Source organism: Sphaeramia orbicularis, chromosome 16 (genome assembly GCF_902148855.1).
Source record: "Sphaeramia orbicularis chromosome 16, fSphaOr1.1, whole genome shotgun sequence".
Taxonomy (NCBI): Eukaryota; Metazoa; Chordata; class Actinopteri; order Kurtiformes; family Apogonidae; genus Sphaeramia; species Sphaeramia orbicularis.
The window spans coordinates 26862008-27006186 of record NC_043972.1 but is presented as its reverse complement, the minus strand read 5'-3'; the positions used below and the strand labels follow the sequence as shown (position 1 = coordinate 27006186).

General features: G+C 33.6%; 2 protein-coding genes across 3 annotated transcripts; one reads left to right on the top strand and one right to left on the bottom strand.

Moving 5' to 3' along the window:
• The first annotated feature begins 30765 nt into the window (after window positions 1–30765).
• Window positions 30766–43229, top strand: nrsn1 (neurensin 1). 2 transcript variants are annotated; one of them, XM_030158942.1, is made up of 6 exons: window positions 30766–30900; window positions 36575–36693; window positions 36906–36998; window positions 38777–38895; window positions 39071–39258; window positions 42059–43229. In XM_030158942.1, the coding sequence occupies exons 2-6, from the start codon at window positions 36595–36597 to the stop codon at window positions 42160–42162; spliced, it is 603 nt and encodes a 200-aa protein (XP_030014802.1). In that variant the 5' UTR covers window positions 30766–30900; window positions 36575–36594; the 3' UTR covers window positions 42163–43229. The 2 variants fall into 2 exon arrangements, with proteins under 2 accessions (XP_030014802.1, XP_030014803.1); XM_030158943.1 differs by having other exon boundaries at window positions 30773–30900; window positions 36578–36693.
• Window positions 43230–65920: 22691 nt separating this feature from the next.
• On the bottom strand, window positions 65921–129496 carry LOC115436237 (doublecortin domain-containing protein 2-like). Its single transcript, XM_030159034.1, has 9 exons — window positions 128730–129496; window positions 123740–123794; window positions 105895–105971; window positions 105591–105725; window positions 102991–103140; window positions 99616–99670; window positions 95733–95916; window positions 69712–69773; window positions 65921–66905 (listed from the first exon to the last, which is right to left on the bottom strand). Exons 1-9 carry the CDS (start codon window positions 129014–129016, stop codon window positions 66099–66101), a joined length of 1812 nt encoding a protein of 603 aa, XP_030014894.1. The 5' UTR covers window positions 129017–129496; the 3' UTR covers window positions 65921–66098.
• Between the last annotated feature and the right edge of the window lie 14683 nt (window positions 129497–144179).

The window sequence follows — 144179 nt, the reverse complement described above, 5'->3', positions numbered from 1 at the left end:
TTAGCGGCTACCTAAAGCCAAAGACAGAAGAAGCAGATGGATCGCTGCATTTCGTAGAAATAACTGGAATCCAGGCAACGAAACCTGGATTTGTGGTTGCCATTTCATGTCAGGTAACGTTAATTTATGCTGTATTCTTGTGTAAAAATCATACATTAAATTACATATTGTTTTGGCTAACATTGCTTCTTAGTAAAGCTCTTAATGTTAGCATCTGTCATTTAGTTATATATTTCATAACTGAAACGTTTTTGTCTTCAACTGTGTGATTATGAACCTTGTGCTCTACATCAGTGGTTCTCAAATGGGGGTACTCATACGCCTGGGGGTACGTGAAGGCACTCCAAGGGGTACTTGAGATTTTAAAATATATCTAGAAAGAAGCATCCATGCAAAAATCCTTTAAAAATAATTATTAAATTAATGAAATATTTCAGGAAAATATATAAGTTCAGAAAATGAATTTTATATTCAGTAGGCTTTTCAATTTCATCATCCTAAAAACCCAGAGTCTCCCCCATACCAGAATGGTTCGACCCAATCTGTCATATGCCACCTAGCATCACCTGTCAATCACTTGAAAACTCAAACAATGGAGTCGTGGTTGAAGCGTAATTCTTTTTGAGAACAGATCTTTACTATAATCCCAAAGGAGGACACTTTATGTTGATAATTATTTTGATGTGCACAAATCTTTATTTATAATTAAGTTAATTCTTTCTTTCTTTTTTTAATTATATCTTTCTATTTCCAAATAGTTCAAGAGAGACCACTACAAAACAAATGGAGTTCCAAAATTTAATAAATCAGACACTGATGGCACAGCACTCTGTTTTAAGTCATTTTTTTCAACCAAAAATGCTTTGTGCTGGTTAGGGGGTACTTGGCTGACAATATATTTCACAGGGGGTACGTCACTGAAAAAAGGTTGAGAACCACTGATCTACAGGGTGTCCCATAAGTCTCCATACATAGGAGACATAATACATTTCATACATTTATGGTTCTAACATGTATTTCTTTATATTTCTTCTTTATAGTTCTTCAGCAGTGGAGGACACGCATTGAAATGTGATCCCGACAAAATGGCAGTCATATAGAGCATATTATATAAATAAAAATGGTTTATGTCAAGAAACGTTTATTTTTCCTATGTATGGAGACTTATGGGACACCCTGTACATGATTCATAAACTAGCTTAAACTGAGGCTAACCTAGTTTTCCAAATAAGGGGGTACTCTAGCACAAAGCTGTTGTAGCTGTGTTGTATCAAGTATTTGATGTTAACTCTACTTAAATCTCCACAGTACCAGTAGATCATCCACTCACTTGGGTCAATACAAGGGGTTCAACTCCAGTAAATCAGTAGTGAACTGTGAGCACTACTGCTGGGCCTTTACCTTGGAAATCACCGCCAAGAAAATAAGTCTACACTGACATAAAACCTCAAAAACAATAGTATGTTGAACTGAAAGCACTCACCAGCTGTAATCCTCTAATTAACGATGACGAGGATGTCAACAACTTTGTCTTTTGTAGCTTTCAGCCTTTGCATTGTGGATTTTCCCGCCGTTGAAATCAGGTTCATATAAACGTCAGGATACGTGATTTCCGGCCACATATCAATGTTCGTAGATCACTTGTTGTTTGGTAGCTTGTATGGATCCGCGTCGAGTCCAATTGTCTTTAATTTCATGTTATATTCCACATTTTTCCCGGTGCGTCGCTGTAGTTACTGCTATGCTCCGCCATGTTGGACCGGTTTGTTTTCGCCACTCAGCCCGACTTAGAGGGGCGTGGCCCAGGGGGGAAGTGACGTATGCGCATTTCCTTTATTATATGTATTTTTTTCTTTGTCTTATTGCCAAGGTTATTATTGTTAACGAAAACTAACGAATGATGAAAACTAGAATTGAAAAAATATTTTCGTTAACTGAAATTAAAAAAAACTATAATTAAAAGAAAAAAAACATAACTAACTGAAACTGTATTGTGTGCTTATAAAACTAACTAAAGGGTGATTCTCTGAATTGGGTGCCTTTTGTGTCCCACAGATTTACCTTTAATATTTTCACATACAGCAAACCACAAAATGCATTTTTAAGTCAGAAATGGAGAGGCCCATGTGTCTTTGACTATAACACACAAACATACTGTGAAAATCATGTTTTGTTTTGTTTTTTTATGGATTGCTGAAAGTGTAGAGGTCAGCCAAATATGCATGTCCCGAGTGACTAAAGTTACATTTTTATTGGATTTAAAACCAAGAATAAACAGTTGTACGCCAAAGTTTTTTTATATTGATGAAATGACCTGATTTTTTACTTTATTCATTCATTCATTCATTCATTTTCTGAACCCCCTTTATCCTCACTAGGGTCACGGGGGTTGCTTGGAGCTTATCCCAGCTACATAGGGGCGAAGGCGGGGTACACCCTGGACAAGTCGCCAGTTCATCGCAGGGCTTTTTACTTTAACCTACATAAAAGAAATCTGAGAAAAACACACAATTTACTAATAAAATATCACTATTCAATCATGTCCTTCAGTTCCGCTCAACCCCGTAACAGAACACCAATTCCCTCCTTTTTAAACATAATGGTTCAGTCCAACTTCCTCAGCACCCAGGAAGTGACATCACTCAAGTCTTCCCCAACTGACACTGTAAAGAGAGGTAGGTGTTAACATGCTTTCTTTCCTATATTTCATTGTTTTTATTGTCAGACTGGCATTGTCAAGCTCACCTGTTCAACCCCGTTACTTGTATGAATGATATTTAATATTGTTTTGGAAAAATCAAATGATAATGTTGGTAAAATATTTTACATTCTTGTTTTCCTCATGCCATGTAGTGTCCCATATCCCAGCTAATGGAGATTTGTGGCTACTTTCAGCTAAAATCATCAACCCCATAACATTCAACCCCGTAACAAAATGGCACTGAATTCAGAGAATCACCCTAAAACACATAAAAATTATGGATAAAATTCCCTTCGTTTTCGTCTCTGTCAATGTCGAATTGATATGAAATCGATTTATTTTGCTCTAGCAATTTTAGCTAGCGGCACCGTATGATATTTAACGGTCCGTCACTTGAGGTCACTTGTGGTTTAGAGTCGTCTTCTGGTCCCCACTCTACCTGGAAACATGGAGACTAAAGTTGGGAGAAAGCAGCAGAGTCCTGTCTGGGATTTATTTGAATATGACGGCAAAGACAGTAAAAAAAAAATAAAGCTAAACTAAATCTAAGCATTTACAAGAAAATGAAATCTAATAAAAAACTAGCACACCTGTTCTAAAAACTAATTGAAACTAACTGAATTAGAGAAAAAAAAGTTGAAACTGAATAAAACTAAACTATAATGAAAAATCCAAAACTATTATAACCTTGCTTATTGTTCTGTAACCTCCTGAGACCCCAGAAAGTATTTTGGAAGGATTTGTTGAGACCTTAGAGGAGGACCTTGAAGTGCCTCTCATTAGTTAACCCTAAAATGTCAAATGTATCATATTTGATACACGAGTTTTGAAGCTCTCTACATGATCAGTGTGATATTTTTTTTCTTGAAAAACCTGATGTATACAATTAGATACATGCAATACACAGATAATCTACCAGAGGGGTGGAATTCATTCACCAGAGGCCTTTCCAGTGACGCTACAAGACTGTCATTAATGAGGAAGGAGGTAGAACTTTGGCAATTTTGAAAAGGAATTACCAATTTTTTTTAGATATATATGTGTTATATTATGTTTTTATTTGTTCAAAAATAATAATATCTGAACATTGAGACCCAATGTATCAAATATGATACAAAACTGAAACTCATACATGAAAACTGATATTTGAAAATAAAATTGGGGTTGTTCAGATGGACCAATAAAGGCTCCAGTTTCAAAGAGCTGGAATTTTCTATCAATGATTTAATGTTTCAGGCTTTACAGGGTTAACTCAAAATTTTTTAAATCAGAATTTCTTTATTTTTGTATCTTTGGATCTTATGCAGATTAAATTACCTCCCTCTTGGCAGTGCAGCTAGTGAGGTATATATTTATATTACATTTATCGTACATTTATTTGCACCAATAAGTTATGTAAAGTCTCTGTTCGTCAACTGTTTTATGAGCAGGTCGATGGTGGATGATTTGGAGAAGTGAAATAAATCGTTCAGTGTGCTCAACAGTGGTCCTGTCTATTTCCTGGAGGGAGTGAAACCCCATTTTAACCACAACCTTTTCTTTCCCTAAACTCTATTGCATTAACTGTTGTTTATGGTAATCATTTGGTCATGACTTTGATAAACACCATCATGACATTTTTTACTACATAATCTTATTTATACTACAGTATGTTCCAGGCTCTTTACTATACAAACACACACAAGCTGCCAGCCTGTAACCACGGTAACAGAGAGAGCAAAGGAGGCCTCTTCCAGATGCTTTTGTTCTTAAGGACATCCCTTGGAGACTGTCTGCCATATCACCATGGGACTGTCTCTCTCTCTCTCTCTCTCTCTCTCTCTCTCTCTCTCTCTCTCTCTCTCTCTCTCTCTCTCTCTCTCTCTCTATGTATATATCTCACACTCACAAAAAGAGAAAGGAAAAGTACAGACAGACAGAGAGAAAGTGTGTGTGAGAGAGAGACAAGCACCTCTAATCCTCCAATTTTATGCTTTTTCATTTAAATGACTGATTACGGGGACACGGGGGTGAAAAAAAAAAGAGGAGAAAGAGAAGAAAGACAGATGAAGTAGTGGGGTTGAGGATAAGTGTTGGCTGAGCAGCAGATGGAACGACAGAGTACAAAAAGAGCAGTAGATGGGAGAGGTACTGCAGTGGGTGTCATGTTCAAATCCATCTGGATCCAACGTGTCCTTCTGACTGTACGGCAGGTGCACAATACAAGCTGGAGAAAAGCCCAAAAAGTAGCCTTCACATACTTAGATGTAGAGGTGTGTTGGTGCTTTCTGTGTTTATGACATAAAACTCAGGCTGGTTTGCTGTTATAGAGAAAGTTCTGTTTATTTACCCCCAAATCGGTGGTATTTTATGGGATTTAGCGGTCACGTGAGCAAAAACAAATGTATTACACCATAGCTAGAGTGCAAATGATGAACCTAAACATACAGTCGTTTAAAAAATTATTAGACCACCTTTGTTTTCTTTAATTTCTTGTTTATTTTAAGGCCTGATACAAATACAGGTACATTTTTTTGGATAAATATAATGATAACAACCAAAATAGCTCACTGAAGTTTAATTTAACCTGTAAAGAATGAACTGTTAAATCACTGACAGAAAATTCCAGTTCTTTGAAGATGGGACCTTTATTGGTTTTTCTGAACGACCAAAAGTAATTTTCAAATATCAATTTCCTTGTAAATATTTTAATTTTGTATCATATTTGATGCATCGGGTCTCAATGCTCAAATATTATTATTTTTGAACAAACAAAAACGTAATATTACACAAAGATGTCGAACAAATTGGTAATTCCTTTTCAGAATTGCCAAAGTTCTGCCTCCTTCCTCATTAACCCTTTCATACAAAGTAGTCACTACAGTGGACAGCTATTCTGCATCTGTTCTCTAATATATTCATGGGTTTTGTTGTTTTAGTTTGATATGAGTTAACACAGTGGACACTTTTGCACCATCCCAAACACTGAGATTCATACCATTTCTATAACTTTGCTGTTTTTGATAAACCTGATCTGCAGTAACATGTTTGAGTGTAAATCAACTGGTAATAAAAATTGTGCATATAATATAATGTGAGAAAACATCAGATTGGCTGCATTAAAAATGTTTAGATTTTTTTTATATCACTTTCTGATATTCAAAAATTAAATACATGGTGTCCAGCAGAGTGGATATTTTTGAAACTCCACAAAAAGTTATGAAGATTTGTTTCTTTATTGCTTTAACAAAAACAAAAAAAAACAAACAAAAAAATCACTTTAATCAAAGAAAAAAAGAATTGTTCAAATGCAATTTTTTGGATCGTACATTTTATTTTATTTATTAATTAATTTATTTTTTTTTGCATTCAAACACTTTTTTTATTGATTTTTTTTTTGGTTGTTGTTAAAGCAATAAAGAAACAAATCTACCTTCATAAAAAACAGGTTGATTAAAAAAAAATTCAATTGCATTGTTTTTTCATGCCTAAAGAGGAAGAAAAACACTCAGGAAAAAAAATCTCGACTAAGGTTCTCATAATTCATGCATGAAAGGGTTAATGATAATCTTGTATTGTCACTAGAAAGGCCTCTGGTGAATGAATTCCTCCCCTCTGGTGGATTATCTGTGTATTGCGTGTATGTAATTTTATCATCAGGTTCTTCAAGAAAAAAAAATCACACTGATCATGTAGAGGGCTTCAAAACTCATGTATCAAATATGATACATTTGGCATTATAGGGTTAAGAGCTGATATCTAACCATTTTCCATGGTTTCTTGATAATAACCAAAATCACTTCAGTTCTTGCATCAATATCTATGGCATTGTACTGACAAAAACAGAGCTTTTAGGCATTCCAGGTTTTCTTTTCTGTCTGTTTTAGTCACATGATACACACAGGAGTTTGTACTTGATTGCATAACCATTGTTTCTGATGACTTTTCATGGCCTAACAATTTTTTTTCCGCAACTGTACATGTAGCATAGGTGTGTTGATGCTTTCTGTGTTTATGACATAAAGCTCAGACTGGTTTGCTGTTATAGAGAAAGTTCTGTTTATTTACCCGACAATCAGTGGTGTTTTCTGTGATTTAGCGGTCATGTGAGCAAAAACATATGAAGTATGCTATAGCTAGACTATGCCGGGCCACATGTAAATCATGAACCTAAACATATACAGTCACGGAAAAAATTATTAGACCATCAAAAGTCATTAAAAACAATGGTTATGCAATCAAGTACTAACTCCTGTGTGTATCCAGACCACTCAGGTCATCTGGTGCAGGTCGGCTCTGTGTTCCAAAAGTCAGAACTAAACATGGAGAATCAGCGTTCAGTTTCTATGCTCCGTATATCTGGAACAAACTACCAGAAAATATCAGGTCTGCTGAGAGTCTGGGTTCTTTTAAGTCAAGGTTAAAGACTCACCTGTTCACTGCTGCCTTTGACTAAAAGGCTTTTGACTTTTTGAATTTTATATTCTCTTTGAAACTCTGCACTGCAACTCTTACTTTAATATGTGTGTGTTTTTATTTTGATTTTATTCTTTTTTTTTTTTTTTTTAATTTTATGTGTTGTTTTATTACTCGCTGTTTTCAATCACCTTTTTACATGTTTCTTTTATAATGTTTTAAATGTGTTTCTTTTTGTTTCTTTTATTTCAATGTCCTGTGTGAAGCACCTTGAATTGCCTTGTTGCTGAAATGTGCTATACAAATAAACTTGCCTTGCCTTGTATCATGTGACTAAAACAGACAGAAAAGAAAACATGGAATGCCTAAAAGCACTGTTTTTGTCAGTACAATGCCATAGATATTAACCCTTTCATGCACAGTGGTCACTCCAGTGGACAGTTCTTCTCCAGCTGTTCTCTTGTGTATTCATGGGTTTTGTTGTTTTACTTGCATATCAACCAACACAGTGGACACTTATGCATCATCCCATAATACACTGACATTCAGACCATTACTGTAACTTTGCAGCTCTTGATAAACCTGATCTGTAGCAACGTATTTGACTGTAAATCAATTGCTAATTGTTATTAGACTGTTTTGTTTTTTTGTTTTTTTTCAAAGTTGTTGTGTTTTGTTGTTTTTTGCATATTATTTGAGTGAGTAATAACTACTCTTATCGTATGTTAAAATGTGAGAAAATATCAGATTAGTGACATTAAAAAAACATTTATTTAATAGTTTTCACACAGTATGACAGTAAATGCATGTTTCTTTGCTTCAAAAATTAAACACATGGTGTCCAGCTGAGTGGATATTTTTATTAATCCATGAAAAATAGGTTCATAAAAAAAATTTAATTTCAGTAATGTTGTTTTTCATGCCTAAAAAGGAATAAAAACACCCAGGAAAAAAAAAAAATCTTCATTAAGGTTCTCATAATTAATGCATGAAAGGGTTAATGTAAGAACTGAAGTGATTTTGGTTATTATCAACAAAACATTGAAAACGGATAGATATCAGCTCTGAAATTTAACTATAATGAGCTATTTTTGTTGTTATCATGATCTTTGTCCGAACAAATGTACCTTTAGTTGTACCAGGCATTAAAATGAACAAGAAATTAAAGAAAACAAGGGGTGGTCTAATCATTTTTTCCACGACTGTATACTGATAAGTGACTCACACCTACAGACATAACTGTAACAAACTCCTTATAAATCTAACCCAAACCTAAAAATAACAATGATTTTAACTGAAGCCAAGTAAAAGTTTCTAGGCGTCAGATTTAATTGTGAGAAAACGTTGTCCTACATATTTTCAGCATTCCTTTGACAAACCTTTTTTGGAAAAGCTCGCTTCAGTGGTTTTGGTAACACAAAAGGATGTTGTATGTGTGTGTCGGTGTGTGTGTGTGTATGAGAGAGAGTCTGCGGGGTGTGATCCAGCATGATTAATTGCTGTTAAGTGTGTTCCTCATAAGTGATGTTGTGCCTGGAGAGCACAGCAGAGACTATTACAGCTCAGACCCATACATCAACCCCCATAGACCGGTGACTGATGACCACTCAGTCCAAATGTTTGAAATGGCTCGATTAAAATATGAGGGAGCTGGGGATCACCGTAAGAACACCACACCCCTACGAAACTTTGTGTGTATCGGTGCGTTGTATTCTGTAGTGATGTATTGCGATGTTGTTTTGTATTCCCTAACACTTCCTGTACTTCTCACCGCTACTTTTAACTCGCATATTCTGTCCGTCCCCTGAGATAATTCATGCATGATGGATTTTTATAAGTTTATATTCTTAACTTAATTCTTAACACATATTTTCACAAAGGAAATCAATATTCATATAAACCTAGACTAAGACAATTTTATAGAAAAGAAAGATCTATTTCTTCTTTGTACTGGAAATCCATATTGTCTAATGGTATTATGTTTTCATGATGAAAAAAAAAAAAAAAATCAAAAATCTTATTTTACTTTGCCCCCTACCTTGGAATATTATTGCCTGATCTGTTTAGAAAACAGCAGCTGTGGCTTTACCATCTAAACCTAATTGTCTCTATACCCCTGAAGCTGCTTAGTTTGTTAATAAATTATTACAGGAAAAATAACCACTGTGTTCTCATAACTAGATTTGTTGAAGGCTGAGTAAAACAGATAGCCTGTGGCCACAGTTTTATTATATGCATGTCATTAGTTATGGGGGGAGCATGTGTTAAGATTATGCTACAATTTGATTTTCATTTACCTACTGTAAACATATACACATATACATTTTTTGTCATTTAAAAAATTACTCAAATGAGAGAGAAATTAGAGAGAGGGTCCCAGAATGATTACTGTTGCTTATTATTTGTGCAGTGGTAGAATGGCTACAGGACTACAGGACAAAAAATTAATTTAGATCTGTTTATTTCACCAAATCTGACCTCTCATCAGTGTCGCCTTCATTAACTGAATATGTGATGTCAGTCAATTCAATTCAACTTTATTTATAAAGGGCATTTCATGCACAAAGCAGTCTTCATGTGCTTCACAACAGGTATATAACTTACAAAATAATTATAAAAAAGAGAGTGCAAGTGCAAGTAAACAGTCATATATACACACATGTAACCCATAAGGACCCAGTGTGACATTTGTGGCAGTTCCCAAATGAATTTTTCTCTATATTTAACCATCCTTAAGTGATTTATCGTTATCATTTATTGAAATATTATCTTCTGTATTGTGTGTTTTTTCCAGTGAAATCAGGTATTTTCCTACATTTCATTTTCTAATCATGTAGACGTTCATAAAACCTCAGAGTAAAGTTGAGGCCGGAAACCAAATTAATAAAAATTAATAATAAGTATCATTATAGTATATAGTATAGATATGCTTAGACTAGGAAGGTTATTATTGTTATTAATTATATAAGGAGAAGGGGTGGGAGTTTATAAATTATCTGTCTTCTCACTCCTTTTCAAATACTGTATGTATTATATGTTTTACGTGTTGTGTTTAAGTGTTTTGTTTATTTATTTTCTTCTGTTTTGACATTCATATTTGAAATAAATACATCAATCAATCAATCAATCAATCAATCAATCAATCAGTCAGGATTATTATATCAAAGTGACTTTTTCAGCAAAATATATTATTAATTGAATATAAACCCAGTGTGTCCATCCACTGTCATTGATCCAACTCCATGGGTTTTACTGGTGAATCAATGTTGTAGAAGATGATGGTGTTTCCATGGTAACTGTGGAGCCTCGGAATATCCAAATGGGTCATATCCAATGACCATGGAAAGATGACAAACTGTATTTAACAACAATTATTTACATGTATCAGTGGATCAACAGGTATTAAACCGTTTATATCAGGTCAGTGGTGGATGTTTGTGGGTCTTTATGGGTTAAACTCGAACATGCTCACATACCCACACAATCACACATGCACACACACGACTCAAAAGAACGCTGTCGATAAAAGGTACATTTTTAACCTGTTTTTAAAAATGGCAACTAATATGGCAAGTCTGATTATAACAGGCGGGGTGTTCCATTTTTGTGGGGCAAATCCACTAAAAGCTGCCTCCCCTTTCTTGGATCTGGTGTGAGGGATGAGTAAGTTGCCATTGCCTGTTGACCAAAATGTTCCTTTTTTTTTTTTTTAAACACATATCTTTATTGAATTTTTAACATATTATATATCTTTTCTGACATGAATTGGTAACATTGTGTGGGTCTCCCTTGAGCATAAATCCCCAAAACCACATGCTCCCCACCCCCCAGACCACCTCTGAATTTTGAAACAGCAATAAAAATAAATAACAACATAATAATTGACAAACAATATAACTTTTTTTTTTCTTTTCCTCTGAATAACATGAACAACTGGAAACGTCTTAAGAAAAACAAGTGCAATTTTCACAATATTATGCCTCAGATTATCAGTTTATCATTTACACATGTGCAATACAACTTACGTTACAATTACAAATACACCAAACATTTAATAACAGGCAGGATATTGGTAAAATTGCATTTACTTATCTTAAGACATTTCAGGTTTTTCACATTTTTTGTAAAATAACAGTTTTAATATAAACCTTTTCATGTAATTTAACTTTTTTTTACACTAAAACAAAGATAAAATTTGCTGTTTTCATTATTTCTAGGTTTAATATGATAGTATTTTACTGGTTCTGACCTATTTGATATCTAATTGGTCTGTATGTGGAATCTGAATTAAAATGATTTTGACATCCTCGCTTGTTAATAGCTTCAGTGTAATTTTTGCATTTCACAAATCCATCCTACGGGCCGGATTGGATCCTTTGGCGGGCCAGATTTTGCCCCCGGGCCGCATGTTTGACACCTGTGTATTAGATAGATGTTCACCAGCCTACTTTCATGAGTTCACTGCAAAAATCAAAATCTTACCAAGTGTATTTTTCTCATTTCTTGTCAAAATATCTCATCACACTTAAAATAAGACAGAATCACCTAAAGAGTAACTTTTCAGTGAGGTATAAGAACTTATTTTTAGACAACAGATCTTGAAAATCTTATTTCAAGAAATCTTACCACGATAATTTTCACCTGTTCCATTGGCTGATTTTTTTTGTTGTTGCTTGAATTAAGCAAAAAAAATCTTGAACTAAGCAAAAAAAAACAAAAACTAAAAATTAGAATACACTCATTTGACAGTATTAACATTATATAACCAAAATGTGTATGAAAAATAGAAACAAAGTACATTCCTGCTGGTGTTTCCATGGGTAACAGTTAACCGTCAACTTACATTATAATAATAACAACATACCAACAATGGTAAGAAAGAAACTACAATACCACTAATAATAAAGGGCAGCACATCAGAATCAGAATCAGAATCAGTTTATTTGCCATTTGCAGAAAAACTGTGTTGGAAAACGAGTTGCAAGAACTCAGCATAAAAATACATAAGACAAGGTAAAAAAAACAATGAAAAATTACATGAATAAGAGTAATAAAAAGACAGGTGCCTCCGTAGATCAACCAACACTCACTTGGACAAATAATGGTAAGAAAAAGTATAATACTACAAATGGTATAGAACAGCAATAATTATATACCAACAATAATAAGAACAAAACTAGAAGGTAAAGCACAACACATATCAACTAGATGAAGAACAACAAGCACAAATTAAAATTATAATACAGGATATTGATGGAACATAAGTATTAAAACCTTCTATCTTTATACTGGGAACAGACCATATGTTTATATACCAGTTTAACCCTTTCATGCATGAATTATGAGAACCTTAGTCGAGATTTATTTTCCTGTGGGTTTTTATTCCTGTTTAGGCATGAAAAAACAATGCAATTGTTTTTTTTTTTAATAAACATGTTTTTTTTATGAAGGTAGATTTGTTTCTTTATTACTTTAACTAAAAAAAAATTAAGAAAAAAGTGTTTGAATGAAAAAAAAAAAAATTGTGATCAAAAAATTGCATTTGAACACTTTTTTTCCTTGATTGAAGTGAAATTTTTTTTTTTTTTTTTAATGACATTTTGTTTGTTTTTTTTTTTGGTCAGAGCAATAAAGAAACAAATCTACCTCCATAATTTTTGTGGAGTTCCAAAAATGTCCACTCTGCTGGACACCATGTGTTTAATTTTTGAATATCAGACAGTGATAAACAAAATCAAAACATTTTTAATGCAGCTAATCTGATGGTTTTTTTTCACATTTTATTATATTCCCAATTTTTATTAGCAATGGATTTACACTCAAACATGTTACTGCAGATCAGATTTATCAAAAACAGCAAAGTTATAGTAATGGTATGAATGTTGGTGTATTATGGGATGGTGCATAAGCGTCCATTGTGTTGGCTGATATGGAACTAAAACAACAAAACCCCTGAAAATACAAGAGAACAGCTGGAGAATAACTGTCCACTGGAGTGACCAATATACATGAAAGGGTTAAATCTGTGGATGTTTTTTCATTGCTTGTGTTAGATGTCCGGACTGTTCCAAAATTTCACACCACATACAGACACACAAAAACATTTACGAGTGATTTGAAATTTGGGTAATGCAAAATCTCCAAAGCCTTTCTATGAGTACTTTGGGGCAGAAAGTATCCTAAATAGCACTAATGAACACATCGAATAACAATCTGTGTTCTTTACAAAGCGTGCGTTCATTTTTTGAGCATCATTTCAAAACACTGCTCATCTAACAAAACAAGTAATGTTAAAGAAGTTCAAACCGGCACATAACTGACTAAATCCATGTGATTCCCACTTGTTATAGATACAGAAAAATAGCGCTTTTTCGTTGGGTAATGATTGCAGTGGAGTTGGAAATTCTTGCCCTTCAAAGTGATGATCCTATGAAATCCGGGGCATCCACTGATGGAAGGTTGTTTGAACTTTTTATGTAAGTTGCATGAGGAACAAAGTGGAATTAAGGACTGGTCGATCTTGTAATGCTGAAAAAAATAGTCATCCCTTTTCATCTTTTCATGAAAATGTTCAAGTAAAAATGTGCACTATGATATGTAGTAATATTCCCACAGTTTCACTCTGACAGCGTTGGCCCACTCCATTTCCAGTGGAGCGGTACTGTTTTTTTTTTTTTTGCTCCTTCCAGTCAGTGGTTTATGAAATACAACATAGTCCAAGTGGAAAGTCCAGGCTTCCAGCTCTTGTATGGCAAAATGACAGAAAAATCAATAAGATGAAGAATGGACAACAGCACCAAGGCTAAGGTTCCCTGAGATGGATAGATCTTCAGTTCCTCCCTCTCATTTATCATGGAATAAAAAAGAAGTGTGGATGGTTAATGAAAGATCTGAAACCCTGTGCAGTAATTTGGAATATAAAATGTTTGATAAAATTGTAGCCGAGGTTAAGAAATGAAGCAGTGACTCATTACTTACTAGTTTGGTTGTGTAATATGCAACAAGGTGTTACATCATTTTTAACTGACTAATGACTTTAACCCTTTCATGCATGAATTATGAGAACCTTTATCAAGATTTTTTTCCTGAATGTTTTTATTCCTCTTTAGGCATGGAAAAAAAAAAAAAAATGTGATTGATTTTTCTTATGAACCTTTTTTACATGGAGTTACAAAAATATCCACTCGGCTGGACACCATGTGTTTAAGTTTAGAGGCAAAGAAACTTGTATTTACTGATATGCTGTGTGAAAACTATGAATTTTTTTTTTTTTTCAGATAATAGAGATAATATGCAAAAAAAACAAAAAAAACAAAAAAAAAACAACTCAAAGACCTTTTGTTTAAAACAAATCAAAATAAAACTTTTAATAACAGCAATTATAGTGATTTTTTCCCTTTTTTTTTTTTTTACACTCAAACATGTTACTGCAGATCAGGTTTATCTAGAACAGCAAAGTTACAGGAATGGTTTGAATTTCAGTGTATGAGATGATGCACAAGTGTCCACTGTGTTGGCTGATATGGAACGAAAACAATAAAATCCATGAATATACAAGAGAACAGCTGGAGAATAACTGTCCACTGGAGTGACCACTGTGCATGAAAGGGTTAAGAAAGATTCACACAAGTTTGAAGGTAAAATGTTTCAAAATGATATAGAACACTATACTTTTTAACCCATAAAAACCTGCTGCTACCTTTCTTAAATGATTTATCGACATTTATTCTTTCATTTCCATTTTCATTTATTTATTCATTCCAATCTAGATGATTGGAAAGGAGCAGGATGAAGAAAACTTCTAATACCTTCCCCTGTCTTCAAACATCTGCTTACATCAGATAAGTTGCCATTACAGCTATTACAGTAAACAGTTTATCGTCAAAGCAAATACAACAAATTCAAAATCCATAAATGAAATTATTTCATTACATGCTTTTATAGAACTTCTCTATTCTCTCCTTGTACAACCTGTTAAACTAAAAAAAATATTTGTACAGCTCTTCTCTTCCATAGAAGAATTCCACATTCTGACACCCACAACAGAAACACACATTTGCTTTATATTAGTTCGAACCCTTTGCTGCTTAAAATTAAACCTCCTTCTATGTTTTTCATCCTGTGATACTAAAACAAATAATCTTTGCAAATTTGCAAAAGTCCGTTTCTCGCTCTAAACACAATCAGCAATGTCCTTAATCCAGCTAACTCTGTAAACTTAAACTTAAACAATCCTGATTTAATAAACAACTCATTTGTATGTTCCCTGAAATTAACATTGTACATTCTTCTTATTGCACTTTTTTGTAATAAAAACAATAACTTTGTGTTACTCATATATGTGTTGGCCCATACTTCAATACAATAACTCAAATATGGCAGAATAAGTGAACAATATAGAATTCTCATTGGTTTATAATCCAACACATATTTTGCTTTGCAAAAATGTTTGGGAAGGAACGCTTTTAGTAGTAGTAGTAGTAGTTTATTTCGAGCACATAGAATCATCAGATAACAAAGAATCATACAACATGGTCAAAACAAATAAATAAATAAATACAATTTTTTTGCGCTCGAAAAGGAGTGGGAAGAAGTATGACTTATTGACTCCCACCTCCTTTTTACAAACTAATAATCAAACTAGATCCGTTTGCTCCTTTGCTTTGTTAACACACATTTTCCTCTGCATATTTTTTACAATAACACAAAACATCCATAAAAACCATTCATATACACTGTTTTTTTAGTCACCTCATACACAATCAGATTAGCAATAATCAACCGTTTTCAGTATAAACTATAATATACATATCCACCTCAACTGTTCACTCCAAATACAATAATCAATAAATATGATAAGTATCTTCCTATCATGATAACCAATTAACTATAATATCTTATTTTATGCGTACTTCTAATGTTCTATATTTTGTTATTATAGTGGATTTATACATCCATTTAAATGCCCAGAACTTGCACTTTTTCAATAAGTATTTTGTTTGTTTTGACTTCCTGATGAAAGCTTGAAGCCGAAATGCGTTGAAGTGTTTTTTTAGGTCTAGATATGATCATGCCATGGTAATAAAGGCATTTTAATGTTTAAAGAGAGTGCCTTGGATTTTTCTTCCAGTGTGATAAATACATAGTTTGCTTTACTCAATACAAAAGTATTTTTAGACACCTTTTTTTACATTAGCAATATGTGGCTTTCAAGTTAATTTAATTCTAATATTATCCTCTGTATTTTGCATTTCTTCCACAAAAATCACGATTTTCCTGTATTTAATTTCCTCCTCCTCATTAAAGTTGAGGGTTATTATGTTAAAAACCAATGAAAACTGGTAAAAAAAAAGAAAAGAAAAAGAGTTTTTAAGCAAAGATATACAGTATATCAAGATACAACCACTGTCATTTGTCAAACTCAATGGGTTTTTACAAGTGAATCAATGTTGTAGAAGATGATGGTGTTTCTACGTTCACTACGGAGCCTCTGAACGTCCAAATGGGTCAGATCTGATGACCATGAAAAGATGAAAAACTGTATTTTACACCAATTATTTACATGTATTGATAGGATAAGTGGATCAACAGGTATTAAACATTATAGTTCAGTAGATGCATTTGGTCACCAGTGGCTGTTTGGGTCTTTAAGGGTTAAACATTATTATGCACAAACCTTTAAAAAAATGTCCAGATGTTGTAGAATTTAACATTAATGTCAAATGATTGTTTCATTCATTCACTCATCTGCTTGTTAACACTCTTAGAATTATTATAAATATGTACGAATAAAATGGCAAATCATCTAACCCTTTCATGCATGAATTATGAGAACCTTAGTCGAGATTTTTTCCTGAGTGTTTTTTATTTCTCTTTAGGCATGAAAAAACAATGCAACTGAATTTTTTTTTAATAAACCTGTTTTTTTTTATGGAGGTAGATTTGTTTCTTTATAGCTTTGACTAAAAAAAAAAAATTCAATAAAAAAAGTGTTTGAATGAAAAAAAAAAGTACGACCCAAAAAATAGCATTTGAACACTTTTTTCTTTGATTGAAGTGATTTTTTTTTTTTTTTTTTTTTTACTGAATTTATTATTATTATTTTTTAAAATGAAAATATATTTTTTTGGTTAAAGCAATAAAGAAACAAATCTACCTTCACAATTTTTTGTGGAGTTCCAAAAATGTCCACTCAGCTGGACACCATGTGTTTAAATTTTTAAGGAAGGAATGTAATTTCAGAAAGTGATCAACTGTGTGAAAACTATCAAATCAAAACATTTTTAATGCCACTAATCTGATGTTTTCTCACATTTTATCATATTCCCAATATTTATTAGCAATTGATTTACACTCAAACATGTCACTGCAGATCAGGTTTATCAAGAACAGCAAAGTTATAGTAATGGTATGACTGTCAGTGTATTATGGGATGGTGCAAAAGCATCCACTGTGTTGGCTGATTTTGAACTAAAACAACAAAACCCATGAATATATTAGAGAACAGATAAAGAATAACGGTCCACTGTAGTGACCACTATGCATGAAAGGGTTAAAGTCACAGTTTTCCTTTCTGACAAATATAGGATGACAGAAGAAACCTGTTCCAGTGCAGTTGAATCACAGCATTTATTCACTATTGATGCAGAACCCATAATGTCCAGTAGATGTCAGGCTAGTTAGCAGGAAGTCCAGAGGCAGTGTTTACACTGATACACATAAAAAAAAACAATTTATTTGCCCTGTTAAGCTGCTTTAATGATTTATAAGTCAATCTCATTTATAGCAATATTACAACCACTACAATATTGTGTGCATTACAAGTATTATCCGAGAGCATCATACCAGGAAATTGCAGGGAGGATAGAGGAGTATTTTATATCTGTATCAAAAAAAAAAAAAAAGGAATATGTTCTTATTATAATATTTCAAATGCATTCAAACCCATCTCACTGCTTTTAATTATACTCATGCATATGTTGAACCACAGCAGAGTATGTGACTATGGAAACAGTAATATTAGGTTGCATAATAAATAATGTCATGAGTCAAAAATACGATTGATTTGATTTCTTTTCATATAGTCTGGCAGTCATGGGTAAAAGTGAGAAAAAGATTTTTTACTTAAAGGAAGCTTTTACATGTTGAATCCAGAGGGTGCCCTGAGGCAGCTGAAAAACGTATGTCTTTGAGCATTAAAATAAAACCATACCATATTACACATTAATGATGTAAAACATCACTTTTGTGTCATACATGAGAATCAGAATCTCTTTATTGTCATTGTACAAGTACAACAAAACTGAGGTAGAGCTCGCCAATTTAGTGCAAGAAATTACAAGACACAACAAATGACAGTGAGAAGGCATACTTATTTATATTAGAAAAAAAAATAGAAGTACAACTAGGAGTGTCTGTAGAAATATATGTAGAATTTAGTACAGCAAATAGTATGACAGTAATGCAAATGCTATTGGAAATTACGATGGCCCAGAGGCGCAACAGCCCAAACAATTATTCACTATAAGAAAAAAAAGAGAACAGCCCGAAAAATTATCCACTGTAATAAAAAAAAAAAAAGACAATGGCCCAAAAAATTATCCACTATAAGAAAAAAGAGAGAACAGCCCAAAAAATTATCCACTATATATTTTTAAAATAACTTTATTTTTAGTGTACCGACCTCAACTTCCGGTGAGTTACTTTGAGTTACTCTCTTTTTTTTTTTTCTTAGAGTGGGTAATTTTTTAGGCTGTTCTCTTTTTTTTCTTATAGTGGATAATTTTTTGGGCTGTTCTCTTTTTTTTCTTTGAGTGGATAATTTTTTGGGCTGTTCTCTTTTTTTTCTTATAGTGGATAATTTTTGGGGCTGTTGCACCTCTGGGCCACTGCAGGAAATAGTGCAAATGATGTGAGAAATAAATATTGTAGGATAAATAGAGTGAAAGGATAAAATAATATAGAAGGCTGTAAACATTAGACAGATATTGCACATGCTGATGGAAAGGAGGAGTGACCAGTGATGAACCGTATAAACATAAAAGCATAATTTTGTTGAAAACAGCAAAATGATTTTTCTTCCTTTTTATTCCATTTTGCTTTTTTGCTCTTTTTGCTCAGTTCTTTCATTTCACCACATAGAGAGTTGTCACATGTCACAGCTGTAGTTTAACTGCTAATGTGGGTCACAGCATGTTAGGGTATTATTGCCATACACTTACATTACACCATCTCTTTATTAAGGAAACACAGGTAGCTAAAATCTAAAGTGTGTTTCAGTAAAATTAATATATAATAACCTGAACTAAATGTAGTAAGATAGAGCAAGATTTTTGACTCTTATATCAACAAATCCTTGATAAGAGTGATGTCTGACGAACTGTATTTACTCTTAAAGTCAGGTTTGTTTTACTATAAAGCTCCTACTTTTAACATATCCTTGCTCATAATGATCATTTCAGATTATTTGTATCTGCCTGTTGCATTAGCATCAACCACAAACATCCACATATCAGAGGTACACACATGTGGCATACCCTTAGTATAAATTGTTATTGTATTGTTTCTTTGCTCTCTGACTAATAATCTCTCCTGATACCCCCCCACCCCCCACCCCATCTCTATTTCTCTCTAATGAGCTGTGGTCTGTTATCAGCCATTACAGGAAGCCTGATTATCCAACTGGCATTCTGCACACGCTCACAGAGAACTTCCTGAAGGTGACCTTTTCATGTCGCCATAGAAACCGCCTCTCTCCGCTCTGAGATACTTAGCTTGTACACAGAGTGAGAGAGAGAGAGAGAGAGAAAAAGACGGAGCGATAATAGAACATTTTCTTCCAAACAATAGTGCATTAGTATGCTGCAATGTGATAGCACATGCAGAGGGTGTTTTATGATGTGGAAATGCAAACCACGTCAGAAATCAACAACACATAGATAAGAACTCAGCTTGGAAATCTCGGAATTGTATCTAATTTGGGGCTTTTAGTGGTGCTAGTAGTCACAGGTGCTACTGCTTGAGCCACACGCTACATCTTTAACGTCAATAAAATCACTGATAAAGACAATAAGTGTGTCTAAACAGGCTCATCCTAGATCACAGGTGTCAAACATGCGGCCCGGGGGTCAAAACCGCCCCACCAAAGGGTAAAATCCGGCCCACGGGATGAATTTGGAAATGCAGAAATAACACTGACGATATTAACAATCAAGGATGTTCGAACCATTTTAGGTCAATTCAATCTCAAGTGGGTCAGAGCAGTAAAATACTATCATAATAAACTATAAATAATGAAAACTACAAATTCTTCTCTTTGTTGTCGTGTAAAAAAAAAAGTAAAATGACACAAAACTGTTTACATTTACAGACTAGCTTTCAACAAAAAATGTGAATAACCTGAAATTTCTTAAAAGAAGTATGTGATCTGCCTAACTCAAATAATATGTTGTCATTTGAAGAAATTAGATGTAAATATGACATAGATAAAAAAAATGTTTCTTTAAATTCCTTCATCTTAGAAATTACATTAGGACAAGCCAAAATAATCTTTTAACCAGACCATTAATAACTGACTTGGAAAAAATAGTGGGTAACACTTTATTTGAAGGTCTAGTTTATAATGCATTAAGCGCACATTCATAAGACATTATAATGCATTTATAATGCATTATAAAAGTCATTACAACAGTTTGTGATCATGTACAACAACTTATACCAAGGTTAATAAAGTATTATAAGTGTAGGCATAATGTATTATAAATTTAGCTTTCATAATGTTTTATACATCCATACCAAAGTGACAACAGTGTTTGTAGGAAGAATCTCAAGTCCTGGATTACAATACACATTCTAACCATCATAACTCTAGCCAGTTATAAAGACAAAGAAAACTGCTGTGACATGTAGTTTCTGAAACTGAATAATGCCTTAGAAACATTAATAATAAGTTACAGGATGACTGATGACTGATGATATTATAACACAAGTATGATGACGTATGAGCAGTATCTGCTGGCTCTAAGTAAAGTGTAAGTCAAAAATTATACATCCAAGTGTTCTTAATAACTCTTTATTTTGCAAAAACAAATAATTAAAAGAACAGATACAGTAAATACAAGTGTTACATGTTGCTTTATACATCAATAAAAAATAATGTGGCAGCTCTAAATCTTTGTTAATTCAATCACACATATATATATATATATATATTTTTTAATAAATATGAAATCCCTAAAATAGATGGGTATAGGGACCAGTGACAAAACCTAACAAAAGTTCCCCACCTAAAAAAATAAACTCCTTCACACTGCTTTGGTATGGATGTATAAAACATTATGAAAGCTGAATTTATAATACATTATGCCTACACTTATAATACTTTATTAACCTTGGTATAAGTTGTTTTATATGATCATAAACTGTCGTAATGACTTTTATAATGCATTATAAATGCATTATAATGTCTTACGAATGTGCGCTTAATGCATTATAAACTAGACCTTCAAGTAAAGTGTCCAAGGATAGTTTAAGTAAAGGCGCTATATCAGAGTTATATAATTATTTACTATCTAATTCAATTGAAAATGCAGATCATAAACATGAAGCATGGAAGGAAGATCTAGGTACAGATATCTCATTAGAAGATTGGCATTCAATATGTGCTAAGGTCCACACCCAATCAATCAATACCCGTTTTAGATTATTGCCGTATAAATGGCTAATGAGAACTTATATCACGCCAGTTAAATTAAATACATATAATCGGAACGTCCCGGATATATGAACAAAATGCATGGAGGTGAAGGGAACATTATTCCATTATGTGTGGCAGTGCAGTTAGATCAAATCTTTTTGGGAGGAGGTTAAAACGGAAATAGAGAAAATGATTTCGAAAATCGTTCCAATGGATCCTGCACTTTTTGTTTTAGAACTTTACCCAAAAGGTCATAAATACAACAAAAGTGAACAAATATTAATAGGTATGAATCTTTTACATGCCAAAAGATCCATTGCAATGTTTTGGAAAAAGACCAGCAGGCCCAGTATTACGTACTGGGTGAAGCAAATGTTGACAACTTTTCCTTTGGAGAGACTGACGTACATACAAAAAGGAAGGCAGGATATGTTTGAAAAGATATGGGAACCGTTTAAGATACTTGTTAAAAATGTTGATTTAGTAAATGACAATGAGGAGGAATAAATATTCAGTTGTGTAAACCTTACAACAGCGTTAATGAGTTCAAATACCCGTAACTGTAACAGGGCATTCAATTATGTACAAATGTTTAGGACTGAAAAGTTTGTGATGTGAATGTGTGTTGTTTATTTGTATTTTTTTATTTATTTTTTTGTGTGTATGTTTACTTGTAACACTTGTAATGTTGCAGGTGCCTTTGTTTGTGAGGTATAGGTCTACATGTGTTTATATTTACAAGTGTATGTGTGTATATATATATATATATACAGGGTGTCCCATAAGTCTCCATACATAGGAAAAATAAATGTTTCTTGACATAAACCCTTTTTATTTATATAATATGCTCTATATGACTGCCATTTTGTCGGGAACAAATTGATCCAAAACACTTCCTGTTTTTTTGAACTTGACAATAAGTTTTGCCACAGTGTCGTGTGTGATACTCGTCCCATGTTTTCTGTTAAATGCGCTTGCAACCATACGACTGCTTGCTGAACCGGCCATCAGGATGATTTCAGTTCGTTGCTCTTTATTCAAATGCATTCTTTGGGTTATCTGAAATATAAAGAAATACATGTTAGAACCATATATGTATGGAATGTATTATGTCTCCTATGTATGGAGACTTATGGGACACCCTGTATATATATATATATATATATATATATATATATATATATATATATAAAAAGGTGTTAATAAATATATTGTCAAAAAAAAATGAAAGATGTGGAATTTTAACCATATTCTGCCTCTTACTAAATGTTTTGTGTATTTGTAGATCCACTGTGATCTGTAAGTTGTGATGCACAAGCACAAATGATAAACTAATGCATAATGTTGTTCAAATTTTGCTATTTTTCTTAAGAATTTTCAGGTTCATATTTGTTCGTGTTATGTTCAAGTACGGTTCGTAGATGTAAATATTGTCGTTACGGAATTTGACTTTTTTCACTCAAAAAAAAAAAAAACTTTGGAGTTGACATTATTTATAAGTTCGAATCCTATTATTTATATTATTTTACTGGTCCGGCCCACTTTAGATCATATTAGGCTGTATGTACTAACATGAGTTTGACACCCCTGTCCTAGATGAATGGGGCTGCTCATGTTATATTGGACTTGAATTGTTACATAAGTTTGGCTCAAACAAACCAGAAAACATGAAAAAAAGACATGAGATGCTTTGTAAATGGGACTCATGCCTGTCATGTCAGTATTTTGGGTTCACAAGGAAGAAATAGATCAAATTTATCTCATCAAATCAGATTAGGGTTGTGTTTTTCAACCCTGGGGTCGGGACTCCATGTGGGGTCACCTGGAATTCAAATGGGGTCGCCTGAAATTTCTAGTAATTGATAAAAATAAAAAATAAAAAACGTACTAATAAAAAAAATATATGGTGGGTTGACAGAGACAATCACAATCCATAAAGCCAATATTGCATGTGTGTGTATATATGTATGTGCTTACATCCACACTTGAGTTTTTGTGTGCATGCATAGGTGTATATATGTATGTATGTGTCGAGGCCCAAAACGGAATCTGGCCCGATTCAGAATTGGGTCAGCCCAGAATGGAATTCTATGCTAGGCCGGCCTAGAATGGAATCCTGCTGCTATAATGTTATTTTTATACCATGTTTAATGCAAATGATCCATAATTCCATAATTTGTCATAATTTTACATTTTCAGTCTTACATACCTTGAGTAACTATTGTCAATTTCAGTCGATTTCACTGTACCATATATTGGTGGGGAGTACCACTAGGTTCTATTTGTAAATAAAGTGTATTATAGTTTACAATTAAAATGTTGTTTGTTTCATTTTTTTTCACATATTTGCAAATTCCATGTATTGATTTTTGTAATAATTTAGATCATTTGCATTAAACATGGTATAAAAATAACATTATAGCAGCAGGATTCCATTCTAGGCCGGCCTAGAATAGAATTCTATTCTGGGCCGGCCCAATTCTGAATCGGGCCAGATTCCGTTTTGGGCCTCGACATATATATATGTATATATTCTGTATATTTACTTAACTCTTACTCTTTGTATATTCACAGACATCTGTATAGCAAGTTAGTTATTTCTGCATATAGCCTTATATATAGTATATTCACAAGATATTTGTATAGCAAATCAGTTACTTCTGTATAGCCTTAAGGATAATTTTAACCACCCTTTATGGTCTTACCTGTACTTACTTCTCCCATAACAGTTGTACATATACTGCACAGAACTATTGAACATCATATCTATTCATCTGTACATTCAATACTTAATATAACCATCTCATTTGCACTAGCTGTGTATAACTGCACTCATCTGTACATATTGCTTATCTGTACATACGGTATTTAACTGTATTATACTGCACTTCTGCATTTGCACTTCTGATTGGATGCTAACTGCATTTCGTTACCCTGTATTTATACTGAGTAATGACAATAAAGTTGAATCTAATCTAATCTAATCTAATCTAATCTAATCTAATCTAATCTAATCTAAAAGACAAACTGAAGCTGAAACTGAAGCACTGTGGGACTGTTTATCTGTCAAATGTTCATTGTGGTCGGTTTCAGATGCTGCAGCTCTTTCATAATTCATAGTTTGAGTTCTTGTTTGTTCAGTATTAATTGTCAGCCTTGTAAATCCAAATGAACGTTGAATCTAAAATGAACATTTATTTGCAACATAATAGAACAAACTATTACATGATCAAAAACAAATACATTTTCAGTTAAAAAAAACCAAATCTGTCTTTGAATGTCTGGGGTCGCCAGAAATTGGTGATGTTAAAATGGGGTCAAGAGCCAAAAAATGGATTAGGGGTTGTTATTTGACCATCATGTTTATTTTAATTTTTACCTTTTATGATTGTTATCATATCTGTGTTTTCCATTTTATTGTTTTTTTGTGAAGCACTTTGTGACTTCTCTTGTCTGTGATAGATGCTATAGAAATAAACTTTGCTTGCTTGCTCATCAGGTTTTGATTTTATCATATCAAAAACACTCAGTATCCTGTAACGTGTATATACAGTCAAGGAAAAAATTATTAGACCACCCCTTGTTTTCTTCAATTTCTTGTTTATTTTAATGCCTGGTACAACTAAAGGTACATTTGTTTGGACAAATATAATGATAACAACAAAAATAGCTCATAAGAGTTTAATTTCAGAGCTGATATTTATTAATTTTCCATGTTTTCTTGATAATAACCAAAATCACTTCAGTTCTTACATTAATATCTATGGCATTGTACTGACAAAAACAGTGCTTTTAGGCATTCCACGTTTTCTTTTCTGTCTGTTTTAGTCACGTGATACACACAGGAGTTAGTACTTGATTATATAACTATTGTTTTTGATGACTTTTGATGGTCTAATAATTTTTTCCACAACTGTAAAAGACAGCTTTAAGATGTCATGGCTGTCTCCTTCTGTGGTCCAGCTTGGATTTTGCTTATTTCCGGCAGTTACTGAATGAATTTTTCTCTATATTTAACTTTTTTTAAGCAATTTATCACTATTTATCAAAGTTCTATCCTCTGTCTTTTGCATTTCTTCAATAAAAATCAGGTCATTTCCCAAATTTAATTGACTGATGGTGTAGATTTTCATAAAAGCTCAGATTAAAGTTAAATGTCATAATATCAGAAACAGAGAACAATGAAGAAAATGTGGTTTTTTTCAACAAAATATACCATTAACTGAATATAATAAACCCAGTGTGTCACACCTAAAGCCCCACAGTTTAAAGAATGGGTCAACAAGGTGATAAAGACTGCTTCATATGAATGTATGCTTCACAAGGTCAACAACAGGGATGGAACCACAGCACCAGTTTGGGAGTCAATCTGGTCTTACATAACTATAACTGACAGTCAGCAGGATGATAGTTGAACTACTTCCCTCATGTATTTAATTAATTTAATTACTTATCTATTTTATTTTTTGTTTTAATTTTTTTTTTTTGAGACCTTCCAGGCTTTGTAGTTTGTTTTTTTATACTTTTCATGTATGTACAGAAGCCCTCAATGTTATTATTAAGCAGCATTGTATGAATGTCATGATCCAAGTCTAATAAAAACTTGAATTAGAAAACCCAGTGTGTCCATGTGCTTCACAAGTGTATAATATAATTATAAAAAAAGAGAGTGAAAATGCAAGTAAACAATCATATGTACACACACTTAACCCATAAGGACCCAGTGTGACAGTTATGGCAGTTCCCAAATGAATTTTTCTCTATATTTAACCGTCCTTATGAGTTTTATCACCATTTATTGTAATATTATCCTCCATATTTTCCATTTTTTGCAGTGAATCCAGGTATTTGCCTACATTTCATTTTCTAATCATGTAGATGTTCATAAAACCTCAGAGTAAAGTTGAGGATTATTGTATCAAAAATACAGAAAAATGAAGAAAAAGTGACTTTTTCCACAAAATCTCTCATTAATTGAACATAAACCCAGTGTGTCCATCCACTGTCATTGATCCAACTCCATGGGTTTTACTGGTGAATGAATGTTGTAGGAGATGACGGTGTTTCCATGGTAACCATGGAGCCTCTGAATGTCCAAATGGGTCATATCTGATGACCATGAAAAGATGACAAACTGTATTTTACACCAATTATTGACATAGATTGACAGGATTAGTGCATCTAAAGTTATTAAATGTTTTATATGACGGATAAATTTGGTCGACGGTGGTTATTTGGGTCTTTATGGGTTAAACTCTTATTCTGAAAAAATAAAGGAAGGTCCACACAACCTATGAGCTCCCAATGTGACACCGTTAGTACAAACACAGAATCCAAATGCAGAACTCAGACAGCAAAAATAAGGTTCAAAAGATTTATTATTTACACTCAGGTGTAAAAATAGTATTAGTGACAGAATCTTGAGGATAATGGTTGGTGATATCCTCCTCTGATTCGTCCTCTGGATCGAGGGCGACAGCCCGTCTCCCCGAGCGGTGTTAGGGGTATTTTTCCCGACTGGGGAAAAGCAAAGGGAGGTCAGGGACGGAAACAGGTCATGCACAGGTAGGCTATCAATCAGGCAACAGGACATAAGGACAAGACAAAACTCACGTACCAGTAGTCAGGGCGAGAAGGTCAGAACCAGGAGATCAGATGAGGCAGACAAAACCGACAGGGAGCAGGCAGAAGACAAAAAACCGAGGAATCCAAAAACAGGTCAAAACAGGCAGACAAACGAACAGACGAGGTCAAAACGCTGGTAAGAACTGCAAGAGTTACAAACTGGCGTCTGACAGGGGGAAGAGACAGGGTTTAAATACACAAAAGGGAGGGAAGACAACGAGACACAGGTGGAGCAAATCAGGGCGGAGACAGGTCATCAGGTAAGAGGTGAGAACGATCAGGGAACAGGAAGTAAAGATGACAGACAAGACACATGAGGGGAAACTTAACAAAATAAAACAGGAAGTGACAAACAAAACATAAAAGACAGACAAAACCAGACTAACGTCTGACTGCAGGTATGACACCCAAACCATTTATTCAGTGACGTTTCGGGCTGAGGCCCTTCATCAGACTGAGGACAGACAAACTTACACAGGTCATTGATCCAACTCCATGGGTTTTGCTGGTGAATGAATGTTGTAGAAGATGACAGTGTTTCCACGGTAACTATGGAGCCTCTGAATGTCATGGGTCATATGTGTAGCATCGTATATGTGGCATCTAATCACAACACGTGACCTGCGTTGTACGTCATTATGGAATAACAGAAAAAAGTCTATTAAAACTTTTCAAACATATGATCAATTATAAATGATCAAGAGTCAAGCATTCCAAGTATCCACAAATACCAAATACACAGGTGTTTTATATGCAGTGTCCGACCGCAATAGCACATGACATGGAATATACGTCATCTTAAAAGAGCAGAAGATAACTTATTAACCCATAAAGACCCAAATAACCACCGCTGACCAAATTTATCTGTCATATAAAACGTTTAATAACTTTAGATGCACTAATCCTGTCAATCTATGTCAATAATTGGTGTAAAATACAGTTTGTCATCTTTTCATGCTCAGCAGATATGACCCATTTGGACATTCAGAGGCTCCATGGTTACCATGGAAACACCGTCATCTTCTACAACATTCATTCACCAGTAAAACCCATGGAGTTGGATCAATGACAGTGGATGGACACACTGGGTTTATATTCAATTAATGAGAGATTTTGTGGAAAAAGTCACTTTTTCTTCAGTTTTCTCGTTTTTTTTATGTCATAATCCTAAATTTTACTCTGAGGTTTTATGAACATGTACATGATTAGAAAATGTAATGTAGGAAAATACCTGATTTCACTGGAAAAATGGAAAATACAGAGGATAATATTAGAATAAATGGCGATAAAACACTTAAGGACGGTTAAATATAGAGAAAAATTCATTCGGAAACTGCCACAACTGTCACACTGGGTCCTTATGGGTTAAACTTTATCATATGTACAATCAATCATAAATCGTAAAGTGTTTCAAATGTCTACAAATACACATACTTTTTAGTGATCAAACTGCTTTGCACTCATATTTGTAAACAGATATTAATCAAATTTCTACAGGTCCATGTAGTTATACTGTCCATCTGAATGTGGTGACAAACACCACAGCATGTGTGCACAGTTCCTATTAACAAAAATACATGAACAGATTTCCAAAAGCAAAAACAAAAGAAAAAAAAAAATATATTGGGCAACGTTGAGATAGAAACTCTTATTCTGACCACTTTATCATTACTTCATACAATCCTCTTTTTGAATTAAGCAATTTCTTTTATCCATTTCTGCTTTCTTAGTCTGTATTTGAGTTTGATTCAGTTTTACTAATGTTTATTTTTCATCCTAGCCCATTGAAATGAATAAATGATGACTGATTTTCTCTGTGTGCATTTGCGAGTCTCTTATTTTAAGTGTTAATCCACAAGATTTATGTAAATTCAGCAAAAAATTGTACAGAAAATTCCCAATTATGTAAACATTTGTGTAAAGTCACCTGAAAAGAGGGATCATGTTGCCTTCGAATGAACCATTTCTATTTGGAGGAAGCATATTGGCTTTTCACAAACACCAACCTGTTTGTGCAGTGAACCCAGAATTTTTTTTTTTTTTTTTTTTTATGGCATACAGCACATAGCAGATAGATTCCAGTACAGATTGCACACTAAACCTCTGGAGCAGAAAGAGCAAATCACTCATCCCCTGTTGATAGGACAGAAGAAGCCAACGTTTTCCTTTAAGATCACATCACTGGTGGATGTAGAGGTTAGTGAAGGTCAGACAGCTTATGGCAAAACCTGCAAATCTATGAATTAAAAAAAGTCTACGTCATTTAGAAGTGGTGACCTTAAATGAACGACCCCTAAAAGCTCTTTTGCTAGTTTTCCGTTTCCTGAACAGAGCCTGTGGTGTGTCGTGATGTGGTTAGTGTCATCATGAGGTCATACCTGCGTCGGGAGGAGCTTCAGAGACGGTGTCTAACCCATTCTGTAATAATGTACGTCACAGACTGTGCTAAAAATAGACTGTCCTTGTGTGTGACTGGGAATATGATGGAATGGAGTAATAATGTATGTGTGTGTGTGTGTGTGTGTGTGTGTGTGTGTGTGTGTGTGTGTGTGTGCATGCGTTAGTGTGTGTGTGTTAGTGTGTGTGTGTGTGTGTTTTTTGAGGTTGGCATAATGATATACTGTAGATACAGATGCATGATTAAAACTGTTTTTTATTTTCTATCTATCTATCTATCTATCTATCTATCTATCTATCTATCTATCTATCTATCTATCTATCTATCTATCTATCTATCTATCTATCTATCTATCGTTCTATCTATCGTTCTATCTATCGTTCTATCTATCGTTCTATCTATCGTTCTATCGTTCTATCGTTCTATCTATCGTTCTATCTATCTATCTATCTATCTATCTATCTATCTATCTATCTATCTATCTATCTATCTATCTATCTATCTATCTATCTATCTATCTATCGTTCTATCTATCGTTCTATCTATCGTTCTATCTATCGTTCTATCGTTCTATCGTTCTATCTATCGTTCTATCTATCTATCTATCTATCTATCTATCTATCTATCTATCTATCTATCTATCTATCTATCTATCTATCTATCTATCTATCTATCTATCTATCTATCATACATCCATCTATCATCCATCCATTTATCCATTTATCATCTATCTATCTATCTATCTATCTATCTATCTATCTATCTATCTATCTATCTATCTATCTATCTATCTATCTATCTATCTATCTATCTATCTATCTATCTATGACACTTGAATCCTACAAACTGCTCTTATATGAATGAGTGTCTCTTCAGTCTTCCACCTGTCTTATCCTGTCGGGTTATTTATATTCGCCATTGAATCATATATCGCCATGGATGTCACACATGCGCAGTAGACAGAGTGAAAATCTGAATCATCGGTGGAAACAGAGATGGAGAGAGAGAGGGGGGTTGACTGTAGAGTGATGGGACCCGGCTGAGGGAACAGCAGCGAGCGATCACTCTCCGAGCTGGTAATGACAGGTAAATAACGATTTTAATGCTTATTTTTGAGAACTGTTGCTTTGCAGAGCTGTGAGTCTGGGGAATATTACATATAAGAAATTTGTATTTTTGGTAGTTTTCTTCTGGCTGTCTCAACCGCGCGCTCGATGTCTCCTTGCACATCTGGAAGTCCTTATATAAGGGGAAAGGGCTGTGGAAAAAATATTTTATGTGTTTTATGTTGTCATGTCAGTACCATCCACCGAATATGTTTAGTCTACTGGAGCGTTTCAATCGGTATCTTGCATCAACTGAAACCAAACTTCATGCCCTTGTTTGTACCTCCAGATTATTTCGCTTTTACAGATGTGTTTTTTTTTTTTTTTGGGTAGTTAAGACACAAAGCGCGCTGAAATTACACGGAAACGATTTAATTGAAAGTCCACCGTTTTAAATTGAATCGAAAAGCGTCATGTGTGTCTATTTATGTCTCATGGGGGGTTGGGAGGACGAATAGATGTAGTCTGTTTGCACACTGGCGTCACATATTACGTCTGTGTGTTTTCCTGCTGTGCTGAAGACTGGAGGGTAATGGCGTTCAGCACCACGGACAGCTCCCGGTGAAACGGTTGGTAGGTCATATAGTGAGAAAGAGGCTTCACAGTTTGAGTCTACATCTCACCTGGAGTTTGATGATTACATGCATTTATATCATCTAAATGAATAGTTTAATGGTGACAAACAGGAGATTATGGGCTGTTTTTGTGATGATGTGCATGAAAACAACAAAGCAACCATACAGACTTTGCAAAGCATGTTCAAGCCAATACACTGTTTTTATTTTTTATTTCTTTCAAACATACAAAAAAACAAGAATAAAACAAAACAAAGCAAAATAGGACAAAAACAAAATAACATTTAAATGTATAGAATCTGTCTTAAAGTACGTGCAAGTTAGAATTTTGCATGGTTGAAAAGGAGCAGGAACAAGTATACATTTTACACCTTTATCACTAACTTAAAACATGAAGCAAACAATGCATTTTTCCTAATTTAGCATTCAACCCACTACTAATACGTAATACAGTAATTGAATTATACACAACAATATGATTATGGTTGTACAGTCATACAAACAGACATCAATAGTTCAGCAATTTTCTTCAATAATTACAGCATATTTATCAATAAAACATTATCCATATCCTGTTTGTGTTCAGTAAAACACTGTGTCCTTATCTGAAAGTCCTTCAAGGCCTTATAATTAGTTTCCCTCTGACTCTACCTGCTTGGATGTTGTCTCCATACTGTAAAGAGCAGTTTCAGTTCTCTTTATGAGTCATTAAAATACAATTCTACTCTAAAATGTCACAGACACACTATTTTATGAGTCATTTTCCATTTAGTTTTAGAGTGTATTTAGATTATAATTACCAATATTTTGTGTGAGTAATGTAGTTTATAATAAATAATCACTTACGTGTTTGTGCTCCAGTATTTACTCAAATAAAGCCAGTTTGAACTTTAATGAAACACAAAAGATTCAAGATTTAAGATATAAGTTTTTTATTTGTAACATGATCATTATATTGTGAAATACATCATTATACAGGGTGGGGAAGCAAAATTTACAATGAACATTTAGTTGTTTTTTCTCAGCAGGCACTACGTCAATTGTTTTGAAACCAAACATATATTGATGTCATAATCATACCTAACACTATTATCCATACCTTTTCAGAAACTTTTGCCCATATGAGTAATCAGGAAAGCAAACGTCAAAGAGTGTGTGATTTGCTGAATGCACTCGTCACACCAAAGGAGATTTCAAAAATAGTTGGAGTGTCCATAAAGACTGTTTATAATGTAAAGAAGAGAATGACTATGAGCAAAACTATTACGAGAAAGTCTGGAAGATACTATTAAAGAAGAATGGGAGAAGTTGTCACCCCAATATTTGAGGAACACTTGCGCAAGTTTCAGGAAGCGTGTGAAGGCAGTTATTGAGAAAGAAGGAGGACACATAGAATAAAAATATTTTCTATTATGTAAAATTTTCTTGTGGCAAATAAATTCTCATGACTTTCAATAAACTAATTGGTCATACACTGTCTTTCAATCCCTGCCTCAAAATATTGTAAATTTTGCTTCCCCACCCTGTAGATTATGCCAGGGGTGTCAAACTCATTTTCTTCCGGGGGCCACATTCAGCACAATTTAATCGGAAGTGGGCCGGACCAGTAAAATAATAGCATGGTAGGCAATAAATAATGACAACTCCAAATTATTTTAGTGCAAAAAATAACATTCAGTTCTGCCAATATTTACATTTACAAACTATCCAAACAAAAAGGACACAAATAACCTGAAAAATGAAATTTGTTAAGAAATGTACGTACAATTTTAGCAATATTATGCCTCGACGTATCATTTCTACATGTGCATTACAGATCAGATCTACAAAGGCACAAAACATTTAGTAACAGGCAAAATATTGTTAAAATTGCACTTAATTTTCTATAGATATTTCAGGGTGTTCATGTTTGTTCAGGTTATTCACATTTTATTGTTAAAGGATAGTTTCTTAATGTAAATATTTTCATAATTTAATTTTTTTTGCACTAAATCAAAGACAAAAAATTGATGTTGTCATTATTTAAAGGTTATTATGATATTATTTTTGAGTTCAATGCCCTAACTTGCACTTTGTAAATTCATCCCGCGGGCCAGATTGGAAATTTTGGCGGGCCGGTTTTGGCCCCCGGGCCGCATGTTTGACACTTGTGGATTATGCTATCTATTATTATAGATAATAATAACATACAAAAACATACTCTTAACAAGTTATACAATAAAATATATGAAATTAAAGTGACTATAGCAGGGATGTCCAATCCTGGTCCTCGAGGGCTGATATCCTGCATGTTTTAAATGTATCCCTCTTCCAACACACCTGGTTCAAATGATCAGTCTACCATCAAGCTCTGCAGAAGCCTGATAACAACCGTCAGGTGTGCTGGAAGAGGGATACATCTAAAACATACATGATACTGGCCCTCGAGGACCAGGATTGGACACCCCTGGACTATATGAATATTAACCCATAAAGACCCAGCGCTACTTTTGTGGCAGTTCCCAAATTATTTTTTCTCTCTATTTAGTGATTTATCATCATTTATTGAATATTATCCTCTGTATTTTGCATTTCTTCAATAAAAATCCGGTATTTTCCCATATTTAATTCACTGATCATGTAGATGTTCATAAAAGCTCAGATTAAAGGTAATTATCCTAATATCAGAAACAGAAAAATGAAGAAAAAGTTACTCTTTCAGCAAATTTATCATTAATTGAGCATAAACCCAATGTCTCCATTCACTATCATTGATCCAACTCCATGGGTTTTACTGGTGAATCAATGTTGTAGAAGATGACACTGTTTCCATGGTAACTACAGAGCCTCTGAACATCCAAATGGATCATATCTGATGACCATGAAAAGATGAAAAACTGTCTTTTACACCAATTATTTACAATGATTGATAGGATTAATGGATTAAAAGTTATTAAACATTGTATATCAGTAGATGATTGGTTGTTTGGGTCTTTATGGGTTAAAGTAGCTCACTATATTACAGTAACCAAAAACAAACTCTCATATGTACATAGCGGAAACCAGAGAATGTGTGCAAATACATGTGCAAATGTATGAATATATGCAGATGAAGGCATAGACAGACTTCGTAACAGAACAGGGGAAAGCAGATATTCATGAGAGTCCACAGCAGGTACAAATTAAGCAGCAATATGATTATCATAATGTAATGTTCCTCATCTTAATGGAGCATTTCACTCCTATCTTCCATATTATGTTATCTGACTCCAGACCTGGCTTTTACCACTTTTCACTGTGTGAATTCATGCTTTGTAATTTATAGAAATGTTCCTATTACCATCAAAGCAATGTGACAGAAGAAGGGATTTATCAGCTGTGGTCTGCTAACACAAGTGTGTCCTAATGTTTTCAATCTTTACACCACATGTTAAATAGATTTTTACCTGAATTAACCTGCGTAGGGTTTTTTGTATCAATTAATTCCAATATACTGGAAAAAATCTAAATCTTGCCAAGTGTATTTTTCTAATTTTTAGTCAAAATATCTCATCACACCTAACATAAGACATAATCACCTAAAGAGTAACTTGCAAGTGAGATATAAGAACTTATTTTTAGACAATAGATCTAGAAAATCTTATTTCAAGAAATCTTACCAAGATAATTTTGCTTGTTCTATTGGAAGATTTTTTTTTTACTTAATTCAAGATTATTTTGCTTAATTCAAGGGTTAGGGTTAATTCAAGATTTTTTTTGCGTAATTCAAGCAAAAAAAATAAACATAAAAAAAATCTGCCAATGGAACGAGTGAAAATTATCTTTCTTGAGATAACATTTTCTAGATCTATTGTCTAAAAATAAGGTCTTATATCTTACTTACAAGTTACTCTTTAAGTGATTATGTCTCATTTTAAGTGTGATGAGATAATTTAACTAGAAATAAGAAAAATACACTTGATAAAATTTTGATTTTTTCCAAGTGCTTCCATTGATTAACGCAATTTACAAATGCACAAATGCAATGTGAGATACTTAGCACAAAGGATAAAAGGATGTTCTCATGGGTACACATTAAGTGTATTTAAAACTGCATTAGTTCTGTATGTCAAAGCCACACGCTGATTTACACAATGGCTCCCCACATAAGATTTAATCAACTAAAGTCACACTTACATCACTAGAACTGTTGTTTTATTCCCTTTCTATCCTCCAGTGTAATTTCAGTTGTGCTGCAACAGGAACAGCAGTTGAGATTTAGTGCGAGCTGACAAAAGTTGAAACATTGAACATTGTACTGTGTGTTTATGTTGAGGGACTGGGCTATAAACTGCCTCTAGATCTGTAACAGATATCGGGGGAATTCCAAGTGTGAAGTAATATTTCCTAAAGCTGAAGTTTGTTTTTGTTTTATTGGTTGTGTTCATTGCTTTCAGGATGCATAACTTATTGTATTGTACATATATAAACATTTATTAATGAACTAAATCAGTGTCAAATGCATGATATATACACCACCTCCCACAAAATTGGATTAAAATTTTTGCGATAATGTGATTTATTCTTGATCAACAAACTGCAACTGGGACTCATGTAATCATTGTACCTGGTCGAAGGTGATTATTGGTGTGTATAGATAGGAATAAAAAGAGGAAAACAAAATGATTCCCACAGGAGGCTACAAACTATGAGTTTTTGTTGCAGAACAAAATAATGGGTTTGAGAGGGAAACGAAAAAAAGATCATTTTGTTCAGCACCATTTGAAGTCGGGCATCACAATATTGGTTGTAAAGAGGAGGCACAATATGATATTTCATGCCTTATTTCATCAGAGCAGACAAGAAGAATGCATCATTAATCTCAATGTACTGAAGCAACCATGCCTTCAGTACAGTGTTACATAACGTTCAGGAAAAGTACTTGAGGCTGCAGTCTTCTGTGTAGGAACATGCTGTATAGATGTATATGTGTGTGTATGTGGTCATGTACTGGTTAAAACAAAAAACAAATGTTTGTCCATAAACTGTGTGGGTGGTTTCTTACCGCAAGTGTGCAAACATGAATTCATGCGTGACCGTGTGCTCATGTGTGTCCTCAAGCAGGTAGACAGATGTGAAGGATGACTACTTGCTCAGAGATCTGTGGATCAGAGTATGGTGAGCAAGCCCAAGCCAGCGGGAACTGCCAGCAGTATGGAGTCCGATCCTACCTGCATCAGGTACAACACACACACACACACACACACACACACACACATAAATCTGTACAAACAAGTACACACACGAGAAAAAGATGAAACCCTACAGGACCATAGTGAAAGAATGAGTCAGTGTTGTCTCATACAGTTTTGGGATGAAACTGTGATGTCTCATGGTTTTCAGTGTCTCTGTCGCTAAAATATTAAACATACACATCTCTCTAATTTTACAGTTTTATGAGGAATGCACAGCTTCTATCTGGGAACGTGACGAAGATTTTCAGATTCAGAGATCGCCGAGCAGGTGGAGCTCTTTACTCTGGAAGGTGAGTTTAACTCCAATCTTAACCCATAAAGACCCAGTACTACTTTGGTGGCAGTTCTGAAAAAAAATTTTTTTTTCTCTATATTTAACATTTCTTAAGTGATTTATAGCCATTTATTATGACATTATCCTCATTATTTTGCATTTTTTCAGTGAACATCAGGTATTTTCTTTAATTTAATTTACTGATCATGTGAATGTTCATTAAAGCTCAGATTAAAGTTGGTGTTTATTATATCAAAAACAGAGAAAACTGAAGAAAAAGGGACCTTTTGAGCAAAATCTATCATTAACTGAACATAAAACAAGTGTCTCCATTCACTTTCATTTATTAAACTCCATGGGTTTTACTGTTGAATCAATGTTGTAGAAGATGACAGTGTTTCCATGCTAACTACGGAGCCTCTGAACGTCCAAATGGGTCATATCTGCTGAGCATGAAAAGATGAAAAACTGTATTTTACACCAATTATTTAGATGGATTGATAGGATTAGTGGATCTAAAGTTATTAAACATTTTATATGGTAGATGAATTTGGTCGGCGGGGGTTATTTGGGTCTTTTTGGGTTAAACCAGATCATACTGCTTACCTGCCCTAAATACAGCCGTGGGGGGGCAGCCGTGGCAGATGGATGGAGAGTTTGCTGGAGAGTCGGCTTATGACCGAAGGGTTGCCAGTTCGATTCCCTAGACTGGTGGAGAGTTGTTGGCTTATGTGCCCCTGAGCAAGGCACTTAACCCCCCCCCCCGTTTGCTCCCCAGGTGCCTGCCACGGCAAGCCCACTGCTCCTAGCATGCAGTGTGTGAGACACATGATCTAGTGATGGGTTAAAGGCAGAAGGCACATTTCAGTGTGTGGTGCATGTTTATGTGTGATGAAATAAAGATTCTATTCTATTCTATTCTATTCTGTTCTGTTCCGTTCCGTTCCGTTCCATTCTATTCTATTCTATTCTATTCTCCTGTATTCCAAGGTTCTAATAGTTTTAGATTTGTCATTATAGTTTAGTTTTATTTAGTTTTGACTTTTTTTCTCTAATTCAGTTAGTTTTAATTTGTTTTTAGAGCAGATTTGATCGTTTTTATTAGTTTTCGTTATTTTCTAAATGCTTAGTTTCAGTTTAGTTTTAGTTTCTTTACATCTTTTCTCTTCTTCTCCGTCATATTGAAATAAATCCCAGACAGGACTCTGCTGCTTTCTCCCAACTTTAGTCTCCATGTTTCCAGGTAGAGTGGGGACCAGAAGACGGCTCTAAACGACAAGTGATGAGAAGTGACGGACTGTTAAATATCATATACTGCCAGCAGCTAAAATTGCTTGAGGGAAATAAATTGATTTCGTATCAATCCAACCTTGACAAAGACGAAAATGAAGGGAATTTTATCCATAATTTTTATATGTTTTAGTTAGTTTTGTAAGCACACAATACAGTGTCAGGCAGTTATCATTTTTTTTCTTTTAATTATAGTTTTTATTTATTTCAGTTAACGAAAATATTTTTACAATTCTAGTTTTAGTCATTTCGTTAGTTTTCGTTCCCAATAATAACCTTGCTCTATTCTATTCTATTCTATTCTATTCTATTCTATTCTATTCTATTCTATTCTATTCTATTCTATTCTATTCTATTCTATTCTATTCCATACATGATCATATTATAACAGAAAATACCTCAGTGTTCTATTCTGTTCTTGAAGTATTTTCAGTCTGCGATCATTTTGTTCTACAGTAAAATGTAAGTTGGACTCTCTACTCTGTATCTTTTCTTCATTTCCAGGTCTGTCTCGCGTTCGGAACATTGATCTTGTTTGCAGGACTTGTTGTTGTCTTGGTGGGTTATGCCACTCCAGCTAGGATCGAGGCGTTTGGCGAGGATGATCTCCTTTTCGTTGACAGGTACAAATATCATTTTTTTAAAAAAGGGTTAAAAGTTCTACAATCTACCGTCCATATAGTATTTCGTGCAGTTGCATCACAAAGCTTCCGAGACGTGACTGTGATAAATGGAGTTTTTTCTAAACAAAATACATCATTTACCTTCTTCGTCTATTTGTGCACTTTTTTTTCACAGCCATGCAGTTAGTTTCAACCAAGCGCTGGATGTTTGTAAGCTGACCGGGGCTGTGCTGTTCTGTGTGGGAGGCACCTCCATGGCCGTGGGTCTTCTGTTGTCTGCCTTTGCCAAAAGCTACTCCAAAGAGGAACTATATCTGCAGCAGAAGTTTAAGGAGAGGCTCGCAGATCTGCAGGCAACAGTTGGTAAGATTCCATTGTGTGCTGCCTTCATTTTAACAACAAATATACAGTACGTGTCCAGAAAGTGGTATTTTTGTTGCTCTGGATAATGTTTCTGAGATATCTGAATAAAGGTTATAATAGTTTTGGATTTTTCATTAGAGTTTTGACTTTTTTTCTCTAATTCAGTTCATTTTAATTAGTTTTTAGAGCAGGTTTGCTAGTTAGCTTACTGGCCGACAAGCTGTAAACTATTGTCGTCATGTGGCGTCCGTCGTCGTCTGTTGTCCGTTACAAAAATTTCAATCGTCTTCTTTTCCGAAACTACAATTCCGATTGACTTCAAACTTGGTATACAGCTTCTTTATGATGATGTCAGCAAAAGTTAGTGAAATTATTTGGATCTGGATCTGATTCTGGATTTGGTGTGACTTTGAAAAATGTCCCCATTATATGAGATAGGAAGTGGATCGATGCAGTAACTCAGTAAATATAAATGATATCCATTGTAAATTTCTACAGTCCAGCCCTGATGGGGAGATGACCAAAACATAATGTCCACATGCTGATCAGGATCTTCTTCTGGATCCGGGAACTGACGGAAAATTTAACATGGGCTCTTATGGGGGAAAAAATTCAATCATCTTTTTCTCTGAAACTGCAGTTCTGATTGACTTCAAACTTGGTATACAGCTTCTGTATGACGATGTCAACACAAGGTATTGAAATTATTTCCATCTGGATCTGATTCTGGATTTGGTGTGACTTTGAAAAATGTTCCCATCATAACAGATAGGAAGTGGATTGATCCAATAAATCAGTAAGTATCAATGATATCAAGTTGGAATTGGAATTTTTTACAGATCTGATTGGAATATGACCAAAACATGGGCTATTTCTGTAATATAATAAACTAGAAAAGCACTCGGAGAGCGCAGACCTCCACCAAGCGCAAAAATTCCCCACATAATCGGTGATACAAATCCTACATTTATTTTTTAAAATAAAATCCGCCTTCTGGATCAGATCCGGATCAGCCTTTGAAATGTGATAGAGGACCCCATTGTCAATTCCTGAGTTAAATTTCATGAGTTTTGGTCAATAATTAAGCGAGATATTGGGAAACAAAAATTTTGGCCCCATTTACCACAATGTTAACGAAAATTTCAAAGTGATCCAGAATCCAGGATTTCTTCCAGATCACCCCCAAAAGTTAATCATTTCTTCCTTATCCCATTTCCAACAACCCTGAAAATTTCATCCAAATCTGTCCATAACTTTTGAGTTATGTTGCACACTAACGGACAGACAAACAGACAGACAGACAAACAAACCCTGGCAAAAACATAACCTCCTTGGCGGAGGTAATGAACATAACTGGGTGATAATAAATGGCATCTGGATACATTTCCCAAAGCTTTTAATTTGGCTGGTAAGCTACAGGGCCATGGGTCCTATTTTTTTTTTTTTAGTTTTAGTTTTTTCATATCTTTTCTCTTCCTCGCCGTCATATTCAAATAAATCACATACAGGACTCTGGTGCTTTCTCCCAGCTTTAACCTCCATGTTGGCAGGTAGAGTGGGAACAAGAAGACGACTCTAAACAAGTGACAAGAAGTGATGGACCGTAAAGTGCCGTCAGCTTCATGCTTTCTTTTCTTATATTCATCATTTAATAGGTCTTGTGTATTTTATTTCATTTTGTTTCGTTTGTTTTGTTTTTTTCTTTCTCTTCTGCCCAGTTTCTTCTGCTACCTTCTTCATTTTTGCCCCCCCCCCCCCCCCCCCCATCAGGTTCGGTATGGTTGAAATGTGGTTCAACAAAACTCATAATAAAGACAGTAGAATATCAAAAGGAGCGTCATATACTTTATGAAGTTTCCCTTGGCAAAGCAAATTTGTTCAGCACCAAAAGGCAACCAGACTACCATTCTGCTGTTATGATGCTGGACAACATAAGTTAACCCTTTCATGCATAGTGGTCACTCCAGTGGACAGTTATTCTCCAGCTGTTCTCTTGTATATTCATGGATTTTGTTGTTTTAGTTTCATATCAGCCAACATATTGGACGTTTATGCATCATCCCGTACACTACAATTAATAACATTACTGTAACTTTGCTGTTCTTGATAAACCTGATCTAACATGTTTGAGTGTAAATCCATTCCTTGTCATTGTTATTAGACTGTAATTAACAAAAAAAAAATGTTTTTTTGGTTTTTTTTTAGAGTATGTTAAAATGTGAGAAAACATCAGATTAGCAGCATTAAAATGTTTTTATTTCATAGTTTTCACACAGTATATCAGTAAATACATGTTTCTTTGCTTCAAAAATTAAACGCATGGTGTCCAGCTGAGTGGACATTTTTGCAACTCCATGAAAAATAGCTTAATTAAAAAAAAATTATCGCATTGTTTTTTTTAAAGCCTAAAGAGGAATAAAATCACTCAAAAAAAAAAAAAAAAAAAAAAAAAAAGAAATCTTAATTAAAGTTATTGTAATTCATGCATGAAAGGGTTAAAAAGAAAAAAAAAAAAGTGCCATTAGCTAAGATTGCTCAAGCGAAATAAATCGATTTTTTTATCAATCTGACATTGACAAAGACGAAAACGAAGGGAATTTAATCCATAATTTTAATACGTTTTTAAAAAATTTTGTAAGCGCACAATACAGTTTGTTAGTCATCATTTTTTCTTTTAATTGTAGTTTTTCTTCAAAGTATTTTTTCAATTCTAGTTTTCATCGTTTCCTTAGTTTTCATTAATGATAATAACCTTGATGTGAATATCACACTTACCGTAGCAATGCTGCTTTTGTCGCAGGTACCCCTATCATGAGAGCACCGACACCAGGGGAAGGGAAAGTACCAGTCACACTCTCTAAAGTCCAGAACATCCAACCATCGACCCCAAAATCAGAAACCTGACAGCAACTCACTTGAATGTGGGTGAAGTCAAGTGTGTATGAGGACTGATCGGTGTGCAGACTGTGTCCGTGACTATGCGTATATATTTTCTCTTTGAAGGTCAGCTTACATGACTGGTAGTATTGGTTTCATATCTTTACTTTCTGCTTTTGATATCTAAGTTTAATTATTTATTTTTTTGGGGATGATTTAAATGCAGAATAAATCTACTTTTAATGACATTAAAATAAAAAATCACCATCATCTGATATAGCGCTTATATTTGAGTGCTAACAAGAAAACAAACCACAAAAAACAGCCGCCGAACAACATCACTGTAGTTTCATGGTGTAAAAAACAAAAACGATTTAGATTTTGTAAAATAAATCCTTAAATGAAACATAAAAAGGATAGTGTTATTGCTAGAGGACGTAGAGTAGAAGATGTTGTTGTTTTGTGATTTTCACCTATCTCTCAGATGACCAAAAGAGCCACTGAACGCAACATCCACGATCTCTGCTTTGTCCCGAAAAAGTCCACCAGAGGATGAGTGTTTGTACTGTACGTGTGGAATACTATACTGTGTGTAGACGTATATGCAGCGCAGTTGTTCGTCACAGCGCAAAGTGAGAACTGTCGATAACAAATGCACCATCGCTTCAGCTTAAAAACAAACTGTTAAACTGCAACAATAAGCCAAGACAAGTCTCACCAGATACACTTCATGCATTGTCAGAACAAATTTAATCAACGCCGATTGGAACAGGCCTTAAGGGTAGATTTCACACTGACATTTTGTTCTGTCTCATTCATCCTGTGACCTTGTCTCCTTGAGTAATTCTTCAGACAGGATCAATAGAATAGACCAGATACATCGATGAAAAGAACATTCAACCGGACAGAACAAGCAAAGTAAAGAAGGAGGGGAAGAAAAACAGAAAAAGGACATTGATTTAGATCAGATATGTTACTTTCTAGATGAGACAAAAATGTGGCACTTCTTCATGCCTTCCACCTGCTGTTCCAGTGTAATTATTACTTAATAGCACTAATTGTTTCAACAGATATAAATTTAAAAAAAAAAAAAAGTGTGACTGTTGAAAACAAAGATGGAGTAAGGTGTGGAAATGTTACATTAAAACAGTGGTTCTCAATCTTTTTCTGTGGGCCTCCCTTTGGAGGATAAAAAAAAAAAAAAACCCACCCCCCAACCCCCCAACCCCAATAACATTGTAGTAGTGGTGCAATTGTAACATTTATTGAAAGAAACATAAATATCATAACAATACTTTTTGCTTTTTTCGTCAATAATTTGTTGTGCAAATTAAAAAATAACTTCGATTTTTGTTTGAACGCTGCAAAAATCTAAATCTTACCTAGTGTATTTTTCTCATTTCTAGTCAAAATATTATTAATTCAACTTTTTTTTTCGCTTAATTCAAGCAAAAAAAAAAAATCTGCCAATGGAACAAGTGAAAATTATCTCGGTAAGATTTCTTGAATTGAGATTTTCTAGATCTATTGTCTAAAAATAAGCTCTCATATCTCACTGAAAAGTTACTCTTTAGGTGATTAGGTCTTATTTTAAGTGTGATGAGATATTTTGACTAGAAATGAGAAAAATACACTTGGTAAGATTTTGATTTTTTCTAGTGAACAATACAAATAAACTCAACAGGACTACTCACTGAGACAATATTTTTCCAATAAAAAATAGAAAATGCACAATTATCTTATAACTATGACAATAATGTTACTTTTTTTTAGAACAACAAACAAATTTTTGGTAACAAATAAGAACATTTTAACAAAATTAGTGGCTGGAATGAGCCTGTTTCCATTGCACATCTCAGAACATTAAAGTGCAAACTGTACAACTGTGCAAAAACACAAATATTTTCTTTTTTTTTTCTTTCCAGTCCAATCTTTGTCCATTCTCCAAGCCTAAACTCTTTGTCTAGTCTATTGACACATCACCATGGCAGTAGATTTGTTTGTGGTGCGTCCCTAAAATGATTCCACGGTCCTCCAACGCTAAAAAATTTGTTCCACCTGCTACATGTTGTAACCTAAAGAACACAAAAAAACCCCCAAAACACCCAGGAGTGATCCCATTACCCCCCCCCCCCCCCCCCCCCCCCCCCGGGGAGGCCGCCCCCTAGTTTGAGAAACACTGCTTTAAAAGAATGCAGAAGAAAGCAGATATTTCCATTAAAACCACACCAGGCTTGTTGTGTTTGGCTGCACTCACTGTTTCCAGTCTGTCATCCTTCACAGATGCTTTAGATACAATCAAACTGCCTTCCTGTGTGCATACACAAAACTTGAAATACGATGTGTTGTACAGAGCTGAAAATATAGTATCTAGAGTCAAACTATTAAACTTGTAATGTTGGATCAGTGCGGTTATTTTTATTTTAAAAATTTTTTGGTAAATTATTCTATTTTATTGTGAAGAAATTGACACTAACTTGAACTTAGAAGCACAATGAGCTTTGAAAAGTCATATTTTACTCTTTATTTTTTTGTGTGTGTTTTACTATTGATGTGTTTATTATTGTATATTTGTTATATATTGTGATCATGCCACTTAGATTTTGTTTTTTTTTCCATCTTTTGAGCTCATATATACAGATACAGATATAAGAACAAAGCATTTTTTCCAGTGGCAGTCACTGTCAAAGTGCCATCGAGTTCCATACCTCTTACTGTGCACCAGTGCTGCAGGTCCTTCCAAATGTTTTCTCCTGCAGGTACGACATCCATGCAAATATGCATGTTATTGTAAAAAAAATATATATATATAATAATGAATCACTATGCTGCCTGTATTTATGTAAGTTGACCTTTTAATATCATTCTCACAACCTCCACCCCACTCTGCAAAATATCATTTGGTGTCAGATACAACACAAACAACTACACATATGAAAAACAAACTGATTCAGATGATACATACACAACAAATTGTCATCAGTGTGGTCCAAAGGGTACAGATAATGATCAATAAATGTAGTTCCTCGCTGTGAATTGTGGGTTTTTTGTTGTTTGTTTTTTTTCTTATTCTGTAATTAACCAAAACTGATCTCACTTGCTCTAATTGTGACTTTCAATGTTTCCTGATTCAATAGTGGATTCTCCCATAGAAGGCAAAGAACAAATCGGCTCATATTTATTTAGGGGGTCAAATGAGTGGCCATATTTGTCAAAAAAAAAAAAAAACAAAGTTGTAAGAAATGCATAGAACTGTGTTGAAACAATGCTAATCCACTTGTGCACAGACTACTGATATTATTTAACAGTGGAAGCTATATTTTCAGAAATATTGGATTTGGAATAGCACGTGTATGTGAAAACTTTTGCTGGTGGACGGACATGACATTACCCATGATGATCTGGTCAGTACCAGTACTTTATTAGTAATAAACTTATATACTTACTATTGCTAATTATCCTCTTATTCATAAATGTTAGTATTGTGGATCTAAAACAATAACAGCTGACACAAAAACACAAAATGTGGCAGTGGACGGATGTGATATGGTTGTTACAGATCCCATCATACTGATGCTCAGCAGCCATGTCACTGTTTACACTAATGATCCCTGTGCAAAAACTAGGATCATAATTATTTATTGTATAATTTATCATCATACTAAAGAGTAAATAACAATATAGAATTGTTATTTCTTTATAAAAATGCTTATTATTAGAAAACTGTTGATTTAAAAAGTGACGTGTGACATTCTTAATGTATGTATTGGCGTAACATAAGCAGGATGGATCAGCACCATACTCCATATTGAACCTGTAAAAATAAAATGTGATATGTACGCTCTCAAATAGAGGTACAAGATCAGAACATTTGTGTACCTATAAGTACATTTTTTAAGAATGTTCTCTCAAAAGTACAATATTGGTCTTTAGGAGGCCAGAATTGCACCTTTAGACTATAAAAAAGGGTCCAAAGTTATGTAGAGTACAAATTTGTACTATAAGGAACCCTGCAGCATTAAAAAATGTGTGTAGACCATGAGAATAGGCTTTAGGCTAGGACAGGGGTGTCAAACTCATTTTAGTTCAGGGGCCACTTACAGCCTGATATGATACAAAGTGGGCCGGACCAGTAAAATAATATAAATAATAAGATAATAATAACTTTTGAGTGAAAAAGTTCCGTAACGAAAATGTTTACATCTATGAATTGTACTTGAACATAACGTGAAAGAATATGAACAACCTGAAAATTCTTTAGTAATATAAGTGCATTGCTAAGAATATTACGCCTTAGTTTATCATGTATACATGTGAATCACAACTTATAGATCACAGTGGATCTACAAATACACAAAACATTAAATAACAGGCAGAATATTATTAAAATTCCACATACTTCTCTTAAGACATGTTAGATATTCACTTTTTTTTTTTTTATAAAAGGCTAGTCTAAAAATGTAAATATTTTTGTGTAATGTAGCTTTTTTTACATTAACCCTTTCATGCATACTGGTCACTACAGTGGACATCTACTCTACAGCTGTTCTCTTGTATATTCATGGATTTTGTTGTTCTTTTTGTTGTTGTTTTTTCACACATGTCTTTATTAAAGTTTTAAGACACTACAAATCTTTTCTGACATGAATTGGTAACATTATGTAGATCTCTCCTGAGCATAAACCCCTAGAATCACAAGCCCTCCCCATAATTTTCACACAATTTATCAGTAAATACATGTTTCTGTGCGTCAAAAATTAAACATGCGGTGTCCAGCTGAGTGGACATTTTTTCAACTTCATGAAAAACAGGTTCATAAGATTTTTATTTTTTTTTCATTATTATTTTCTTTATGTATTTTTAAAATTTTTTAAAATTATTTTTAGTTTATTTAATTTTTTAAAATTTATTTTTCAGAGGAAAATTTTCAATCGCATTGTTTTTTTCATGCCTAAAGAGGAATTAAAACACTCAGGAGAAAATTTTGATTCAGGTTCTCATAATTCGTGCATGAAAGGGTTAAAACAAAGAGAAAAATATACAGTTTTCATTTTTTATAGGTTATTATGATAGTATTTTACTGGTCTGATCATTTTTAGATTGAACTGACCTACAATGATTTTAACATCCTGTATTGTTAATATCTTCAGTGTAATTTTTGCAATTCCACAAATTCATCCCAAGGGCCGGATTGGACCATCTGGTGGGCCGGATTTGGCCCCCGGGCCGCACGTTTGACACCTGTGGGCTAGGATAACTGAAAAGTAGGCCTAATTATAGTTCAAACATTAGGCTTAGCGCATTATTTATTATATATCATACTGTAATTACTCTATATTTTATTGAATAATAATTTGTGTTTTAATTTAACAGCCCAATTAGCTCAATGATAATAGCCTAATCATTTATTTATCTTATTAGAACCTCTGATTATTGCCATAATCTCTGTTTTATCCAGTTTTCATTCACACCTCCATGTCTTGATGTCGTAGCTTACCTATGCCGTGTTTTGTTTTTTGTTTTTTTTTTCTCAATTAGGCCACCGGTTCAAACTTTAAACATCATGTCATTATCAACTATACGAGAGTTTTCTTTCTATGTAAAGTACTTAACGTACAAAAATGGACCATTTTGAAAGGGTACAGAAATGTCTCTCAAAAAAGTACACCCCCAGTGACAAGCATTTGTACCCTTTTAAGTACAAGCTGGTACCTCTATTTTTTTTTTTTAAATTCAAGTTTTTATTTGGTTTACAATGCAAGATTTACATATTTTATACACTGATAGTTTTGTTTTTATAAAACAAGGCAAAAAAAACAAACAAAAGAACAAAGAGAACCACTGAGTAGCAATTGAACAATGGGCGTCAAGTATGTTCTTTGTAAGTATTTATAAAGTCTATCCACGTGTCCAGCATTCCTTGAATTTGTCATGGTCCAGTCTTAGTGTAAAGGTGAGTTCTTCCATTTGAGCGATTTCTTTAACAAAGTCCTTCCATTCGTCCAGTGAGGGTGTCTTGTTCCTAGTGATCACTTTTTTGCTGGCAATCAACATGATATTCCACAGATATGTTTTGTTTTTGGTTTTTTTCAGATTTTTATTTAGAAATATTGAGAAAAGTTCAATATACATTTAAATTACATTGTGGTCACGTAACAAGTATGTGACCAATGACCAAACTTTCCATTCTCAACATTTCAGTTTTTCTTTTTTTTTTTTTTTGTTAATAAACAAAACAATTGAACAATGAACAATGGATGCATTGTTACATAAAGAAAACACATACGAAAGACCAAGAGACTTTGACCTCCTCTCTCTAAAGAAAAAATATAAATAAATAAAATATGAAAAGTAGAATTAATTAATTACACAAAAAACAAAACATCCACAGATATGTTTTACAAAATCCTTTTATACCACATTTACCTAAGAACATATTCTCAAAATTTAAAGGCGTTTTTATTTTCATGACTTTGTCAATACGTACCTCTATTTTTGAGAGTGTAGTATATAATCTTGTAAGAAAAATTGGGGAATCTAAAAGAATAGAATATTTGTTTTTCAGGTAAATTCAGTTCAAATATAACTTGGCCATTTGTGACATGAAAATATAGCATTAATTGTGATGAAATTGGACATTTTTGACCTGAAAACATAGTTCATATGACCATCAACATGTTGCAACAGAACTGAAATCCTGTAAATTTACATAACTTGCATTTACCAAAACAAAGTTCCTTTGGGGCAGGGGTGTCAAACATGTGGCCCAGGGGCCATATGCGACCCGCCAAAGGTTCCAATCCGGCCCGCAGGATGAATTTGTGAAAATGCAAAAATTACACTGAAGATGATCACAGAAAATTGTAGTTCAAGTTCCACATACAGACCGGGAAAAATATGATCATAATAACCTAGAAATTCTTAAAACTCCAATTTTTTCTTTTTGTAAATGTCAATATTTCCATGTAATTTTCCTGTATTTACACTAAAATAAACTCTATAATTTCACAGAAAATGTAAATATTCTGAACAAATATGAAAAACCTGAAATATCTGAAGAAATGTAAGTGTACTTTTAATAATATTCTGCCTGTTACTGAATATTTAGTGTATTTGTAGATCCACTGTGATCTGTAAGTTGTACTGAACATGACATCAATGATAAACTGAGACAGAATATTGTTCAAATTGCACTCATTTTTCTTAAATTGTAGGTTGTTCATGTTCTTCACATTGTTTTAAAGGGCAGTTTGTAGATGTAAACTTTTTCATCATGTGAGGAAAGTTTGGAGTTGACATTATTTCTATAGAATTCTGTTATTATTTTACTAGTCTGGCCCACTGCAGACCAAATTTGGCTGAATTTGGCCCCTGAACTAAAATGAGTTTGACACCCATGCTTTGGGGATTCACTTATATTGATTTCTTATGCACAAAGACATAAATAAGACTTCTAAGCAAATTTTAGCCGAAATATTTATCAGCGTTTTTTTTTTTTTTGAACAAAATTTTATCCATATTCATATTTCAAGCTTTACAATATGTACAATTCTTACATATCCTTAATGTAGAAAGTTACATATCTTTTATAACAAAAAAACCAAAACAAAACAAAATAAATAAACAAATAAACATAACTTCTCGGCAAACTAGTACCTCAAATCAGTGTACTGTTACAAGGTCTTATTTGCATACCTAATATATCTGCCTACAATTATTTTAATAATTACATAAAAATACAAATAATATCCCCCCAGCGCCAGACTCTCAAATGCTACAATATCAAATCCAAATGGGTTATCAAAGGATTCCACCTCTTCTTGAACGAATCAGTGGTAAGGTTTAGGTTTGCTGTTATTTTTTCCATTGTATAGACCCTCACAATTCTTTCCTTCCACTGATTTATTGTTGGAGGAAGTGATTTATACCAGGATAGAGTTATCATTTTTTTTGCTACCAAGACAAGAATTTTCAAAAGATATTCTTTATCCTTATTTAAAAAAATTAGCAGGGAGAACTCCAAAGACAAAAATCAGTGGGTCAAATTCAATGTAAGTGTGTAGTATTTTAGAAAGTTCCCCCCTAATTCCCTCCCAGAAAGACTTAAGTTTTGGACAATCCAAAAAAATGTGTGTGTGATGTCCAATTTGTCCACAATGTCTCCAGCATAAATTTGTTCTAGTTTTGTCAAACTTAGAAATAATAAATGGGGTTTTAAAATATCTAACGTTCACTTTCCAAACTAGAAAAGCACTCTGAGAGCGCAGACCTCCGCCAAGGCAGATCAGTGCCCCCCCCGATCACCACCAAAATTTAATCATTTGTTCCTTGTGCCAGTATCAATATTTCCTGAAATTTTCATCCAAATCTGTCCATAACTTTTTGAAAGATCCGGATCAGTCTTTGCCATTTGATAGAACACCCCATTGTAAATCCCTGAGTCAAATTGCATGAGATTTGCACAGTTCCCCCATATTGTGATTTCCACCATAAATATTAGTCCCATATTTATTTTACCTATATTTTCAGATTCCTTGACCATGAAAACATACCATTAGCAACTGGATTCATAATTATATCCTTATTAGTTCAGTAGTTATTCACGAAAATCACATTTCTCGTAATGGCGGTTTTCTTCTGGATCTAGCTCCTTAAGTATTAAAGCGATATGAAATCCGGTGGCATACTCCCGATGCGGAACTGACTGAGCTACACGATGGTGCTTGTCAGAAATTTCTACCTTTAATATTAAAGGCACAGTAGGCCAAAAAGTAAGGGCACCCCCATTTTTTATATAAATTGAGATAAAATCCGCCTTCTGGATCAGATCCGGATCAACCTTTGAAATGTGATAGAGGACCCCATTGTCAATTCCTGAGTTAAATTTCATGAGTTTTGGTCAATAATTAAGCGAGATATTGGGAAACAAAATTTTGGCCCCATTTACCACAATGTTAACGAAAATTTCAAAGTGATCCAGAATCCAGGATTTCTTCTGGATCACCCCCAAAAGTTAATCATTTCTTCCTTATCCCATTTCCAACAAACCCTGAAAATTTCATCCAAATCTGTCCATAACTTTTTGAGTTATGTTGCACACTAACGGACAGACAAACAGACAAACAAACAAACAGACAAACAAACAGACAAACAAACAAACAAACAAACAAACAAACAAACAAACAAACCCTGGCAAAAACATAACCTCCTTGGCGGAGGTAATAAACTCTTTCCATGTTGGGCTGCTAGTCAGTTTGTGTCCATTTTCACACAATTGTTCCCATTCTGTCAGTGTTTATTTAAAAAAAAAAAACACACAATAAATTTGTGATATTGACAGCCCCCCAAAAAATCCATGTAAATCGTATTTACCGCATTAACCCTATTTGTCCTTTCTTACCCATTTTAGCGCTAAGTGTTTACTATATAGAAACGTTTACCAGCTGACATATTAGCTCAGTATATCTAATTGTTAAAGAAAGATCGTTGTTTCTCAATAGTGTTTTGTTCTTTTCACATTGGAGAGTCAAACAACAAAACAATGAGTAATGAGGTTATGGTTCTCATTAATAAAAACAACAACAAAAAAAAATCCAAACTGCCAATGGTGTTCCAACAAACTAAGCCTTCATCACACTGTGTAGAACCACTTACTGTAATTTATCAGGGGAGTCATTTAGGGAAGGTGTAGAAGGACGTCTGTGCTATTCAGGGTCTTATTAACACACCCACACAGACTCACACACACACACACACACACACACACACACACACACTGTAAAGGGCCAGCGGACAAGATAAGACAGAATTGATGGCGACTCCAGAAATAGCACTTTAAGGATCATCACCTCCACCAGTCGGGTCCATATGACTCACACACACACATACACACCCCCACCCATGATGCTTTTCTCTCCTGTCTCCTGCTCTTTGCTCTCTCTCTCTCTCTCTCTCTCTCTCTCTCTCTCTCTCTCTTCCTCTCGCCCTCTCTTTCAGCCGTGATTTTAGTCTCTTGTGGGACGGTGACTCATAAACACAGTGACTACATGAATCCCAATGTGAACAGCTGCAGGGATGGTAGAGGCAGCGTGGCCATCACAGACACTGGATTAGATCACAGTTCACACTTTGGTTTCCTGCTGGTGGGAGGCACTTTAGAGTAGATTTATGCAGGAAAGTAAAAGAAAAACAGCTGAATGAAATATAAGAAAGACTGCATGCATACATACATACATGTGACTGAGGATTATTGGGGAAAAAAATCATAAATAAATCTTTTTAGTATGTAGATGTTGTATTGTTAGATATGTGATAAGATAAGATAAGATAAGATAAGGTAAGATCAAATAAGATAAGATAAAGTAAGATAAAATACGATAAGCTAACATAAGATAAAACTAGAAGCACTCAGAGAGCGCAGACCTCCGCCAAGGCTGATCAGTGCCCCCCCCCCCGTGGGCCCCCCCACCCCCGATCACCACCAAAATTTAATCATTTCTTCCTTATCCCATTTCCAACAAACCCTAAAAATTTCATCCAAATCTGTCCATAACTTTTTGAGTTATGTTGCACACTAACGGACAGACAAACAAACAAACAAACAAACAGACAAACAAACAAACAAACCCTGGCAAAAACATAACCTCCTTGGCGGAGGTAATAAGATAGGATAAGATACAGTAAGATAACATAAGATAAAGTAAGATAAAATACAATAAGATAAGATAAAGTGAGAAAAGATAAGATAAAGTAAGATAAAATACGATGAGATAAAATAAGATAAGATTAAGTAAGATAAGATAAGATAAAGTAAGATAAAATACGATAAGATAAGATAAAATAAGATAAGATTAAGTAAGATAAGATAAGATAAGATCAAATAAGATAAGATAAAGTAAGATAAAATAAGATAAGATAAGATAAAGTAAGATAAAATACGATAAGATAAAATAAGATAAGATTAAGTAAGATATGATAAGATAAAGTAAGATAAAATACGATAAGATAACATAAAATAAGATAAGATTAAGTAAGATAAGATAAGATCAAATAAGATAAGATAAGATAAAGTAAGATAAAATACGATAAGATAAAATAAGATAAGATTAAGTAAGATAAGATAAGATAAAGTAAGATAAAATACGATAAGATAAAACAAGATAAGTTAAGATAAAGTAAGATAAAATACAATAAGATAAGATAAAATAAGATAAGATTAAGTAAGATAAGATAAGATAAGATAAAGTAAGATAAAATACGATAAGATAAAATAAGATAAGATTAAGTAAGATATGATAAGATAAAGTAAGATAAAATACGATAAGATAAGATAAAATAAGATAAGATTAAGTAAGATAAGATAAGATAAAGTAAGATAAAATACGATAAGATAAGATAAAATAAGATAAGATTAAGTAAGATAAGATAAGATAAGATCAAATAAGATAAGATAAAGTAAGATAAAATAAGATAAGATAAGATAAAGTAAGATAAAATACGATAAGATAAAATAAGATAAGATTAAGTAAGATATGATAAGATAAAGTAAGATAAAATACGATAAGATAACATAAAATAAGATAAGATTAAGTAAGATAAGATAAGATCAAATAAGATAAGATAAGATAAAGTAAGATAAAATACGATAAGATAAAATAAGATAAGATTAAGTAAGATAAGATAAGATAAAGTAAGATAAAATACGATAAGATAAAATAAGATTAAGATAAGATCAAATAAGATAAGATAAAGTAAGATAAGATAAGATAAAGTAAGATAAAATACGATAAGATAAGATAAAATAAGATAAGATTAAGTAAGATAAGATAAGATCAAATAAGATAAGATAAAGTAAGATAAAATACGATAAATTAAGATAAAATAAGATAAGATAAGATAAGATAAGATAAGATAAAGTAAGGTAAGATAAGATAAGATAAGATAAGATAAGATAAGATAAGATAAGATAAGATAAGATAAATAAGATAAGATAAGATAAGATAAGATAAGATATGCCTTTATTTGTCCCACAAGGGGAAATTCCAGGTTACAGCAGTGAAGCACAAAAAGCACATAAGAGCAGAAGAAGTGCAAAATGAAAACATAAGACAAACTAATAAAGCTATATATACTATTTACAGTTGTGTGTATGTTGATCATGCAACAGGTTGAACAGGGTTACGGTTTATTGCACAGAGTTCTTTAGAGTGGACCACTGCAGGAAGGACAGACCTGTGATACCTGTCCTTCACACACTTGGGGTGTCTCATCCTGTCACTAATGGAGCTCCTTAGTGCAGTGAGTGTGTGTTGGAGGGGGTGGGAGTCTTTGTCCATCATGGAGGACAGCTTGGCTCTCCCCCACTTCCTCCACCTGTTCCAGAGGACATCCCGGGACAGAGCTGGCCTTCTTCATCAACTTTAAGCACTGACCATAGTTATATACCCACCGGCCACTTTATTAGGTACACCTTTAAAAATTCATTAAAAATTTTTACTTTGACCTGCTTTTCCCAAAATGTTATCAGAACTATTTTTGGTCACTGGTAATCTATAAGCCCAATTTGGTATGAATTCAACCAATAGTTTTGCTGCTACAGTGTTAACAAACAAACTAAGAAACAACAAGAAAAGCACTCATAGAGCCCAGGCCTCCTCCAAGACAGATACCCCCCCCCCCCCCCCCCCGATCACCACCAAAATTTAATCATTTATTTGTTCCTTGTGACGGTATCAACATTTCCTGAAATTTTCATCTAAATCCGTCCTTAATTTTTTTTGTTATCTTGCACACGGACAGACAGACAAACCAACGCCGGCAAAAACATAACCTCCTTGGCGGAGGTAACAAAGACACAAACTGAACCAAAAGCTAAACCCCTTGCCTTCCCTTTGGGGGGTGGGGTAAAAATCTTCTTAGTATGTAGGTGTTGCATTGTGAGATATGTGATAACATTAAGCACTGACCACAGTTATATACTCACCGGCCACTTTATTAGGTACACCTATGCAACCTTGCTTGTACCAGGTTAGCCTCCCTTTGCCCTCAGAACTGCTTTAGTTGTTCATAGCACAGATTAAACACATGGTGCCAGGCATAACAAACCCCGCCTCGCACATATTTTGCCCATTATAAAAAAAATAGGAAGATTTTAAAAATTCATACAGAATTTGAACTTTGACCCACTGTTCCCAAAATGTAATGAGTTCCATTCTGGGTCACTGGCAATCCATAAACCCAATATGGTATGAATTCAACCAATGGTTTTGCTGCTACAGATATTTGAAATTTGGCCCATTATAAGTAAATGGGGAAAAAAAAAGATTTTAAAAATTAATAAAAAATTTTAACTTTGACCTACTTTTCCCAAAATGTAATCAGAACTATTCTGGGTCACTGGCAATTTATAAACCCAATATATTATGAATTCAACCAATAGTTTTGCTGCTAGATTGTTGACAAACAAACAAAGAAACAAACCAAACCAAAAACAAAACCCCTTGCCTTCCCTTTGGGGGGTGGGGTAAAAATCTTCTTAGTAGGTGTTGTATTGTGAGATATGTGATAACATTAAGCACTGACCACAGTTATATACTCACCGGCCACTTTATTAGGTACACCTTGCTACCTTGCTTGTACCAGGTCGGGCTCCTTTTGCCTTCAGAACTGCCTTAGTCATTCGTAGCACAGTTTAAAAAACATGCTGTAAACATTCCTCAGAGGTTTTGGTCCATATTGACCTCATAGCATCACACATTCGCAGATTTGTACCAAAGGTAATCTATTGGACTGTGGAGGCCATGTGATTGTAGTGAACGCACTGTAATGTTCAAGAAAGCGGTTTGTGATAATGTGAGCTATGTGATATGGTGTGTTATCATGCTGGATGTGGCCATATAAGAAGATGGGTAAACTGTGATCATAAAGGGATGGAGAAGGTCAGTATACTCTGGTTAAGCTGTAGTATTTATATGATGATCAGTTAAAAAGTGTGTCAAGAAAATATCCTCCACACCATCATACCACCACCGACCTGAGCTGCTGATACAAGGCAGGGTGGATGCATGGTGGTCTTCAGCTGCTATAGTCCTGTTCCTTCAAGGTTCGATGTGTTGTGTGTTCACAGATGCTCTTTTGTATATCTCAGTTGCTGCCAGTGGTTATTTGAGCAATTGTTGTCTTTCTATCACCTCAAACCAGTGTCCATTCTCCTCTGACCTCTGGCATCAACAAGGCATTGTTGCAAAAAAAAAAAACAACCAAAAAACAACTCCTGCCCAGTGGATATTTTCTCTTTTTCACACCCCTCTCTGTAAAATCTGAGATGGTTGTGTGGGAAACTCCCAGTGGAGAGACCAGGTCATCTGAAACCAACAACACCACCACATTGAAAGTCACTGAAATCACACCCTCCCCCCCCCCCACCATTCTGATGGTTGATTTAAAATTCAGTAGACTGTCTTGCCCATGTCTACACACATAAATGAACTGATTTTCTGACATGTGATTAGTCTATGGGATATTAGAGTCAACAAGTGGTAGAACATGTGTACCTAATAAAGTGGCCAGTGAATGTATTTTAACCTTCTCCCATTCTTCTTTAATAGTATCTTCCAGACTTTCTCGTAATAGTTTTGCTCATAGTCATTCTCTTCTTTCCATTATAAACAGTCTTTATGGACACTCCAACTATTTTTGAAATCTCCTTTGGTGTGACGAGTGCATTCAGCAAATCACACACTCTTTGACGTTTGCTTTCCTGATTACTCATATGGGCAAAAGTTTCTGAAAAGGTATGGATAATAGTGTTAGGTATGATTATGACATCAATATATGTTTGGTTTCAAAACAACTGACGTAGTGCCTGCTGAGAAAAAACAACTAAATGTTCATTGTAAATTTTGCTTCCCCACCCTGTAACAATCACACTGGGTTACAAAAAAATGTGTTTTGCAAGTTGTCTAGGTTTTTTCAACTGAATTAGCACCATTTTGCACCGCTAAATCCAAAAATGACATCTGTTTTTCTCAGTCAGGTCAGGGTTTTTTGCTAATTTGATTTTGAAAAATTTGATCTTCTCACAAAATTGATTACATTTTTGTGACTTTATCAGTTGATTTTTTATATAGTTCTCACCCAAAATAGGTTTTAAGAGAAAAAAAAAAAAATTTCTAACAGGATGTATTTATTATTTATTATGTATTCACCGCAGATGTAGCAGAATACGTCAGGCTTATTTTTGCAAGATCTTCTAGTCGAAGCCATTTCATTCACCTGTAATATTAAAAAAAACATTAATCATACATTGGCAAAAGTAAAATCTTCAGAACTCGTTTATTGCAAGAAATATGAAAGAATTTTGTATCATATGATGTGAAAATGCCCATAAATGTAAGCAAAAATGTCAAAAAGCCAATATGTAGCATAGTTCAGAAAGTTGACCTGATTGAGCAAAATTAATGTGATTTTTGGATTCAGCACACCAAAATTATCCTAAATCAGCTCAAAAAACTTAATAAATAAATTTGTTGTTGACCAGTGTAATGAATATATCTGTAAATCAACACGATATTTACGTTGGTCGACATTTTTATGGAATAACTTGTCGTGCCATCTCGCGATAATAAATAAAAAAAATCCTCGCATTTGTGATTTAATGGAAAAAACAACTTTACGCACTTCTCTTTTTTCAACATTTAGTAAATATCCGAAAATTTTTGTGCAGATGTCCAATGGAAAAGCCACTAGTGTTTCCATGGTAACTACACAGCCTCTGAACGTCCGAATGGGTCATATCTGATGCATGAAAAGTCGACAAACTGTATTTTTCACCAATTATTTCCATGTACTGATAGAATTAGTGGATCAACGGGTATTAAACATGTTAGTTCAGTAGATGGTTTTGGTCGCTGATGGAGGTTTGGGTCTTTATGGGTTAATTTTATACCAACAAATTGTATTGTTGATGGTAGGGTCAGACTGCTGTGTAGAGTCAGTTCCATCACATGCCAAAGATTCTCAGTGGGGTTCAGGTCCGGAGGTCTATGTGTGAAAACAACATCTCTTGCTCCCTGATCCACCAACTTGAGCCTGATGAATCCTGACATTGTCATCTTAGAATATGCCTCTGCCATCAGGGAAGAAAAAAAAAAAATCACTGAGGGACTGATCTGGTCAGTATATTCAGGTAGTCAGCTGACCTCCTTTTACTGACACATACAGTCGAGGAAAAAATTATTAGACCACCCCATGTTTTCTACAATTTTTTGTTCATTTTAATGCCTGGTACAACTAAAGGTGCATTTGTTTGGACAAATATAATGAAAAATAGAGCCGATATCTAGTCATTTTCCATGTTTTCTTGATAATAACCAGAATCACTTCAGTTCTTAGGTCAATATCTATGGCATTGTACTGACAAAAACAGTGCTTTTAGGTATTCCATGTTTTCTTTTCTGTCTGTTTAGTCACATGATACACACAGGAGATAGTACTTGATTGCGTAACCATTGTTTTTGATGACTTTTGATGGTCTCATCTTTTTTTTTTCTGTGACTGTAGCGTTGCTAATCATAACACTGCCCCCACAGGCTTGTACTGTACAGGGTGGGGAAGCAAAATTTACAATATTTTGAGGCAGGGATTGAAAGACAGTGTATGACTGTTACGCCCCAGCTAGGGGACCCAGGGTGAAACATGAAGTTTGTGATCACTTTTCCTCACTCCCAAGCCATAGAGAAAAAAACCCTGGACACGGGTTTTACAAGTTTAACAAAAAGGTGATTTATTTACAAGGTGCAACATAAGGTTATTGAAAACTAGACAGAAAGCAACTGAAACTTCAGGGTGGGCTCCGGCCAAAACAACAAACAAAACTGCACTAATGAGAAATTAGGCTGACCTGCAAAACAAAAGAAACCAAAATACAAGGTCTAACCTTCCTACCAAAAACAGGAGAAAACGAGATAAAACAAACAGGGCAGCCCACCCCTACTTCTGAACAGGACTTCTGGTGGAATGGAGGCAGGGTTGGGAGTGGAGGAAGAGCGACACAGGTCCGGCCCAGCTCTGCGGTCTTTAAAGGTCCGCCTCCCGTTGCTGCTCCAATCCTGGGGGTGCATTTGGCTCGGCACCTGCAACATACAGGGGTTGGACAAAATAATGGAAACACCTTCACCTCAACATGATAATGCCCCAATCCATACAGCTAGAATTGTTAAAGAATGGCATGAGGAACATTCTAATGAAGTTGAGCATCTCGTATGGCCGGCACAGTCCCCAGACCTCAACATTATTGAGCATTTATGGTCAGTTTTAGAGATTCAAATAAGATGTCCATTTCCACCGCCATCGTCTCTAAAAGAGTTGGAGGGTATTCTAACTGAAGAATGGCTTAAAATTCCTTTGGAAACAATTCACAAGTTGTATGAATCAATACCTCGGAGAATTGAGGCTGTAATTGCTGCAAAAGGCGGACCTACACCATATTAAATTATATTTTGTTGATTTTGTAAGGTGTTTCCATTATTTTGTCCAACCCCTGTATTATCCACTCACACACACAACAAAGGACACACCCACAGAGTGACACTACGACCCACCTATGGGTCGTAACAATGACCAATTAGTTTATTAAAAGTCATGAGAATTTATTTGCCACAAGAAAATGGACATAATAGAAAATGTTTTTATTCTATGTGTCCTCCTTCTTTCTCAATAACTGCCTTCACACACTTCCTGAAACTTGCGCAAGTGTTCCTCAAATATTCGGGTGACAACTTCTCCCATTCTTCTTTAATAGTATCTTCCAGACTTTCTGGTAATAGTTTTGCTCATAGTCATTCTCTTCTTTCCATTATAAACAGTCTTTATGGACACTCCAACCATTTTTGAAATCTCCTTTGGTGTGACGAGTGCATTCAGCAAATCGCACACTCTTTGACGTTTGCTTTCCTGATTACTCATATGGGCAAAAGTTTCTGAAAAGGTATGGATAATAGTGTTAGGTATGATTATGACATCAATATATGTTTGGTTTCAAAACAATTGACGTAGTGCCTGCTGAGAAAAAACAACTAAATGTTCATTGTAAATTTTGCTTCCCCACCCTGTAGGCGCTAGGCATGATGGGTAATTACTTCATTTTCATTTACCAATCCTCTCACCCTGATGAGTCCATCGCTCTGGAACAGGGTCAGTCTGAACTCATCAGACCACATGACCTTTGCCCTTTGAAACACTGTCCAGTCTTTATGCTCTCTACAAACTGATGATTGTTAAAGAATGAGAAGTTAAGATGAAAGAACTGAAACATAATCGCTGCAGTAAATATCCAATAGAAGGGTCTTATCTATTGACTCAGTTAAAACCAGGTGGTGCCTTCTTTTTGGCCAGGCAGTGCATAAAAGAAGGCAATTTACTATTTCCATCCTTCAACATGAAAGTTATGACTATCACTGTTTGTAAGATTTGATATTAATGACATGAGATATGTAAATGGGTCCATTCAAGCGAAAGTGAACATCAGCATGTGTTACGACCCATAGGTGGGTCGTAGTGTCACTCTGTGGGTGTGTCCTTTGTTGTGTGTGTGAGTGGATAACATGTTGCAGGTGCCGAGCCAGATGCTCCCCCGTGATTGGAGCAGCAACGGGAGGCGGACCTTTAAAGACCGTGGAGCTGGGCCGGACCTGTGTTGCTCTTCCTCCACTCCCAACCCTGCCTCCATTCCACCAGAAGTCCTGTTCAGAAGTAGGGGTGGGCTGCCCTGTTTGTTTTATCTCGTTTTCTCCTGTTTTTGGTAGGAAGGTTAGACCTTGTATTTTGGTTTCTTTTGTTTTGCAGGTCAGCCTAATTTCTCATTAGTGCAGTTTTGTTTGTTGTTTTGGCCGGAGCCCACCCTGAAGTTTCAGTTGCTTTCTGTCTAGTTTTCAATAACCTTATGTTGCACCTTGTAAATAAATCACCTTTTTGTTAAACTTGTGAAACCCGTGTCCAGGGTTTTTTTCTCTATGGCTTGGGAGTGAGGAAAAGTGATCACAAACTTCGTGTTGGACCCTGGGTCCCCTAGCCGGGGCGTAACAGCATGAAAAAGTAAATATGCACATATCATTTATCAAGTGGGCTCATTTTTTATCAAAAGATCTCTATTTTATGGAACTGTTATCCTTTTAAAAATACCACTTGTAGAAAAAAGTTACAACCGATTTTATTCATTGTACTTTTTACACCATAGCCATAGCTTGAATTTGTCGCTAAAAATTATTTCTAAAAAATGTGAAAATTTATTCAGTATGTTGATTATATAGATGATTGTTAGCTTTCAAGTATTAGATTTTCATTATTTTGTAAATATTATTGATATTTATGAGTTTGAACATTTATGAGTTGCCTAAAAGGCCCTGTCTACGTGTTACCACAAAAATACCAATTTTTAATTTTTAAGTTACTTATAATTCAGATATTTGAGTGAAACTTTCAGAAAATAATGATATTTTGATACATTTTGGGTGATGCATACAATGGTAAAGAGTCGTCCATGTGTTACTATGGCAACCTGTCCATGTATTACCACATTCTCATGTCAATAAAACAGAGACTTTTCAATATTTTACTCCAAAATTTATTTTCATCATAGTTGAACATAATATCTAAAAGGTTTTGTTGTACTTGATATCAGTTTCTGTTGAGAACTGCATGTTTTGAATATTTGCGTAAAGCTTCAAAAATTGATGTCTGTTCCAAATCCACGTGTTACCGAGCAGTGATTTGACATTTTTCACCTAAAAATTTTATCTCCCCAAATTTTGTTATACGTAATATTAAAATGCTTACAAATATCTACTCAAATATGTATAATACGTGCATATAAGTTACTCTGATTACATGACACAGACTGTTGAACACCAAATATGTCCACGTGTTACTGCTTGATCGGACCCACATGTATATATATATATTTTTTTAACATTGTCTCATAGCATCTCACAAACGAGTCATCATCACATTTTATTATGTACAAATACAGATACTTCAAAGATGCTTGCTCATAAGTTTTATATAAGTTTTATTCCATTTTATTTATATATATATTTATATATAAATAGACAAATATGAATATACATAGAGACTAAACAAACAGCTTTGCTACAGTTTCACAGAGAACATTTTAAAATCATATCCATCACATTATAACTTCGCTGAACATTTAGACACATACCACTTTAGATTTAGACAAATATGCACCATAGTTTATCATCATCACACGTAATATTTTGTTGTTATTTCTCCTTTTATTAAAACTGTCCTATTTGATCTGTGTTGTGTGTGAATGATGTACACACAGTATGTCCAGAGTTTTGACACTAACTTTTGCAGGATTTGGAACAACTATTGTAGATTAAAAGCCATGAGGTGCAACGCTCAACTTTCACAAGTCACATGTAAATCTAAAACCTCTATGGAACATACACTGAGAACTGACTTATTTTGCTGTGAAAAGGAGACATCAGTGGTTATAACACAGATCATAGGCAAATCTTTCCGTACAGTACATCGTAACATTTTTCTTGCAATTTCTTTCTTTGAATTTCTATTACACTTTCATGTAAAAGGACTGTTAACCCCACAAACCTAATAAACAGCAAACAATAAAAATGTGCAGCTTTTAACGTAATAATCCCACAAACGTAACACCTAATTTTCCCACTTTGTGCTCCTACTCGCTCCATTGTTACCATAATCACATCCAGACGTTTTATTTACATGGATCAAACATAGGCTTCTATTATACTTCAAGGGAATAAATAACATCTAATTCATACTGAAACTTTTATAATAAAACCTTTACAACATTTTTGCCCATTCTGTTTTGTTTCTCCACTTGTATTTGTCATTAAACACCTATTAATCTGGAATTAGTACCATGTGGTGTAACTGCAACATTCGATCATTCTAAAAAGGCAAGTATCCAAAGGATAAAAATAAATGGGAAGAAGAACATAAATAGCATACCATACAGCAAAGCCAAAATATCCACCGATTTAAACTAGTATATAAACAGATGGTCTGGTCCCAGTACAAAGACAGAGGGTCCTAATACTTATGTTACATTTATATTCTCTTTTCTTATTACCTCTGCCAAGGAACGACAGAAGTTATGTTTTCATTGGGGTTTGTTTGTTTGTTTGTTTGTTTGTTAGCAAGATAACTCCAAAAATTATGGATGGATTTTCATGAAATTTTCAGAAGTGTTGATACTGGCACAAGGAAGAAATGATGAAATTTTGGTGGTGATCGGGAGGGGGGGGGGGGGATCTGTCTTGGCGGAGGTCTGCGCTCTCCGAGTGCTTTTCTAGTTTAATTTGTTTCTTGTTTTTTGTGTGTTTGTTAATTGTTATGTTTTGTTTGATTGCTGTTGTTGTTTACTTTGTCTCATTGTTTACTTTACTGTGTATTCATTTATTTTGCCTTAGTATGAACTTATTTATTACCTCTGCCAGGAGGTATTGTGATCTCTTTGTTTTGTGTGTGTGCGTATGTACGTGCGTGTTTGTTTGTTTGTTTGTTTGTTTATTGCAAGATAACTCCAAAAGTTCTGGACGGATTTTCATGAAATTTTCAGGAAGTGTTGATATTGACACAAGGAACAAATAATTAAATTTTGGTGGTGATCGGGGGGTGGTGTCAGGGGTGGGGGACAGACCTGTCTTGGTGGAGGTCTGTGCTCTCTGAGTGCTTTTTTTTTGTTTCTTTACTTACTTTTCTGGTATGTCAATATGGGTGTGCATGTAAGCATGATAAGTGAGGATGATTACTCATAAGAGATCTAAGGGACTTGAGTTTTTCATATATTCTGCTGACAGGAAGCTAAAAGATAGACTGTTGTGTGAAGAAGGGGTGGGATTAAAGAAGTTATACTTTCTTCCACTTTTTTTCAAATGTGCAAATAAAGTCATACTTTGCTTTGATGTATATGTATCAGTTTTGTTTTTTTTCCCATGATTTCTTAGAATCTGTTTTATTTCTAAGGACTAAGTAAGATTACTTTATTTTGTTGCATATTTGAAAAAGATATATTACTTAAATCGCAGGTGTCAAACATGCGGCCCGGGGCCCAAATCCGGCCTGCCAAAGGGTCCAGTCCGGCCCTTGGGAGGAATTTGTGAAATGTAAAAATTACACTAAGATATTAACAACCCTTTTCAGGTTCAGGTTCCGCATTCAGACTAAATGAATCTCAAGTGGGCAGGACCAGTAAAATACTATCATAATAACATATAAATAATGACAAATCCAAATTTTTCTCTTTGTAAATGTAAATATTTTCATGTATTTACATTAAAACAAAGTATAATTTCCCAAAAAGTGTGAATAACCTGAACAAAATGAACAACCTGAAATGTCTTAAGAGAAGTAAGTTCAATTTTAACAATATTCTGCCTGTTACTAACTGTTTTGTGTATTTGTACATCCACTGTGATCTGTAAGTTAAAATGTACATGTGGAAATGATCAACTGAGGCAGAATATTGTTAAAATTACACTTATTTTTTCAGTTTGTTTGTGTTATTCACATTGTTTGAAAGGACAGTTTGTAGATGTAAACCTGTTCATAATGTAAATGTACTTTTTTCATTTTAAAACATAGAGAAAAGTTTGGAGTTGACATTATTCATATATTATTATGTTATTATTTTACTGGTTCGGCCCACTTCAGATCAAATTTAGCTGAATGTGGACCTGAACTAAAATGAGTTTGACACACCTGACTTAAATGTATTGTGATGTATTAATTTATTACATTTGGGGGAAGTTATTATAATTTTGAAAAGTGAAGATTTTTACCAAATGAGGTATTATATTTGTGGAAGGCAACTGTTATGAAGTTTGTGGGATTATTACATTAAAAACTGCAATTTTTTTTATTACGTTTGCTGTTTATTACATTTATGGGGTTAACAACAACCACTTTTAAAACCACCTAGCTCAATCATTTATGGATAAATATATAACAGCTCTGAAATACATAGAACAAAATGTTTGCTGTTGACATCATTCAGTAGTAAGTCTGTTGCAGATTCTACACTGAACAAAAATATAAACGCACCACTTTTGTTTTTGCTCCCATTTTTCATGAGCTGAACTCAAAGATCTAAAACTTTTTCTGTGTACACACAAGGTTTATTTCTCTCAAATATTGTTCACAAATCTGTCTAAATTTGTGTTAGTGAACACTTCTTCTTTGCTGAGATAATCCATCCACCTCACAGGTGTGGCATATCCAGATGCTGATTAGACAGCATGATTTTTGCACAGGTGTGCCTTAGGCTGGCCACAATAAAAGGCCACTCCAAAATGTGCAGTTTTATCACACAGCACAATACCACAGATGTCACAAGTTTGACTGTGCGAGGAAAATGGTGGTCACACCAAATACTGACTGGTTTTCTGACCCCCCGGACCACCCAATACAGTAAAACTGCACATTTTAGAGTGGCCTTTTATTGTGGCCAGCCTAAATCACACCTGTGCAATAATCCTGCTGTCTAATCAGCATCTTGATCTGCCACACCTGTGAGGTGGATGGATTATCTCAGCAAAGGACAAAGGAGAAGTGCTCACTAACACAGATTTAGACAAATTTATGAACAATATTTGAGAGAAATAGGCCTTTTGTGTACATAGAAAAAGTTTTAGATCTTTGAGTTCAGCTCATGAAAAATGGGAGCAAAAACAAAAGTGGGGCATTTAAATTTTTGTTCAGTGTATTATTTCCTCTGCACCGCGCACTGTAATGTAGAACCATTCTCTTTCGTACAGAATCTACAAGGTCATCTAGTAAAATATTTCAGATTACAGTTACTTGGTTTACTATGAACTTTCTAAGTATTTTTAAATCGTAAAGTATTGCTTTCCCCTCTTCAGCGCAGCTCGTCTAATAACTTCCATCATACTTTTCCTGTCTTAAACTTTCCCTTCAGGGTTTTTTTTCCCCCGATTTTCTCCGTTTTCATCCCTGTCTTTCTTTCTTTTTTCTACACTCGAATCTTTCTCGTCTCTATCCAGCTCTGCTTCACTTTTTACCTCATCGTCTTCTCCGCTGACCTCTCCGTTCACCTCTCCGTTCACCTCTTTTTCCTCTGACTTCTTAGCGGTTCCTTCTTTTGTCTCGGTCCCATCTCCTTCCTGGTTAACGTTGCTACGGCTACTTCTGCCATCATTGTTGTCTTTTGTATCATTATCTGACTGAGGCTTGTCTGGGTCATTGCTGTTTTCTTTCTCTTTCTGTTCCTCCCCTGTGTCTACATCATTAGCCAGGTCTGGGCTGCTTTTCTCTCCCTTCCCACTGTCTTTATCTTCTACCTCGTCTCCATTTTTGTCTTGATCATCCTTTTCACCCTTAGCAGATTCAGCCTCTTTCTCATTACTGTCCTGAGTCTTATCAGCGCTCCTACTACTAGACTCTTGCTCTTTGCTTTTACCCTCTTTTGTACTCTCCTCTTTTACTTCCTCTTTTACTTCCTCCTTTTCTCCTCCATTTACCGACTCAGATTGTGCTGTTAGTTCTCCCTCTTTTTCATGACTTGGCTCCTCGTTTTCCTTCTGCTCTTGTGCTCCCTCTGTTTCATTATTTGTCCCCTCGTCGTCCTTCTTCTCTTCATTACTTGTGGAAGCTTTTTCTTCAGTGTTTTTTTCAGATGTATCCTCCTCCTTCTCTTCTGCCTTTTCACCAGGTTCATCTTTGGCTTCTGTGGCATCAGCTGTGCATTTCTATAACGCAATAAGACCACCAAAAAAAATTCATTCAATTCCCTATAGGGACGTATAGTGGATTTGGAGTGATTAAAATTAACCCTTTCATGCACAGTGGTCACTCCAGTGGACAGTTCTTCTACAGCTGTTCTCTTGTATATTCATGGATTTTGTTGTTTTACTTGCATATCAACCAACACAGTGGATACTTATGCACCATCCCATAATACACTGCAATTCATACCGTTACTGTAACATTCCTGTTCTTGATAAACCTGATCCGCCGAAAAATATTTGAGTGTAAGTCAGTTGTTATTTGTTATTAGACTGTAATTAACAGTTTGGTTTTTTTTTTTTTTTTAAGTTGTTGTGTTTTGTTGTTTTTTGCATATTATTTGAGTGAGTAATAACTGCTATTATAATGTGAGAAAACATCAGATTAGCAATATTAAAAAAACATTTATTTCATAGTTTTCACACAGTATGACATTAAATGCATGTTTCTTTGCTTCAAAAATTAAACGCATGGTGTCCAGCTGAGTGGACATTTTTGTAACTCCATGAAAAATAGGTTCATAAAAAAAAAAAAAAAAAAAAAAAAAAAAAATTCAATCACATTGTTTTTTTCATGCCTGAAGAGGAATAAAAACATTCAGGAAAAAAATCTTGATTAAGGTTCTCATAATTCATGCATGAAAGGGTTAATCTTCAATTGCTATAACTTAGACACAATAGCATTAACCCTTTCATGCATGAATTATGAGAAACTTAATCAAGATATTTTTCCTGAGTGTTTTTATTAGTAGTATTTTATTTCTTTTATTTGTTATTTAGGCATGAAAAAACAATATGATTGAAAGTTTTCTTATGAACCTATTTTTCATGGAGTTCCACTCAGCTGGACACTATGCGTTTAATTTTTGAAGCAAAGAAATACATATTTACTGATATACTGTGTGAAAACTATGAAATAAAAAACATTTGGTAACACTTTACTTGAAGGTCTAGTTTATAATGCATTAAGCGCACATTCATAAGACATTATAATGCATTATAAAAGTCATTACAACAGTTTATGATCATGTACAACAACTTATACCAAGGTTAAAAAAGTATTATAAGTGTAGGCATAATGTATTATAAATTCAGCTTTCATAATGTTTTATACATTCATACCAAAGTGACAACAGTGTTTGTAGGAAGAATCTCAAGTCCTGGGTTACAGAACACATAGTAGGATGACTTATGAGCAGGATCTGCTGGCTCTAAGTAAAGTGTAAGTCAAAAATTATACATCAAAGTTTTCTTAATAACTCTTTATTTTGCAAAAACAAAACATTAAAAGAACAGAAACAGTAAATGGAAATGTTACATGTTGCTTTGTACATAAATAAAAATTAATGTGGCAGCTCTGAATCTTTGTTACTTCAAACACATACTTTTTTTTTTTAATAAATATGAAATCCCTAAAATAGATGGGTATAGGGACCAGTGACAAAACCAAACAAAAGTTCTCCACCTAAAAAAATAAATTCCTTCACACTGCTTTGGTATGGATGTATAAAACATAATGAAAGCTGAATTAATAATCCATTATGCCTACACTTATAATACTTTATTAACCTTGGTATAAATTGTTGTACATCACAGGTGTAAAACACGCGGCCTGGGGGCCAAATCCAGCCCGCCAAAGGGTCCAGTCCGGCCCGTGAGATGAATTTGTGAAATACAAAAATTACACTGAAGATATTAACAATCAATGGTGTCAAAATCATTTTAATTCAGGTTCCACATACAGACACATATAGTCCAATTAGATTTCAAGTGGTTCAGGACCAGTAAAATATTATCATTATAACCTATAAATAATGACAACCCCAAATTCTCTACTTGTTTTTTTGGTGTAAATTAAGTAAAATTACATGAAAATGTTGACATTACCAAACTATACCTTTACAAAAAATGTGACTAACCTGAACAAATATGAACAAACGGAAATGTCTTAAGAAAAGTAAATGCAATTTTACCAATATTCTGTCTGTTATTAAATGTTTTGTGCGATATAATGCACATGTGTAAATGATAAACTGATAAAATGAGGCAGAATATTGTGAAAATTGCACTTGTTTTTCTTAAGACGATTCAAATTGTTCATGTTATTCAGATTTTTAAAGAAACTTTGTAGATGTAAACCTCATCATAATATAATTTTACTTTCTTCACTGTTGTTATTTTACTGGTCCGGCCCACTTGAGATCAAATTGAGCTGAATGTGGCCCCTGAACTAAAATAAGTTTGACACCCCTGTTGTACATGATCATAAACTGTCGTAATGACTTTTATAATGCATTATAAATGTATTATAATGTCTTATGAATGTGTGCTTAATGCATTATAAACTAGACCTTCAAGTAAAGTGTTCCCAAACATTTTTAATGCTGCTAATCAGATGTTTTCTCACATTTTAACACACTCTAATACTAGTTATTACTCACTTTCATGGAGATAATATGCAAAAAAAAACCTTTTTGCAATTGATTTACACTCAAACATGTTACTGCAGACCAGGTTTATCAAGAACAGCCAAGTTCCAGTAATGGTATGAATTGCAGTGTATTATGGGATGGTGCATAAGCATCCGCTGTGTTGGCTGATACGGAACTAAAACAACAAAACCCACGAATATATAAGAGAACAGCTGGAAAATAGCCGTCCACTGTAGTGACCAGTATACATGAAAGGGTTAAAATTAGCCTCTTGGTGGTAAAATGAGATATGACAGGATGTATTTTTGCATTAGTCTATTTGTGCTGTATGTTCATACCTCTTCTGCAGGCTGGTTTTTATCTTCACTGTTTCCATCACTGGTCTTCGAGTCTACGTCATCTGAAAATATAGAGGATTTTTTTTTTTTTTAATTTAATCACATATTGCAGTAAAAACAAATTTAGATCAGATTTATGTGCTTATAAATGCTTCTAACTCCACTTTACAGCTTCTTTGAGGCAAAAAATAAGTTAATTTTAATGTTAAGGCATATACAGTCATGGAAAAAAAAAAAAATTAGATCATCAAAAGTCATCAAAAACAATGGTTATGCAATCAAGTTCTAACTCCTGTGTGTATCATGTGACTAAAACAGACAGAAAAGAAAACATGGGATGCCTAAAAGCACTGTTTTTTGGAAAATGAATAAAAATCAGCTCTGAAATTAAACTCTTATGAGCTATTTTTGTTGTTATCATTATATTTGTCCAAACAAATGTACCTTATATATGTTAGTGTATATATGTACAGGGTGGGGAAGCAAAACGTACAATATTTTGAGGCAGGGATTGAAAGACAGTGTATGACCAATTAGTTTATTGAAAGTCATGAGAATTTATTTGCCACAAGAAAACTGACATAATAGAAAATGTTTTTATTCTATGTGTCCTCCTTCTTTCTCAATAACTGCCTTCACACGCTTCCTGAAACTTGCGCAAGTGTTCCTCAAATATTCGGGTGACAACTTCTCCCATTCTTCTTTAATAGTATCTTTAAGAAAGTCGACATTGCTGTGTGATGTTCTATTTGTAGCATGTTCTAAAACGCCCCAAATAGCAGAATTCAGAGGGTTTAGATCTGGGCTAGAAGGCGGCCATAAGCATGATTCCCAAAAATTGCTAAAGTTGGATTTGTTGCTGTTGTCAACAAGTGTTTTGGTGTTCTTATGTAAGATTTTAACTTCAAATTATATTTTACTGCATTTCTAACGGTCTTGTTGTCTACCTCAAGTTCAATTGCCATTTTTCTCATGGATTTGGTTGGATCCTTTAGGATTTTGGATTTGAGAGCTTTAATAAAAGCTTTGGTACGTTTTTTGTTGCTTCTTCCACTTCCAGACTTTCTGGTAATAGTTTTGCTCATAGTCATTCTCTTCTTTCCATTCTAAACAGTCTTTATGGACACTCCAACTATTTTTGAAATCTCCTTTGGTGTAACGAGTGCATTCAGCAAATCACACACTCTTTGACGTTTGCTTTCCTGATTACTCATATGGGCAAAAGTTTCTGAAAAGGTATGGATAATAGTGTTAGGTATGATTATGACAGCAATATATGTTTGGTTTCAAAACAATTGACGTAGTACCTGCTGAGAAAAAACAACTAAATGTTCATTGTAAATTTTGCTTCCCCACCCTGTATATAATACCTTTTTTCTCTTTTTCACTTCTGAAGGCAAACACTTCTGTTTTTCTATATTCTTATTTTTATTTTTGATATCTGCTTCTTTTAACTGTTTTGCACCAACAGAACCAAGACAAATTCCTTGTAATGTAAAAATTACTCGGCAATAAATCTGATTCTGATTCTGATTTAGTTGTACCAGGCATTAAAATGAACAAGAAATTGCAGAAAACAGCGGTGGTCTAATATTTTTTTCCGTGACTCTAGAAATCAAAACAATTCAAAAACTCCAATAGTGTTATTGTATCCTGGGTGAGTTTGACAGACATTGCTATAAGATGAAGTTGATGAACTCTTGAATATTAGCACTGGAAAGCTAAGTAGATTTGTCTGGCCAGAGTCACGTTTAACAGTAAAAAAAAAAAAAAAACAATGGTCACATTTATCACTCACATAAAATGCATGAGTAATAACTGTGACATTTAGTTCAAGGAGGCTCATCAAGAATAGTACTAAATAAAAAATACCGAGTCCCTTTTTAGGCACTGTCTATGACTTCACTTTAAAATAAACTGTGCGGGCAAATAAAATATAAATAAAATAAATTACATCATTTCATAAATCCATGAAATCTCCTCAATAAATAAGGGTTTTTATTCCTCCTTTAGTCAAAGACTTGTTAAAATCCAAAGCTCTAGAATAAAAGCACCTGAGTGACATCTAGTGGTGAAATGGAAAAACACCCATTTCTGTTAAATGCATGTAAACAACTTCCCCAGACAATGGAAGTGCACCGCAGAGAGCCAGTAAACATTTTACAGCCTCACAGGGAGCAGAACAGCAGGAAATCTGAAGGTCAGGAGCGGCATCAAAATACAAATGCGACATTAGAAGGCTGCCATCATCATCATCGTCATCATCATTTCCTCGACAGTCCTGTGCATCATTATGACCCTGCATATATTATGTCATTCGGCCAAAAAAAAGATTGTTCTTTGGTAATGCCAACCCACAGTATAGTCCAGAGGTGTCAAACTCATTTTAGTTCAGGGGCCATATTCAGTTAAATTTGATCTGCAGTGGGCCGGACCAGTAAAATAATAACATAATAACCTATAAATAATGACAACTCTAAATTTTTGTCTTTGTTTTAGTGTAAAAACAACATTAAATTATGAAAATACTTACTTTTATAAACTACCCCCCCCCCCCCCAAAAAAAAGAAATTTAAATAAAAAAAACGTAAGAAAAGTTAGTGCAATTTTAACAATATTATTCCTCAACGTATCATTTCTACATGTGAATTATGGATCAGATCTACAAATACACTAAACACTGAGGAACAGCCAGAAAAATAGTTTAAATTGTGCTTAATTTTCTTTAGACATTTCAGGTTGTTCATATTTGTTCAGGTTTTTCACATTTGAGTGTTACAGGATAGTTTGTAAATGTAAATGTTTTCATACTTTAATGTGATTTTTTTGCACTAAAACAAACAAACAAAAAAATTAAGTTGTTCTAAGTAACTCCAGATTTTTTTTTTTTTTTTTTTTTTTGGCTTAATTCAAGATTTTTTTTTTAATTAACTGAAGATTTTTTTTTTTTTGGCTTAATTCAAGCTTCTTCTTTTTTTTTACTTAATTGAAGATTTTTTGGGCTTAATTCAAGATTTTTTGCTAAATTTGAGAATTTTTTTTGGCTTAATTGAAGATTTTTTTTTACTCAATTGAAGATTTTTTTGGCTTAATTCAAGATTTTTTTTACTTAATTGAAGATTTTTTTTTTTTGCTTAATTGAAGATTTTTTGCTAAATTTGAGATTTTTTTTGGCTTAATTCAAGATTATTTTAGTTAACTGAAGATTTTTTTTTGCTTAGGTCAAGATTTTTTTTGCTAAATTTGAGATTTTTTTGGCTTAATTGAAGATTTTTTTTTACTTAATTGAAGATTTTTTTTTTTACTTAATTGAAGATTTTTTTTGGCTTAATTCAAGATTTTTTGCTAAATTTGAGATTTTTTTTTTGGCTTAATTGAAGGTTTTTTTTTACTTAATTGAAGATTTTTTTGGGCTTAATTCAAGATTTTTTTTACTTAATTGAAGATTTTTTTTGGCTTAATTCAAGATTTTTTTTGCTAAATTTAAGATTTTTTTTTTTTGGCTTAATTCAAGATTATTTTTTTTTACTTAATTGAAGATTTTTTTTGGCTTAATTCAAGATTTTTTTTTTTTTACTTAATTGAAGATTTTTTTTGGCTTAATTGAAGATTTTTTTTTTTTACTTAATTGAAGATTTTTTTTGGCTTAATTCAAGATTTTTTGCTAAATTTGAGATTTTTTTTGGCTTAATTGAAGGGTTTTTTTTACTTAATTGAAGATTTTTTTGGGCTTAATTCAAGATTTTTTTTACTTAATTGAAGATTTTTTTTGGCTTAATTCAAGATTTTTTTTGCTAAATTTAAGATTTTTTTTTTTTTGGCTTAATTCAAGATTATTTTTTTTTACTTAATTGAAGATTTTTTTTGGCTTAATTCAAGATTTTTTTTTTTTTACTTAATTGAAGATTTTTTTTGGCTTAATTCAAGATTTTTTTTTTTTACTTAATTGAAGATTTTTTTTGGCTTAATTCAAGATTTTTTGCTAAATTTGAGATTTTTTTTGGCTTGATTGAAGGGTTTTTTTACTTAATTGAAGATTTTTTTGGGCTTAATTCAAGATTTTTTTTACTTAATTGAAGATTTTTTTTGGCTTAATTCAAGATTTTTTTGCTAAATTTAAGATTTTTTTTTTTTTTTTTTTGGCTTAATTCAAGATTTTTTTTTTTACTTAATTGAAGATCTTTTTTTTTTTGGGCTTAATTCACGATTTTTTCCTTAATTCAAGCTAAATTTTTTTTCCGCTTAATTCAGTTCAAGACTGTGGAATTTTTGCACTTGACAAAAACATCCCAGGGGCCGAACTGGACCCTTTGACGGGCCGCATGTTTGACACCCCTGGTAAAGTCCATTTGAAAAGGAAATCTTCATTCAGGTCTCCAACACCTGCTGATTTTTACACCTGACACTGAAGTTGTGCTGGTCGGGCAGTATTTTTAGTTTTTATTTTTAATTTTATTTATTTATCTAGACAGGGACAATGCACTATATACGTTAACCTTAGTGTGCCAGGTTGTAGCACTAGTACTGATGTCCACCTGTAGTCCCTGGGCAGGCTGATGTCATCATTAACCCTTTCATGCATACTGGTCACTCCAGTGGACAGTTCTTTTCCAGCTGTTCTCTTGTATATTCATGGGTTTTGTTGTTTTAGTTCCATATCAGCCAACACAGTGGACACTCATGCACCATCCCATAATACACTGACATTCATACCATTACTGTAATTTTGCTGTTCTTGATAAACCTGATCTGCACTAACATGTTTAAGTGTAAATCAAGTTTTTTTTTTGTTTTTTTTTTTATCTCCATGAAGTGAGTAATAACTAGTATTAGAGTATGTTAAAATGTGAGCATTAGCAGCATTATAAAATATTTTTATTTCATAGTTTTCACACAGTATATCACTTTCTGTTATTGTGTTTTAAATACATGTTTCATTGCTTCAAAAATTAAATGCATGATGTCCAGCTGAGTGGACAATTTTGTATTTCCAATAAAAAATAGGTTCTTAAAAAAAATTTCAATTGCATTGTTGTTTTTTTCATGCCAAAAGAGGAATAAAAACACTCAAGAAAAGAATATTGACTAAGTTTCTCATAAAGCATGCATGAAAGGGTTAAAAAAGCAGATATTAACAAAAACTAAAACATACAAAAAGCAGTATAAGATGCTTTTCCATAACTCCATCTTTTCTTTTTGATAGATTTACCTGTGTCAGCTCATGAAGATTTTCCATTTCCAGTTTTTCACTTAAATTGCTGGTTTTGTGAAGCTAACGCTGTAAGAGTCTGAGATATAACGCAGTGTGAAAAGCAGAGGATCTTACAACAAAACCATCCGATGTGTGCAGTTATATTCTGCAAGATCCATAAGATTACTTTATGTGGCATGAAAATATTCCGCACAGCTCCCCAGAGTAAACGCCTGTCTTCATTTACTATCTAGCAACTGATCGGTGATGCTGTGGCTCCTGGTAAGTTAATGACAACCCACTACAAACCACACATTCAATTCACATGAAGCAATCAGCTCAGCATAGCAGGTTTGTTGAGAGTGCAAAATTAAAAACATGGTTTTAGTTTCCATATAAGCATGTGCATCAAAAGCCTTGAAGTAATTAACCCTAAACATCATAAAAAGGAACACAGCTATACGCTCTGATAAACAACATAATTACACACTCATTTTAAAACACTAGATGAGATTGAAATTTCCAATCAGAAATAGAAGGGACACAAGTGGAAAAAAAAAGAACCAAACAGTGTAATTAATGTCTTTAATATTAGTTTCCCTTTTCTACACTCACCAGTTAAAGAAGAAAAATGACTCGGGTAGAGATTACAAGAGTTTATGGAGACATTTAATGCATTTCAAATGCAAAACTGATTGAAGTTTAGCTATGGTGGAAGATGAAACGTTATGGTAATAATAACGGACCTCTTTAAGAATATTTTATGGAAATCTTCTGCATTCATTAACAGCATGGGCCAAACGACGAAGTGTAAGCAGTAAGCAGTGGATGAGCTGCTATGACTCTAAACATCTTAACATGATTTGAGGATGAGGCACAGGCTCATGAAAATGCTAAATCAAATTTAATACAATATTTAGAATCTCCTCTCCTTGCTCATCATTACATCCAGAACATTACGGTTCTCACATTGCAAGCAGATTTGTGTTTGTGTGCACGTGGGTTTTTATATTTGTTTTCACCATAATCAGAAAGACACACACACATGCATTTGTTTTTCCCTCTCAAACCCACACAGACACACCTACATATTAGAAGTGATGCTAAATTTCATCAGTCAGTGTGAGGTACAACCAGAATGCAACTGTAAGTGGGTATAATTACTCTTATAAATGGCTCTTCCTGCCATTTTTATGAAAGGTAAAACTATAAATGACTGTTGTCTGAGGAAGAAATGCAATAAAACACAATGTAAGATGAAGTGATGGTAAACTACAGTAACTTCCCACTCCTCAATAAACAAACTCTCTCTGTCTCACACACACACACAAATATGTATTCGGCCTCACAGATACGGTGTTAGTGTTAGCAGGTCTGGTTTGTAACACACAAATCTGTGATCAGAGTTTGTACACCTATAGCTACCAACAACAATATGCTGCATTACTTTGATTTGTGCTTCTATTTGATGTTTGTGGACTTTGTTGTGCAGTTTACACCTGGAAACATACTGTAAATACAATTCAATGAAATATGCACATATTATATTTATCCACCTAATTAATAAAACAACAATACGTATAATACCACGACCCCCCCATGGCGCCTGGTGCTCCATGACTCTAAACTATTCTCTCACCAGTCTGTCTCAGCATGTATTTTGTGTTTTGCATTGATATCCTGTGTCCTTTTTGTGTGTGTGTTGTTCTCATATTTTTAGAAGTTTAACCAATAGGCTTGAACTCAGCAGGGAGTTACACAGCAGGGGGCTTAACTGTACAACAGAAACTATGATGCACATTTCACTCCTTTTTTTTTTTTTTGTACTTTATGGAAAAACCTACAACTGGAGTGAAAAATGTTGATGTACTTTACATCAGTGTCCTTCTCCATTGCAGCGGTGCACAGGGACATTCGTGCCTAGCAGCCTTGAAGGGTCTAATATCATGTTTAAAAGCTTCCCCCGGTCTTCCAGGAATCGTATCTATGGGAAGTCGTACTGTGCAATCACATACTAGACTCTACAGGGATGCAGAAGCAGACCAGGGCCTCTCATTGCAGATGGAGTAAGTTTATAGAGGATGTTGGTTGGTTTTTACAGCTGTGATGCCTCTGTATTGGACATTTAATGGTGGGCATGGATCATATTGATAAATTGTGTTGCTTTGGTTATTTGCTAAAGCCAAGTCATTGTGTACAGATTAGATGTCAGTGAAGCATTGATAGGACCGGCGAAATCACTGAACCGTTTAAAGATTGGGCTGGTCTTGAGAAAATATTGGAAAAGTGTTGAAATGTTCAGCTCAGACACCATTGTACAATGGAGTAACATTTTGCCAACTATTTTGCCTGTTACATATTTATTCCAGTAGTATAGTATAGTATAGTATAGTGTAGTGTAGTGTAGTATAGTATAGTATGGAATAGTATAGTATAGTACAGCATACAATAGTACGGTATGGTATAGTGTAGTGTAGTGTAGTGTAGTATAGTATAGTATGGAATAGTATAGTATAGTACAGCATACAATAGTACGGTATGGTACGGTATGGTATAGTATAGTGTAGTGTAGTGTAGTGTAGTATAGTATAGTATAGTACGGAATAGTATAGTATAGTATAGTACAGTATAGTGTAATATAGTATAGTATAGTATAGTATAGTACAGTATAGTATAGTATAGCATAGTGTAGTATAGTATAGTATAGTATAGCATTAGTAGATTATAGTAGACTACAGTGTAGCAAAGCATAGCATAGTATATTGTACAAAGCATAGCACAGTATAGTATAATATAGTATAGTATAGCATAACATAGTATAGCACAGTATAGCAAAGCATGGCATAGTATAGTGTAGTATAGTATAGTATAGTATAGCATTAGTAGATTATAGTAGACTATATTATAGCATAGCATTGCATAACATAGTATAGTATAGTATAGTATAGCAAAGCATAGTATAGTATAGTATAGCACAGTATAGCAAAGCATGGCATAGTATAGTATAGTATAGTATAGCGTAGTGTAGTATAGTATAGTATAGTATAGCATTAGTAGATTATAGTAGACTATAGTATAGCATAGCATTGCATAACATAGTATAGTATAGTATAGCAAAGCATAGTATAGTATAGTATAGCACAGTATAGCAAAGCATAGCATAGAATAGCACAGTATAGTATAGTATAGCATAGCATTGCATAACATAGTATAGTATGGTATAGTACAGTACAGTATAGTATAGTATAGTAAAAATAATGATATAACACACAATAACAATGACCAAACTACTGGAACACAGTTTTAGTGACATAAACTTGTTGACTGTCCAACTTTAAACCATAGTAAGTAAATTCACAGCAGATGTGTTCTTTAAAAGAAAATACATGAACACACTACATTACTGTAGTTATTGCCTTCCTTGACAGCTGATCTGAACCAAAGGATAGGATAAGAGAAGAGAGTAGTGAAAGAATGATTTTTCTTCTGTTATCAGCCTCACCAAAATAAAATCCTGTTTCTTTTCCTCCAGACCTCTTTAGGAAATCAACCCTTAGCTGTTGTGGTGCTTAATAAACACCGATCATAAAAACGAAATGTATTTATTCTTGTAACTGTACAAAATAATCAACTCAACACCTTTCCTACTCACTCTGTCTTGTTATATTAATGCTCACATCTTGACAAAACACTTAATATACCTGAAGAACCGTTCAAAGTCTCCCTGCATAAATTGCTTATTTACACCCAGCTGATTTAACCCACTCAGCACACAGCTGAATTATAGTCCAGTGTAAAACAACATGGGTAGTAACTCAACATGGGTAGAATGATAATTACAAAATGTTGCCACTCAGCAGTGTGCTCCAGTCACTGACCAGGGAACTGTTAAAACATTTAATAACATGGCCATTTAATGTGTGAAAGGGCCATCCATATTGTGTTTATAGTGATGAGACACACGTACAACTGCTTAGTAAAAAATCTGATGACTAGTGTCTTTGCTTGCTCATCTGTTTCTCTGGTCACACACATATTCACACGATGTACTTTTGTGTTGTCCATGGGTTTATAGGGCAGAATACCAGAGGATAAAGGTATCCAGAGTGCTGTTAAACCTCTGGTTACACTGATTTAAATCCCCCCTTTTACCTATAAAAATGTCTCAACCTGTAATGTCACAACTATGACAAACAGGATTTTAACTTCATCTGTGTCTTATTACTATGAGGCACTGTCTCTTGTTTTTTTCTTATTTATTCTTATTTATCTTTTTACTCAAAAGTTTTTCTATTTTTATTTTTAATATGTATACTTAGCCTTCTGTACCTGTACATAATACTGTCATTGTTCCCGTTGTGCACTGAGCCATTGCATCGTAATTTCATTTTGATGCAAATCTTAATGACAAATAAAGTCTGTCTATGTTTATCAGTTCATAAAAGGGTACTTCTATGAAACTGGTCCTAAAAACAGGACAGAGGGGCTAAAAATTCAAATGTAGACTAATGTTATGAAGCAAGTTTGGAAGTACTTTGGATCTATTTAAAAAAAAAAAAATATTTACTGAGATAAAAGAAAAACTATTTTTCAGATAAATCACATTTTTATATATTTTTTAGACAAAAATCCATGTGTAACACAATAAAAAAGACACGAAAATTTCACTCTTTTTTTTGAATATCTTTTTATTCTCTCACAGGTACATTTTGGGAATCGAAGTAAATATGTAAGGCAGAGTGTTTCACAAAAATGGCCGCTGTTGCAAAATCACTCGCGATCTTATTTGTGTTTAAATGGGCAGATTCTGCGCGTAGCGCCAGTGGACACGATGAGTTACACGCGAAACCTGGAATGAGACTGCCGATTCATGAAAAACCTGCATGTCTGGATTAGAAAAACCACTAGGATCCTCAAATTTAACACAGTGTCTTTATTTACAGCGCTATATAAGACCATTTCAAGCCATGTTTTCCAGATCATATGCATTGACACCTAGGTAGCTTTTCCTGTCCCAATTTTGGTCCTATTTTTGGCCCCGATATTTTATTAAAAATTCATTAATCTTGGGATGGCTCAGAGCAAGAGTATAACTTTTTTGCATTTATCTGAGGTCATCATTAGGTACATCCTGGGGGGAAATATGTCGAAATATATTTTATTATTGGGTCTATAAAGTGCCAGGTACCAAAATGAACCCAGTTTCATAGAAGCACCCACGTATAACTGAATTTTCTGACCAGAAATGTTAAAGAACTGATCATATTATCATATATTAGCACAGAATGCTAAAAATGCTAAGTATACACAGACTGTATAGTGAACAATGGTGACATATCTTGTGTAAAATGTGTGTTATTTCCAAATGGCATGGATAGCATGAATTTTTTTGTTTGTTTGTTTGTTTGTTTTTTTTCATTTTTCTGAGGTCATCATTAGGTACATCCTGGTGGGAAATATGTCTAAATTTCTCTTTTGTTATTGGGTTTATAAAGTGCCAGGTACCAAAATAGAAGTTTCATAGAAGCATCCAAATATAATTGAATTTTACTGATAACACTGGTCAACAACAAATTTATTGTTTAAGTTTTTTGAGCTGATTTAGGATAATTTTGGTGTGCTGAATCCAAAAATCACAGTAATTTTGCTCAATCAGGTCAACTTTCTGAACTATGCTACAGATTGGCTTTTTAACATTTTTTGCTTACATTTATGGGCATTTTCACATCATATGATACAAAATTCTTTCATATTTCTTGCAATAAACGAGTTCTGAAGATTTTACTTTTGACAATTTATACAATCTATTTAAAACCAAATTAAAAACATTTTTATTCTCATTAGCCTTTGAGAGGAGATAAAAATGGGGTCACAATTCAGGAACCAGGAATGTGCGGTTTTTATTTTTATTTTATTTTATTGTATTTCTGTTTTTATTTTTTATTTTATTGTATTTCAAATTTCATCTTATTTCTTGCACTTCAAAAATTCTATGCATAATCAAACATTTTAATGTGCGCTGCTTTTATTTTTATTTTATTGTATTTCTCATCTTATTTCTTGCACTTCAAAATTTCTATGCATAATCAAATATTTTAATGTGTGTTGTTTTTATATTTATTTTTATTTTATTGTATTTCTCTCAAATTTCATTTTCTCTTGATGTATAATCAAATCTTAATGTATTTTAATATTGTATTTTTTCAATCAATGTGAAGCACCTTGGGCTACAATTTCTGTATGAAAGGTGGTATACAAATAAAGTTTATTATTATTATTATTATTATTATTATTATTATTAATTTATGATTAATGTTTTTTTAATATTACAGGTGAATGAAATGGCTTCGACTAGAAGATCTTGCAAAAATAAGCCTGACGTATTCTGCTACATCTGCGGTGAATACACCATTGTACCTAACAGGAATCCTGTTAGAAAAGGATTTTTTTTCTCTTAAAACCTATTTTGGGTGAGAACTATATAAAAAAATCAACGGATAAAGTCACAAAAATGTAATCAATTTTGTGAGAAGATCAAATTTTTCAAAATCAAATTAGCAAAAAAACCTGACCTGATTGAGAAAAACAGATGTCATTTTTGGATTTAGCGGTGCAAAATGGTCCTAATTCAGTTGAAAAAACCTAGAAAACTTGCAAAAAAACATTTTTTTGTAACCCAGTGTAATATTACCTCATATTAGCACAAAAGCTAAAAATGCTAAGTATATAAATATAGACAGACTATAGTGAACAATGGTGGCATATCTAGTGTAAAACGTGTGGTATTTCCAAATGGCATCACATAAAGCAACAACACATTACGTCAACACCGCACTTTGTCTGCAATCTAGAGGATGCATCTAATAGCAGTGTGCAGCCCTGTGCTCAGAAAGCTCTGACATTAAATCAGAAAAAAGCACTGCTTAACAATGTTATGCTTAGACAGTCAGAGTAATCCTTATAAAGGTCATGGTTTCAGTTAAATATTCTCACAATTCCTTGAGTCGTTCTCTCTCGTTCTTCTTATTGTTCCCTGTAACCTGACCGGCCTGTATCTCCATTAACCGTAAGCTTTACTCCTAATGGTTTCAGTCTAATTAGAGTAATATGAATAAATATGAAAATTTGTCGCACAAAAAGAACCTGATTGCATGTACAAAGGTACCGCTATTTTATATGCAAATGTGGTTAAAATTGAAAAAAATGGCAACCAAGGTTAAAGATTTCATCTCAGATTAAAACTGATGATAAGACAGTGATAATTATGTTTGATAATTTCAGATCTATTAACATAACCAGAGCATGTAAAATCACAAAAGAACCTTACTTCTTTTGGTAACGTGCTTGTGTTATTTCGTCTCCACAGTTGTTATCTGGACTAACACAGTCAGTAAATGATAAAAGCAAAGATAATTTAACCCTGTACAGCCTGAACCATTAAATCACTGATAGAAAATTCCAGTTCTTTGAAACTGGAGCCTTTATTGGTCCTTCTGAACAACCCCAAAAACTTTTTTCAAACATCAATTTCCATGTATGCGTTTCAATTTTGTATCATATTTGATACATCAGGTCTCAATGCTCAAATATTATTATTTTTGAACAAATCAAAACATAATATTACACAAACATGTCTAGGAAATTGGTAATTCATTATCAAAATTGGCAAAGTTCTCCCTCCTTCCTCATTAACCCTTTCATGCATAGTGGTCACTACAGTGGACACCAATTCTCCAGCTGTTCTCTCATATGTTTCTGGGTTTTGTTGCTTTAGTTCCATATCAGCCCACACACTGGACTCCTATGCATCATCTCAAACACTGCAATTCATACAATTATTGGAACTTTGCTGCTCTTGCTAAAATTAACAGTTTTCTGAAACAAAAAGTTGTTTTTTTTGTTTTTTTTGTTTTTATTTGCATATCCTCCTGAGACCCAGCCATGAATTTTGTCCTCTATAGGGGACAAAAGTTTGACAGTTTTACTTTAAAAATGCTGTCCATTGCAAAGGAAATTCCATTAAAAAAAATCAATCGATAAATAAAAATGATTTTAAAAATGTAACTGAAAAAACTGTTGCATTATGCAGTTTCCAAACAAGACAATTCTTTAGTGTAAAAAAGCTAAAATTGTCAATTTCCTGGGTCTCAGGAGCATATTATCTTCGTGAAATGAGTAATAACTAGTATTTGAGTATGATAAAATGTGAGAAAACATCAGATTAGTGACATTAGAAATGTTTTTTTTTTCATAGTTTTCACATAGTTTATCACTTTCTGATGATGACTTTTAAATACTTGTTTCTTTGCTTCTAAAACTGAACGCATGGTGTCCAGCTGAGTCGACATTTTTGTAACTCCATGAAAAATAGGTTCATAAAAAAAAATGTCAATTGCATTGCTTTTTTCATGCCTAAAGAGGAATAAAAACACTCAAGAAGAAAATATTGACTAAGGTTCTCATAATTCATGCATGAAAGGGTTAATAAAAGTCTTGTAGTGTCACTGGAAAGGCCTCTGATGAACAAATTCCTCCCTCTGGTGGATTATCTGTGTATTGCATGTATCTAATTGTATACATCAGGTTTTTCAAAGAAAAAAAATATCACACTGATCATGTAGGGCTGGGGTGTCAAACTCATTTTCTTTCAGGGGCCACATTCAGCCCAGTTTGATCTCCAGTGGGCCGGACCAGTCAAATAATAGCATAATAACCTAAGACAACGCCAAATGTTTTAGAGCAAAAAATAACATTAAATGATGAAACTATTTCTTTCCAAAACAAAAACAATTTGAATAAATGGAGAAAAAAATGAAATTTCTAAAGAAAAATAAGGACAATTTTATCAATATATTGCCTCAACTTATGATTTCTACATGTGCATTCCAGATCAGATCTACCAAGACACAAAATAGGCAGAATATTGTTAAAATTCCACTCATTTTTCTTTAGACATTTCAGGTTATTCATATTTGTTCAGGTTATTGACATTTTATTACTAAAGGATATCAGAATTTAATGTTCTTTGCAATAAATTGGTGTTGCCATTATTTAGAGGCATAATATCATATTATTTTTCTCACATTAACCCTTTCATGCATAGTGGTCACTGCAGTGGACAGTTATTCTACAGCTGTTCTCTAATATATTCATGAGTTTTTGTTGTTTTAGTTTGATATGAGTTAACTCAGTGGACGCCTATGCACCATCCCATACACTGACATTCATACCATTACTATAACTTTGCTGATCTTGATAAACCTGATCTGCAGTGACATGTTTGAGTGTAAATCAATTGCTAATAAAAAATTGCACATATGATAAAATGTGAGAAAACATCAGATTAGCTGCATTAAAAATGTTTTGATTTTGTATATCACTTTCTGATATTCAAAAATTCAACACATGGTGTCCAGCGGAGTGGACATTTTTGGAACTCCACAAAAAATTATGAAGGTAGATTTGTTTCTTTAATGCTTTAACCAAAAAAAAAATATTTTCATTAAAAAAAAAATCAATAAAAAAAAAAATTCACTTCAATCAAAGAAAAAAAAGTGTTCAAATGCCATTTTTTAGATCGTAATTTTTTTTTTTTTTTTTTTTGCATTCAAACACTTTTTTTTTTAATTTATTTATTTTTTTAGTTAAAGCAATAAAGAAACAAATCTACCTACATAAAAAACAGGTTCATTAAAAAAAAAAAAAAAAAAAAAAAAATTCAATTGCATTGTTTTTTCATGCCTAAAGAGGAATAAAAACACTCAGGAAAAACATCCCGACTAATTTTCTCATAATTCATGCATGAAAGGGTTAAACCAAGAACCAAGATTATTTCTAGGTTATGTTATTATTTTTGAGTTTGATGCCCTTGACTGTTAACATCTTCAGGGTAATTTTTGCATTTTGCACTTTGTAAATTCATCTTGCGGGCCAGATTGGAACCTTTGGCGGGCCGGTTTTGGCCCCCGGGCCTGTTTGAGTGTAAATCAATTGCTAATAAAAATTGCACATATGATAAAATGTGAGAAAACATCAGATTAGCTGCATTAAAAATGTTTTGATTTTGTATATCACTTTCTGATATTCAAAAATTCAACACATGGTGTCCAGCGGAGTGGACATTTTTGGAACTCCACAAAAAATTATGAAGGTAGATTTGTTTCTTTAATGCTTTAACCAAAAAAAAATATTTTCATTAAAAAAAAAATCAATAAAAAAAAAAATTCACTTCAATCAAAGAAAAAAAAGTGTTCAAATGCCATTTTTTAGATCGTAATTTTTTTTTTTTTTTTTTTTGCATTCAAACACTTTTTTTTTTAATTTATTTATTTTTTTAGTTAAAGCAATAAAGAAACAAATCTACCTACATAAAAAACAGGTTCATTAAAAAAAAAAAAAATAAAAAAAAATTCAATTGCATTGTTTTTTCATGCCTAAAGAGGAATAAAAACACTCAGGAAAAACATCCCGACTAATTTTCTCATAATTCATGCATGAAAGGGTTAAACCAAGAACCAAGATTATTTCTAGGTTATGTTATTATTTTTGAGTTTGATGCCCTTGACTGTTAACATCTTCAGGGTAATTTTTGCATTTTGCACTTTGTAAATTCATCTTGCGGGCCAGATTGGAACCTTTGGTGGGCCGGTTTTGGCCCCCGGGCCGCATGTTTGACACCTGTGATGTAGGGGGTTTCAAAACTCATGAATCAAATATGATACGTTTGGTGTTATAGGGTTAAACAGTTCAGTAACATAAAAACATCTACGGGCACCAAACTATGATGTAAACTTAACATCTCCTTAAATGTCAGTCAAATCTCCTCAGCGTTTATTCTTGTTATCATGTCTCATTTGAAATATATTTCGGTGTTTTAAGCAGATTCCAACCTCGCTAATGCTCATACTGCTATCATAACCACTCCAGATGTATGTGAGCTCAACCTCCAAAAGGTCTAAAAATGTGAAACACAGGCCAGATTAAAAATGACAGACGTACAGAAAATTCACGTCAGTAAAAGTGTCACACGTTAGCCTAACCCGTATTTTGTATGTCACAGCCGGCAGTGTTGTATGTCACAGCTAAAACACTTGTTACCAGATTAATGTGGCAGATTAGTGCGGCTACCCTGCTCTTTAATCCAAGTAATCCTGCATCAAAGGGTCATGAAGAACCTTTTCTGCTGCGGTGAAAAGGGGGAGATGAAAGGGAGGAAGAATGAAGGAGGTACGGACGCGTTTGTCTGAAATGTGACACGCGAGTACATGTGCAAATGTACATGAAAACGGACACGGACGGGGATACTTGAAACGTACGCTTTCTAAGAAGTTGGTAGAAATAAAGAGAACGGAGAAAAAAAAAAAAAAACAACTTCATTTAAATGTTGCCATCTCTCATCCTCTGCTGCTGAGCCTCTTCTTCTGACACATGCACACGATTTAAGACACACAGCCTTCTTTGTGTTTGTGTCTCCTGCCTCCCGATGCTGTTTTGAACCCTATTTCACTCTGACAGGCATTATAGATACATATGCTAACAGGGCTAATTCCCTAAGGCAGCATCACATTTTATGACACCAGAGGCAGAAGAGTGATCTGGCTGAATGGATTGTGCAGGAGGAAAGGCAGGCAGACGTACTCTAATATGAAGCCATATTCCTTTTTGCTGTGTACCTTTTTGCTTTTTTAAACCCACAACACTGTCATTCAGCTTTTATGGAAAATACTTCAACTTTACTTGACTTCTCATCAAACTCCCTTTAAGGTCAAATACTGTCAGATGAGTTCATTTTAATTTAGTTTAGGCCTATTTTGTTCATTGTTCTGGCTTGAAGTCAAAGGACAGGAGTGAGTATTTAAAATGTTATTATGTGAAGTTATTTGATGATGAGAATGGGGGTGTAAATAACTAAATGCGTTATTGTTTTTCTTTTTCCTTTTTTGCCAACCAAGCACTTTTTTTTTTTTTTACTATGTTGAGAAAATACTCCCAAAAAAAAAAAGGGAAAAAAACACAAGCTTCAATCTGTAAATCTGTAAATATGTACAGGGTGGGGAAGCAAAATTTACAATGAACATTTAGTTGTTTTTTCTCAGCAGGCACTACGTCAATTGTTTTGAAACCAAACATATATTGATGTCATAATCATACCTAACACTATTATCCATACCTTTTCAGAAACTTTTGCCCATATGAGTAATCAGGAAAGCAAACGTCAAAGAGTGTGTGATTTGCTGAATGCACTCGTCACACCAAAGGAGATTTCAAAAATAGTTGGAGTGTCCATAAAGACTGTTTATAATGTAAAGAAGAGAATGACTATGAGCAAAACTATTACGAGAAAGTCTGGAAGATACTATTAAAGAAGAATGGGAGAAGTTGTCACCCCAATATTTGAGGAACACTTGCACAAGTTTCAGGAAGCGTGTGAAGGCAGTTATTGAGAAAGAAGGAGGACACATAGAATAAAAACATTTTCTATTATGTCAGTTTTCTTGTGGCAAATAAATTCTCATGACTTTCAATAAACTAATTGGTCATACACTGTCTTTCAATCCCTGCCTCAAAATATTGTAAATTTTGCTTCCCCACCCTGTATAATATGCAATCTGTAAATAAGTTTTTCTTCTTCCCACACCTTTTCGAGTACAGGTGATTTTTGGAATTTTGAATTTGCATGTATTCTGTAAATGCTCGAAACAAACAAACAAATGAATGAATGAATGAATGAAGGAAAATAATAAGAATTGACCTAAAATGATCCATTATGTCGCATAAATGAAACTGAATGCTGCACGATGAAAAACAGGTGATTGGAGGCACACTAGTTGCTTTTCCATTGGACATCTGCGCAAAACTTTACCGATATTTACTAAATGTCGAAAAAACAGAAGTGTGTAATGTTGGTTTTTCCATTAAATCACAAATGCGATAATAAAAAAATAATAATAAAAAATAAAATAAAATAAAATAAAATAAATAAATAAATAAATTTAAAAAATAAATAAATTAAAAATTAGAAATAAATAATTAATTAATTAATTAATTAATTAATTAATTTAATTAAAAATAAATAAATTTAAAAAAAAATCACAAATGCGATGATTTGTTTATTTATTATCGTGAGATGACACGAGAAGTAATTCCATAAACATGGCGACGAACGTAAATATGGTGTTGATTTACAGATATATTCATTATTATTATATATTACCCCTCTATCTCGTACTAAATTTAAAAATGATTGGGTTTGCTGGTGTGTCCACAAATACCGCAACATGCTTCTTCTTCTTCTTCGCTTGTTGTAACGTACGTCAACATTCATTTTTTTAATTCACCTGACTCAACACCTGACGCAAAAAAAGGGAAGTTTTGCATGATATACCATTTGCGCTACACCAGAAAAACCACCTCTTACCAGCGCAAAAAATTTTAAGCGAAAAATGAGACTTTCGGCGAAATTGACGTTTTCCATTAGGTAAATTTTTATGCACAAGTTATATTTGTGCGATTTGAGGGTCAATGGAAAAGCGACTACTGACTAGGGAAATACTGAGAATGAACAAATGAATGAATATATGGATGAATGAATGAATTTTTATTATTGTGTCCTGCATAAGAATATTTCCAGCCCTTACATGGACTTATAAGACACCAAAAATATAAACCAAAAACCAAATACCAGACAATAGACACAATAGATGTAAACAAGACAATGTACTGACCTATTTAAACAAACATCTACCGCTTTTTCCAGGCTTTACAAACAAATAATGCTAATTTATATACATTTGTACTAAACATACTATTTCATCTTGTCATCATCAGTGGTCCAGAACATATCAGGATTTCGGAAAAACATCTGAGACTGGGCAGAATTGGTCAAAAAGCTCTAAATGTTCTGGATGAAAGATACACTACAAACAAAAAGTTAAGGATATTTATTTATTTTCTTTTTTTTTTGTCATTTTTGCCATTTTTAAATAAAATTATGTCTGGTCATTAAAAAATGTGTTTCAATTCAATTCACACACAAAAAAGTAAAAAAGCGCAGTGCAAGAATCCCAACTGAAAAAAATAGCCCAAAAATTAAAAATATCCTTAACTTTTTGTTTGTAGTGTAGATCTAAAGGTCATTTTACCCAAACTCACACTATTGAAAAATGTCTGTTCACTCTCATTGATACCACTTTTAAGAAGTAACATCACCTTCCTAAACTTTTTTTTTTTTGTCTAAATCAGTGGTTCTCAAACTTTTTACAGTGGAGTACGCCCTGTCTGACATATACTTTTTTAGCCAAGTACCCCCAACTCTCGAAAAAAAATGGCAAAATTTGTTCCCGTACCAAAAGTGTCTGTTTATATTTTCAAAACTTTGTAAACAAACAACATATATTTAACTGTAATATATATATATATAAAATGTGTGCAAAATATAAACTGAAAACTGCCCTCTTTCATTGATAAAAATAAATAAATAAATAGGTCATTAATGAATAAATGAACCTTTCAATAACAAAAAAAAAGTATTACTTAGCTACTCACATAAACTCATTTTGATTAATATAAAATATAATGATGAATTGAAGTTGTTCACTTCTTTGATAAAGTAAAAAAAAAAACGTCTTCAGTATAAAATCATTCAGGAATATTAAGTTGAGATGGTAGATATGTTTTTGTTTTTTTTTTTGTTAAAATGAGAATGCTTGATGAACACATTTAATAACATTTAAGTAACATGTAACATTGAAGCAGTGGATCAGGTGAAAAGGACAGACACAAAATTTAGTTTTTGCTTATAGCCTATTCCTTTTTTGGTTTTTGTGTTCATTGTAATTATTGTACTGAGTGCAATGACTACTGTACAAACCAAAATAAACTTTAATCATTCATTCATTAAATGTTCTTAAAATGTTACCAAAGCTTAAACAAGATGATCGACAATAAAACTATTATGTGAATGTATTAATTGTATTTTATATTTCAGCATTAATTCTCATTATTTATTAAGTATTCGGTACATGATAACTTATTTTATGTATTTTTAACCCTGGGGGGACGGGTACCCCACTTTGGGAGCCCCTGATCTAAATCATCAAATACTGAATTTCTGGTTATGTTTTTTGTGTTTCTCGAAAGACCTGAAAAAATGACTATTTTGGAAGGTGGCCATGCAATAGACGTTCTTATATTCGAATACAAGATAATTACAGTATATTATAGCTACCACTTTCTACACAGCATGCCTGCAAACACTGCATTTACAACACAAAAGATCAAACATGTTGCCTGAAATACACATAAATATGATGTGATATAATTCAGGCATTATTCAGACCTTTGTTTCTTGCTAGAATTCTGCAAAAATTTGTTTTCTCATCTCATACGACATCGGGAATCTTTTATTTTTGTCATATCAAGAGCTGTGCTAAAACTTACCTCACCCTAACATGGTTATTGAAGTATCTGTCATATGATACACAAATGTTGGACTTCTTGATTAAGTGCTTACCATTATCTAAAGGTATTTCTCATTTTGACAGATAGAAATGACCAGAAAAGACCAGAATAGGGCATCAATTTAAAAACATATTCTTGCCTACAGTAGATCGCCCTGTCATTAATACATGTATAGGAGTAAGTCTAAGTAGTCCAGGTAATCAGTACATTCTAGCATCTCCTTCAAAAGACCCACTTCTACTTGTCCTTTCTCCTTTTCCATACCTTTATGTCCATCTCCTTGTTGAAGCAAAGGCTCTTTCGCTGATTTCCAGAGCAGCAATTTGGTCCCAGCAAGGGGCAAAGGCAAGTAAAATTCTGCTTTGATGACTCTAAATGGCGAGATTATCCAAATGAAAGGCAATTACCCAAACCCCACCAACCCCCTACCTTTTAATATCTAGCTACCTTTTTTTTTTTCCACATTATGCTTCTTGGGTTGTTCATTATATTCACTACTTGATTCCACCTGTACTCGTTTTCCTTTTCTTCTCCGTTTTTGTACTGTTCTTCCATCATCAGCTCAACCTTTTATTCCTTTTCTGTAACCTTGTCTTTTATTTTTTTCTTCTGCCTCAACCTCTTTTCCTCTCCTTTCCAGCTCCTATTCATCTTCTCATTTAATTTTTTTCCTGCTCTTTTTACAATGCCCCATCTTTTCTCCTTTTTTTCGAAGGTGGTTATTAAGGGCAACTGGGCACAAAAGTACTTACTGATAAACATCCAAATTCATTCCGGGGCAACAAATGCTAATTGTGTCTATACAAGTGGAATATAAATGTGTTTTGAAGGACTATTCTGAAGCATAACTGCTGTCTGTTAGGTACAGCAAGCCAAGTGTCTTGTTGTTTAACTTCTTTAAGCCAAATGTCTTTGTTATGTAGTGAGTTCAGTTTCATTCTGTGACCTTTGCTGCATGAATTGTCGCACTGCCTCCCCTTGTCTTTGCTGTCACTCACCACTGTGTTCACTCTAATGAAGCAGAAAAGCCAGAAGCTTTACAAGATACCAGACAGAAACTGCTGGAGTTATCCTCAGTCTGGTTCCCAGCAGCTGATAGACAGTGAATAATGGGGGACTGCTGTATTGACACACACACACACACACACACACACACACACACACACACACACACACACACACACACACACAAAAAAACCTCCCTGTCACAACAGAGTCAGCACAGAACAGAGAGACCAGAGAAAGAGAGACAGAACGATCTCCAGTTACGGGGTCACTCAGTCTCATTTGTCTTTTGTCTTCTCTTTTCACCTCACTCATCTGCTTGTTTGTCTCCCTCCCTCCCTTTCTGTCTGCACATCTCTCTCCCCATCCCTCGCTCACAAATACAATTATAATAACATGACACCTTTATAATAATCTTTTGTTGTTGTTCCAGTGTTCCTGCACACCAGAGATCTGAAGTGTGGGTTTCATGCTGTGTTCTTTCCATAGCCTCTGCCAGTCAGCCAACTTTTTTGGCGGTGTTCCTTTTGGCACCGGAGTGGGATGTGTTTACCTCATACCCAGCCAGGGCAGGATTTCCCAAAGGGAAAATAACACCAAACAGATCTCTGTGTTGTGAATCATCAAACAAAGGTGATATCTGCACTGCATTCCTATGAGGGAGGAAAACTGGACAAATATGACCACGCCACTAAACGTCTAATTTAACCTGATGGGCAATCATCATTTCAACATTTGCTTGATTATGAGAAGCCACATGGAAATCTGAAATTACAAGCTTTGTTTGCTTCTAGGGAGAAAAAATGAATGAAATGATGCCTTTTGATTACCACAGCCTACTACATTTTATAGCACAGGTGTCAAACATGTGGCCCAGGGGACAAATCTGGCCCACCAAAGGGTCAAGTCTGGCCCTTGGGATTTGTCAAATGCAAAAATTACACTAAGATATTAACCCTTTCATGCACAGTGGTCACTCCAGTGGACAGTTATTCCACAGCTGTTCTCTTGTATATTCATGGGTTTTGTTGTTTTAGTTCCATATCAGCCAACACAGTGGACACTTACGCATCATCTCAAACAATGACATTCCTACAATTATTGTAACTTTGCTGCTTTTGATAAACCTGATCTGCATTAACATGGTTTAGTGTAAATTAATTGCTATTTGTTATTAGACTGTAATTAACAGTTTTCTGAAACAAAAAGTGTTTTTTTGTTGTTTTTTTTTGGCATATCCTCCTGAGAAAAAGTTTGACAGTTTAACTTAAAAAAAATACTGCCCATTGCAAAGGACATTCCATTAAAAAAAAAAAAAAAAAGATAAATCAATAAATAAAAATAATTTTAAAAATGTATCTGAAAAAGGTGTTGCATTATGTAGTTTCCAGTCAAGACAGTTTTTAATGTAAAAAAGCGAAAACTGTCAAATTCCTGGGTCTCAGGAGGATTTTAGCTCCATGAAATAAGTAACAACTAGTATTTGAGTATGATAAAAATGTGAGAAAACATTAGATTAGCTGCATTAAAACTTTTTTTATTTTATAATTTTCACACAGTATATCACTTTCTGATGATGACTTTTAAATACATGTTTCTTTGCTTCAAAAATTAAATGTGTGGTATCCAGCTGAGTGGACATTTTTGTGACTCCACGAAAAATAGGTTCATAAAAAATAAATAAATAAAAAAATTTAAAAAAATCAATTGCATCGTTTTTTTAATGCCTAAAGCGGAACAAAAACACTCAAGAAAAAAATATGAACTACAGTTCTCATAATTCATGCATGAAAGGGTTAACAGTCCTTTTAGTTCAGGTTCCACATTCAGACCAATTCAATCTCAAGTGGGTCAGACCAGTAAAATACTATCAAAATAACATATAAATAATGACAACTCCAAATGTTTCTCTTTGTAAATGTAAATATTTTCATGTATTTACACTAAAACAAAGTATAATTTTGCAAAAAAAACGCGAATAACCTAAAATGTCTTAAGAGAAGCAAATACAATTTTAACAATATTCTGCTTGTTACTCAATGTTTTGTGTATTTGTAGATCCACTGTGATCTGTAAGTTATAATGTACATGTGGAAATAATAAACTGAGGCATAATATTGTTCAGCTGACTCTTATTTTTTCAGTTTGTTCATGTTATTCACATCTTTTGAAAGGATAGTTTGTAGATGTAAACCTGCTCAAATTGTAAATTATTTTTTTTATTTTGCTCTAAAACAGAGAAAAATTTGGAGTTGACATTATATATATATTATTATGTTATTATTTTACTGGTTCGGCCCATTTCAGATCAAATTTAGCCGAATCTGACCCCTGAACTAAAATGAATTTGACACCCCTGTTTTATAGGAAGTCTATTCAGCACCATGGACAGAGGCAGACTCTAAAAATAAGCTGCATGTCTTCACACTAGACACAAAATAAATGAACAAAAATAGAAATTCATGTAAACTTGATTTGACCAAAGACTTTGTAGGTCAAACAATGAAGGCTGCACGATAATGTGATATGATTTCTAAGCCATTTAAACTATCTTGTCTTATGCCTGATCTTGTTTTCCGAGCTGTCTGTCTGTTAATACAATCTTTGGTCAATGTCACCCAAGGGGACTAATAATGCAACATAGTTTTCTAGACTTGTTATACAACATGCCACACAGTCTGATGTACTGAGGATTTTGAGGGTGACATTACAGGTCTCAAATAAACATACACGCACACAAAGTCACACACACACATACGTTCCTTATCCTTCTCTTTTGATGCAAAATGCCAGCTCCCCTGAACCACAGACACAATTCTCCACGCTCCTTTGGGCTTCTGCTGTCAACTCTCCTGCCAGAGGAGAAAACAGGCAACATCTATCATGAGCGGCGAGATGACGTAATGTGGTTCAAACCGCAGAACGAGCTGCTATAAGGTCAACAGCGGTCTGGAGAAAATCAAAATCCTCTTTTACTGTAAAGCTTAAAACATCGCAGGGAATCATATTTTATCTGATTTCTCACTCACGTTGTTTTATAGCACATCAGATAATACTTCTGCCTGCATGAAAAACCTCTTATAGTCCCGTGGTATTAAAACATCTTAATGATGAACAGACTTCTTTGTGCCAGTGAGCACAAAATGAAGTCTAGGTCTAGGTATGCAGGTTCTGCAGGACATTAAAAAGGACTAATCATAAGCTCAGAAGGTGACGTAATGTGTTTCTTCTAATAGCCATTAATGTCATCATTCTGGAGTGACTGTCAGTATTTCTTACAGAGCAACAGTGCCACTCAGTGGACACTTAAAAACACAGCAGGTTGCATAAGATTACAAAGGATATTACATCATGTACGTGTTTATCTTCAAATATAACTGTAACCACACAATGTTTTTATTACGTGTCACTACATTTCATGAGCCAGACGTGCATTAGAGCACAGTGGTAATGTAGCGCCTTTGAGAATGTGGAAGGCACTTATCTTTTTATGGCTTCACATGCAACACAAACATACACTCCCGGAGTTTTTCACACTAATGTTGCAGCTGTATATTGAATATGGAGTAATGTAGGTCAATAGTTAGAGGAAATTAACTGAATGGAGGGTGATACAGGGTGGGGAAGCCAAATTTACAATGAACATTTAGTTGTTTTTTTCTCAGCAGGCACTACGTCACATGTTTTGAAACCAAACATATATTGATGTCATAATCATACCTAACACTATTATCCATACCTTTTCAGAAACTTTTGCTCATATGAGTAATCAGGAAAGCAAACGTCAAAGAGTGTGTGATTTGCTGAATGCACTCGTCACACCAAAGGAGATTTCAAAAATAGTTGGAGTGTCCATAAAGACTGTTTAGAATGGAAAGAAGAGAATGACTATGAGCAAAACTATTACGAGAAAGTCTGGAAGATACTATTAAAGAAGAATAGGAGAAGTTGTCATCCGAATATTTGAGGAACACTTGCGCAAGTTTCAGGAAGCGTGTGAAGGCAGTTATTGAGAAAGAAGGAGGACACATAGAATAAAAACATTTTCTATTATGTCAATTTTCTTGTGGCAAATAAATTCTCATGACTTTCAATAAACTCATTGGTCATACACTGTCTTTCAATCCCTGCCTCAAAATATTGTAAATTTTGCTTCCCCACCCTGTACATGTGAGTCATCCCGTGGGTAAGTAACTGCATGTCAGGGTTCATGAGCTCATACAAAACAAATGCATGATGACCTTTAACCCACATCTTCGTATGCACACGGGGCTGTGTGAAAAGTTGATGGACAAAAGTTTTATAACTGTCTGAGTCAACATGCGTCAGGTAACTCCCAGGTCTGTTTCATCAGTGTCTGCCTTACCATTATCATTGACGCCCAGTGACATGCTTTGTCCGCTCCTCCTCTTCCTGAGGGAAATAAGCCTGGCCTGGGAGATCTCCCGGACGATGGAGGATAGGTGTTCCTTGCTGTTGCCATTGTGGGCCGGAGGGGAGGCTTTGGAGTCTCTGTCTGTACTATCAGTGGACTGAACCATGGACTTCCCCTGTTTAATGGAAGGCTAGTTCAGTTAATGAGAACCATACATTAAAAATGAACAACAGTACATGTGTAGACAGCGTGTAAACATAAACATATGGTATAACATGTCACTGGTACTACACAGTTGAGTAGAATTTTTTTTTTTTCTTTTCTGTCTATCTGGAGCTTTCTCTAACGCATGGGTTGGCAACCTTTACTACCTGAAGAGCCATTTTAGAACAGAAATAGAAATAGAAAAACAAAATTGTCTTGAGCCAAAACATAACCCTATATGTTTTACCTCATAGTGGTGACTGTTTAAGAAGCTCTTTAGGATTAGTTTGCATCAGGGCCAGATTAACACTTCATTGTACCCTGGGCAACAATATTCAAGGGCCCCATCATCACAACCCCAGGATCCCTATAATCTGGCAAAATACAGAATAAGTTCCAGGAATATATGTAAATATACCCCATACTTCAATATCTAACTATCATCAAATGCATTTTGATGTACAAATGAGTAAATGCTAGTAGAACTACAAGTGCACCACTATAGCCTCTTGTCAAGGCCACTCACTTGCATATGATGATATGAAAACAAAACACATTAGCATCAGTATAATCTAAAATTGATCCACTACATTAGAAAGAGAGGGAAGTGTCCTCCATTTTCACAAAAAATAAATAAGAAACCATTTCCAAAGTATCCAGTATTTATTTAAGAACACTTTTTGCCAACACAAATGTAGTGAATCGTCAGAAAAAGCCCACAGACAAAACCCAAACATAATCTGATAGAATCAGATATGAATTTTAAACAGAAATCCCCTTGGCACCTCAGAATTCAACAAGAGAGTTAAAGTAAGTGCAATGTAAACATCTTGAAATCTGCTTTCTCTCAACAATAAACATACACTATATTGCCAAAAGTATTTGCTCCCCTGCCTTGACTCATATGAATTTCAGTGCCATCCCATTCCTAGTCTATGGGGTTCAATATGACGTGGGTCCACCCTTTGCAGCTCTAACAGCTTCAGTTCTTCTGGGAAGGCTGTCCACAAGGTTTAGGAGTGTGTTCATGGGAATTTTTGACCATTCTTCCAGAAGTGCATTTGTGACGTCACACACTGATGTTGGACAGAAGGCCTGGCTCTCAGTCTCCGCTCTAATTCATCCCAAAGGTGTTCTATGGGGTTGAGGTCAGGACTCTGTGCAGGCCAGTCCAGTTCATCCACACCAGATTCTGTCATCCATGTCTTTATGGACCTTGCTTTGTGCACTGGTGCACAGTCATGTCGGAAGAGGAAGGGGCCAGCTCCAAACTGTTCCCACAAAGTTGGGAGCATGGAATTGTCCAAAATGTCTTGGTATGCTGAAGCATTCCCAGTTCCTTTCACTGGAACTAAGGGGCCAAGCCCAGCTCCTGAAAAACAACCCCACATCATAATCCCCCCTCCACCAAACTTTACACTTGGCACAATGCGGTCTGACAAGTATCGTTCTCCTGGCGACCGCCAAACCCAGACCCGTCCATCAGATTGCCAGATGGAGAAGCGCGATTGGTCACTCCAGAGAAGGTGCCTCCACTGCTCTAGAGTCCAGTGGCGGCGTGCTTTACACCACTGCATCCGGCGCTTTGCATTGCACTTGGTGATGTATGGCTTGGATGCAGCTGCTCGGCCATGGAAACCCATTCCATGAAGCTCTCTGCGCACTGTTCTGGAGCTAATCTGAAGGCCACATGAAGTTTGGAGGTCTGTAGTGACTGACTCTGCAGAAAGTTGGCGACCTCTGCGCACTATGTGCCTCAGCATCCGCTGACCCCGCTCCGTCAGTTTACGTGGCCTACCACTTCATGGCTGAGTTGCTGTCGTTCCCAAACACTTCCACTTTCTTATAATACAGCTGACAGTTGACTGTGGAATATTTAGGAGTGAGGAAATTTCACGACTGGATTTGTTGCACAGGTGGCATCCTATCACAGTTCCACGCTGGAATTCACTGAGCTCCTGAGAGCGACCCATTCTTTCACAAATGTTTGTAAAAGCAGTCTGCATGCCTAGGTGCTTGATTTTATGCACCTGTGGCCATGGAAGTGATTGGAACATCTGATTCTGATTATTTGGATGGGTGAGCCAATACTTTTGGCAATATAGTGTATCTCAACATTTTCATGGAGCCACCACAAGGAAAAATAAATATAATGCAGTATAATCCGCTAAAATAAACATTTTGGTCCCAGTTTAACTTTTAAACAGAAGACACATCACAATTCAAGGCATGTCAAGGCAAGGGTTAAACATTCTAATACTAAATACTACATATACTAAATACTATAAACATCTGGAAAACCGTCAATTTCTCTCAAAGAAATACTTATCTGACCAATACAACATTTGTATTCTAAATGATGGGGAAGTGCATGTTTGTTTTGCATAGAATATGTTGAGAATAAATCAAAGTTTTGATGCATTTACAGAACTACAAAAAATTACAGAACTACACTAAAGAGAATGCCATTATTGTGTTGTGCAGCAAAAATTTACTGGTATGTGAATGCTTTCTTTGCTATGGAGAATACAGATGAATACAGTCAGTTTCATCAAATAAAAAGTACTCTAAAAAGTACCATTACTACTCTTACTGCTTCTATTTTTAGATTCATTTGGAGTATAGTCTACATTTTTACAGCTGCATAACATCAGATTGACTTTATGGTTCCGACAATAATAGCAAAATGTGTTTAAAAAGAAAAAAAAAAAAAGAGTGTTATTCATTTCCATGTATTTTTTGTCAAAGCCACATGGAGCCACTAGAAAAGGGCCCAAGAGCCAAATGTGGCCCCGGAGCCTCAGGTTGCCTACCCCTGCTCTAACAGAATCCAAGACCAGATCAAAGCTTGTCTTTTCTTTCTTACAACAAACATTCTCAAACACTTTCTGTGCTACACTATCTTCTGTTGACAATTTTGCTCTAAACATACATTATGGAGTCATACTAAATATGCATGTTGCTGTATGTAACTTAGGACAATGTCACAGTTCTTATCGTCAATATCACTGGTCTACAATTTTTTAGAAATGACTTGCTTCAGACATTAAATGTGCTAAATGTTGCATATTTTAATAAGATTAATTGGAAAATAAATGACAGAAGTGCCGGTTTGCTGATGTTTTCAAGGTATATGATTAAGTGTTATTACACATATATATTGGTTTATGTACATTTATATAATAGTTTTATAAATCTTCCACTAAATAGAACCTGTAAAGTGAATGTATTCTAATGTGCAGACAGTGTTTTGAAGTAGATCTTGTAGCTCTGAGACAAATATTCCTTTCGAGTCAAACCCATTCTCTCGTTAATTCTTAAATTTCACATTTTGACCCAAGGCTGTATCTTGGAAAGTTCAGCCAACCAGCATTTTTGACTTGATTTTTCTTTATCGGTGACTCTCATGTGGTAAAATTTCATTACTTTTATTCTGGAAGCATTTTCCTTGTAGACCAGTGTAACTGAGGATTATAAAATGTCAAAATTAACTCAAATATTCATAAGAAAATAGTAAAGTATATATGAATATTTTTAAAATTGAAAGTCTAGTTCGACCAGCTCTATCTGTAAAGTGTCATGAGATATCTTTTGTTATAATTTGGCGCAAAATATACATGAATAAAATGTGATTGATTGAAATAAACAACCAAAATATATGCACTCTTACATTTCCATTTTGCTTCGACAATCTGTAGATAGGCGGCAGAGAATATGCTTTCATCCTGTGAACATAAAAATCATGTTATTTACAACACACATTAACCCTTTCATGCATAGTGGTCTCTACAGCAGACAGCAATTCTACAGCTGTTCTCTTGTATATTCATGGGTTTTGTTTACCAACCCAGGGGACGCTTATGCATAATCTCATGCACTGCAATTCATACCATTACTGTAACTTTGCTGTTCTTGATAAACCTGATCTACACCAACATATTTGAGTGTAAATCAATTGGTAGATGTTATTAGACTGGAATTAACAGTTTTCTTAAACATTTTTTTTTTGCATATTATCTCCATGAACTGAATAATAACTAGTATTAGATTATGATAAAATGTGAGGAAACATCAGATTAGCTTCTTTATTTATTTTTTTTTTTTTAATTTCATAGTTTTCACAGTTTATCACTTTATGATATTGTGTTTTAACCCTTTCATGCATAGTGGTCTCTACAGTGGACTGTTACTCTACAGTTGTTCTCTTATATATTCAGTTTAATTGTTTTAGTTCCATATCAACCAACACAGTGGACACTTATGCATCATCTCATAAACTGCAATTCATACCATTATTGTAACTTTGCTGTTCTTGATTGGTTCTTGAGTGGAAATCAATTGTTAATATTTATTTTTTGCATATTATCTCCATGAAGTGAGTAATAACTAGTATTAGAATATGTTCAAATGTGAGAAAACATCAGATTAGCTGCATTAAACATGGTTTCATGTCACTGTTTTCATATCGCTTTATGATATTGGGTTTTAAATACATGTTTCTTTGCTTCAAGAATAAAATTCATGGTGTAGCCGAGTGGACATTTTTGTAACTCCATGAAAAACAGGTTGATTTAAAAAAAAAAAAAAAAAAAAAAAAAAAAAAATTTCAACCGCATTGTTTAGGCATGAAAAAAAAAACAACCAAAGAGGAATAAAAACACTCATGAAAAAAAAATCTTGATTAAGGTTCTCATAATTCATGCATGAAAGGGTTAAATACATGTTTCTTGGCTTCAAAAATTAAACGTATATTGTTCAGCTGAGTGGACATTTTTGTAACTACATAAAAAATAGGTTTGTTAAAAAAATGTCAGTCACATTGTTTTTTTTTTCATGCCTAAAGAAGAATAAAAATATTCAAGAAAAACATCTTGACTAAGGTTCTAATAACTCATGCATCAAAAGGTTAAAGAAAATGTGAAGTCATGGATTTATTATATATTCACATCTACAACATTATAGTTTCCCATCTGTACAGTATCTAAAAACTGTCTGATAAAAGTAGAAGTGTAATATGTATTGGTTTAATACATGTCATAGTTGATTGCTTTTTTTTTTCTTTTTCTCTTTTTTTTTCTCCTCCTCTCCTTTCTTTTTACTATAACTGGATCGTTGTATTTATTGTGCCTGGATCTGTGTGATTTTGCATCCTGAACCTTTTTATTTTTTAGAGGACCCCAGGAAGACTAGCCTGGCATTTGTGCACTGGCTAATGGGGATCCTCAATAAAGAATAAAAAAAGAATAAGAATACACTGTAAACCCGGAATTTGTATTTACTAAAATGCTTTAATTACAATGCACTTAAAGGATTTAAGTTTTATGATGTTACTATAAAATGTTAAGTATATTCTACTAATTTGTAGACATAGTTGAAAGTACGAAAAAGTTTAAGCTAAATGGAATTAAATCACTAAGTTTTAGTCATGACCACACCTTTTCATCTTCACATTGCATTGTGGGTATTGGGCATGTTGTTGAAAATGTGTTATTTTTCTGTGCAGGGGTTCAGCGGGGTTGTGGTGGTAGTGTTAATTTGGATTTAATGTGTGTATGGTAGTGTTTATTGGCCTTTTTGTGTTTGTTTTTGTATTTTTGTAGAGCTGCACCATGAGTCAGAGCCAGAGGAAGAACAATGGCTTTACTGTTCATCTATTATCATCAATGTACAATGAAAATCTCAGTGTTTCATCACATTTATAGCACTTCCTACACTGGCAACTGCCATGAAACCACCATTTATACATGTTAAAATACATTTGATTGAATAATCTCATTAATTATTTGTTTAGGAATTTTGAGTCAGATTATCCTAAAGAAAGTTGATGAATCAATGATAACTTAATCTCGCTGTAATGAAGAAGAATAGTCAGTGTAACCTAAAATGAGTTTGGATAGTGGGGTTGAATTTACAACAGATTTAAAATACAAATAACTTGTCTTTCAGTGTTTTCTACTTAATAGTTTAAGTTCAATACTTTTAGCATTAAAGTTGCACCTACTTAAACCAATTGATTAGTCGATCATTACTCAGATCATTTAAGTGCAATCTCTTGCCTCAAATTTTTTTTTAATAAACTCTACTTATACGGGCTTACAGTGTAGTGAATTGTTATGTCTAAATTACTATACAGGGTGGGGAAGCAAAATTTATAATATTTTGAGGCAGGGATTGAAAGACAGTGTATGACCAATTAGTTTATTGAAAGTCATGAGAATTTATTTGCCACAAGAAAATGTACATAATAGAAAATGTTTTTATTCTATGTGTCCTCCTTCTTTCTCAATAACTGCCTTCACACGCTTCCTGAAACTTGCGCAAGTGTTCCTCAAATATTGGGGTGACAACTTCTCCCATTCTTCTTTAATAGTATCTTCCAGACTTTCTCGTAATAGTTTTGCTCATAGTCATTCTCTTCTTTCCATTATAAACAGTCTTTATGGACACTCCAACTATTTTTGAAATCTCCTTTGGTGTGACGAGTGCATTCAGCAAATCACACACTCTTTGACGTTTGCTTTCCTGATTACTCATATGGGCAAAAGTTTCTGAAAAGGTATGGATAATAGTGTTAGGTATGATTATGACATCAATATATGTTTGGTTTCAAAACAATTGACGTAGTGCCTGCTGAGAAAAAACAACTAAATGTTCATTGTAAATTTGGCTTCCCCACCCTGTACATTTTCTTCAGGATGTTACTTATTTTTTTAGAGCGTGAAATACGTGAGAAGACTTCAATTCTTACGACTTAGTTTTCCACCTTTAAAATTAAGTAGGAGCTGTGGGAAATAGCTGAGGAGATTTAAGAGGAGATACCGGTCCTGAAGGAGTAATTAGTTGCCACCCAGCAGCTCATATAAACATAAACTCAACAACCTGCAAGAACGATCCTGCATTGCATTTTTTAAATTTCAACAAATTATGATACTAAAATACACTCACATGCCAACTGCAGACCTGGGTAGAAGTTTGTGCCATTCCAGAGTTTAGATAAACAAGTGAAAAAATAAAAATGGAAATATAAATAGGTGTCGGTGCCTACCCATTAACCCTTCTCATCCCTCTGGGTTTGGTGAAAAGTAGGTCACTGTAAGGCAGCTTCTTAAACTTTTCTCTTCCCACTGCCACATAGAGCTGACCGCTTTCCAGCAGGTTCCCATCAGTTATGTGCTGCCCCTCGTAGGTGAAGAGACTGACGAGCACAAAAACACAAACCCCATTGTTTTAATGACTGCATGGCCACTCATGACATTTGCTGACACATTAGAGCAGGAATGGCGAACTCATTTTAGTTCAGGAGACACATACAGCCCAATATGAGCTCAAACCAGTCAAATAACAGCATAATAACCTATAAATAATGACCACTCATTTTTTTTCTCTTTGTTTTAGTGAAAAAAGTAAAATGAAATAATGATTTTTTTTACATTTATAAACTAACATCACAAAAAAAAAATGGGAATAACCTGAAAAACCTGAAATTTCTCCTGAAAAATAAGTGCAATATCAATAAAAAAAAAACTCAACTTCTCATTCATACATGTGCATTACAGACTGGATCTATAAAGGCACAAAACATGAAGTAACAAGCTTAATATTGTTCATTTTTGTTTTAGTTTGGAACTAAAATGAGTTCAATACCCTTGACTGTTAACATCTTCAGTGTAATTTTTGCACTTGGGTGCTTCTATGAAACTGGTGCAAAACTGGACATGGGGGCTAAAAATTTAAACCAGATGTAGACTAATGTTATGAAGCAAGTTTGGAAGCACTTTGAGTTTATTTTAATTTTTACTGAGATAAACGAGAACAATTTTTCAGATAAAATACATTTTTATATTATTATAGGTCTCCCAAAAAGCACCACAGACAGACTTCAGCTGATTCAGAACTCTGCAGCTAGGTTATTAACCAAAACCAAGAAGAGAGAGCACATTACTCCAGTGTTGGTTTCCCTGCACTGGCTACCGGTAACCTACAGAATTGATTTTAAGATACTACTCCTCACGTATAAAGCTCTAAATGGAACCGGACCAAGTTACATTGCAAACTAAATGATCAATTAGGTACAAACTAGAACACTGAGGTCATCAAACGCAGGGTTACTAGCGACTCCCAGAATATTACAAAGAAAATGGGGGACGCAGCCTTTACTAACTATGCACCAAAGTTATGGAATACAATTCCAAAAGACATTAGAGAAGCCAGTTCACTGAATATATTTAAAACCAAATTAAAAACATTTTTATTCTCATTAGCCTTTGAAAGGAGATAAAAATGGGGTCACAATTCAGGAACCAGGAATGTGCGCTGTTTTTATTTTTATTTTATTTTATTGTATTTTTGTTTTTATTTTTTATTTTATTGTATTTCAAATTTCATCTTATTTCTTGCACTTCAAAAATTCTATGCATAATCAAATATTTTAATGTGCCCTGTTTTTATTTTTATTTTTATTTTATTGTATTTCTCTCAAATTTCATTTTATTTCTTGATGTATAATCAAATCTTAATGTATTTTAATATTGTATTTTTTCAATCAATGTGAAGCACTTTTGGCTACAATTTCTGTATGAAAGGTGCTATACAAATAAAGTTTATTTTTATTATTATTACTATTATTATTATTATTTATTTTTATTTTTATTTTTTTTTCTACAAAAATCTGCATGTAACTCAATAAAAAGGACACGGAAATTACATGCTACAATTTTTTTTAGAATATCTTGTTATTCTCTCACAGGTACATTTTGGGAATTGAGGTCATTATTCAAGGTAGAGTTTTTTTTTTAACAAAAATGACCGCTGTTGCAAAATCACTCACAATTTATTTATGTTTAAATGGGCAGGTTCCACATGTAACACCAGTGGACATGATGGATTACACACAAAACCTGGAATGAGAATGAGATTCATGAAAAACCCACATGTCTGGATTAGAAAAACAACTAGGATTGACAAATTAAACACAGTGTCTTTATTTATAGTGGTATATAAGACCATTTCAAGTGATGTGTTCCAGATCAAATGCACTGACGCCTAAGTAGCTTTTCCTGTCCCAATTTTGGTCCTATTTTTGACCCCAATATTTTATTAAAAATTCATTAATTTTGGATGGCTCAGAGCAAGAGTTTTTTTTTTTTTTCTTTTTTGCATTTATCTGAGATCTGTTTTTTTTTTTCTCCTTGGCTTTTGAAACCATGTGAGATGTTTGAATGTATTATTTTTATTCTGTTGTTTTATTTGGTGTTGGTTATTGTTCTTATTTTTTGTTGTTTTTAAATCGTACAGCTTTTTATGTTGTTTTTTTTTTTTTAATCTGTTTTATTTATTCTTCTGTACAGCACTTTGGTCCACTACAGTTGTTTTAAAGTGCAAATAAAGTTGGATTGAATTAAATCATTGGGGTAAATATGTCTAAATTTCTCTTTTATTATTGGGTCTAAAAAGCGCCAAAAGTGCCAAATACTAAAATAAACCCAGTTTCATAGAAGCACCCACTTCACAAATTCATCCTCTGGTCCAGATTGGAAGCTTTGGTGTGCCGGTTTTGGCCTGAGAGCCATATGTTTGACACCCCTGATGTAGAGTGTTTCTATTATGTGTGACAAGGCAAAAGACTGAAGCAGTTTTTTACGGTACCTCCGCACACCCCCCAGGACTCTCAACCCCATCTTCTCTGTTATCATCTCCAGAATCCTTTCAAACTGTCCCAGCATCCTCTGGTGGATCAGCAGCCTCATTGCAGGGTTCAAGACATCACCATTAGCGACCACACTATGCAGGAGAAAAAAATATTAATGACAAACAGCGTAGAAGCAACAAGTTCTTGGAAAGTTTCTCGTATTACTGTAAAAATCTAAGTGTAGAATAGTGCATGAAGATTTTGACTGTGGTATAAAAATACAACTGAAAAACAAAAAAAAATAAAACAGTGAAAACTCACAATATTGGACATGGTTCCTTGATGGGTTTCAGGAATCGTGCTGATACAATGATTCTGTTTTGTGGAAGTGGTTTAACCTGGAAAAGATTGTCAGAGGCGGCATATGACAAACATGCAGATGTTGCAACACTGTTCATTTAGGAACATGATAAAGGGCAGATTCACTGTGTTGAACTTTTTTTTTCTTCTTAAGTGCTAATTTATATAGGGTAGGGATGTAACGATATGAAAATTTCATATCATGGTTATTGTGACCAAAATTATCACGGTTATCGCAGTATTGTTGAAATTGTGCTCAAAATGTTCAAAAAGTACTAATACATACACTGAAATAATTTAACCAAGTTGTATTTTGAAAAAACAAACAAAATAAAATAAAATAAAATTAAATAATTGGCACAATGTACCTTCTGTTGCAGAAACATTCAAATATTAACCCTTAGTGGTCTGAGCCTATTTTGTCCGTTTTTCAGTCCTTTTGATTTTGCCTTTATATACTATATAAACAAATGTTTACTATACCCATGTTTGGAATCTGTTTTTCATCAGCAAAACTTCATTTATATCATCTGTCTATTATTTTTTCACTTTAACCTACTGTATCAACACAGAAGGACAAAAAACACCAAAAAAATATAAAATCCAATTTGAAAAATGTATATACTTTATTGCATAAATAAAACAAAGATGCTTAACGAACCTTTCCAAAGACTTTAAAAGTGAATATTGGTTCCAAATATTAGGTATAGAAAATTAAAATTGTAATAAATTAAAACTATACTCAGATATTTGACATAAAAGCAAATCTTTCCATAGGCGTTTTCTTCCCTAAAAGTGCGGTAATCAAACACAGTTAACATGATAATTAGAATTTAAACGGTAATACGAACTGTTGGGAATTTTACCGCAGTTTATAGTTATACCGGTAATCGTTACATCCCTAGTATAGGGACATGTGAGTATCTATCTATCTATCTATCTGACAGGGACGATGCAGTCAGACATAGTAACAGGCTTGTAGCTGATGTGATGCATATAGTTTATAGCCAGTGCTAATTTTCAACTCCTGTCCCTGGTTGGGCTTTTCTATAGCACTACAGTACATTACTATATATATATATATATATATATATATATATATATATATATATATATATATATGTATATGTATAAATAATAAAAAAACCAATGTTCGATATAAAAACACAATTAAATCGTTCATATTTCCATCAGTGCATTTATATAGTATACATATAAAACATTCATTCATCTACACATAATACAAACTCTTTACAAATGGTACAGTTTTGTTAGTTCTGGTGGTGAACATTTTAAACTCAGAAATGGATTTTTTATTTCAAGTGGCAGTAAGTTCCAGAGTTTAAAGCTCTAACAGGAGAAAGCTGACTGTCTGAATGTTGTTCTGCAGAAGGATATTTTGCAGTTGTTGTTTGAGGAGCTACTGTAGCGAATATTATTACCACAGACCACAGCATTTATAGCCTTAGATCCATTTCAAGGCCAGTCCGTCTCTGGGCTTTTAACCCTCAAAGATATAAACAGCCACTGGTGACCAAATGCATCTACTGATCCAAACTGTTTAAGAACTTTTCAACCACTAATCTTATCAATACATTCAATAATTTTGGTAAAATACAGTGTTTCAGAGTTTCACTGTCATCATGACAGTGGATGGAGACACTTGGTTTATGTTCAGTTATTGATAGATTTGTTGAAAAAAGTCACTTTTTCTACAGTTTTCTCTGTTTTTATAAAATAACCTTTGAATTTACTCTGAGCTTTAATGAACATCTACATCACAGGTGTCAAACATGCAGCCCGGGGGCCAAATCTGGTCCGCCAAAGGGTCCAATCCGGCCCGCAGGATGAAATTTGTGAAATGCAAAAATTACACTGAAGATATTAACAGTCAATGGTGTTAAAATCATTTTATTTCAGGTTCCACATACAGACACATAGTCTAATTAGATTTCAAGTGGGTCAGAACCAGTAAAATATTATCATAATAATTAATAAATAATGACTACCCCAGATTTTCTCTTTGTTTTTTTGGTGTAAAAAAGTAAAATTATGTGAAAATGTTGACATTATCAAACTATGCTTTTACAAAAACCTGAATAAATATGAATGAACAGAAATGTCTTAAGAAAAGTAAATGCAATTTTACCAATATTCTGCCTGTTACTAAATGTTTTGTGCGACTGTAATGAATAAATAATGAACTGATAAACTGAGGCATAATATTGTTAAAATTGCACTTTTTTTTCTCAAGACAATTCAAGTTGTTCATGTTATTCAGAGTTTTCCAGGAACTTTGTAGATGTAAACCTGATCATAATATAATTTTACTTTTTTCTCTGTTATTATTTTACTGGTCCCTGAACTAAAATGAGTTTGAGACCCCTGATCTACATGATCAGTGAGTTAAATACAGGAAAATACCTGATTATAACTGGAAAAAATGCAAAATTACAAAAGATAATATTATAATAAATGGGGATAAATGACTTCTGAAAGGTTAAAACAGAGAGAGAAATTAATTTAGGAAGTGCCACAGAAGTAGCACTAGGTCTTTATGGGTTAATTTATGAGTTATTTATTGCTTATTAATGTAATATAACAACATACAAGATAATTTAAAATATATAAACATGTTTTTTTGGTGTTATTTTACTGTCATTGCTGTGACCTATCTCAGTAGTTCCAAACAGAAAAACAAGATTTAGTGACATCAAAAGCGTCACCCCTACAGGCTAATAGAAAGAGGTATTATGCACCCTGAAAGAATCTATGTCATCTCTATGACAGCAAAAGAATGAGGACTCAGTAATCCTATGAGGGTGGAAGGTTGCAAAGAATGAGCTCTGCAGGTCCTGTCCCATAACACCTGGTAACCCAACGTGACACTAAGACTGAGATTTGGATCCTGTGAGAGAAAGAGAGGAGAGGTATTAAAAGTCCTCTGGGGTCTTTCTGTGCACTCTGGCAACAGAGATGTCAAGACCAGAAGGAGCCAAAAAAAAACAAAACAAAAAAAAAACCTGCTAAAATGAACCTCAACAAAAGTGGAACATAAGGTCATCAAACACCACTGCCTCACTGTAAAAAAAAAAAAAAAAAAACTGTTGTTTTTACGGAAAAAAACTGGCAGCTGTGGTTTCCAGAACAATACTGTAAAAAATACATCCAACTGTAAACGTATTTAAGGAGTAACATGTAGATTTAACATTTTAAACATGTAGATTTAACACTGGATTTAAATGGTAAATGGACTGCACTTATTTAGTACATTTTCTCCACCTTCATGGTGTCCAAAGCACTTTCCAAATCCACCAGGTCCAACTGGGAGTAGTTTAACATTCAGTGGACACTTTAACATATGGACAGTCGGAGCCAGGATTCGAACCACCAACCCTTTGGTTACTGGACGAGCCGCTTTACCAGCTCTACCAACCCATTCATTTACAAATTTAAAATGTTAAATTGTTAAATGTTTACTTTTTTATAACTTTTTATATATATATATATATATATATATATATATATATATATATATATATATATATATATATATATATATATATATATATATATAAAATATATATATATATATATGAAACGCTCACTAATGTCCTTGCTTTAGCATCTTGTGTTTACAAACCACAGAGTGTGCATAAACCACATGGTCTGTAACTGATCTGAGCTGGAAACACACAGGAACATGTGAGCTGGGCCATTTGTCTGTTAAACACTAGATTCGTGTTTCCATTGACACACACTACGTTTTCATCAGCAGCTGATCTTTTTCACTTGTGGGGTCGACTAAATGCTATTCTGTCAACAGCTCTGTCCGTTAATTACCTCCGCCAAGGAGGTTATGTTTTTGCCAGGGTTTGTTTGTTTGTTTGTCTGTCTGTCTGTTAGTGTGCAACATAACTCAAAAAGTTATGGACAGATTTGGATGAAATTTTCAGGGTTTGTTGGAAATGGGATAAGGAAGAAATTATTAAATTTTGGTGGTGATCGGGGGCGGGGGGGCCCACTGATCAGCCTTGGTGGAGGTCTGCGCTCTCCGAGTGCCTCTAGTTCTACATGTGAAATGAAGATATTTAATGCAGAAAACTGAGGACTCTTCAAACCAAGATACTAAATGCAACGTCTGAGGTTTTTATTATTGATGATATACATGTGTTGCTTTTGGAAATCCATCACCAAATTTTACCTTATTTTAATGCTTTTTTTTTTTTTTTTTTTTTTTTAATTATAAACTTTACTATAATTCTATACAACTATATCATTTTTTGTGTAGACATGTGTTTGTACAGTCAAATGTTGGTGAATGCATGTTTCATAGTGTCAGATTTCAATAATCACTGAAATATCAAAGATCATCCATTTGGAACAATCTATGCCACTCAGTACTATCATCATTATTCTTTTCTTTCTTTAAAAAACAAAAAACAAAAAAAAAACACCTGAAATGATTCTAATTAGTGACCATTTATTGCATTTTATATATTTATCCTTGTATTGTATCTCAGCTTGTGAGTATAAGATCACATCTAATTTAGCTGCATTTTATTACACTGGTCAACAACAAATTTATTGTTTAAGTTTTTTGAGCTGATTTAGGATAATTTTGGTGTGCTGAATCCAAAAATCACATTAATTTTGCTCAATCAGGTCAACTTTCTGAACTATGCTACATATTGGCTTTTTAACATTTTTGCTTACATTTATGGGCATTTTCACATCATATGATACAAAATTCTTTCATATTTCTTGCAATAAAAGACTTCTGAAGATTTTACTTTTGCCAATTTATGATTAATGTTTTTTTTAATATTACAGGTGAATGAAATGGCTTCAACTAGAAGATCTTGCAAAAATAAGCCTGACGTATTCTGCTACATCTGCAGTGAATACACCATTGGACCTAACAGGAATCCTGTTAGAAAAGGATTTTTTTTCTCTTAAAACCTATTTTGGGTGAGAACTATATAAAAAAATCAATGGATAAAGTCACAAAAATGGAATCAATTTTGTGAGAAGATCAAAATTTTCAAAATCAAATTAGCAAAAAAAAACCTGACCTGATTGAGAAAAACAGATGTCATTTTTGGATTTAGCGGTGCAAAATGGTGCCAATTCAGCTGAAAAAACCTAGACAACTTGCAAAAAACATTTTTTTGTAACCCGGTGTTATGATTGATTTTTTTTTTTAGGGTTTTAACCTATCCTCCTATTTATTTTTATTTTTTGTTATGTTATTGTATGTAATGTGCATCTAGACAAAACAAATCAATACCAAATCAAACCACTGTTGGCCATAAAGTTGCATTTATCCCCCCCCCCCCCCCCCCCTCCTCTCTTTTTATTCCTATTTATACACATCCGTAATCACCTTTGACCTGGTCCAGTGATTACATACTGACTCCCAGTTACACTTTATCTATTAAGAATAAATCACATTATCACAATAACTTCATGAGAAGAGGTAAAAAAAAAAAATTTTCTTCTAACTTTATGGACACTAGTGTATGTGTAAAACACTGCATCTACAACATCACAACGCTGTCAGTAATATTTTGAAACTCTCAACAATGTAGAAAAATTATTACGTCCAAGAGGCAGCTCTATACACCTATTTTTTTTTTTCAAAATTTGATTAAATTTTCAATGTGGCACATGCCTTAGATTGTGTGGTGTCTTTTAGGCCTCTCATTATACTAAAAATGGTGTAAAAATGGTGTATATATTTAATATTTACAACAATATGCAGCCTGATTCCTCACTTATTACTGCGTCTATCCTCCTTATCTCGTGTGCATATATACTTTTCATGTATATTTTTCGTGTGCATACTTATAATATTGCATGCAAGGACTTTGTTTCCTAAAAACATACTTTGTGTACGTTATATAAATAGTAATTACTTTTCTCTAAATCGTTCTTTTTGTAAATTATATATATACTTGAAAGACAGTTGATCACATGACCAGTAGCACCAAGGGATTTTGGGTATTTAAGATGGCTTCTCCTTATGTTGCCCTGGAAGAGAAATGTTGCTCAAACAATAATATTGTGTGGATTTTTTTTCCTTGTTTTACTCCTGTTTATCTTGTTGAAATACTCCTTTGAAATCAGACTAATTTGCTCAAGTTGAACATTATATCAAATTGATCCTCGCAGGCACATATCCACTACGTAATATGGCAAAACAAGTGGTGCCAGGCACAACAAACCCCGCCCCTCGCATGTATTATAGCTTATTTTGGCATCGATCCAGCTGATGTCATCATGTTATGCATGTGTTGATGTCAGCATATTAATTGCCTCTGTATATGTGACAAGTTTGAAGTAAATTGAAACAAAATTTATGCTTTTATAGACATCTGAAATTTCGCCCACTATAAGTAAATGGGAGAAAAAAAGATTTAAAAAATTCATAAAAAATTTGAACTTTGACCAATTTTTCCCAAAATGTAATCAAATCTATTTTGGGTCACTTGCAATCTATAAACTCAATTTGGTATGAATTCAACCACTAGTTTTGCTACTACAGACATTTGAAATTTTGCCCATTATAAGTAAATGGGAAAAAAAAAAAAGAATTAAAAAAATGTATGAAAAATTGTAACTTTGACCTAGTTTTCCCAAAATGTAACAACATCTATGTTGAGTCACTGGCAATCTATAAACCCAATTTGGTATGAATTCAACCAACAGTTTTGCTGCTACAGATGTGAAATTTCGCCCATTGTAAGTAAATTGAGGGAAAAAAAAAAGATTTTAAAAATTCATAAAAAATTGGAACTTTGACCTATTTTTCCCTAAATTTAATCAAATCTATTCTGGGTCACTTACAGTCTATAAACTTAATTTGGTATGAATTCAACCAGTAGTTTTGATGCTAGAGTGTTAACAAACAAACAAACCGAACCAAAAACAACACCCCTTGCCTCCCATTTGGGGGGGCGGGGTAATGCCGAGACCAGGATGATGTAGCAACTGCTATAAAATAATTTTGTTCAGTATGAGAAAAAAAAGGAGGCATTGAGTTGCACCAGGAGGCCGATCTCATAGGAGCTACTGTTAAAAGGTCAAAACTGGCACATCTACAGCAGCATTCTCACACAATGCTCTGGTTTTATTGAAAAGTAATGAGTGGAAAAAAAAAAAAAAAAGCCAAACAAAATTTACCAGTCAGTTAAGGGTTCTCATCATTAATCTGCAAAATCAGCAGGTGAAGTAGGGCAGTGAGGGTGAAGCAGGGTCCTTGTAAACTAAATTGGTTCTTTTTATGCTCAACAGGTAATCACAGCAGCAGCAACAAGCACAACCCTCCAGGTTATCTGTGATGAATAAGCTTCTGCCTAAAGAGGTGATAAGACCAAATGAGGAACACAGAGGGCAACTGCTGATGCTCTGTTTGGGAGATTATCATGTTACAGTGGTTCAGCACTATGAAACAACAGTTAACCCTTTAAACCTTAAACCTTTACTTCTTATTTTGACTTATTATTATTATTACTTACTTATTTGACTTATTTTTGAGTGAGTCCATTTGCCCATTTTTCCAAAGCACTTTTTTGTCCAGATCTTTCCAAATCTAGCAGTTATTGACACTTTACTGTAAGTTATAATACTGCTAAAACACCTTCTTCTCCAGGCATGAGTTAAATTACTGTAATGACCCAATAAAGCTTAAACAGCGCAATATCTCAGGTTTCAGAAACTGTTGGTATTTTTCTAATTGCAGAAACTATAGTTGCTTTTCCACTGACCCTCAAATTGCGCATAAAAATTGACCTAACGGAAAAACGACAATTTCGCCAAAACTCATTTTTCAATTAGAAGTTTTTGTGCTGGCAAGAGGTGGTTTTTTTTGGGTGTAGCGCAAATGGTACAGGGTGGGGAAGCAAAATTTACAATGAACATTTAGTTGTTTTTTCTCAGCAGGCACTACGTCCATTGTTTTGAAACCAAACATATATTGATGTCATAATCATACCTAACACTATTATCCATACCTTTTCAGAAACTTTTGCCCATATGAGTAATCAGGAAAGCAAACGTCAAAGAGTGTGTGATTTGCTGAATGCACTCGTCACACCAAAAGAGATTTCAAAAATACTTGGAGTGTCCATAAAGACTGTTTATAATGGAAAGAAGAGAATGACTATGAGCAAAACTATTATAAGAAAGTCTGGAAGATACTATTAAAGAAGAATGGGAGAAGTTGTCACCCGAATATTTGAGGAACACTTGCGCAAGTTTCAGGAAGCGTGTGAAGGCAGTTATTGAGAAAGAAGGAGGACACATAGAATAAAAACATTTTCTATTATGTCAATTTTCTTGTGGCAAATAAATTCTCATGACTTTCAATAAACTAATTGGTCATACACTGTCTTTCAATCCCTGCCTCAAAATATTGTAAATTTTGCTTCCCCACCCTGTATATCAAGCAAAACTGCAATGGAAAGACCTTTTTTCGCAACTAGAGTCAGGTGAATTAAAAAACTGGATGTTGACGTACGTTACAACAAGCGAAGAAGAAGAAACATGTCGCGGCATGTGTGGACACACCAGGAAACCCAATAATTTTTTTAATTTAGTACGAGATAGAGGGGTAATATATAATAATAATGAATATATCTATAAATCAACACCATATTTACGTTCATCACCATGTTTATGGAATGACTTCTGTCATCTCGCAATAATAAATAAACAAATCATCACAATTGTGATTTAATGGAAAAACCGACATTACGCACTTCTGTTTTTTCGACATTTAGTAAATATCGGTAAAATTTTGCACAGATGTCCAATGGAAAAGCAACTACTGTCACAGGAACAATGAAAATCAGTTCAGCAGCTCAGTTCAATTTAGCAGTAAAATTAAACAAAACACATGCAAAAGGGACTGCATAAGAAAAAAACCCAAATAAAATTTTAAAAAATAGTATTAAAGAAAAAGTAGGACTGTGCAAAGGCTTCAGAATAAAATATTAATACACATTACACATTAATACACTATATAATACACAGATAGATAGATGGAAGATGACTTTTTGTGTCATCTCGCAACAATAAATAAACAAATCATCGCATTTGTAATTTAATGGAAAAACCGACATTACACACTTCTGTTTTTTCAACATTTAGTAAATATCGGTAAAGTTTTGCGCAGATGTTCAATGGAAAAGCAACTAGAGAAAGAGTTGCAACCATCCAAACCGCATATGTGCAAAGTGTGTCAGCGATGACACGTCAGCTTTTAAAGAGTTAAAGACAAGGAAAATGTCAACTTTACATATTATGCAGGAAAATCATTGATTCTGTTAAATCTATGAACCCCGTCATCTTATTTTGGATTTAATTTTGGTCTATTAACCCTTTCATGTATGAATTATGAGAGCCCTAAATAAGATTTTTTTTTCTTGAGTGTTTTTATTCCTCTAGGCATTAAAAAAACAACGCAATTGAAAATTTTTGAATGAACCTATTTTTCATGGAGTTGCAAAAACGTCCACTCAGCTGGACACCATGAGTTTAACCCTTTCATGCATGAATTATGAGAATCTTTGTCAATATTTTTTTCTTGAGTGTTTTTATTCCTCTTTAGGCATGAAAAAAACAATGCAAATGAATTTTTTTATGAACCTATTTTTTGTGGAGTCACAAAAATGTCCACTCAGCTGGACACCATGCATTTAAGTTTTGAAGCAAAGAAACATGTATTTAAAACTCATCATCAGAAAGTGATATACTTTGTGAAAACTATGAAATAAAAACATTTTTAATGGCGTTAATTGCTAAATCGCTAATGTTTTCTCACATTTTATCATACTCTAATATTAGTTATTACTCATTTCATGGAGATAATATCCTCCTGAGACCCAGGAATTTGACAGTTTTCACTTTTTTACATTAAAAAATTGTCTTGATTAGAAACTGCATAATGCAACAGTTTTTTCAGATACATTTTTAAAATTATTTTTATTTATTGATTGATTTTTTTAATGGAATTTCCTTTACAATGCACAGCAATTTTAAAGTAAAACTGTCAAACTTTTGTCCCCTATAGAGGACAAAATGCATTGCTGGGTCTCAGGAGGATATGAAAAAAAAAGCCCAAAACTTTTTGTTCCCAGAAAACTGTTAATTATAGTCTAATAACAATTAGCAATTGATTTACACTAAACATGTTACTGCAGATCAGGTTTATCAAGAACAGCAAAGTTACAATAATTGTATGAATGTCAGTGTATGGGATGATGCGTAAGTGTCCACTGTGTTGGCTGATATGGAACTAAAACAACAAAATCCATGAATATACAAGAGAACAGCTGTAGAATAACTGTCCACTGTAGTGACCACTATGCATGAAAGGGTTAATTTCTGAAGCAAAGAAACGTATTTACTGATATACTGTGTGAAAACTATGAAATAAAACTGCAGCTAATCTGATGTTTTGCCACATTTTAACATATTCTAATACTAGTTATTACTCACTTCATCTATATAATATGCAAAAAAAACAACTTCGTTAAAAAAAAACAAACCTGTTAATTACAGTCTAATAACAACAACAAGTTATTAATTTACACTCAAGCTTGTTTCTGGTATTATTTGTTATAGGTATTTGTGCGAATGTGGTATACGACATTTTGTTCATGCTTTCTTATATTCTTCATTTCATAGGTCTTATGTATCTCATTGTTGTGGGTTTTTTTTTTTTGTTTTTTTTGTAGTTTTGTTTGTTTTGTTTTTTTTTCTCTCTCTCTTCTGCCCAGTGTTATGGAAATGTTCAACTGATAACCCACACACAAAGAGGAGGAGAGAAAGTTAGAGTTAAAATAAATAAATGCATTTTTTGAGAAGTCAATCACAGAGAAACTCTGTAAGTGAAGTCTGATTAAACAAGAGAAAACTAAAGATTATATAGAACCAAATCCAACCCCCTCAAACTATGATGCCATTCCTTACGTACATCGTACCACCCCATACTACTCCTTCTCTGCTCCGTGAAGAGGTCATGATGACCTCTTCACTCTAACCTTGCTTGGATCCAATCTGAAGTGCAGGCGCCATCCTCTATCTACACATTCAGACGTTTAGGTGTTTGGGTTTTAACTCAAGGCAAGAACTCCGTTCCTGGGTTGGGGGTGTTACAGAGTGGTAAACATCACACATAATGAATAATGACTCAGCATTAAAAGAAGATGTACTAACAGTATAAAATATAAAGAGTATAAAATATAAAAAGTAAATTTTTCCACCACACCAGTTTACTCAGTTCTGGTTGTAGTTATTGTCACCATTTTAATTGTCTCCATGGTTGTTGCTGTTTGTATTGTTGATACTTTCTTGTGAGGGTCTTTGCCACCTTCTTCTCTCTTGTTCTCTCCCCTTCTTCTACCCCCCCACCCCCCATGTCAGGTCCGGCATCGAAATGTGGTTCAACAAAACTCATAATAAACACAGTAGAATATCAGAGGGCGCTTCATATACTTTCTGAAGTTACCCTTGGCAAAGCAAATTTGTTCAGCACCAAAAGGAACCAGACTACGATTCTGCTGTTAGAACGCTGGACAAGACAAGTAGGAAAAAAAAAAAAAAAAAAAAAAAGTAGCGTGAGATACTCCCTGGTAAAATGTCCAAATAAAAGAGGATACACAAGCAAAGGTGTTAGAAAAATGGGCAATGATGACTGGGAGTACAGTTGGTGTCGGCTGCTGCCTTATTGGTACAGACAGCTGCCTGTCAGCCAGCTGAGCCCATATAAAAAAAATAAATAAAATAAAAAAAAAGTACACTCAAGCATGTTATGAATGTCAGTGTATGGAATGATGCATGTGTTGGCTGATATGGAACTAAAACAACAAAACCCATGAATATACAAGAGAACAGCTGTAGAAGAACTGTCCACTGGAGTGAACACTATGCATGAAAGAGTTAAAATAAAGTGGTGACAACAGGACACCAGAAACTACAAACTTATAAATAAACCTAAAGCTATTTTATTCAGGGCAGAAAAGTTTTATGTTATGACAGTTGCTTCATTTGATCACATCTGATGATATGACAGATTTATATACCCCTTCCAGAAAAAAAAAAATGTATTATTGAAAAAGTGAACTCGAAAAATACCTCTCATTCGGAAAGAGGACCCGGGGTTGACTTTCAAAATAGATGAGCCTGTGGGCTATGTGACTTTAAGCCTCTCTTGTTTTGGCCGTGACTTCATAGCTGGTGATTAAAGATGCATTGAAAGAAGGGATGATTATGATCCATAAATCAATAATGCATGGCAACTGAGACAACAACAAAGTGATTCTTCACGGGAACAATAAGCCAGGAATGCTCAACATTACACCTTGCTTAAATGATCTTTCTAAAAACCTGTACAATACGGGTGAAGGCAGGAGTGCAGAGGTGATGTTCCTAAATCCTCATGTATCTTGCATTTAGGGGCCGTTTCAAATGTTGAAAAGTCGACGTGAGCGCAGATATTGTAACTGAAGCCCTGGCTCTTACACCTCACTTGCAGAACTGAACTCTAGGATTCATTTAAAGAGTAGTGCAGGAAGAGAAAAACAGATTAATTTGTACATAACCTCATTTTATTTCTATTTTTTCTTCTATTACAATGGTCACAACCAGAATAAAACTGTGTTATATCTGACTGAAAGTGGTGAGGATAATAGTGCCCGAGACAACCCAAGCAAGACCAGGGGGTGGAATGGAACATGGCAACGACCACACCCCAGATTACTGAGCTGATTGACAGCAGCATCTAAATTATGTAAACGCCTTCTATTGCTGCAGACAGTGGTTATACAGTGCCAAAGATCCCAAAGATTTGGAATACCTCCCACAGCTGCACTGTAAAAAAAAAAAAAAAAGTCCTGTTGTTTTTACAGACAAACCTGGCAGCTGTATTTTCCAGAACAATACTGTAAAAAACACATCCAACTGTAAACATATTCGCGGAGTAACATGTAGATTTAACATTTTAAACATGTAGATTTAACATTTTTAACACGTAGATTTAACATTTTTAACATGTAGATTTAACATTTTAAACGTGTAGATTTAACATTTTTAACACGTAGATTTAACATTTTTAACATGTAGATTTAACATTTTAAACGTGTAGATTTAACATTTTAAACGTGTAGATGTAACATTTTAAACATGTAGATTTAACATTTTAAACGTGTAGATTTAACATTTTTAACACGTAGATTTAACATTTTTAACATGTAGATTTAACATTTTAAATGTGTAGATTTAACATTTTAAACGTGTAGATGTAACATTTTAAACATGTAGATTTAACATTTTTAACATGTAGATTTAACATTTTAAACGTGTAGATTTAACATTTTAAACGTGTAGATTTAACATTTTAAACGTGTAGATTTAACATTTTTAACACGTAGATTTAACATTTTTAAACGTGTAGATTTAACATTTTAAACGTGTAGATTTAACATTTTTAACACGTAGATTTAACATTTTTAACACGTAGATTTAACATTTTAAACGTGTAGATTTAACATTTTAAACGTGTAGATTTAACATTTTTAACACGTAGATTTAACATTTTTAACACGTAGATTTAACATTTTTAACACGTAGATTTAACATTTTTAACACGTAGATGTAACATTTTAAACACGTAGATTTAACATTTTGAACACGTAGATTTAACATTTTGAACACATAGATTTAACATTGTAAACGTGTACATTTAACATTTTAAACATGTAGATTTAACATTTTAAACGTGTAGATTTAACATTTTTAACACGTAGATGTAACATTTTTAACACGTAGATGTAACATTTTGAACACGTAGATGTAACATTTTGAACACGTAGATGTAACATTTTGAACACGTAGATTTAACATTTTGAACATGTAGATTTAACATTTTGAACACGTAGATTTAACATTTTGAACATGTAGATTTAACATTTTAAACATGTAGATTTAACATTTTAAACACGTAGATTTAACATTTTAAACACGTAGATTTAACATTTTAAACACGTAGATTTAACATTTTTAACACGTAGATTTAACAGCTGCACTGTAAAAAAAAAAAAAAAAGTCCTGTTGTTTTTACAGACAAACCTGGCAGCTGTATTTTCCAGAACAATACTGTAAAAAACACATCCAACTGTAAACATATTCGCGGAGTAACATGTAGATTTAACATTTTAAACATGTAGATTTAACATTTTAAACGTGTAGATTTAACATTTTTAACACGTAGATTTAACATTTTTAACACGTAGATTTAACATTTTTAACACGTAGATTTAACATTTTTAACACGTAGATTTAACATTTTTAACACGTAGATTTAACATTTTTAACACGTAGATTTAACATTTTAAACGTGTAGATTTAACATTTTAAACGTGTAGATTTAACATTTTTAACACGTAGATTTAACATTTTTAACACGTAGATTTAACATTTTTAACACGTAGATTTAACATTTTGAACACGTAGATTTAACATTTTGAACACGTAGATTTAACATTTTGAACACATAGATTTAACATTGTAAACGTGTACATTTAACATTTTAAACATGTAGATTTAACATTTTAAACGTGTAGATTTAACATTTTTAACACGTAGATTTAACATTTTTAACACGTAGATTTAACATTTTTAACATGTAGATTTAACATTTTAAACGTGTAGATTTAACATTTTAAACATGTAGATTTAACATTTTTAACGTGTAGATTTAACATTTTTAACGTGTAGATTTAACATTTTAAACGTGTAGATTTAACATTTTTAACACGTAGATTTAACATTTTTAACACGTAGATTTAACATTTTAAACACGTAGATTTAACATTTTAAACACGTAGATTTAACATTTTTAACACGTAGATTTAACATTTTTAACACGTAGATTTAACATTTTAAACGTGTAGATTTAACATTTTAAACGTGTAGATTTAACATTTTTAACACGTAGATTTAACATTTTTAACACGTAGATTTAACATTTTTAACACGTAGATTTAACATTTTTAACACGTAGATTTAACATTTTGAACACGTAGATTTAACATTTTGAACACATAGATTTAACATTGTAAACGTGTACATTTAACATTTTAAACATGTAGATTTAACATTTTAAACGTGTAGATTTAACATTTTAAACACGTAGATTTAACATTTTTAACACGTAGATTTAACATTTTTAACACGTAGATTTAACATTTTAAACGTGTAGATTTAACATTTTAAACGTGTAGATTTAACATTTTAAACACGTAGATTTAACATTTTAACACGTAGATTTAACATTTTAAACGTGTAGATTTAACATTTTAAACGTGTAGATTTAACATTTTAAACGTGTAGATTTAACATTTTTAACACGTAGATTTAACATTTTTAACACGTAGATTTAACATTTTAAACACGTAGATGTAACATTTTAAACACGTAGATTTAACATTTTAAACACGTAGATTTAACATTTTGAACATGTAGATTTAACATTTTAAACACGTAGATTTAACATTTTAAACACGTAGATGTAACATTTTAACACGTAGATGTAACATTTTTAACACGTAGATGTAACATTTTTAACACGTAGATGTAACATTTTGAACACGTAGATTTAACATTTTGAACATGTAGATTTAACATTTTGAACATGTAGATTTAACATTTTAAACATGTAGATTTAACATTTTAAACGTGTAGATTTAACATTTTAAACACGTAGATTTAACATTTTAAACACGTAGATTTAACATTTTGAACACGTAGATTTAACATTTTGAACACGTAGATTTAACATTTTAAACACGTAGATTTAACATTTTAAACACGTAGATTTAACATTTTAAACACGTAGATTTAACATTTTAAACATGTAGATTTAACATTTTAAACATGTAGATTTAACATTTTAAACGTGTAGATTTAACATTTTGAACGTGTAGATTTAACATTTTGAACACTTAGATGTAACATTTTAAACATGTAGATGTAACATTTTTAACATGTAGATTTAACATTTTAAACACGTAGATGTAACATTTTAAACACGTAGATTTAACATTTTAAACACGTAGATTTAACATTTTAAACACGTAGATTTAACATTTTAAACACGTAGATTTAACAGTTTAAACATGTAGATTTAACATTTTGAACATGTAGATTTAACATTTTGAACACTTAGATGTAACATTTTAAACATGTAGATTTAACATTTTAAACATGTAGATGTAACATTTTGAACATGTAGATTTAACATTTTAAACACGTAGATTTAACATTTTGAACATGTAGATTTAACATTTTAAACATGTAGATTTAACATTTTTAACATGTAGATTTAACATTTTGAACACTTAGATGTAACATTTTAAACATGTAGATGTAACATTTTTAACATGTAGATTTAACATTTTAAACACGTAGATGTAACATTTTAAACACGTAGATTTAACATTTTAAACATGTAGATTTAACATTTTAAACACGTAGATTTAACATTTTAAACACGTAGATTTAACAGTTTAAACATGTAGATTTAACATTTTGAACATGTAGATTTAACATTTTGAACACTTAGATGTAACATTTTAAACATGTAGATTTAACATTTTAAACATGTAGATGTAACATTTTGAACATGTAGATTTAACATTTTAAACACGTAGATTTAACATTTTGAACATGTAGATTTAACATTTTAAACATGTAGATTTAACATTTTTAACATGTAGATTTAACATTTTGAACACTTAGATGTAACATTTTAAACATGTAGATGTAACATTTTTAACATGTAGATTTAACATTGGATTTAAATGGTAAATGGACTGCACTTATTTAGCTAATTTTCTCCACCTTCATGATGTCCAAAGCACTCTCCAAAACCACTAGGTCCAACTGGGACCAGTTTAAGGTTCAGTGTCTTCCATGTAAACTTTGACATATGGACAGTCAGACCCAGGATTCGAACCACCAACCCTTTGGTTACTGGACAAGCTGCTCTACCAACTCTACCAACCCATTAATGTACAAGTTCAAAATGTAACAAAGTTAAATATTTACTTTTTTATAACTTTTATATATATATACACGAGGGCTGTTCAATAAGTTCATGGCCTCACCTAGAACAGAACAACACAGACTGATGATTTATATTTTATTTTTCAACATAATCTCCATTTACAGCAATGCACTTGGTCCATCGATGTTCAAGCATCACTATCCCATCACGAAAGAATGTAACATCCTGTATTATAACAACCAGTATTTCTGGGTGAGGCCATGAACTTATTGAACAGCCCTCGTATATCTATCTATCTATATATAAAAAGCAAATCTGCTGTTATTTCAACATTAAGGCTTTTGCAATTTAAACGGCACCACATTGTTTTTCAATTTACAGTTTCATTTTCTAAAAACAATACAAATTCATCATTTCTACATACAAATGTGGTTTTGTTCACATACTCTTCCTGTAAAAACTACAGCTATATTTGATTCAATCGTTAACACAAAAATCTTTTCAAATAAACAACTTTGCATTGTATTGTCATTTACAGTTTTTTATGTTGCAGTTTTACAACTTTTTGGGGGTTAATTCTACAGTCATTTTTTACAGTGTGGAACTTGTTCCTTCATTCGACGTCAAAGTGAGAGAACTTTTCATGAAGAATTCACTCAAAGCAAACAAATACACTTGCACACGCACACATCTGCATTTGCATCACAGTTATTTCAATGCATTTTGTCAACTTACCTGCATTGGAAGAGTTTGCATGAGCCTCTTCTTTCTGGAGCCGATCTGGAGGTAACTATGAGGAAAATATAAAGGAAGACAAGCCTAAATTAATGATTGTATTTTAACACTTGGGTACTTTCATGTGCATATCCAGCATTAGAAGGGATGTATTACAACAGTGGTTCCCAACCTTTGTTACCTCCTCCAAGGTGGTTATGTTTTTGCCAGGGTTTGTTTGTTTGTTTGTTTGTTTGTCCGTTAGTGTGCAACATAACTCAAAAAGTTATGGACAGATTTGGATGAAATTTTCAGGGTTTGTTGGAAATGGGATAAGGAAGAAATAATTCAATTTTGGTGGTGATCGGGGGTGGGGGGGGCCCACGGGGGGCGCCACTGATCAGCCTTGGCGGAGGTCTGCGCTCTCCGAGTGCTTCTAGTTGGCTCATGATTTTAACATCACAAATTTCTGGTGATCCCAGACATTCAAAATGGAGACTTTTTTTTTTGCTAAAATTTATTTATTTTGATCCTGTTATAGTTTGCTATACTATGTTGCAAATAAACATTAATTTTAGATGACATTAGTCTATATCAGAGGTGTCAAACATGCGGCCCAGGGGCCAAATCCAGCCCATCAAAGGGTCCAGTCTGAATTTGTGAAATGCTGCTATGAACGTTTCGCAATTGTTTGTTTGTCCCAAATTGTTTAGATGTTCAATAAGGCAGGGTAACTGAACTGAAGTGCCTTTCACGGATAAATGAAGTAGTCTGAATCTGAATGCAAAAATTACACTGAAGATATTAATCCCTTTAGTTCAGGTTCCACATACAGACCAATTTAATCTCAAGTGGGTCAGATCAATAAAAAACTATCATAATAACCTATAAATACTCACAACTCCAAATTTTTCTTTGTAAATGTAAACATTTTCATGTCATTTTACAGTATTTACACTAAAACAAACTCATTACACAAAAACTTGCCCTGTTGTTCATGTTATTTACATTATTTTAAAGGATAGTTTGTAGATGGAAACATTTTTATCGCATAATTTTACTTTTTTCGCTCTAAAACATAGAGGAAAGTTTGGAGTTGACATGATTTATATATTATTGTCTTATTATTTCACTGGTTCAGCACACTTCAGATCAAATTTGGCTTAATGTGGCCCCTGAACTAAAATGACTTTGACACCCCTGGTCTATATAATGTATATTATTATGGACGGAGGCAGAAAAGCAGGTGTAGATTACTGCACAAAGGGAGAATTTTATTTTCCTTGGTCAGGATATGTACAGTCAGTCCAGCTTGGATTTACAAGGCTGACAATTAATACTGAACAAACAAGAACTCAAACTATGAATTATGAAAGAGCTGCAGCATCTGAAACTGACCACAATGAACATTTGACAGATAAACAGAACCACAGTGCTTCAGTTTCAGCTTCAGTTTGTCACATCTATTATGGATTGTGATTGTCTCTCTAAACTCACCATATATTTTTTATTTGGTAGTTTTTATTTTCATTTTTATCAATTACTAGAAATTTCAGGTGACCTCACTTGAATTCCAGGCGACCCCAAGGTTGAAAAACACTGTATGACACTGAATAAGCACAGGATACATATTTTTCCTGGATATTTAATGCACTTAAACCACAGGTGTTAAACATGTGGCCCGAGGGCCAAATCCAGCCCACCAAAGGGTCTCGTCTGACCCTTGGGATGAATTTGTCAAATGCAAAAATTACACTAAGATATTAACAGTGCTTTTAGTTCAGGTTCCACATTCAGACCAATTCAATCTCAAGTGGGCAGGAAAATATTATCATAATAACATAAATAATGACAACTCCAATTTTTCCTCTTTGTAAGTGTAAATATTTTCATGTATTTACACTAAAACAAAAAATGTGAATAACCTGAAATGTCTTAAGAGAAGTAAGTACAATTTTAACAATATTCGGCCTGTTACTAAATGTTTTGTGTGTTTGTAGATCCACTGTGATCTGTAAGTTATAATGTACGTGTGTAAATGATAAACTGAGGCAGAATATTGTTAAAATTACACTTTTTTTTTTCAGTTTGTTCATGTTAGTCACATCTTTTGAAAGGCTAGTTTGTAGATATAAACCTTTTCGTTATGTAAATGTACTTTTTTTGCTCTAAAACATAGAGAAAAGTTTGGAGTTGACATTATTTATATATTATTATGTTAATTATTGTACTGGTTCGGGCCCACTGCAGATCAAATTTAGCTGAATTTAATTAACTGAACTAAAATGAGTTTGACACCCCTGACTTAAAACCTTCAAAACCAGTGGCATTGTGGCTGCAGATACACCCCCGCTCCCCCCTCCCTCCCCTCATTGAGTTTAGTATTCTATTCTGTTCTAATCCCATTATCTGCTGTGTAAGTCCACTTATTTTTAGGTGAGGACGCAGCGCTGTGCAGTGTCATCTGCCTCTCCTGTGAGTCAGCTCTGGTGTAAAACTGTTGAGTCACTTAATCTTTAAAACCATGAGATGACAGATGTGATCATCACTGCCACGTTTCCCCAGCATGTGCAGTTAACGTCTATGAAAGGTTTAATAATAAGATATTTGCTGTTAAAACAATATGCACATTATTCAAACCTACACTGTTCCTTTTCTTGCATTTTTATATATACTTCTTTGATTTATTTATTCATAAATTTAATTATTTGCCACATACTAACAAGGAACCAAATATGGTAACTTCATTGACCTTCATTTTTCAAACAACAATGAAAAATTTTTGAAAGATTTCTCAAAAGCAAGTCTTTTTAGGTCTGTCAATAACACACTAAGGTTGAAATGTTGAATTTTTGGGTTTTTATTTATTTTTCTGTACAGCACTTCAGTCCACTGTGGTTGTTTTAAAGTGCTTTACAAATAAAGTTGGATTGGATTGGAATGTCAGAGTATTTCTATGAGTGTCCTATTAAGGGTTAATAATAAGCTATTTGCTGTTTTAAAAAAAAAAAGCACATTATTCAAACCTACACTGTTCCTTTTCTTCCATTTTTATATATACTTCTTGATTCATTCATTTATACATTTATTTATTTGCCACATACATGCAAGGAACCAAATATGGTAACTTTATTGACCTTCATTTTCCAAATGCCAATCAAAAATTTTGAAAAATTTCTCAAAACTTAAGTCTTTTTAGGTCTGCCAATAACACACTAAGGTTGAAATTTTGTTTTATTTTTTTTTCTGTACAGCACTTTGGTCCACTGTGGTTGTTTTAAAGTGCTTTACAAATAAAGTTGGAAAAATTGGAATTTCAGAGTATTTCTATGAGTGCCCTATAAAAGGGCTAATAATAAGCTATTTGCTGTTTTTAAAAAAATATATATGCACATTATTCAAACCTACACTGTTCCTTTTCTTGCATTTTTATATATACTTCTTGATTTATTTATTTATTCACATATTTATTTATTTGCCACATACGTGCAAGGAACCAAGTATGGTAACTTCATTGACCTTCATTTTCCAAATGATAGTAAAAAATTTAGAAAAAAATCTCAAAAGTAAGTCTTTTTAGGTCCTCCAAAAACACACTAAGGTTGAAATTTAGATTTTTTTTTTTTTTTTTAAATTTTTATTCATTTTTGTGTACAGCACTGTAGTTGTTTTAAAGTGCTTTACAAACAAAGTTGGAAAAATTGGAATGTCATAGTATTTCTATGAGTGCCCTATAAAGGGTTAATAAGATATTTGCTGGGGTTTTTTGTTTTTGTTTTTGTTTTTAATGCACATTAATCAAACCTACACTGTTCCCTTTCTTGCATTTTTATATATACTTTTTGATTTATTTATTTATATATTTATTTATTTGCCACATATGAGCAATGAACCAAATATTGCAACTTCATTGACCTTCATTTTCCAAATGACAATAAAACATTTCAAAAAAAATTCTAAAAAGTAAGTCTTCTTAGGTCTGCCAATAACACGAAAAGGTTGAAATTTTGAATTTTTTTTTTTTTTTTGGTTTTTATTTATTTTTCTGTACAAATAAAGTTGGATTGGAATTTTAGAGTATTTCTATCACTGCCCTATAAAGAGTTAATAATAAGATATTTGTTTATTTTTTGTTTTTGTTTTTTTAAAATGCACATTAATCAAACCTACACTGTTCCCTTTCTTGCATTTTTATATATACACTTCTTTGATTTATTTATTTATATATTTATTTATTTGCCACATATGAGCAATGAACCAAATATTGCAACTTCATTGACCTTCATTTTCCAAATGACAATAAAAAATTTCAAAAAATTTCTAAAAAGTAAGTCTTCTTAGGTCTGCCAATAACACGAAAAGGTTGAAATTTTGAATTTTTTTTTTGGTTTTTATTTATTTTTCTGTACAAATAAAGTTGGATTGGAATTTTACAGTATTTCTATCACTGCCCTATAAAGGGTTAATAATAAGATATTTGCTGTTTATTTTTTGTTTGTTTTTTAAAATGCACATTAATCAAACCTACACTGTTCCTTTTCTTACATTTTTATCTATATTTCTTTGATTTATTCATTTATACATTTATTTATTTGCCACATACATGCAAGGAACCAAATATGGTAACTTCATTGACCTTCATTTTTCAAATGACAAAAAATTTTGAAACATTTCTAAAAAAAATTAAGTCTTTTTAGGTCCTCTAATAACACACTAAGGTTGAAATGTTGAATTTTTTGGTTTTTATTTATTTTTCTGTACAGCACTGTGGTTGTTTTAAAGTGCTTTACAAATAAAGTTGAATTAGATCGATATTTCAGAGTATTTCGATGAGTGCCCTATAAAAGGTTAATAAGCCATTTGCTGTTTTTTTTCTTTTTTTTTAAACCACATTATTCAAACCTACAGTGTTACATTTTGATCACTAATATCTGACTATATCCAATAATTACTATATGGTATCTACTATGAGGAAAGGCATGGTAGTTGTGTGTAATGCATGTGTTCTTACTCCAGTTTCTTGAACCTCTCTCTTCCAGCTGCCACATACTGCTCCCCACTCTGCAGGTTGTCTAAACAGTCCACTTTGTGTCCTCCTCTGGGTGTGTAGATGTTCCTCACCGCTCCAAACGGGGGTTGGATCCCACCGGTGACTTCTCTCAGTAAAGTCTCAAAGTTGCACACCCTCTTTTGATTGATCACTATCCGTCGAGCCTCATAATAAGGATCACCGTTTCGGAACATAAAAATGTTCTTCACCACGGGTTGAGAGAGAAAGTTGGGCTTTTCTGAGCTCATCGTTGTGCGTAAAAAAAAAAAAAAAAAAAAAAAAAAATGCGTAAAAAGCGGACGCGCGACTCTGGAGCGATGTTTGTTAGAATAAAGTCCCAGCAGGTTGATCCAGACTCTGAAGCCAACGCTTATAGGCCATTCTAGTGTTATAATATTACAGCTGGGACATCCTGGCCAAATGTTTGAGGTTGAGTGGAGCTGGTGTAGGTGCAGCTCTTCCCGGACGATTAAAAAAAAAAAAAAAAGACTCCAACAGACTCAAATATTCCGCTAAAATTAAAATATTACCAAATGTATGAAACAAACAAATGCGTCCCTGCGTTAAAAAATATCAACAATCCATAAAGTGGAGTCTTTACGCGGCTGCAGAGGAGAGAGAGCGCACCGTTTGTCCGTTCCGTGCGTAACGCTACAAGGCAGCTGATAAAACCAAACGGGACTCTTTCCCCACGTTGTGAGCTGGGTATCATGGGAGCTGGACTGTTTGACATGTATCTATGGGAACACAGGGCAGGTCTGTCAACGACTCTACACATCAGAATCAACAGGTGGGTTAAGCATGAACTGGAGACACACAACATTTATGAATAAAATGAATATGAGAGAATAACACACACATAGGCAGGTGTTCAGGACTGGGTTTGAGAGGGGAAAAAAAGATATATGTGGAGGTTTGGCATGGGTTAAACCTCTGTAACAGCCAAATGAGAGAGATAATGAGGCATCAGGAGACCAATTGGAAAGCAGCCTTGCTAGAGACATCCCAAGTAGGATGAAAAAACATGTTTGTTTTGTGGACGTTACTATAATTATGTGGCACAATAACACAGTCTGTACTTTATGTCCTTCTGTACATTAGTCTAATTGTCAAGAGGCACATTTCCTGTCGCAGCAATTAAATGTCAGCTCCAGTGTTTTGTGATGCAGGTTTCAATACTGTTTAGCAGCATTTACAGCAGGGGTGTCAAACTCATGTTAGTTCAGGGGCCACATACAGCCCAGTATGACCTGTCATTAAAATAATAACACAATAATGCACAAATAATATCAATTCCAAAATTTGTATGTCTAATTTCTATGTTTTAGAGTTAAAAAAATAAAATTACTGTATACCAGGGTTATCAAACTCATGTTAGTTCAGGGGTCGCATACAGCCCAATATGACCTGCAGTGGGCCAGATCATTAAAATAATAACACAATAATACATAAATAATATCAATTCCAAAATTTGTATGTCTAATTTCTATGTTTTAGAGTTAAAAAAGTAAAATTACTGTATACCAGGGGTATCAAACTCATGTTAGTTCAGGGGCCACATACAGCCCAATATGACCTGTCATTAAAATAATAATACATAAATAATATCGATTCCAAAATTTGTATGTCTAATTTCTATGTTTTAGAACAGGGGTGTCAAACTCATGTTAGTTCAGGGGTCACATACAGCCCAGTATGACCTGCAGTGAGCCTGTGATGATTAAAATAATAACACAATAATACATAAATAATATAAATTCCAAAATTTGTATGTCTAATTTCTATGTTTTAGAGTGAAAAAAGTAAAATTACTGTATACTATCAAAATTTTTACACCTATGATGATGATGATGAAATTCTTTATTCAGTCATCACATAATAACACTGGGTTACAAAAAAATGTTTTTTGCAAGTTGTCTAGGTTTTTTCAACTGAATTAGGACCATTTTGCACCGCTAAATCCAAAAATGACATCTGTTTTTCTCAATCAGGTCAGGTTTTTTTGCTAATTTGATTTTGAAAAATTTGATCTTCTCACAAAATATAATAATTAATACCAAAATAAGATTGGTAAGCACACTTTATGAAAGTTGTGACTTGATTCCTGTTAGGTACAATGGTGTATTCACCGCAGATGTAGCAGAACACGTCAGGCTTATTTTTGCAAGATCTTCTAGTCGAAGCCATTTCATTCACCTGTAATATAAAAAAAAACATTAATCATAAATCGGCAAAAGTAAAATCTTCAGAACTCTTTTATTGCAAGAAATATGAAAGAATTTTGTATCATATGATCTGAAAATGCCCGTAAATGTAAGCAAAAATGTTCAAAACCCAATATGTAGCATAGTTCAGAAAGTTGACCTGATTGAGCAAAATTAATGTGATTTTTGGATTCAGCACACCAAAATTATCCTAAATCAGCTCAAAAAACTTAAACATTAAATTTGTTGTTGACCAGTGTAATACAACCAGGGTCAACAACAACACTACAAACATTACAAACATTACCAACAGGTTAATGACTGAAAAAGCTCAGGCAGAAGCAGAATGCTTATATTAATGCCTGTCCTACAGAACAAATTCAGCTACCCAGCATTCAGTATAGGAAAAAGAAAAAAAAACAACATTGCATACAAACAAACAAAACATAAAACGGTGAAAATAAACCAGAAAAATAGAAAACCTAACCCACCAAATGAATGATAATTTAACCCGTTCATGCACACTGGTCACTCCAGTGGACAGTTCTTCTCCAGCTGTTCTCTTGTATATTCATGGGTTTGGTTGTTTTAGTTCCACATCAGCCAACACAGTGGACACTAATGCACCATCCCATAATAATACACTGACATTCAGACCATTACTGTAACTTTGCTGTTCTTCATAAACCTGATCTGCACCAACATGTTTGAGTGTAAATCAATTGCTTATTGTTATTAGATTGTAGTTTGTTTTTTTGCATATTATCTCCATAAAGTGAGTAATAACTAATATTAGAGTTTGTTAAAATGTGACAAAACATCAGATTAGTAGCATTAAAAAAATTTATGTCATACTTTTCACTCAGTATATCAGTAAATACATGTTTCTTTGCTTCAAAAATTAAATACATGATGTCCAGCTGAGTGGATATTTTTGCAGCTCCATGAAAAAAAGGTTCATAAAAAAATTTTCAATCCCGAAAGAGGAATAAAAACACTCAGGAAAAATAACTTGATTAGGGTCAAAAAACAATATTCAAAATCTCTCTGACAGGACATTTTAGAGACAATTTGACCCACATTTTACTTTTAAATTCATTTTTGCTTTAGTTGGACCATAAGGGATCATCCAAGACAAGGAGCTACTTTATATTGAAATAAATGTTGGAATGGAAATCAATTCAAGTTCACTCTCTGATGGGACAGTACTGTGTTTGGACCCATTAAGGTTCTCATAATTCATGCATGAAAGGGTTAATGTAGAATCAAAAATAAATTATTTACCTTTTACTTATTAGAGCTTAACAATTGTATGAACAGCCATGACCAAAATGAAATTTATTAAGAAAAGAAGTGCAATTTTTAACAATTTATGCCATTATTTGGCCTCAGCTTCTCATTTTTCCATGTTCATTACAACTTACAGATCACAGTGGATCTACAAATACACAAAACATTTAATAACAGACAGAATATTGGTACAATTACACGTAATTCTCTTAAGACATCTCAGGCTGTTCATATTTGTTTGGGTTTTTCACATTTTTTGTAAAAGGCTAGTCTGTAAATGTTAACATTTGTGTAATTTTCCTTTTTTTTTACACTAAAACAAAGAGAAAAAATTGTAGTTTTCATTATTTATAGTTTGTTATGAAGTATTTTACTGGTCTGACCCACTTCAGATGAAATTAACCTACATTTTTTTTAACATCCTTGATTGTTAATATCTTCAGTGTAATTTTTGCATTTTTCATCCCACAGGGCCGGATCGGACCCTTTAGTGGGCCGATTTTGGCCCCCGGGCCACATGTTTGACACCCCTGATTTACAGTTTATTTATTACTCAGAGTAGGCTCATCTAATCTTTTTTTTTTTTTTTTTTTAGCTGCAGTCCTATTGTCTGTTTTGTCAGTAGCTGAAAGTAGATTAGTAATCAAAAAAGAAAAAAAAACACCCTTGTCCTTCTCCTTCACCTCACTCATCATTTGATTTTTCATCATCATCATCATCATCTTGTTCATCAGGGACAGAATTACAGCTGCGTTTGATGACCGTGCCCACGCTGAGGTCAGCCAAGGCCAAAGACAAATTAAATTTGCATGATAATAAAATAATACACCAGGCTATAACAGTAACTGCCGTGCTGTTGATTGTGGTATAACCTACAGCAGCTCTGAAAGTCACAGGTAGAAGTCACACAGAGCAGATGCAGTCACGGTTAAAGCCACAGGGTGGTGCTATTGTATCCATATTGTGGAAAAATAAAAATGAAATTGTGCATGTTGATATTTGTGATTTTAACTCCAACCATGAGTGTTGTCCTAACTTTTTATATCCTCCTGAGACCCAGCAATGCATTTTTGTCCTCTGTAGTAGACAAGAGTTTCACAGCTTTACTTAAAAAAAAAAAAAAGAAAAAAGTCACCTGAAAATTACATTAAATTAACCCATAAAGACCCAAACACCAACTGGAGACCAAAATCATTTACTGATTAAAAAAAAAAAAATTAAATAACTGTTGATCCACTAATCCTATCAATACATGTAAATAATTAAATAATTGGTGTAAAATGTAGTTTGTCATCTTTTCATGGTCATCACATATGACCCTTTTTGGATGTTCAGAGGTTTCGTAGTGAACATAGAAACACTGTCATTGTTACGACACGACACTTAGTGTGCACCCAAATGCACAAGACTTTTTGAGGTCAGTGGTAAAAAGGATTTATTTTAACAAAAATACAAAAGGCAAAAACGGATGAACAAAGGGAGGAAGCACAACGTACTCAATACTAAACTATTAAAAACCTATTTAACAAAAGGAGAAGCACAACGTGCTCTATATAAAACTAAAAGCCAGATACAGATAATACACAGAACTAGATTCAAGATTCAAGAAACTTAACTTGGGATGGTCTTCACCAGAGAACAGATATGACGCACTGACAAGAGACAAAGGGAGTGAGGAGAAATATATAGGGAAGGCAGGGATCACAAACAGGTGTGGGCAATAACAAGAGGGACATCAGGTGCAAGCAATGATGTGATAGGATGAGACAGACAAGACTGACAGAGTGCAGACAAAACCGGAAGGTGACCACCATCACCAAAATAAAACAGGAAGAGACAAAAACCCAAAATTAACTCAACATAAATGTCGACACATGACAGTCATCTTCTACAACATTGATTCTTGAGTAAAACCCATGGAGTTGGATCAGTGACAGTGGATGGAGACACTTGTTTTTATGTTCAATTAATGATATATTTCACTGAAAAAGTCACTTTTTCCTCCAATTTCTGTTTTTGATATAATATCCCTTAACTTTAATTTGAGCTTTTATAGACATCAATCATCAGTAAATTAAATGTAGGGAAATACCTGATTTACACATAAGAATGCAAAATACTGACCATATTATCAGAATAAACGGTGATAAATCATTTAAGAAAAGGAAAGAATTGAGAAAAAAATATTTGGGATCTGCCATGAAAATAGCACTAGGACTTTATGGGTTAAAAAAAACAAAACAAAAAAAAAAAACATTAAAAATGTACATAAAAAAATTGTTGCATCATGCTGTTTCCAATTAAGGCAATTATTTAATGTAAAATGTGGAAAATGTTTACTTACTGGGTGTCAGGAGGATATGTATCATTTACCACCGGTAAAAAAATGACCACTGTTTCTAAAGCCTTAAAATGAAGCAGATTCATTTAGTCTTAGACCAAAAATATCAAATCTACATGTTATTATCACCTCTCATAAACCACAATAATATGTTAATATCAGCATTTTAAGTCCTCATAGTGCACAAAAACTGCATTTAACCCATAAAGACTCAAACAGCCACTGGAAACCAAATTAATCTACAGATATAAAATGATTAATACATGTTGATTCATTAACCCTATCAATCCATATAAATAATTGGTGTAAAATGCAGTTTGTCATTTTTTCATGGTCATCACATATGACCCATTTTGGATGTTCAGAGGTTTCGTAGTTACCATGGAAACACCGCCATTTTCGACAACATTGATTCATCAGTAAAACCCATGGAGTTTGAACAATAACAGTGGATGAAGACGCTTGTTTTTATATTCAGTTAATGATATATTTCACTGAAAAAGTCACTTTTTCCTCCAATTTCTCTGTTTTTGATATAATAACCATTAACTTTAATTTGAGCTTTTATAGACATCAATCATGATCAGTAAATTAAATGTGTGAAAATGCCTGATTTTCATGTAAGAATAAATGGTGATAATCACTTAAGAAAAAGGAAAGAATTGAGAAAAAAATTATTTGGGATCTGCCATGAAAATAGCACTGGGTCTTTATGGGTTTTAAAAAAAAAGAACATTAAAAATGCACTTTAAAAAATTGTTGCATCGTAAGGCAATTATTTAATGTAAAATGTGGAAAATGTTTATTTACTGGGTCTCAGGAGGATATGTATCATTTACCACTGGTAAAAAAATGACCACTGTTTCTAAAGCCTTAAAATGAAGCAGATTCATTTAGTCTTAGACCAAAAATATCAAATCTACATGTTATTATCACCTCTCATAAACCACAATAATATATTTATACGATAAAGTACATGATATTGCTTTACCAGTAAACTGGCCTACATTCCACTACAAAAAAAGAGGTGGGTGGGATGTAATGGTCCGCTTCCCTGGCCCAGGTCTTCACTGGTTTGAGCCATATGGTCCAAAAATGGTTGCAGAATGTGAGCAGGTTTGACCTTAGCTTTGAATCGTATTTTTGCAGGAAAATGCGAAATGTTAAATTTACGTTACTGAGGTTCAATTATGGATCACTTTCTGAACAAAATATTCTTTGGAGTACAAGTATCTTGGCTGTTGTATGAATCTGACAACAGCTTATTTGCAGTTAATACAGTTACAGTGACATTGCAGTGTTTTGTCAGTAGAGGGCACTGTGCAACAAATAACAAATGTTAGACAGTGGCAGACACACACTCCTTGTTTGTCCTGCTTGTCCCAACTGTTAACCCTCTGAGTCTGTCTGTACAATGTATTTATTATTATTAAACCCAGAGCTATAGCATATAAACCCAAAAGTTTTATGATCTGCTGCCTTCAGATCAAATGTGCACCACTGTCATTTTAGACCTCCTCCACAATAATTACAAGTCTAGACCAGGGGTGTCAAACTCATTTTCTTTCAGGGGCCACATTCAGCCTGATTTGATCTCCAGTGGGCCGGAACCAGTAAAATAATAGCATAATAGCCTATAAATAATGACAACTTTAAATTTTTTATATGCAAAAAATAACATTAAATGATGAAACTATTTCTATCTAAAACAAAAAAGATGTGAATAACTGGGAAAAAAATGACATATCTGAAGAAAAATAAGGACAATTTTATCAGTATTATGCCTCAACTTATAATTTTTAAATGTGCATTACAGATCAGATCTACCAAAGGCGCAAAAGAGGCAGAATATTGTTAAAATTGCACTTATTTTTCTTTAGACATTCCAGGTTGTTCATATTTGTTCAGGTTATTGACATTTTTATTGTTAAAGAATATCAGAATTGAATGTTCTTTGCAATAAATCAAAGAGAAAAAATTGGTGTTGCCATTATTTATCGGCATAATATCATATTATTTTTCTCACATTAAACCAAGAAGAAACTTTGGAGTCATTATTTCTAGGTTATTATGCTGTTATTTTTAGTTTGTTGCCCTTGACTGTTAATATCTTCAGAGTAATTTTTGCATTTTGCACTTTGTAAATTCATCTCACGGGCCGGATTGGAACCTTTGGTGGGCCGGTTTTGACCCCCGGGCCGCATGTTTGACACTTGTGGTCTAGACTATTTATGGCTTACCTCATGATGATCTATAGACATTTTTCTGTTATTAGTGATCAACAGAGCAGGTGCAGAAAGACGCCAAAGGCTAAATTTGTGATAAAATGACAGAAGGTTAGTGAATCCAGTTCTGATGTATTTATGACATTATTTTACATTATATATAACTATGTGTAATACCATAAATCAGTCATTGGAGTGTGTTTTCCTAGAACTGGTTGAGTACTAAATACACCTATAGCCTGATGATATGTCAGCCTATAGGGAAGTCATCAGATGCCCATACAATTGTGGAAAAAATTATTAGACCACCCTTGTTTTCTTCAATTTCTTGTTCATTTTACAACTAAAGGTACATTTGTTTGGACAAATATAATGATAACAACAAAAATAGCTCATAGTAGTTTAATTTCAGAGCTGATATCTATTCATTTTCCATGTTTTCTTGATAATAACCAAAATCACTTCAGTTCTTACATCAATATCTATGGCATTGTACTGATAAAAACAGTGCTTTTAGGCATTCCATGTTTTCTTTTCTGTCTGTTTTAGTCACATGACACACACAGGAGTTAGTACTGGATTGCATAACCATTGTTTTTGATGACTTTTGATGGTCTAATATTTTTTTCCACGACTGTATAGGCTACATCTTTCTAAAGGAGACAAAAAGATAATTTGGGTGAAATCTATCTATTTTAATTTCATTTTATTTTATTTATTTATTTAGACAGGGACAACGCACAATATACATTAATCTTAAATAGGAGAGATGTAGTGTGCCAGGTTGTAGCACTAGTGCTTATTTCCACCTCTGATCCCTGGGTAGGCTGATGTTATTAAAAAAACAAGCCTTGGTCTGAACACATCATGTCTCTGAGGAAAAGAGGGAAGAGCAGGGTGACCCAAACTGTAAACGCACAACAATTAACTCTGTAAAGCCTGAACCATTAAATCACCGACAGAAAATTCCAGTTCTTTGAAACTGGAGCTTTTATCGGTCCTTCTGAACAACCAAAAAAATATTTTTTTCAAAGATCAATTTCCATGTATGAGTTTTAATTTTGTATCATATTTGATACATCAGGTCTCAATGCTCAGATATTATTATTTTTGAACAAACAAAAACATAATGTAAGTTTAGTTAGTTTAGTTTAGTTTAGTTTAGACACAAACGTAGTACGAAACATGGGGGGGGATAAAACAAAACAAAACAAAAAAATAGAATAATAGAAAAAAGAACAACTGTTGTGCCTGAAAGGGAGTAGGAAGAAGTCAACACTTATCCAGTCCTACCGCCCATGTTTGTTAACAAACATGTCTAACAAACTGGTAATTCCTTTTCAAAATTGGCAAAGTTCTTCCTCCTTCCTCATTAATGACAGTCTTGTAGTGTCACTGGAAAGGCCTCTAGTGAATGAATTCCTCCCCCCCTGGTGGATTATCTGTGTATTGCATGTATCAAATTGTATACATCAGGTTTTTCAAGAAAAAAATATCACACTGATCATATAGAGCAGGGGTGTCAAACTCATTCTAGTTCAGTGTCCACATTCAGCTAAATTTGATCTGCAGTGGGCCGGACCAGTAAAAAAACAACATAATAATATATAAATAATGACAACTCCAATTTTTTGTCTTTGTTTTAGGGTAAAGAAAAAAAAAACATTAAATTACGAAAATACTTACTTTTATAAACTATCCAAACAAAAAAGATGTGAACTAGAAGCACTCGGAGAGCGCAGACCTCCGCCAAGGCTGATCAGTGGCGCCCCCCGTGGGCCCCCCCACCCCCGATCACCACCAAAATTTAATCATTTCTTCCTTATCCCATTTCCAACAAACCCTTAAAATTTCATCCAAATCTGTCCATAACTTTTTGAGTTATGTTGCACACTAACGGACAGACAAACAAACAAACAAACAGACAAACAAACAAACCCTGGCAAAAACATAACCTCCTTGGCGGAGGTAATAACCTGAAAAAAATGAAATTTCTTGAGAAAAATAGGTGCAATTTTAACAATATTCTGCCTCAACTTATCATTTCTACATGTGCATTATGGATCAGATCTACAAAGACACTAAACACTGAGGAACAGGCAGAAAATAGTTAAAATTGTGATTAATTTTCTTTAGACATTTCAGGTTGTTCATATTTGTTCAGGTTATTCACATTTTATTGATACAGGATACTTTGTAAATGTAAATAGTTTCATAATTTAGTGTTATTTTTTGCACTAACACAAAGAAACAAATTTGAAGTTGTTAATTCAAGATTTTTTGCTTAATTCAAGATTTTTTGCTAAATTTAAGATTTTGTTTTTTTACTTAATTGATTTTTTTTTTTTTTTTCTTTTGCTTAATTCAACATTTTTTCCTTAATTCAAGCTAATTTTTTTTTTTTTTTTTGGCTTAATTCAATTCAAGACTGGAATTTTTGACTTTGCAAAAACATCCCAAGGGCCGGACTGGACCCTTTGGTCCAGGCCGCATTTGGCCCCCAGGCCACATGTTTGACACCCCTGATGTAGAGGGTTTCAAAACTCATATACCAGATATGATACGTTTGGCATTATAGGGTTATGAACATTTTAGACCAAAATTTTTCTGACCAAAATTTCATCAGCTATGTAATTTTTATACATGTATAATTAAATGAAATGCAAATGAGGACTTGTGGTTACTGTTTATGTGTCATATTTGACACAGCATAGAGTCAATAAATTCATATTTTCTGATCATGAAAGCAGTTTTTATCCTTTCCTTCTTTGTATATCCTTCCAGTCACAGCACCAGTGGCAAGACAAGAAATTATACATAATTGCTGTGGTTTATTGGATGTGATAATGGCACCTTTTAAACCTTATGACCAAAAATTGCTTTGGAATTGTACTATCATGACAATGTTTAGAAACCACACAGAATACATCTGTCACAGGCTTTTACCAGCGCAACTAAATTTAGATAGTATGGCATCGACACACACTTTTAGATATATATGTGCAAGAAATGAAAGTTGCTGTAGCTTAATGATAACTTGACTCTTTCTACTCAACAGGTTTCCTTATTAATGCTGTAGAGCGCTGATGTTACATGTTCATCATGGGTTGGGCAGTTATTATGAGTCACAGATGCTGTAGAAATCATTCAGTTTATGTAATAATAAGGAGCCAAGTGTATGTATCTGCAGTAAGTAATAATTTCCTCTTCCCAGTTGGGAGTCCAAACATATCATGTCAGCTTGGTTTCACATGGACAAATGGCATGAAGATTTTGTGCTTGGTCAGGGTTGAAATTGGAGGAAATGAAGAAAACAAAAGCATTTATTTCTGGCTTTTTCACCATTATGTGTTCGATAGATAATCCCACATAAGCACCTACTCAACAACTGTTATATAATATATAATACACTATACACTACAACATGTACTACACACACTATTACAGGAACACTATTAATAAAACTCTGTGTTAATCTATAATCAAAAGTATGATGGTCATCCTTACAACTGAAGCTAAATCTGTATATTTTTGCTTCAGAAGGTAATGATGCCTAAATGTGTGTGCTGTGGTTATTGGGTTTAGATTGTGTCTGTTGACTCTGCGGTTACTGTAATGAACACTGTTGATTCAGGGTCACGCTGACCAATCTTGAAAAGGCTCCCGGCAATTATAGTCTTCAACACGGTGCTTGTTTTTCTATTTATACGTTTACTATTTAGGTGAGAAATGTTATATACTTCGAAGACTAAATCTAATGTGTTGGGATTATGATGAATTAGTATTCCTTAACAATTAACCAGTCAAATTGACTATTTTTGGTCATTTCTGCACACATTATAAGACAGTGAGTCAACAATCTGAGGTCCAATGTGGTCTACAGGGTCTGGAAGGTCCACCTCTGCATGAACAGTGAGTGCACCTGCTTTGTTAGGTACCATGAAGTAATAGTACTAATGGAAGGAATGATGTTCAAAGGGAGAATGTGGATGTGGACAGGGGTCTGGATCAGCACTTATGTTGGTCTGAGGTTCTAAAAGTGATGTTCTAATGTTCTAAAATGCATGTTCCATTTATCTTACATGTGTTTTTCTTGTATTTTTTATAAATAGTTCTTGGATTTTTACCCTGCGCCCCGAGGGGGAAGCAAGGGGTATTGTTTTTGGTTCAGTTTGTTTGTTTGTGCACTCTAAAAAATGATTCATGGGGTTAGTAAGTTAAGCTTAAAATCAAGAGCTTTCTCTGCTTAAAAAAATTAAGATTGTTACATGTACACATTTAAATCAGATGATAAGTTATTTTATTAAGTTGGTCTAAATGAAAAACAAGGAAAACACTCTTAACTTAATAACATATTGATTTTGAACAGACATTTCTGCCTTTAACTTAACAAAGAAATATATTAAGTCAGTACAGCTTAAAAATCTTGTAAGCTTCCTCTAAAAGCTGAGTACAAAGCTGACGAGCCTGGACATGTTTTGCTGACAGACCACGCCTACCACAAGAAAAGGAGGGAAGCACAGACAAAAAAAAGGAGAAACATGATTTTACACAGAACTTTACCAAACTTTAAGGCTTGATAGAATTTAGCTTTGTTTCTGCAACAGTAGTTTTAATTATTCAAAGACTGAATAATACACATTTTGCTCCTTTGTAATTTAAAATTGTAGTATATATTGTCGCGTATTTGCTGCATTGCATTATGGGTATCGGGTATATTGTTGAAAACGTGTTCTTTTATGTGCAGGGGTTCAGCAGGGTTGTGATGCTGGTGTTAATTTTGAGTTAATGTGTGCATGCTAATGTTTATTGGCCTTTTTGTGTTTATTTATTTATTTATTTATTTATTTTATAGAACTGCACCATGAGTCAGAGCCATAGGCCAAACAGTGCCTTTCCTGTTTATTGCTAGTTGCAGTTGTATTGCTTAATGTAACTTCTCACTGCTTAACAAATATAAATTAATATCTGCAAGAACATGAGAACATTAGTACTGTGTTCATTTGAAATATTAACATGTAGACAAATTTAGTAAGTTAGTTGTGCAGAGAATTAAAGGGGTCAGTCATATAACTGGAATTTCCATGTGGAATTTCTTCTGATGTACAGAAATAAGTTAGACCAACTCAAAAAATTAAAGAAACTACTTGTATGAACATTTTTGAGTAGAATAAAAGTAAAACAATGTCAATATAACTAAATGGAGTAGTTTTTACACAATTAAAATTAAGTTGGTTTGACTTAATTAAGTTCGTAGAGTAAAAAGCAAATCATGCTGTTTGTACTAAAGTAATAGAGTTTACTTAACTAGAGAAGTCTTGTGGCATTTAAGCAATTTGCCAAGTTGAAATAACTTAAAAAGATTAATGGAAATTGTTACCTCAATTTTTTTTACGTTGAGCCTATTAATCATTTTTTAGAGTGTGTTTGTTTGTTTGTTTGTTTGTTAACACTCTAGCACACAGGTGTCAAACATGCGGCTCGGGGGCCAAATCCAGGCCGCCAAAGGGTCCAGTCTGGCCCTTGGAATGAATTTGTGAAATGCCAAAATTACACTAAGATATTAACAATCCTTTTAGTTCAGGTTCCACATTCAGACTAATTCAGTCTCAAGGGGGTCAGATCAGTAAAATACTATCATAATAACATATAAATAATAACAACTCCAAATGTTGCTCTTAGTAAATGTAAATATTTTCATGGATTTACACTAAAACAAAGTGTGATTTTGCAAAAAAAAAAAAAGTGAATAACCTGAACAAATATGAACAACCTGAAATGTCTTAAGAGAAGTAAATACAATTTTAACAAGATTCTGCCTGTTATTAAATATTTTGTGTATTTGTAGATCCACTGTGATCTGAAAGTTCTAATGTACATGTGTAAATTATAAACTGAGGCAGAATATTGTTAAAATTACACTTTTTTTTCAGTTTGTTCATATTATTCACATTGTTTGAAAGGATAGTTTGTAGATGCAAACATTTTCATAATGTAATTTTACTTTTTTCGCTCTTAAACATAGAGAAAAGTTTGGATTTGGCATTATTTATGAATTATTACATTATAATTTTACTGGTTCGGCCCACTTCAGATCAAATTTAGCTGAATGTGGCCCCTGAACTAAAAAGAGTTTGACACACCTGCTCTAGCAGCAAAACTATTGGTTGAATTCATACCAAATTTGGTTTATAGATTTTCAGTGACCCATAATAGATCTCATTACATTTTGGGAAAAGTAGGTCAAAGTTCAAATTTGTTCTGAATTTAATTTTTTTTTTTTTTTTTCTCCATTTACTTATATTGGGCAAAATTTCACATGTCTGTAGCAGCAAAACTATTGGTTGAATTCATACCAAACTGGGTTTATAGATTGCCAGTGACCCAGAATAGACATGGTTACATTTTGGGAAAAGTAGGTCAAAGTTCACATTTGTTATGATTTTTTAATTTTTTTTTAAATTCTTCTCCCATTTACTTATAATGGGTGAAATTTCAGCAATTTTGTTTCAATTTGCTTCAAACTTGCCACATATATAGAGGCAACTGATATGCTGACATCCCCACATGCATAGACATGACAACATCAGCTGGATCGATGCCAAAATAAGCTACAATACGTGCGAGGGGCGGGGTTTGTTGTGCCTGGCACCACTTCTTTTTTTTGGAGGGGGGTTGCCACTTATGGGTAAGGAACTAAATATGGCACAGGTGTCAAACATGTGACCTAGGGGCCAAAACCGGCCCACCAAGGGATCCAATCTGGCCCCTGGGATGAATTTATGAAATTCAGAAATTACACTGACGATATTAATCAAGGATGTTCGAATCATTTTAGGTCACTTCAATCTCAAGTGGGTCAGAGCAGTAAAATATTATCATAATAAACTATAAATAATGAAAACTACAAATTTTTCTCTTTGTTGTAGTGTAAAAAAAGGAAAATTATACAAAAATTTTTCCATTTACAGCACAGGTGTCAAACATGCGGCCCGGGGGCCAAATCCGGCCCGCCAAAGGGTTCAGTCCGGCCCCTGGGATGAATTTGTGAAATGCAAAAATTACATTAAAGATCTTAACAATCAAGGATGTTAAAATCATTTTAGGTTAGTTCGTCTAAAATGGATCAGACCAGTAAAATACTACCAGAATTAGGGGTGTTAGAAAATATTGGTTCTGCAATATATATCGCGATATTTCATTTCACAATACTGTATCGATATTAAAAAGTACTGTATTGATATTTTTTCATATTTTTTGATATTTATTGAAATGTAGATATGGGGAGGTTCGTTTTTGTTTTTCTCTATTGTTTATATCTTATTTCTTATTATTTAACACTGTTTTATTA

Bases quoted from the DNA above. Each gene is read 5' to 3' on its own strand.
- nrsn1 (XM_030158942.1), top strand. From the start codon at position 36,595: ATGACTACTTGCTCAGAGATCTGTGGATCAGAGTATGGTGAGCAAGCC. The intron at 36,999-38,776 runs GTGAGTTTAACT...CTTCATTTCCAG, and splicing joins GGAGCTCTTTACTCTGGAAG to GTCTGTCTCGCGTTCGGAAC. The intron at 39,259-42,058 runs GTAAGATTCCAT...CTTTTGTCGCAG, and splicing joins AGATCTGCAGGCAACAGTTG to GTACCCCTATCATGAGAGCA.
- LOC115436237 (XM_030159034.1), bottom strand. From the start codon at position 129,016: ATGAGCTCAGAAAAGCCCAACTTTCTCTCTCAACCCGTGGTGAAGAAC. The intron at 123,795-128,729 runs GTAAGAACACAT...TTTTCCTCATAG, and splicing joins GAGAGGTTCAAGAAACTGGA to TTACCTCCAGATCGGCTCCA. The intron at 99,671-102,990 runs GTAGGCACCGAC...TTATGTTCACAG, and splicing joins GGGATGAGAAGGGTTAATGG to GATGAAAGCATATTCTCTGC.